This window comes from Leucoraja erinacea, unplaced genomic scaffold, assembly GCF_028641065.1.
Source record: "Leucoraja erinacea ecotype New England unplaced genomic scaffold, Leri_hhj_1 Leri_302S, whole genome shotgun sequence".
Classification (NCBI taxonomy): domain Eukaryota; kingdom Metazoa; phylum Chordata; class Chondrichthyes; order Rajiformes; family Rajidae; genus Leucoraja; species Leucoraja erinaceus.
This window is the reverse complement of record NW_026576203.1, coordinates 7,997-152,175: the sequence shown is the minus strand read 5'-3', so window position 1 is coordinate 152,175 and position 144,179 is coordinate 7,997. Positions and strand designations below refer to the sequence as shown.

Genomic DNA, 144,179 nt, shown 5'->3' with positions numbered 1-144,179 from the left:
ATGCCACCATTTGCAGTAAGTAGTGCCTTTCAACTTCATGCCACCATTTGCAGTAAGTGATGCCTTTCAACTTAACGCCAATGCACCCAAGCCTCCATTTGCAGTAAGTAGTGGCTTTCAACTTCAAACCACACCAAAGCCACTCCCAAGCCACCATTAGCAGTAAATAGTGCCTTTCAATTTCAAGCCAATGCACCCAAACCACCATTTGCAGTAAGTAGTGGCTTTCAACTTCAAACCAAAGTTCCCAAGGGACCACTTGCAGGAAGTAGTGCCTTTCAACTTCATGCCACCATTTGCAGTGCCTTTCAACTTCAAGCCAAAGCTCCCAATCCACCATTTGCAGTAAGTAGTGCCTTTTAACTTCAAGCCACACCCAAGCCAATATCTGCAGTAATTAGTGCCTTTCAACTTTAAGACAAAGCACCCAAGCCACCAATCGCAGTAATAGTGCCTTTCAACTTCGAGCCAAAGTTCCCAAGCCTCCATTTGCAGTATGTAGTACCTTTCACCTTCAAGCCAAAGCTCCCAAGCCACCATTTGCAGTAAGTGGTGCCTTTCAACTTCAAGCCAAAGCTCGCAAACCACCATTTGCAGTAAGTAGTGCATTTCAACTTCAAGCCAAAGCAACCAATCCACCATTTGCAGTATGTAGTGCCTTTCAACTTCATGCCACCATTTGCAGTAAGTGGTGTCTTTCAACTTCAAGCCACAACCAAACCACACCCAAGCCACCACGTGATGTTAGTAGTGCCTTTCAACTTCAAGCCAAAGCAACCATGCCACCATTTGCAGTAAGTAGTGCCTTTCAACTTCATGCCACCATTTGCCTTTCAATTTCAAGACACACCCAAGCCAAGCCAACCCGGGGGGGGGGGGGGGGGGGGGGGGGGGGGGGGAGGGGGGGGCTTTCTGGAGCGCTACAATGAACCATTTTAGAACCAATAGACATTTTTTTTGCAAGCTTTAGAACCAATAGACATGTTTTGCAAGCTTTAGAACCAATAGACATTTTTTGCAAGCTTTGCAAGCTTTTGAACCAATAGACATTTTTTGCAAGTTTTAGAACCAATAGCTGCAAGCTTTAGAACCAATAGAGACATTTTTTGCAAGCTTTAGAACCAATAGAGACATTTTTTTGCAAGCTTTTGAACCAATAGACATTTTTTGCAAGCTTTAGAACCAATAGACATTTTTTTGCAAGCGTTAGAACCAATAGAGACACCTTTTGCAAGCTTTAGAACCAATAGAGACACTTTTTGCTAGCTTTAGAACCAATAGACATTTTTTTTTGCAAGCTTTAGAACCAATAGACATTTTTTGCAAGCTTTAGAACCAATAGAAACACATTTTGCAATCTTTAGAACCAATAGAGACAAGCTTTAGAACCAATAGACGTTTTTTTGCAAGCTTTAAAACCAATATACTTTTTTTGCAAGCTTTAGAACCAATAGACACTTTTTGTAAAAGCTTTAGAACCAATAGAGCCACTTTTTGCCAGCTTTAGAACCAATAGACATTTTTTTGCAAGCTTTACCAATAGACATTTTTGCAAGCTTTAGAACAAATAGACACTTTTTTTGCAAGATTTAGAACCAATAGACATTTTTTTGCAAGCTTTAGAACCAATAGACATTTTTTTGCAAGCTTTAGAACCAATAGCATTTTTCTGCAAGGTTTAGAACCAATAGACATTTTTTGAAAGCTTTAGAACCAATAGACATTTTTTGCAAGCTTTAGAACCAATAGACATGTTTTTCAAAGCTTTAAAACCAATAGACACATTTTACAAGCATTTTAGAACCACTAAGGACATTTGAGCAGACATGTGTTCAGTGTTATTCACAGCTCAAAGAAACATGACCCTCTGCCTTCCTCCATCTTGAAGAGACTGAATGAGGCACACCACTTCCTGGTTTTATAGTCCCTCCCCCCTGCCGCCAGCGGGGGCAGCAGAGAGAATGGGGAATTTTGTAAAATCATTAATATCTCTGTCATTTTTCATCGACTGGAAAATTTCTCTGCACACATGCGGCGGAGGGGGGTTCTAAGCAAGGTGGCCAAAAATGACGGCCGTAGGTGGCGGCGTTCTCTCGGAAATCGCAGCACAGATCGCCAAAACCGATCAAGAACAGAGTTTTAGTAATATAATAATAGATAGATGTCAACAAAATAGAGAGAGTACAGAGGAGATTTACTAGAATGTTGCCTGGGTTTCAGCAACTAAGTTACAGAGAGAGGTTCAACAAGTTAGGTCTTTATTCTTTGGAGCGCAGAAGGTTAAGGGGAGACTTGATAGAGGTCTTTAAAATGATGAGAGGGATAGACAGAGTTGACGTGGACAAGCTTTTCCCACTGAGAGTAGGGAAGATTCAAACAAGAGGAGATGACTTGAGAATTAAGGGACAGAAGTTTAGGGGTAACATGAGGGGGAACTTCTTTACTCAGAGAGTGGTAGCTGTGTGGAATGAGCTTCCATTGAAGGTGGTGGAGGCAGGTTCGATTTTATCATTTAAAAACGAATTGGATAGTTATATGGACGGGAAAGGAATGGAGAGTTATGGTCTGAGTGCAGGTAGATGGGACTAGGGGACAATACGTGTTCGGCACGGACTAGAATGGCGGAGACGGCCTGTTTCCGTGCTGTAATTGTTATATGGTTATATGGTTATATGTTTGTTTTATTATTCTGTCATGTCATGGCGATATTCGGAGATTGCATACTGGAAGTTACGTCCACTGAGTCATTACGGATTGATATAAATATATTTTCAAGGAGCAAACACTCTAATGGGATTAAATTAAAGGTCACCCAAAGAACAACAAGACGCAGTGCATCAGCTATGCCGACAGATATGCGGAAGGATACAAGGCCAACAGGGTTGTTGTAGTGGGTGACTTAAATTTCCCCAATATTGACTGGGACTTGGTACAGAATGACTAGGCGACGCAGTATTTATTACATGTATCCAAGAAGGACGGTAGTCAGATTACCCGATTCGAGGAGGGTCCATGCTGGACCTTGCATTGGCAAATGACTCTGACCAGGTGGCTGGTGTTGCAGTGGAATTGCATTTTAGAGATAATGATCATAACTCTATCCGTTTTAAGATTGTTTTTTAATAGGGATGTGTCTGGATATTGTGGAGCGTACTAAATCGGAGAAAGCACACTGCCGTGTCATTAGGCTAGAGCTAGGATGTGTTGATTTGGAGCAGTGAATATTGTGTCAGTCCAGATCAGACACGTCGGGGTCTTTTGAAGGCCAGGAGCATCATGTTCCAGTGAGGAGAGGGAGGATATAGATCGCAAGGGTGTAAACCTGGTCAGGCAGAAAAATAAGCGTATGTCGGGATTAAGTATGTGGTAGGACCTATTGGGATCTTTACGGGGTTAATGAAGGAAGCAATAACATAGATTACGGGGACGTGCAGGATCTTTAGTGCTTCTACAGCTGGTTCCCGTTATAAGAAGGGAAGTAGAGAGAATCAGAGGACGAGAAGCCGATGGTCTCACGTCAGATGTATTGAAAATATTGGAGATAATTTTTCGGCATAGGATTTACTCCCACTTGGAAGGACTTGCGGTCTTGGGGAGAGATGTTCCCAAACCATGTTGTGACGCAACCAAAGGGCATGCTCCTTTTGTCGCATCTGCACTCGATTGTAAGTGTCGTTAGTGACATTAGTCTCCGATGGAAGTAGATGTTTCGGTGTGTCTTCTTTGCTGTCGCAGCAATGTGTTTGGTCTATGCAGATCATTGATTATATCAACGCGTAGGAAATTGAAGCTCACCATGATTTTCACCTTCACATTATTGAAGCTAAATAGGCACGTGCTTCCTGATGTTAATAACCAGCTTCTGCGTTTTGCTGGCATTGACACAAACATCGCAAGAGGCAGGTTGGTTTTCGGATCACACGAAGCAACAATGCTGGAGTTGCTAACAGCGAGGAAGGTTGTTAAACATCATATTGGGATACAGATCAGCTGCAGAAATTGGCGGGGAAATTGCAGATGGATTTCAATCCCGGCAACTGTGAAATGTTGCATTTTATGAGGTGAATGTCAAGGGAAGGTATAGGATTGATGCAATACCTTTAACAGGACTGGTGTGCAGAACGGCGTTAGGGTCCACAACCTTAACTCCCTGAAAGCGGCAACACAAGTAGAAAGAATAGTAAAATAAAAGGCATATAGAATGCTGAGCCTCATTTTGAGTGTTGTGTGCAGTTCAGATATCCCACTTACAACGAAAACGTGGAGGCTTTGGAGTGGTTGTGGACGTGTTTTACTGGTTTGCGAACTGGATTGGGCTGCATTGGCTCTCAGGAGAAGATGGACAATCCGGGACTGCTTTCTCTGGAATGCCAATGGTTAAAGGGAGACATGATATAAGTATATAAAACCACGAGAGGCATATATGAGTTAGTTAGTCAGAAACGTTTGCCACGTTAGAGATGACTATGGGGCTTAAAGTGAGCGGGTCAACGTTTAAAGGAAGTGCGGGGAAATCTAATGCCTGGAACGTGGAACGCGTAGACAGGGATGAAGGTTGCCACAAATGTATGAGTGACGTGCAAGGTTGTTTTAGATCCTGGATAATTCAACATGACATTACCGCAGGAAACAGAGAGTCCAAATAGACTAAGACGTATATATTCCCACATAATTCAATCTATTTCTATATCACAATGAATTAATAACTATCTTTATAGAAAACCCGACTTTGCAGGCAGTCATTATTCCATAATTAGCTGTAGCAAACGTAATCTGACTAACAGTGTTTGTTTAAATGACTGACTTGATATGTCGTCATGTGCTTTCTCTGGAGAATATGCCGCTAACTTTAAAAGTAAGCGACCTGTCACACTACGGCAGTAAACGTCGATGTTCTCTGGGCATGGAATTGCCGGTACTCAACCAAGTAGAAAACATTTTCTACCCTATCCTTGCCATCATCGGTATTCCTGGTAAGTTCTTTATTATTTTCTGCCGATGTTCCAACGTCTAGGTCCACCGTTCCAATATGTTGCTTGATTTACTTTTATTCTTACTCTTTAAGATCACATTTTCAGGAACAGATGTGAATCTGTTGTGTTGTCAACACCATGAAAAGGGCGATACGATGGAAATGAAACGAATAATCCATTCACTTTTATGCGAAGAACTGTCAAGCTAATGTTCTCCTGCAACAATGAACGTTGGTGATTTTAGTCTTGCCTTTTCTACAGCAAACCTATTGGCAATCATCATTCTCTCCCGGGGAAAGTGTGGACTCTCCAAATGTATCACCCGCTATCTGGTATCCATGGCCGTAACTGACTTAATGGTTCTGATCTTCGAGGTAATTTTCTACGAGATTCTTGTTGGCTATTTTCCGTATTCATTCCTCAATCTAACCTCTATTTGCAGCGTGTACATTACCATTATGTTGATATTCGTTGATTGCTCGGTCTGGCTAACGGTGACTTTCACTATCGATCGATTTTTCACCATCTGTAATCCGAGGTTACGAGCAAAATGGTGCACTGAGAAAACTGCGTCTTTGGTGATAGCAGTGACGTGTATCTTAAGTATTATACAAAATGTTCCAATATATTTTGTGTACGTACCTCGGGAAGTAGTCGACAACGTAGCTTGGTCCTGTGGTGTAACCTCAGATTTCTACTCCTCGCCTTTATGGATCGCATATTGGTCCGTCGAACCCATCCTAACACCATTGGCACCAATTTTACTGATCGTACTCCTCAACGCCCTTACAATCAGACACATTATACACGCCAACAGAGTGAGGAGTGGTCTGCGAGGGAACACGAAGGACGAGAGCGGCGCAGATCAGGAGGTGGAGAACAGAAGAAAGTCCATCATTCTATTGCTGGCCATATCCGGTAGCTTTGTACTACTGTGGATGGTGACCTTCGTGTGTTTCATCAGTGTGTACTTCATGGACGTTCAGCTTTTAGCAACAGATTACAACGACCCGTTTACAATTGCAGAACAGTCCGGATATATGCTGAGATGTCTGAGTGCTTGCACCAACACGTTTATTTATGGGGTGTCGCAGAACAAATTCAGGGACGAATGTAAAAATGTGATTACAAGTCTTCTGTTCGAAATCAATAAAGTGTTTTTGATGTTTCGGTGAAACTGACCTTTAATTTCAAAATAAAACTGGTACCAAAACCAGAATGGATTATCTTCGGAATATCGGAAGATAACCCTGAATTAAACGTGTTTCAGAGGAATTTGTTTAATTACGGGCTAATAATGGGAAAAAAGCTTATACTTAAATTCTGGAAAAATGCGCCGACACCAACAATAAAAATGTGGATATCAAATATGTTTGAAACATTACATCTGGAAGAGATGAGATTCCTCCTAGCAGGTAAAGCAGACCAATTCCAAAAGACGTGGTCTATGTTTCTGGACCTATTACAAGTATGAGGTGCAATAGTAATTAAAAACAAAACAAATATATAAATAAGTGGTATCAGGACCTGGTAACGGGAGGTAAAATAACAAAAACAGACTTGGTTGGTAGTCCCCTTTCTGCGGAGTTTAATGTTATAATAGAGCGATTGTTTCTATTTTCTCTCTCTTTCTTTTCTAGGGTCTATTTTCTCACTTTACTTCCTTCTCTAACTTCTTTCCTAAGGGGCTTTCTTTTCCCAACACTCTTGCACTGCACGACTCTCTTGCACTTTCTTTACTTTCCTTACTTCTACCTTTTTCTTAAAGCTCAAAAAAAATGAAGCGGTACAAAAAATGTATTAAGATATATGTGTTGTGTAGGATTGTAATTTACCGTACTTCTAATAAAAAAAAATAAAATAAAAAAAAAAAAAAATAAAAAAATAAAAATTAAAATAAAATAATTTCAAAATGTCGTTGTCTATCATGTTTATTGTTTCATCACTCTTTTCGAGATAGCATTCGAACCATAGCGCTTGTTTGACTAATCACTTTAGTTCCATTCGTTTCCGTACGTCATATCACAGAGTCCTTTTACTCTGCCATAATGGATGAAATGTGTGCTCCCAAGAGTGGCGGCACGGTGGCGAAACGGTACAATTGGTGCCTTGCAGCGCTTGAGACCTGGGTTTGAAAGTGACTGCGGGTGCGGTTCTCTCCGTGACCAGTGCGGAAGTGTCGGGGTGCTCCGGATTCCTCCCACACTCCAAAGACATCCCGTTTTTTTCCGTTAATTTGCTTTCAAAATTGTAAATTGGTCCTCGTTTGTATAGGGTAGAGTTAGTATGCGTGGATCGCTACTCCGCGAGGTTTGGACGGGCCGAGCGGCATGTTTCCGCGTTGTACCTCTAATCTGAACTAAACTAAAACAGAACTTACAAAGGTGGCTGGGAGAACGTGCGAAATATTCACCGAGATGGGAAGATGGTGCATTATCGACTGGCAAAGAAGGCCGCCATTGCGGAATTAATTCACTGCATATACCATATTTGTTTGCAAAACAGCAATTATTAGAGCAGTTAACCTGCTAGACTGGGAGCCATTGGTATTATACATAAGGATCTTCAAGTACTGGTTTACACAAGAGATATAATGTGCCGTAGTAACTCAATGAGCAACTCTCCTGAAAACTTAGATAGGTGACATTTCGGTTCAGGACACTTCTTTAGTCACAGTAACGTGTTGTGTACACGTCTGGTCACCATGTAACTGATACAGTTGCTAGAAGCAGAGGTAATTTACAACAACGTTGCTAGCCGGCTGGGGATGGGGGTAGGGGATATGCGTAAGGAAAGGTTAACCATGCAAATGATTCTCTTCTTTACCAAAGGGGAACATGATCAATCTGGATAGTGAAATAGAATCTGGATAGGGTGACCGATTAGAACCACATCCCCCTTAATAACGTTACGGCGAACTTTGAGCTGTACAACAGAGCGGCTTCTACATCTGAAGGCGCTAGAGATCCGGAATCGATTATGACCTTGAGTGCTGCCTCTGTGGAATTTACCCGCTCTTCTTGCGACCGCGTGGGGTTGCTCCGGGTATTCCGGTTTCCGTCCCACATTCCAAAGATTTGCCGGTTGTAAGTTAATTATCCTCAGTAAATTGTCCGTAGTATATAGGGTATGGACGAGAAAGTGGGAGGACATAGAACGAGTACGAACGGGGAACGGGTGGTCGGCATGGACTCGGTGGGCAGAGGTAACGATTGCCATGCTCGTCTTTCGAGCAATAACAATAGGCTACGAAGTGAGTGTACGTTCCCGTGCAGTATCTCTCTTTGTCTTCGTGACTGGGTGGTTGTCTCAATATCAGATCCAGTTGCAGAGTTTTCCTTAGTGATGTGGTTCAATAATGTAACATTTACAGACGAGATCACCATGCGTCACCTGAAATATCTGACATTGGTGATGGAGACGTATGGACTCAGAACATGTAGGATCCAAAGTGGATACAGTGACAGACAGTGCTTGAAAAACAGGTGGCGTGTACAGTTACACCCCCCACGTAGTCACGGTGTCGTGCAGCGCAGAAGGGAACACATCGGCTGCATCCGCTCTAAACGTTTTCTCACAATCCACACTGGACGGGTTTGTCATTTACAAGACTTCACAAAGTGTACAAGATAACTTCTAAATGAAGTAAGCAGGGAAACGAGGGGTCAAAATGGATCTATGCGGAGTTGACTAAGACACAGAACAAGTCGTGATAATACATTCAGGGCAAGATGCTACCCAGCTGACAATTGGGGACCAGCAGCGGGCCTGATTATGTGGATGTGCTCTTAAATTCGGACATTCCATCTGACCTCACGTGGGGAGGGGTATTGTATTAGCAGAACTCAGTGAGTGGCACTGAAACTCACCAACGTGATCATTTATGCAGCACGTATGAGGTATCATTGCAGGTTTAAACATGGATAGAGAGATTCCTCTTAGCAGGTAAAGCAGACCAATTCCAAAAGACGTGGTCTATGTTTCTGGACCTATTACAAGTATGAGGTGCAATAGTAATTTAAATAAACAAATAAATAAATAAGTGGTATCAGGACCTGGTAACGGGAGGTAAAACAACAAAAACAGACTTGGTTGGTAGTCCCCTTTCTGCGGAGTTTAATGTTATAATAGAGCGATTGTTCCTATTTTCTCTTTCTTTCTTTTCTAGGATCTATTTTCTCACTTTATTTCCTTCTCTAACTTCTTTTCTAAGGGGCTTTCTTTCCCCAACACTCTTGCACTTCACGACTCTCTTGCACTTTCTTTACTTTCCTTACTTCTACCTTTTTCTTAAAGCTAAAAAAAAATGAAGCGGTACAAAAAATGTATTAAGATATATATGTTGTGTAGTATTGTAATTTACCGTACTTCTAATAAAAATAAAATAAAAAAATAAAAAAAATAAAAAAATAAACATGGATAGATTCCTGTGGCCTTATGAGGCGTATCACGGGCAGCTATGGAAGGCAAGGGAGAAGATCGTTGGGGACATGGTAGATGTGTCATTTTTGTTCGCTGACAGCAGACAATGTTTACGATATCCGGAGAACAACAAATGCAGTATCGTTATGCAAGGGGACAGGGGGGATACTTCTACTGTCAGTGGCAGGGGAGTTGTTGGAAAGTTCTGAGGGAGAAGAATGTTGATTACATGGATTGAAATATACACCAACAAAACAAACCCACCGAGTGTACGCTGTCCATCGATCACCCATTCAAATTAGTATAATACTTTTACAGGAGATCCCTGCACACGTCGGACCATCCATAGAGGCCAATTAACCTATGGACTCGCAGGTCCTTGGAATGCGGAAAGAAAGCAGAGCACCCGAAGTACAAAATTGCGGTCACAGTGAGTGCATGCAAATCCAATTATTTTATTCATATTTCTCAACGCCTTGATCGTCAGGGATATTATACAAGCCAGCATAGTGAGCAGCGGTCTCCGAGAGAACAGGAAGAGCAGGTTGGCTGTGGGCAGAGCATCAAAAATTGAATCTGAATCTGAATCTGAATCTGAATCTGAAAAATGTGTCTAGAAATTAATTTTCGTGACCGACGTTTTACTGCTAAGAACTTTCACCCACGTCTACCCCGTCACAATCTATTTACACTGTATTTTTGTGTGCGACTTCGCTTCCTGAAGTCGATCACAATGTCCTTCGTGATTGGTAACAGTGTGAAAAACGTTGTTGGCTTGGCACCAGCTTACCAGGTTCTCAATTACCTTCCTCTACACAAAGCTCCAGTTGACTCCAAGTTCCAAGTGTTTGGAGCAAATCCTGAATAGGATAAGAGTATTGCAAGCAGAGATGTAGTCCATGAATAGAAATCTATCGTAGGGTCGCTGTCGCTGTTCCAGGGATGTTCCAGGGATTGGGGGGGGGGGGGGGGGGGGGGGGGGGGGGGGGGGGGGACAATGGGGGGGGGGGGGGGTGTGGTGGGGGGAAGGCTGTGCTTAGAAATGGTCAAAAGGGTCAGAGGGCAGTTATTTTCACTGAGAGTGGTGGGTGCCTTGAGCACACTGTGGTGGAAGCTGATGTAAGAGTGGCATGCAAGGGGGTTGTATTAGTGCATATAGATATGCATGGTTATTCTACATTATTTTGCTGCAGGAAGAAAAGGAATGCAAATAGACTCGGAAGTGTATGTTCTTACTTGTAATTCCCTTTATTTTCTCTTTCGTGATAACATAACATGTGTCTAATAGAGTAACGGATTTTGCTCGTAGTTATTGCGCAATTCCATAATTACCAGCGGCAAGCGTGATCTGCTACCTTTGTTTGTTTAACTGACTGACACTAATCCCCATTAATGTGCATTCATTCTACGCAATGTGGTTTCTCTGGAGAATATGCTGCTTGCTTTAAAAAGTAGCGACCTGAAATACCCTGACAGGAATCGTCGATTATCTCTGGACATGGAAGGCCCGGTAACCATCCAAGTAGAAACCATTTTCTACACTCTCTTTGTCATCATCGGTGTTCCTAGTAAGCCATTATTATTTTCGGCTGATGTTTCAGCGCCTAGGCTTTACGGTTAAAAATAATTGTGCTATTACTTATTTCTTGAGACACTGATCCAATTTATGACGCCGGAAAACCAAGCTACTCAATGGAGTCTATTGGCAATTGACACCATTTCGGCAGGATACAGGCCACGCGTAAACGTGGGGTCTGGTTCAATTGACGTTGTGTTTGGTATACACATTCTAGACCGGAGGGTTTGTTCCTGTGATGTACTCAGTTACTACAGAGAAACGGCATGGAAGGATTTGGCCACCGAGTCCACGCCAACCATCAATCACCCGTTCACACTTGTTCTGTGATATTCCACTTTCTCAATCACACACTCCACACTTTGGGCTATTTTACAGAGGCTAGTTAACCTACAGATGTGCACGACTTTCGGATGTGGGAGGATTCCGTAACGTTTGAGGAAACTCACACAGGCAGAACGAGTAAGGTTCGGCATAGATAGGATTGGTCTAAGCTGAAGTTCTGTGTTATATGTTTAGAAGAGATCCATGTTCTGTCATTGGAAATGGTTTTCATCATGTTGATCCAGAACAGAAATTAATCTGCCGAATGTCAATAATTTCGGGCGCGATTCCTGGATAAATTTTTTTTGTGAATACCGAAGGTTAAAGGGCGACCAGATATGAAAAAAGAATGGAAAGGCGATTATATGCCTTAGAACTGTAGCTGTGGCTACATTAGACATCATTCTGTTTATTTCATCTTGCAGCGGCGGCTGCAAGATAAAATAAAAACAAGAAATCACATTTTTTGCAAATCTGTAGCTGATGCAGATGCTTTAGACTCGATTAGTGGTGTTATCAAACCAAGAATGTAATTTTACTTCGGAGTCACGTGAGTGACTACGTGAAGAACCCGCTCAGCACGCATGCGCGTCATTACGTTTCAGCAGGCAACAGCGGCAGGCGGGAGTTAGGCACTCCCGCTACAACCCTGAAAGGAAGCTTTAGGTAAATCAGGTTCAGGTTAACAGCAACTCGCGTCTGTTTGTTGCTCCAGGTTGAGCAAAGCAGCAGACGAAAGCGGCCCCCGTTGGACTCCGGGGAAGGAGTGTTCCATTTCACAGAAGGGGGAGAGCGCCACCAGGACCGCACACGCTTAGGTCCATGGACAGAGAGCTGCACCGATGCCAGTCCGGATGCAAGCCTGTCCCCCGTTCGAGGAGGAACGTTTTCCGCCACCCCCCAACAAACATCAGCCCTACAAGAACAAGGAACCAGAAACCGAAGAAAACAACAATGAAGACAGATAAGTATGGTTCCTACCATCACATAAAGGTGAAAAGTTGTACTAACAAGGGGTGGGTGAATCACGCCTGGTTAGGATGCTATCACTCTTGGTAGTTATATACCAAAAAATAAATACAAGGGGAATAAAATTAATATCTTGCCACCAATTCAGCAAGCACCCCAAGGGGTCTACCCTCCCACGATGGTGAATGTTGCACCATCATTGATAAACCACTTGAGTATTTCACCAGGTATACCCATTCATGGGATTTATAACTACTCCCATGGATCCAAGGATACTTTATGGTAGACATCGACCTTTAAGATGCATACTATTCAGTACCTTCTCATATAAGTTTCGGATATACCGCAATTACCTGGATGAAGTAACCATGATGAGCGTTGCGGCATTTAAGTCAAAGCTATCCAGAATCAACCAGCCCTGACACTTAGAAACATTCCGTCATGGCATGTCTATATATTAACGACAGACTATCCTTGGATACAGCTTTAGCTGCATTAGCTACCAACTTATTTAGCGGGCATTGCCATATATCCAGATATTACGTTGACCATCCACAACTTTGTCATCTGGTATTCATTAAGACTATCAGTTATGGTAACATTAACCACCAATCAACTACGTGGCAAAGTATTGGGATAGTAGCAGCATTACCAGCTACTGAACATTGTACCTTTCCTATGAGCTGAGATACTAGTGTTCAAAACTATCTCCATACCTGTAATATGGGGGCAAATGGATTAACCTGGAGTGTTATCATGGAATTTCTCGGCAGGAAGGATTATGGTTGTACACTTCCAACTGTTTGGAGTAACATCTTATGTGTCTTGATGTGTTACTGATCTTGTAATACTTAATGCCAATGTGAATTGACTTAAACGTGTTATATATTAACTTACTTAATTCTAGTGAAGCATTTGCTCAGTAATCCACCAAATTTGCATGTTCGTTTATAAGTTAACAACATCACAGTCGTGGCATATACCAAACCACTTGGGCGGAGAACATCGATATTAGGTGACAATTTATTAACAATTGGAAGCCGTATGTCGTCAAACATGTTTGACCATCAGAAACTCACCTATCAGGTGAGCTAAATACTGTAAACATACATTTAAACCAAAAATATTTGCTGAAATTACTAAGCAATATGGACACCAGATATCGATTCCTTATATCCAAATAAATCACCACATACTAACTTACGTCACATGAAACCAATCTCAAGGCAGCGGCTATGGAGACATTCCCACGTATTGAAGGGTGGGGGAAATCTAATCTCTATGTTCTCCTTTCCTTCTACCTCTTCAATAGGTACTACGGCTTCATCAGTCGGGTACTGCGCAAATTACCAAGTCCACAGGCATGCTTCCCAGTGATCCTCGACATGGTTATTAAAAGAATTGCAGAATTGGGAAGACCACTGCTGTGCTTGGATCAGCAGCACTATCAACCTGATGACAGCATTCTGTCGCATATCCTAGCGAACATACCTGAGGAGCATCAAGAAATGGGACACTGTTTTCCAAAACAGGAATTACACATTCAACTACAACAAAAAAACTGTACTGGAGCTCCTGGCAGGTCTTCACCACAATGAAGGAAATGTTCTGTCAGCCTACTCAACTTGGGTACCGCTCACTGGTGATCAGATACAGGAGAGGTATATCAATCCATTCCCCAGAAATAGGTACACCCAAATTGGGATGTCAGTGAAACCCTGACGTACCTTAGGGGATGATCACCAGCCAGGTCACTCACCCTTGGAACAGCCTACCCTGAAGATGGACATGCTGGTGGCCTTACATCAACACAAAGAGCCAGTTCTCCCATCTACTGCGATTGGACAACATGGTTATAACACCAGATAGTGTCACATTCCCATTCAAGGGTTGGCCAAACAGAACAGACCAGGAACATCAGGTCCAGTCATGAAATTCCGGGCATGCCCACCTGAACCACGTTTTATGTGTCATGACCCACTTAGAGATCTACATCGACACAATAAGGAATACCGAGGGAGAGGAAAAAGCCTTATGGGTCAGCCACAGGAAACCTCATGGTTGGGTGATGAGCTAAACTATCTCTAGTGGCTCAAGCAGGTACTGGGAGTTGCTGGAGTAAATACTAATGTGTATAAATCTTATTCCACCAGGACAGCTTCCACGTCAGTAACTAAGAGGATGGACGAGCCTATGGACCACATCCTGGCGACTGCACGGTGGTCTAGGGAGTATACGTTCCAAACTTTTATAACAAACCACTGACAGAACCTGTATCGTTTGCAGAAAAAGAATCTGCAAAAAATATATAATTTAAGGCCGGGGGAGCAATTGGTCTTGTTGTTGTTAATAACACCATTATTGTTTTTACAAACAGATTCATGGTTGATTACGATAACATACTTCCTCCCTCGAATGACTTCGGCAGCGAGTGAAGTATGAACTGTTACACGGTTTGAAATCCCAGAGCTTTGAAGTCTTCACGTAGTCACTCACGTGACTCCGAAGTAAAATAGTAAGATTAAACGAGAACTTACCAGTTTGAAGTTTGATCTATATTTTATGAGGAGTTACGATGAGGGATTACGTGCCCTCCGCTCCCACCCTCAATAATATGGATCAAACTGATAAACTGATGTCTCCTTGTCTTACTATGTTTATTTCAATAACTGTGTCTATCTGTGATTCCACACAGCTGCTTTGAAGTATGTCGCGCATGCGTGCTGAGCGGGTTCTTCACATAATCCCTCATCGTAACTCCTCATAAAATACAGATCAAACTTCAAACTGGTAAGTTCTCGTTTAATCTTACTATTATTCTTCATCTCCAAACCGAAATGGACTGAAAGGGAATGGAGCGAAAGCTGCCTCAACGATACAACATTCGGTTAATCTAATCAGTGTCGCGTCAAATTACAATAGGAGTCCTGACTGATTTTCCTCTTGACATGCACTTCCCAATTTCTCAAAAGTTTCTGCCAGTAGGCGATGCACTATGGGCAATGTATGGACACAAGTAACCTACCAGCCATCAATATTTAGCAAGAAATGCACCAGCTCGAATGTCGGTGTAACATCACTCCCTAACGAGCTCAATGCGTTTTACGCACGTTTTGACAGGGGGAATACTGATGTGCCTTCCCGATCCCTCATTCGCTGTTATGGCATTTCAGTCTCAGTCACAGAGGCCGATGACAGGAAATCCTTCAGAGGGATGAACCCTCGAAAAGCACTTGGTCCTGATGGTATACCCGGTCGTGTTCTAAAAACCTGTGCGGACCAACTGGCGGGAGTTTTTACGGACATTTTCAACCTCTCACTTCTGAGGTCTGAGGTCCCCACCTGCTTTGAAAGGACATCAATTATACCGGTGCCAAAGAAGAGTAAGGTGACGTGCCTCAATGACTATCGACCAGTGGCACTAACGCCGGTGGTGATGAAGTGCCTTGAGAGGCTGATCATGGAGCAAATCAACTCCTACCTCACCAAAAACCTGGACCCACTGCAGTTCGCTTACCGCCACAACAGATCAACGGTGGATGCGATCTCGCTAGCCCTCCACTCCGCACTGGACCACTTGGACAACAAAAACTCATATGCCAGGCTGTTATTCATTGATTATAGCTCGGCATTTAACACAATTATTCTCTCCAAACTGGTTAGCAAACTCGCAGAACTGGGTCTCTGCGCATCCCTCTGCAACTGGATCCTCGACTTCCTCATCCACAGACCACAGTCTGTTCGTATTGGTGGAAATGTGTCAGCCTCGATAACAGTCAGCACTGGAGCACTTCAAGGCTGCGTGCTCAGCCCCCTGCTGTACTCACTCTATACCCATGACTGCGTAGCGAACCACAGTGCGAACTCCATCATCAAGTTCGTTGACGACACCACTGTTGTGGGGTGTATCACTGATGGGGATGAGTCAGAATACAGAAGAGAGATCGAGCAACTGTCCATATGGTGCCAGCGCAATAACCTGGCCCTCAACACCAGCAAAACCAAGGAACTGATTGTGGACTTTGGAAGGAGTAGGAGGGGGACCCACAGCCCCATTTATATCAACGGGTCGATGGTTGAAAGGGTCAAGAACTTCAAATTCCTGGGCGTGCACATCTCTGAAGATCTTTCCTGGTCCAAGAACACTAATGCAATTATCAAAAAAGCTCATCAGTGCCTCTACTTCCTGAGAAGATTACGGAGAGTCAGTTTGTCAAGGAAGACACTCTCTAACTTCTACAGGTGTACAGTAGAGAGCATGCTGACCGGTTGTATCGTGGCTTGGGTCGGCAATTTAAGCGCCCTGGAGAGAAAAAGATTACAAAAAGTAGTAAACACTGCCCAGTCCATCATCGGCTCTGACCTTCCTTCCATCGAGGGGATATATCGCAGTCGCTGCCTCAAAAAGGCAGTATCATCAAAGACCCACACCATCCTGGCCACACAGTCATCTCCCTGCTACCTTCAGGTAGAAGGTACAGGAGCCTGAAGACTGCAACAACCAGTTTCAGGAATAGCTCCTTCCCCACAGCCATCAGGCTATTAAACCTGGCTCGGACAAAACTGTGATTATTAATAACCATTTTCTGTTATTTGCACTTTAGGAGCTTATTTACTCATGTGTGTATATAATTAGATCATGGTATATGGACACATTTATCCGTTTTGTAGTAAATGCCTACTATTTTCTGTGTGCTTAAGCAAAGCAAGAATTTCATTGTCCTATACAGGGGCACACGACAATAAACTCACTTGAACTTGAACTTGAGAGTACCGGGCCGCATATTTGCGGAGCTCGTTACGCTGCTGTCTCACAGCGCCATAGACACGGGATCGACTACTCTGGGCGTTCCATGTGTGGAGTTTTCACGTTCTCCACATGATCACTTTAATTCACCCGTCAGCACTGGTTTCTTCCACATCCATATGATCTGGATGCTCTAGATTCCTCTCACAACCCGCGCTGGTTCGTAGGTTAACTCGATTCTGTAATTTGCTTCCAGTGTGCAGCGAGTGAATGTGAAGGTTGGGTAAAATCGAATTAGTGCGAACGGCTGATATATGTTCGGTGCTTCTCTGTGTAGTACTCTTGGGAGTATAGATAAGATTTTAGTCTTGACTTAAAGGAGTCGATGGAGGGGGGCTGTTCTGATGGGAAGGGGGATGCTGTTCCACAATCTAGGAGCTGCAACCGCAAAGGCGCGGTCGCCCCAAAGCTTATGCCTAGACCGCCGGATATTCAGCAGTCCCAAGTCGGGCGATCTGAGGGATCTGGAGGTGGAGTGGTGGGTGAGAAGACTTTTAATGTAGGAGGGGGCAAGCCCTCTCCTACATTAATGGAGGACGTCACTTCATCCAGGTTTATGTCGTATGTCCAGTACAGACTTTAAGAATAGAATTTCGTTACGGTCTAACAACTGTTTTTATAGGAGCTATATGGCAAGCATCAATCTCAAAGATGTAAGCTATGCAGTTTCCCATTCACTGGGTTCGCCGGAGATATTTGAAATGTATCTAGATGGGTCTATAATAACAGTTAAAGCGTTGCAAAATACGCTAACTTCAGTTCCCAGGTCTATTTACCAAATTTCTAAAACTGGAGCTTGGGTTGCTCCGAGCTCAATAACATTAGATTCGCCTATCTGGGTGGTCTCCCTATCTGGACATGACTTCAGAATTAATGGACAGAAGTTTAGGGGTAACATGAGGGGGAACTTCTTTACTCAGAGAGTGGTAGCGGTGTGGAATGAGCTTCCAGTGGAAGTGGTGGAGGCAAGTTCGTTGGTATCATTTAAAAATAAATTGGATCGGCATATGGATGAGAAGGGAATGGAGGGTTATGGTATGAGTGCAGGCAGGTGGGACTAAGGGAAAAAAAGTTGTGTCGGCACGGACTTGTAGGGCCGAAATGGCCTGTTTCCGTGCTGTAATTGTTATATGGTTATATGGTTATATGATGTTAAAACCGGTTTTTGGCTAGAAAATAACTGTTATAGGCCCACACTTTATTTGAGGAATCAGGGCCCCACACCCATCCAGTTAAATTTACGTTCATACCAATCAGAACTACTGATTATTGGGATTTACATTTAACAATCAACTTAACAGGGACGCCGCCCTGGAGCGTGAGATACAATTAACAGAAACCTGTAACAACCTCGTTGGTTATTAAGCATCCTTCCATTCATCAAGTGTAGTTGACAATATAGCAGCTGCGTATCAGCGGTACAAATTGGGCTTTGCATTACCAGAACTTATAACATGCAAATAATTAACCTCTCAAGTACCATATAGGGCATTATAAATAAACCTATGCTATTCTCAGCTGAAGCTTCCAAAGTCACGATGGTGGCAGTATTCAGCATTGTTCCAGTATTTTTGGTCAGTAATACTCAGTAATTACAAATTGATGCTAGTGTTCAAAAATGATAAGTATGGAATGCCATCTCCAGTTACGGAGGCAGATGCGGGTTGCATAAGTTACCGATTTTCAGTAATTGGTATCAACTACCTATAACTCGGTGAATTCGATACGTTAAAGGTTATTGTAAGAATGTGTACAATCTGCATGCTCAACTCCAAGTTGATACACTATGGGGGTGGCATATGTTAGTCACATGGGTGCAATGAAGTTTAAATATCCTGTGATATCTACCTAATCTCATTTGAAACTATTGTCTCATGTGAAATCAATGACAACACAGAATGGATGTTGGATTACAAAGTATTTAATGTCATTTTGGCTTGATGGAACACCGAATATCGATATGTTTACATCCAGGCTCATTTACCAGCTTCATACAGATTTACCAGCTGCATGTGGCATACAGAGGCAAGAGATACATTATCGCCACTCGGTGGAGGAATTATTGCATATGTTTTTTTTTTCTCCATTCTGCCTCATCAGTCGGGTCTTGCGATTAATCCAGCAAGATACCGCTTCGGGCCTCAAACTGGCTGATTGGCATGGTTCCCCTAATGTAGGGAACGATATCGAACCTTATATGGTTATTTAAAACATAAAGGTTGCTGGTTCAGCCTGTGATTCGGGAGACCAGCCTTTGCATGATACATCAAGTCATTGACTTGAAGACTCCGAGACGATTATTTCTGCGCCGTGGGTTGTCAGACCAATCTGTGTAGTGCTCACTGCAGTATGATTGACTCCCCTTCCCCTATTTACTATTGTATTTATTCTTGTATCAGTCACCGTGATATGTAGATTACTCTGTGAGCTTCTAGCGAGAGGAATTTTATTGCATTTGACAATTATCTAATTTCATCTGGATTTGTCTATGACCCTTAAATTTCACATGCCTTTTCGAAACCCCTGTGACGAATTGTCAGATAAATTGAAGAAAACAATTTGGATTGTAAAGCTTTTGATTGTAAATCTTTTGAATTTATTTCAGTAAACTACACAAGAGAGTTACACGATATCCAACAATATATTTTAATTCTTTGCGGGATTTAGCTGGTGATGCAGCATAAATGAAGGTATTCGTGCAAGCACTCCTTAACATATAACCAGATTTTTCAGCAATAGTGAAAGGATCCTAAAGATTTGTCGACAAAGTTTGATTATCTGGAAATGGTGTAGATAGAAAAGAAGCAAATATTACCATCCACAGGAGTATAAAATTCCCAGTTGTTGCAAGCAACAAATTATAGATTGCCTTCGATTGTCAATCTCAGGATTTGTTTCCACTTTCATTTATTCGCCTGTCGAAGTCCCTGTCTTACTCTGTTGGCCACTAAAATATGTCTTATGGTAAGCGAATTAAGAACTCTAATAAACTCAATTGGCCCAATTGTGTTTAAGAGTGCGTCAATCCAAAGGAATGCAACCCTTGCAGGTGAGAAAAAACAGAATGATTTTACAGCACAAAACCATGGCATGTTATCGATTATGTCTCGCGGTTCATATGTAAATTAGTTATGCACATTTTCTAAAACACTGAAACAGCATATCACAGCTATCACAATAGATGCCGTTTTTTTTTTTAGTAAAATACTTGGCACTTGTTAGCTGACAAATAGAAATGCATCGATCAACGGCAAAAGCAACCGTTAACCAGACGGAACAATCAAGGGAAATAAAAAGAAGAGTCAGGTTTAGACTGCAAACGGGAGTGTAATTGAGGAATGAATTGGGGAAATAAGATTTCTTTATTTCATAGAAAGTTGGAGAGAGATTTAATGAATAAGGTATTGGGGCCTGCGAGCTTACAATGTATCATCTGTGGTAGATTGGTGTGGTGAAAGTGGGGAGACAAGTATCGGCTTTGACTGCATGATTCCCATTTTTCCTCATTAAACCCAGATCCGGCTAAATCTCCGGCATGCTAACGACATATCCCTTCCTCGACACAAATTTCCTCATCCTGCAGGGATGGAGAGCAGGGCTTGATGGTCTGCATCCCAGGGTACTTAAGGAAGTGGCTCTATGAATCGTGGACGCATTGGTGAACATTGTCCAATGTTCTATAGATTCAGGACCAGTTGTTGTGGATTGGAAGGTAGCTAATGTTATCCCACGTATTAAGACATGCGGGAGAGAGAAACCGGGGAATTATAGACCAGTTGGCCTGACATCGGTGGTGGGGAAGATGCTGGAGCCAATCATAAAAGATGAAATAGCGGCACATTTGGATAGCAGTAACAGGATCATTCCGAGTCATCGTGAATGTACGAAGCGGAAATGCAGATTTCATGACTTCCCGTTATCAATTCCCCTGCATCATTCTCCTGCGGTCCAACATCCACTCTTTCCTCTTTTTACCCCGTTGAATATCCACAGAAATTATAAACCTACTGACTCCCACGGCAATTCTTCTTCCAACCCTGCCTCTTGCAAAGACTATCCCCTACCCCAATTGCTCCATCTATGCCATCTGAGCCCTAGACAACCATACTTGCACATCTGAGTCACCCCATCAGCCGTCGCGTACGGCACATAGTCTTCCGACAATTTCGCCACCTCCACCGCTAGCCACATCATCCCATCTCCACCCCTTTTGATATTTTCCCTTGCAAACCCGGGAGATGTAACACCTGTCCTGATACGTCATCTATCGACTCGGTACGAGGAGCCCGGCCGTCTTTTCCGGTGAGGCAGAGGTTCACTTTCATCTCCACCAACCTCATCTACTGTATCTGCTGTTCCAGGTGTGGTCTCCTATATATGGGCGAGAGCTTCGCCGAACACTTCTGCTTAGGCCGCTTAAACCGACCTGATCTGCAGGTTGCAAAACAGTTTAAAGGGCCCGTCGGCATCATTCACTGACGTATCAGGTCAGGTGATGACCTATAACGCGCAGTGTTTTCTCAAGTGTCGCAACATTTTTCTTTCGCCGCTGGATTTTGAAATGTTCAAGTGGGACAGGCCCTTAATTCCCCCTTCCATTCCCACAATGACCTTTCTGTCATGGGCCTCATCCATTGTCAGAATGAGGCCCGGTGCAAATTGGAAGAACAGCCCCTCATATTTCGCATGGACAGTTTACACACCAAACGGTATGTATATAGACTGCTCTAACTTCATCACCCTTGCTTTTGCTCTCTCTCCCCCCCCCCCCCCCCTGACTGTCTGACTGTCCTGATTAGATTTTATCTCTGTTTGCTTTGTTGTCCCCTTCTCCTAATGATGTATCTACATTTTGATCTACATTTCTACATTGTGATCTACATCTCTTTTGAAGTCTCCTTTTCACTCACATTACCCCTCCTTATCTCTGTGACTCCCTCTCCCCTGACTCTCAGCCTGAAGGAGGGTCTCGACCGAAACCTCACCCGTTCCTTGCATCCAAAGATGCTGCCTGTCCCGCTGAGTTACTCCAGCATTTTTGTGTCTATCTTCGGTGTAATCCAGCATCTGCAGTTTCTTCCTACAAATTACCAAGCTATTCACCTGTGACATTCAATGCCGTACAAAACAGAAGCAGAATATCATATAACGTTTAAAAAGTTAATGCAAATCATTAGTACATGTTAGATGTGGATATAGAAGCTGGGATGTAATGTTAAAATTGTACAAGGCATTGGTGAGGCCAATTCTGGAGTATGGTGTACAATTTTGGTCGCCCAATTATAGGAAGGATGGCAACAAAATAGAGAGAGTACAGAGGAGATTTACTAGAATGTTGCCTGGGTTTCAACAACTAAGTTACAGCAATAGGTTGAATAAGTTAGGTCTTTATTCTCTGGAGTGCAGAAGGTTAAGGGGGGACTTGATAGAGGTCTTTAAAATGATGAGAGGGATAGACAGAGTTGATGTGGACAAGCTTTTCCCTTTGAGAATAGGGAAGATTCAAACAAGAGGACATGACTTCAGAATTAAGGAACAGAAGTTTAGGGGTAATATGAGGGGGTACTTCTTTACTCAGAGAGTGGTAGCGGTGTGGAATGAGCTTCCAGTGGAAGTGGTGGAGGCAGGTTCATTGGTATAATTTAAAAATAAATTGGATAGGCATATGGATGAGAAGGGAATGGAGGGTTATGGTATGAGTGCAGGCAGGTGAGACTAAGGGGAAAAAAGTTGTTCAGCACGGACTTGTAGGGTCGAGATGGCCTGTTTCCGTGCTGTAATTGTTATATGGTTATATGGTTATATGGATGTAGATCCCTGCATGCATTTTGTTTCCAGCAAAGTATGCGTCCCATTGACATAGATTGTCGCAATTCGATGTCTCTTGCCCGGAGTGGACTTGATGGTCTGGTTTAAAGTGTGCTCATCCACTATTTTCAGCACATTATTACACTTCTCAATGAATCGTTCGTTGCCATGAACTGAAAATAAACACTGTCAATAGAGCGCCAGACCTGATTTCCGCTTTCAATTAAGAAAAGCCAGAGTTTTCAAGATGCAATAATCTCGTCGTGTTAAAGACCCGATTCTATATGGCCAGAGATTCTTACTCCTGTCATATTATCTATGGAAATCACACACACACACACGCGCACACACACACACAACATCAATTAAATAGAGCATAAAGGCGTAAATCTACTAAATGTGTGTCTGTTCTACATCGGTTGGATCCGATACATTATCTCTGGTCCATAATCTCAATTATATTAGGATTTTTGTTTGCGTGGTACATCACGTCACTGTACATACACAGTTCGCTGTAGTTATGCTCTTCCTTTATCAATATCCAGATACTATGCATCGACTACAATGAGCGAATGTAGTCCTCAGCTCCTTATCCCCTCTTCGTGTGCACATACAGTGCATTCATAAAGTATTTAGACACCTTCACTTTTTCCACATTTTGTCACGTTACAGCCTTATTTTCAAATGGTTTCAAATTCATTTGTTTTAATCATCAATCTACACACAATACCTCAGAATAAAAATGCGAAAACAGGTGTTTACAATTTTTTGCAAAGTAATTTAAAAGAAATAACTGAAAATTGAACTTAGGTTCATCCTGTTGCCATTGATTATTCTTGAGATGTTACTACAACTTCATTGGAGTCCAACAGTGGCAAATTATATTGATTGGACAAGATTTGGAACGGCACACGCCCGTCTATACAAGGTCCCATGGTTAACAATGCATGGCAGAGCAAAAACCAAACCATGAAGACGAAGGTACATAAAAATGCTGGAGAAACTCAGCGGGTGCTGGAGCATCTATGGAGCGAAGGAAATAGGCAACGTTTCGGCCCGAAACCCTTCTTCAGACTGATGTGGGGGCGGGGGTGGGTGGGGGCGGAGAGAAGAAGGGAACGAGGAGGAGGAAGAGCCCGAAGGCTGAGGGATGGGAGGAGACAGCCCGAGGGCTGAGGAAGGGGAGGAGGCAGCAAGGACGCTTCAGAGGTAATAGAGAGTAAGGATTACATCAAACTTCGAGAACTCGGAGATTTGTTTAAGGAGTTGCAGCCTGCTAAATGAGATGGATATCTATCTGGTTTGACTTACTTGGACACGGCTCGTGGTATCAACTCAATTGTGGAGGAACGCCACCATGGCCTCTAGGAAAAAATGATCTCGTTGGGTTCAAGGTATACAGAGGAGCACAGTGCCTGCTTCCAACCATTCTCCTCCTTCACACAGTTCATCTGTGGAGAGGCAAGAACTAGAACAACCCAAGTTTTGCCCTTTCAAGCAGTGTCATTAGTCCTTCCAAGTATGACAAGCCTACCCAGAGACAGAATAATTCTAGAACCCCCATATACGTACACAAGACTGACATGGCTACAATAGTTAGAGACAATACAGACAAAACAACGCACAGCAATGACCCGGCGAAGATTTGCCCCATCCACGGCAAACCTCATTCCCTCGCCAAATGTAGATGTTTTAGAGCCAAGCCCAGAGGAGCGTAAAACATACCTTAAGTGCTCAAGTGCAGAGAATGCGAAAACGACCACCACATCACAGCAAATCATCCAGGCCCTGCCCCCCTGGCACTCTAAGACCCCCCCCCCCCCCCCCAGTCAAGAGCCAGAGCCTACAGCACAAGAGAAAGAAAGTCTCAACCTTCCAACCACTATCACTTCCCTTTGCACTGAGGTATGTGGCCCTGACATTTCAGCTCGGCCTTACTCCAAGATATGCCTGGTAAATATATACCCACGTGGGCAGCCAGCAAGCTCAATCACAATGTACGCAATTCTTGATGATCAGAGTAATCGCTCTCTAGCGAGGTCAAGTTTCTTTGATCAGTTGGGGATTGAAAGTGACCCATTCCCTTACTCACTGAAACTTGTGCAGGAGTGATGGAAATGACAGATAGAAAAGCAGATGGCTTCCAGGTTGAGGATGTGAACGGAGGGATAGTAATTGATCTTCCTTCACTCATCGAGTGTGATGGAATTCCGGATAATAGGACAGAGATACCAATACCGGAGGCAGCAGGTCAACACACTCGCAGAACGGTCAGCCTCGGCTTCCACCGCTCCCCACCCGCCCCCGCGCCCACGGTTGGGCAGCTCACAGATGTTGGTTCGGTCTAGCGACAGTTTGGCGCGATTCCCCGCCGCTCTCCAAGCCATTTCACGCACTTCAACAATCTCCCGGCGGCGCAGTGCAGTTTGTGCGGCGGACAATCTATCGGGTCCGAGCACCGGGAGATTTCCCCGGGTGAACGTGCGCCGGCAGCATCAATGATCGCAGACGTTGAAGTGGAAACTCCAACACCATACTCAGTAAACACCAAAGATCCTAGAGGAGCAAGATAGACCACTCTTCCGAAATCCAATGGACTGGCGTGTGGTACGTGACGGAACGTCACGGCCGCCATTTTTCAATGCGACACGCTGTGATCCAAAGCAAAGATTATAGAGCTCCGCTATAATCTTTGATCCAAAGCAAAGATCCTCGAGTATCTTGTAGCGGGAACAGCCCCCTCCTTTGCGTAGTTTCCCTTGCATTGTATTGCTTTAACACACACTGCACAAAATTAAATTTAACGTATACATATTATATATATTTATATGAATGTGTGTCTGTGTGTGAGAGGCAAGTTAGAGATAGTTAAGTTTATTCTCATGGATCAGAAGCAACTTTGATTTAAATAATCACTATTAATTTATTTGTCTTGTAAGATGATATACATAAACCATAAAGGCAATTATATATATAATTATATAGTAATAATATATATATGCATATATATATTTATACACACATATATATACACACACACATACATATATACACACACATATATACACATACATACATACGTATACACATACATATGCACACATACAAATACACACATACATATGGATACATTTATATGCATACATACACACATATAAACATATATATACATACATATATACACACATATACATATACATGCATATATACACATACATGCATATATATACACATACATATATATTTATACATATGATTAACATGTAGAGGAACCAACGAGAGAGCAGGCTATTTTAGACTGGGTATTGAGTAATGAGGAAGGGTTAGTTAGCAATCTTGTTGTACGTGCCCCCTTGGGCAAGAGTGACCATAATATGGCTGAGTTCTTCATTAGGCAGGCAGTGACTAGTGGGGTACCGCAAGGCTCAGTGCTGGGACCCCAGCTATTTACAATATATATTAATGATCTGGATGAGGGAATTGAAGGCAATATCTCCAAGTTTGCGGATGACACTAAGCTGGGGGGCAGTGTTAGCTGTGAGGAGGATGCTAGGAGACTGCAAGGTGACTTGGATAGGCTGGGTGAGTGGGCAAATGTTTGGCAGATGCAGTATAATGTGGATAAATGTGAGGTTATCCATTTTGGTGGCAAAAACAGCAAAAGCAGACTATTATCTAAATGGCGGCCGACTAGGAAAAGGGGAGATGCAGCGAGACCTGGGTGTCATGGTACACCAGTCATTGAAAGTAGGCATGCAGGTGCAGCAGGCAGTGAAGAAAGCGAATGGTATGTTAGCTTTCATAGCGAAAGGATTTGAGTATAGGAGCAGGGAGGTTCTACTGCAGTTGTACAGGGTCTTGGTGAGACCACACCTGGAGTATTGCGTGCAGTTTTGGTCTCCAAATCTGAGGAAGGACATTATTGCCATAGAGGGATTGCAGAGAAGGTTCACCAGACTGATTCCTGGGATGTCAGGACTGTCTTATGAAGAAAGACTGGATAGACTTGGTTTATACTCTCTAGAATTTAGGAGATTGAGAGGGGATCTTATAGAAACTTACAAAATTCTTCAGGGGTTGGACAGGCTAGATGCAGGAAGATTGTTCCGATTGTCTGAAGATTGTCTGAAGAAGGGTTTCGGCTCGAAACGTTGCCTATTTCCTTCGCTCCATAGATGCTGCTGCACCCGCTGAGTTTCTCCAGCTTTTTTGTGTAACCTAAAGATTGTTCCCGATGTTAGGGAAGTCCAGGACAAGGGGTCACAGCGTAAGGATAAGGGTGAAATCCTTTAAAACCGATATGAGAAGAACTTTTTTCACACAGAGAGTGGTGAATCTCTGGAACTCTCTGCCACAGAGGGTAGTTGAGGCCAGTTCATTGGCTATATTTAAGAGGGAGTTAGATGTGGCCCTTGTGGCTAAGGAGATCAGAGGGTATGGAGAGAAGGCAGGTACGGGATACTGAGTTGGATGATCAGACATGATCATATTGAATGGCGGTGCAGGCTCGAAGGGCCGAATGGCCTACTCCTGCACCTAATTTCTATGTTTCTATGTTTCTATTATTTTCCAACGATCAATAGATTTACGATCAGTTCCTGTGGATTGGAGGATAGCTAATGCTATCCCACTTTTCAAGAAAGGAGCGAGAGAGAAAACAGGGAATTACAGACCAGTTAGCCTGACTTTGGTGGTGTGAAAGATGCTGGAGTCAATTATTAAAGATGTAATAATGGGGCATTTGGATAGCAGTAAAAGGATTAGTCCAAGTCAACATGGATTTATGATTTTACAATGCATTTAAGCCTCTCCCATTTTTATGAGATGAATTCCTGGAATATGTAGGAAGTTTATTGTAACCTAGTGCTACTTGCCTGAACAATGGATGATATATCACTTAAATGCAATTGTTTTCAGTTGTGTGGAGAGACCTGTATATTGAAAATGCGTTTTGCCTCTAATATGTCAATTTACCTTAAATGTAGAAGAGCTTATTAAAATCTTCTTACAAAGACCATTAAGTATTTTCTTTCTATCCTCTTTTGGACCCAAGGCATAGCAGAGCTGCCAACTCTCACGAAGAGGTAAGGGAGGGAGAGATGGAAGGGAGGGAGAGAGGGAAGGGAGGGAGATCGCGAAGAGAGGGGGAGAGAGAGAGAGAGAGAGAGAGAGAGAGAGATCGAGAGAAGAGAGGGGAGCGAGAGATCGAGAGGAGGGGAGAGAGAGATCGAGAGAAGAGAGGGAGAAGGATGGAGAGGGAGAAGGGGAGAGGGAGAAGGGGGAGGGAGAAGGGGGAGGGAGAAGGGGAAAGGGGGGGACAGGGAGAAGGGGGAGAGGGAGAGTGGAACGATAGCACATTATAACGTGCAGCCGTCCCATTCCGACCAAAGATTATAGAGCAGAGCTCCACTAGTATCTTTGATTGCCGCCGCCGACAGAATATCGACTGAAAATAATAAAAATATTTTCTCACCTTTCTTTTTTATTGGGGAACCTAAAGAATGACAGGTCGGATCGTTTAGATTTACGATTAGAATACTTGATAGCAGAGCAGTGAGATGAAATTTAGATAAGAACGCCATAACAGTGTGGGTGAAGCCCAATAAATGCCTCGAAAAATGGCGTCGATGATCACACACGTCATACTACGCGTTTTTCGAGGAGTGGTCTATCTTGCTCCTCTAGGATCTTTGGTAAACACCGCTGTGTGTATAATCCGGGGCACACGGGGCAGCTCAGTGTCACCCACACGGCTGGAGGCGCGTTAACGGAGCAGAGACAGCGGGAGCCGGGGGGGGGGGTGTCTGTGTTCCGGGTGGTTGCCGGGGTAGACGGGTGTCCAGTTCCCGGGGTGACTGGTGTCCGGTTGCCGGGGGACTGGTGTCTGTTTTCCGGGTGTTTCCCGAGGGGGTTATGTGTCCAGTTGCGGGATGTCTGGGAATCTGGTTTCGGATTATCCGGTTGGCTGGTGACCGGGGGCACGGGTGTCCGGTTTCCTGGGGTCGCGCGGGTGTCTATGGATATTGGTCTGTGCCCAATAGACAACAGTAGACAATAGAGAATGGACAATAGGTGCAGGAGTAGGCCATTCAGCCCTTCGAGCCAGCACCGCCATTCAATGTGATCATGGTTGATCATCCTCAATAAGTACCCCGTTCCTGCCTTCTCCCCATATTCCCGGACTCCGCTATTTTAAGAACCCTATCCATCTCTCCCTTGAAAGCACCCAAGAGGCAGAGATTTCCACAGAGATTTCCACAGGTTCAACACTCCCTGTGAGGAAAAAGTGATTCTTCGTATCCCGTCTAAATGGCTTACTCCTTATTCTTAAACGGTGGCCCCTGGTTCTGGACTTCCCCAACACCGGGAACATGTTTCCTGCTGCCCACCAGCAGCCCCCCCCCCCCCTTCTCCACCCCCACCCCCCCCCCCCCCCTCGCTCACCTTGACGGCAGAGGGATAGGTGTCTGGTTGCCGGAGGGGTTGCCGGGTGCGGTGGCGCCGGTCACCGAGGGTCTGGCTCGGGAGGTCCGGGTCTGTGTCTGTGTCTGTGCACGAGTCTGTGCCCGAGTCTGTGTCGGCGTCTGGGTGTGTGTCTGGGTCTGGGTCTGGGTCTGGGTCTGGGTCTGGGCCTGGTTCTGTGCCTGTGGTTGTGTCTGTGTCTGTGTCTGTGCCTGTGCCTGTGTCTGGGTTTGCGTCTGGGTCTGGGTCTGGGTCTGTGTCTGTGTCTGGGTCTGTGTCTGTGTCTGGGTTTGCGTCTGGGTCTGGGTCTGTGTCTGGGTCTGTGTTTGTGTCTTGGTCTGTGTCTGGGGCTGGAGGGGGAGAGGGATAGGGTAGAGGGAGGGAGGGGTGAGAAGCGGATGGGTGGAGGGGGAGGGGCAGGGTGGAGAAGAGAGAGGAGCACAGGGGGGAGGGGACATGGGTGGGGAGAGGAGGGGAGAGAGGTGGAGGTGGAGAGCAGGAGGGTGGAGGGGGCACAGGGGATGAGAGAGGAGAGGGGGAATGAGGAGGTGGAAGAGAAGGGAGGAAGAGGGGAGGACAATGGATTGGAGGAGAGAGGGATAGTGCAGTAGAGGGGTGTATGTGCGTTACGGAGTGGGGAGTGGGGGTGGACGTGTGTTATCGATGTGGGGTATGTTATGGAGTGAGGGGTGGGGATGTGTTATGGAGGGGAGTGAAGGATGGGGGTGTGTTATGGAGGGGGGTGAGGGGTGGAGGTGCGTTATGGAGTGGGGAGTGAGGGGTGGGGCTGTTGTGGAAGGGAGGGATGTGTGGACATGGAGGGAATGATTAATATTGGAGGAGGTATATCGTCAATGATATGGGGCAGTGAGAGGTAAGTCCGGGACTAGTAGACCTGTACATCATGGGGATCGGCACGGCCGTGGGGGAGAGGTTACAGTAATACTCGTGACCCGTGACTGGCAGGTCATGTATGATCAGTTCACTGGAGATCTTTGTGCAAGTGAGCCGCTGTGTGTCCGCTCTACTGTGGAGTTGATTATATTGCACTGTGCACATCTGCTGGATAAAGAGTGTGGAAAAGAACTGCAGATGCTGGTTTAAATCAAAGCTGGACACAAAATGCTGGAGTAACTCAGCGGGACAGACAGCATCTCTTAAGACAAGGAACGGGTGACGCTTTGGATTGAGACCTTCTTCAGACTCAATACATCACACAGGATAAAGCGAACACCTGGTACATAATACACCCCGCTGCCCACCCTCTCTCCCCGCCGTTTCTACCCTGCCTTCTCCTTCATTGCCCTTCCCCCTTGCCCTCCCCCATTTCCTTCTCCTCCTAACCTCATTGCCCTCTCCCCATTGCCCTCTCCCCATTGCCCTCTCCCCATTGCCCTCTCCCCATTGCCCTCTCCCCATTGCCCTCTCCCCATTGCACCCCCCCCCCCCTCTCCCCGCCCCCCCCCCCCCCCCCGCCCTCTCCCCATTATAGAGTAATTGTAGGACAAATGTATGGAGGAGAGAAGGAACTGCCCAAGATCCAAAGCATACCACCTCATCTGCGAAACACAGTGGTGAGGGTGTTATGGCCTGAGTATGTGCGGCTGATGAAAGTATTGACTTGCGTTGGCAGCTCTCCGCACCAGAGCTCCACGATGTTGGAGCAACGGCCCAGCGCTCCGGAGCTCCAACGGCGACCCAGGTAGGCATCGTCCGCTCCGCGGTGACTCCAGCGCTGCGCCGCCGCTGTAGCAGCCCTGGTCCGGTTCCTGGTCCCCGGCAGGAAAGGCCGCTCCGATGGGGGGCCGCAAGGTGGGGGGCGAGGACGCGACTCGGAGAAATAGTCGCGTCCCCGCCAGGAAGAGACTGAGAAACGGTTTCCCCCTTACCCTGCACCCCTCCCCCACATAGAAAAGTTAAAGTTTCCCCCAACACAAGACTTTGGACTAACTAAAATTCATAAAAAAGACAGAAATAATAGACAGGCTGTAGGTAGAGGCTGCTGCCAGTGCAGCGCCCCTAGTGACATGCCTCAGTGATGATACAACTGCTGATGGTACAGGTGCACAACCTTTTATCCGAAAGCCTTGGGACCAGACACTTGACGGATTTCGGACATTTTCGGATTTCCGAATGGAAGATTTTTAGCGTAGATTAGGTAGGTAGCGCGGGCGGCTTGAAAAGTCTGGAACGGCTGCCTCCTCCCCGGAGACCGGGGAATCATTGCATAAATGTTAGTCAGTTAGTTTGGAGGGATTTTATGTGGTGGTGGTGGTGGTGGTGGTGGGGGGGGTGGGTGGGTGAAGGGGGAAACTTTAATTCTTAGTCCCCTACCTGGTCGGCGACTCCCAACATCGCGGAGCTGGGGGCTCTGTCCGGCCCCGGGCGCGCCGGTTGGAGCTCCGACCCCGGCAACTCAACCCCTGGCTGCGAGGCGCTCCAAATCCAGCGCCGCCGGCGGTCGGACGCCCCCCATCCCAGCTCCGCGAATGTTGGGAGAAGGCGGCCTCCGCGCCCTGGAGCTTACCGCACAGCAACCCGGTAAGGCATTGCCCGCTTCCCGCTGGTATCCCAGCGCTGCGACGCCGCCGACTCCCAACATTTGCGGAGCTGGGGTGGGGGGCGTCCGGCCGCGGTGGATTTGGAGCGCCTCGCAGCCAGGGGTAGAGTTGCCGGGGTCGGAGCTACAGCCGGCGCCGCCCGCAGCCCCACCGGCCACAGCGGTGCGGAGCTTACTGCACGGCGACCCGGTAAGGCGTTGACCGCTCCCCGTCTCTCCGACCAGGTAGGGGACTAAGAATTAAAGTTTACCCCTTCAACCCCCCCCCCCTTTCACATAAAAGCCCTCCAAACTAACTGACTAACATTTAAGCAATGATTTACAGATGTTTAAGTGTCTCCCCGGTCTCCGGGGAGGAGGCAGCCGCTACAGTAGTACAGACCTGGGTTGACCGTGGGTCGTTTTGGGTCAAGTTTGCGAGCTTTGGTGTGCAGACGACATCCTGGAAAAAATGGCCGGTTTTCGGAGTTTTTCGGTTTCCGGAACACCGGATAAAAGGTTGTGCACCTGTAGTAGCACAATGAATTCTGAAGTGTATAGACACATCATATCTGCTCAAGTTCAAACACATGCCTCAAAACTCATTGGCCGGCGGTTCATTCTACAGCAAGACAATGATTCCAAACATACTGCTAAAGCAAGAAATGAGTTTTTCAAAGCCAAGAAATGGTCAATTCTTGAGTGCCCAAGTCAATCACCCGATCTGAAACCAATTGAGCATGACATTTATACTCTGAAGAGAAAACTGAAGGGAACTAGCCCCCAAAACAAGCATAAGCTAAAGATGGCTACAAAACAGGCCTGGTAGAGCATCACCAGAGAAGACACCCAGCAACTGGTGATGTCCATGAATCGTAGACTTCAAGCAGTTATTGCATGCAATGGATATGCAACAGAATACTACATGGTATTTAATTTACATGACATTGCCGTGTCCCAAATACCATGGTGCCCTGAAAGGGGGAGATTCTGTATAAACACTGCTTTAAGATATACATAGTGAATCAAAAATGTATAAGAATTGTCTTTATTAAAATCTGACAATATGCAATTTAACCACGTTTTTTTTTCTATTAAAAATCTCAAATTGTGATGTACAGAGGCAAAAAAATCAATGATGGGTCTTTGTCCCAAACATTATGGAGGGCACGGTAAACTAAATGTAGCTGTCTCAGAGCTGGTTCACTGATGTATGGTGCAATTGGAGTACCTTCTTTACTTCTATGCTATTTTGAAAGGAAGGTTTAAATTCTATTGTAATTTGAAGCATATCACAGATATTCATCAAGCTAGATCACATCCGTAAATTGGAGACCCGCTGCAATGGTGCGTCATGATGCGTATGAATGAGATACAAAACGCACTTCTATACGTTCAGCTGAAGATCAGAAGAAAGACCCATTGCATCCATTCCAGACTTCTGTTCATTGCTCGTGCAGAAAGATGTTCCAGATTGGTCTGAGGACAAGTTTGTTTCCAGGCTGACAACCTTCATTACGCGAGCTGCACTGAGAGTGCTGACGAATTCATCACGGACCGGATCAGTGAGCCCAATGTGGCCAAGTCTACAACAGTGAGAGAGAGAGAGATATATATATATTAGACCAAGTGCAGACCCGTTGGGTCTGTTCCCCCAACGTGCGGTTGTGGGTGGGGGGAGGCGGCATGCAGCGTGGCAGAGAGCGAGGGCAGAGAGAGAAGGGGCAGAGACACAGAGAGAGACAGAGATACAGAGAGAGGGGCAAGAGGGATAGGGGGCTGGAGAGGAGGGTAAGAGGGAGGGTGGGTGAGGGGGGAAAGGTGGGGGAGGACGGGAGGAGAGAGAGAGGGTGAGAGTGAGGGAGAGAGAGAGAGAGAGAGAGAGAGAGAGAGAGAGAGAGAGAGAGAGAGAGAGAGAGAGAGAGAGAGAGCCTTTTTAATTCACCCCAAACAACCATTTGCAGGCAGTGCTTTTTTACTTCAAACTAACTATATTTTCATTTTCAAACCAAATTAAGGGTACTCACAGTGCTGTAGACATTTGTTCAGTGTCATTCAGAGCTCAGAGTGACAGAGACTAATTGACAGAGCTCCAGCTTGCAGAGACTAATTGAGGCACACCACTTCCTGGTTTTATAGTCCCATCGCCTGCCTCCAGCGGGGGCAGCAGAGAGAGTGGGGAATTTAGTAAAAACATTAATATCTCTGTCATATTTCATCGACGGGAAAAATCCTCAGCACACATACGGCGGAGGGGGGCTCTGACCGAGGTGGCCAAAAATGACGGCCGTAGGTGGCGGCGTTCTCTCGGAAATCGCAGCACAGATCGCCAAAACCGGTCAAGAACAGAGTTTTAGTAATATAGATTAATGGAGAGGGAGAGAGTTTCAGCACCAGGTTTTAAGTAACACTTCTATAATAGTAAGAAACAGGGCAACAAAGTCATGTGATGCCTCTCACGTTCTACCTACCCTAGATTCTTTATTTTGCATTCTGGGTTCACCAGGGCTGCATTCAACGCTTTCATTCCAGAATCTCCCAATTTATTATCATTCAGGTACAACCCCGTCAGAGAGTCGTTTGTGGTGATGGCAGCTGCGAGACCCTCGGTACAGGACTGCGTGAGACCATTATTATTCAATCTAGTGATCAGAGGAGAAAATGGTCATCACTATTATAAAGAAAGACATGTTTATATATTGAACCTTTAATAATTGAACTTTTAATAATTCCCACGTTATATCATAATTGTGGATTCTTAGTCTTATTGCATGGAAACAGATGCTTCGGGCAACTTGCCCATGTCGACCATAATGCCCCAAGTACACTTGTCCCATCATTCAGTGTTTGGGCCATGTACCTCAAACCTTTCCTATCTAAATTCGGGAGTTAGAGATCGCCCAGATCTACAGTATACTTATTCAGCTGCTTACCGCAGTTTCTGTAGGTTACATTCTGTGTCCTTCAGTGCTTCAGACAGCTGGCCCACCCCTGCATCTCCCAGTTTATTATCACCCAGTGACAGTTTGGTCAATGAACTGAGAGCAGACGCCAGATCCTTAGCACAAGATGCTGTGAGGCCATTACTACGTAGACTGGAGGAGACATAGAGGAAAGACAAAATAAAATATGTTTTAAAAAGCAAATAAAGTAGATGATTGAGTTTGATACACAGAATTGGTGTCGAAGAGAAGAGTCACACAAGATATACTCTACTGCCTTTAGACTTTAAATATCTGAATGATTAGGGGTTTATTGCCAATCTTCCACTATTCAATCTGACTCACCACAACTCCTGGATGTTACAGTCCGAATCTCTGATAGCCACAGACAACATTTTTACTCCAGAATCTCCCAGCGTATTCTCACCGAGATCCAGTTGCGTCAGCGAAATGTTTGCATTCAGAGTGGAGGCAATATCTCGTGCACTGGAGGCGGTAAGTTGGTTGTTGTTCAGACTAAAGCGACATATAAAATGAAGATTATGAAGGCAAGAATATCACCATGCGTGGCATCAATCAAGCTGCAACCTGGAACATTATAATATGTGCATAAAGCTGGATTAACTCAACGGGACAGGCAGCATCTCTGGAGGGAAGAATGGGTGACGTTTTGGATCGAAAACCTTCTTCAGACTAGTCGGGGGGGAAAGCAAAACGAGAGATATAGGTGATGATGTTGTGAGATAATGAAAATGAATGCAAGATATGCAAAAAGGCAACTATGATAAAATAAACAAGCCATTGTTACCTGTTTGTTGGGTGAAAATTAAAAGCTGGTGTGACGTTGTTGGCGGGGTGGGGAAGGGGGTGGGAGTATGGGGAGAGTGGGAATTCCTGGTTACAGAATATTCAGACAACTGCTCTGTAAACTGCCCAGGCGAAATATGTGATACTGTTCTTCCAATTTGAGATTATCCTTACTCTGACAATGGAGGAGACCGAGGAAAGAAATGTCTCTGTGGGAAAGGGAAGGAGAATTAGAGTGTTCAGCAACCGGGAGGTTAGATAGGTCTAGGCGGTCGAGCGAAGGTGTTCAGCGAAAGGATCACCAAATCTATGTTTGGTCTCGCCGATGTATAAGACTCCGGAACTTGAACAACGGGTGCAGTAGATGAGGTTGGAGGAGGTGCAATTGTACCTCTGCGTTACTTGAAAGGACAGCCGGAGTCCCTGTGTAGAGTCGCGGGAAGATGTATAGGGACATGATTTGTATCTCGTACTCCTGCAGTTGCAGGGGATGTTACTTATGGAGGGAGTTGTTTGGGTGGGAATGGAAGGGTTAACCAGCGAGCTGCGGATGGAATGGTCTGCGGAAATCGGGAGGGGGTGGAGATGTGAAAATGGGACTGGTGTTGGGTTACCGTTGGAGGCGGCGAAAATGTCGGAGGATTATGTGTTGTATGCGACAGCTGATGGTGTGAAAGGTAAGGACCAGGAAAACTGTGTCACCGTTGTGACTAGGAGGAGAGGGAGCAAGGACGGAGCTGCGGGTTACCTAGGACACAGAAGTGAGGGCCTCATCTACGATGAGAGGGGGTAACCGCCTTTCCCAAAAGCATGAGAGCATCTCGGCATTCCCTCGCTCTACATCCTTGGCCCAGCCAACTCGCACCAGCTTCTAGTTTTCACCCTAAAAACAAATAACAATGGCCTGTTTCCTTTATCATCGTGTCTTTTTTGCCTACCTTTCATTCATTATTTTTGTCTCCCCACTCCTTCTTCTATATCTTTCATTTCCCTTTCCCCTGATTAATCTGAAGAAGGGTCTCGACCAGAAACATCACACAATCCTTGTCTCCGTGAATGCGGTCTGTCCCGCTGAGTTACTCCAGATTGTGTGTCCATCTTCGGTTTAAATCAGCATCTGCAGTTCCTTCCTACATATATTGGCTTGGTAAGACTTATACATAACTTATACATAAACGTTATTATAGTTATCAGAATCATCCGTAATCTACTCACCTCAATTTCTGTATTTTACAATCGGGATCCATGAGTGCTGTAGACAACACTTTTACTCCTGAGTCCCCCAAGTAGTTCTCACCCAATTCCAGTTTAGTCAGCGAGGGGGTTGCACAGAGAGCGGCGGCGAGGTCCTCGGCACAAGAGGCAGTGAGGCCGTTGTCTTCTACTCTAGTGTGATAAAATAAAAATAAATAATCGGATTATTAAATGAAAGACATGAACATTGGTAAAGTTTGTGCAAATTATTGACGTCTTATTATTACACAATAGAGGATAGGACTATGGAGACTTATTCAGCCTATAATTTCAGAGAGCTTGTGAATTTCTAATATCATGCGGACAGGCACATACTTCAGTTCCTGTATTTGACAGTCTGAGTCGCTCAGAGCCGTAGTCAGTCGTTTCATTCCCCGATCTCCCAGCTTATTATGACCTAGGTCCAGTTCCTTCAGCGAATGGCTGCTACGAAGAACGGTAGCGAGTTTCTCGGCTGGAGAACATGTGAAACCGTTGTTCTTCAGACTGGGAATAAAATAAATAACAGCAGAAGAAACAAAGAGACAAATTGAAAGATTGCTAAATTTGGTTCAAACAGTTGCCGAGTTACGTAGCAATCAGGTACTTCATTGGATCTCTGAGAATGTCCTACCACAATTTCTGTATTGCACAATCCGTCTCTACCAGAGCGGCAAACACGAGCTCCACTCCAATATCTCCAAGTTCATTATCACCCAAGTCAACCTCCGTCAGTGAGCGATTTGTGCAGAGAGCGCGGGCGAGGTCCTCAGCACAAGCAGAAGTGAGATCATTCTTATTCAGGCTGATGGTGGAAACGTAAGCAGAAACAAATCAGAATGGGATGTTGGGAAGGTTACACAATGGGTTATTGATTATGATAGTTGGCCCGTTAAAGGTTAGTGCTGGGCCATACTGTTTTATGATATCTTATTTACGATCGCGTACTTACCGTAGTTTTTGTAGTTTGCACTCGCGGCGCCCCAGAGCCGCAGCCAATCGTTTTACTCCGCAATCCCCTAGTTTGTTATAACCCAGCTCCAGCTCCTTCAGCGGCGAGGTTGCAGTGGTAAGCAAGACCAGATCTTCAGCACAGCAATGTGTAAGATTATTATCTGCAAGTCTGAAGAGCAAAATAAACAAAGTGAGAGCGAAAAAATAAAGTGCCGAGTGCGGGACAGGAAAGAGCAACGCAATTATTATGAACAAAGTATACATTATAAAAGAGAATCACTACGAACTTTTGAGTCATATATAACAGCGACAGCCCTTTCGACCCACATCGACCTCGTTTTCGCATCTACGATCACTCTATCTGAAAGGGTTCACCCGAAACCCCCAGAACTTTTCGAACTCGTGTTCCCAAGTCGCTATTATTTCTTGTAATATGAACTGTCTCACCTGGAAGCTTGATTCCTATACCTACCACACTTTGAGTGAAAAATGGCTCCCTCTTTCCTGTTACATTGTTGCCCTCTCATATTAACGCTATGCCCATCGACTTTTCATTTCCCTTCCCGTCGGAAATAAAACTTTGTAGCTTCACCCTGTTTTATTCGCCTCATGACATTATACACTTGCATAAGATCACCAGTGAACATCCAACAAATAAAAACAGCCTGCCGACCCTTTCCCTGTAGCTGTGGACCTCGAATCCTGCCTACATCATCACAAATTTTCCCATATTCCAAAGACGTGCGGGTTTGCAGGGCAATTGACTTCTGTAAATTGTCCCCAGAGTGTAGGATGTAAATAATCTACGCGAAGATTTTTTGGTCGGGTCGGACTCGATGGCCGTTGTCGCAGTAAATGGCGGGGCTTGAGGAAGTGAAGTAGATCAGAGCGATCTTGCAGCACAGCTTCATAGTTTCATGAAAGTTGTGTCAAAAGTTTCACAAATAAAGCAGCAGCATTTTTGCAAGGAGGCTGACTGCAGGGTAAAGATTCAACTAGGATGCCATGAGGATGGGAAGCAGAGCAACAGGTCAGCAAATAGATGGGTTGACGCGGAAGTGGATTATAAGGCATAAGACATTATCTATGGGAGGACAGGTAGGAAGAGGTTCATGGTTATGTGGATAATGAAGGACTGAAGTATGTTTACTTCAATGCAAGGCCTATTGTGCGTACTCATGAACCTCGACACTGGACCAATGCCCGGAATGATGATATCGTGGCCAATGTATAAATTTGGTTGCAAGGAGGACGTGATTGACAGTTGTGCGTGCCTGGGATTCGATGTTTCAGATGGCTACAAAGGAGACGATGCTTTATAGTTCTGGTAGAATATAACGGCAGTCTGCAGAGATGGCCTACTGGAGGGTACATCTACTGAAGCATTCTGCGTTAATGTCAACAATAAGAAAGGAGCAATGACTTCAATGGTATTATATTACTTGCCACCCAACAGCTAGTGAGAGATGGGTGATCAGATAGGCGGACAGATTAAGGAAGGATGCTAGAACCATCAGTTTGACATAGTGGGTGAATATTGACTGGGGCATACACGGCTCAAGAGGATTAGACGGGCAAAAAATATGTAAGCCGTAACTAAGGTTTCCTTAAACATACTGAGGGTATTTCGACTTGGCAAGGGATTATACTGGATCTTGTATTGGGAAACGGGACTGTTATGTGTCTGATCTTAGAAACATAGAAGCATAGTAACATAGAAAATAGGTGCAGAAATATGCCATCCAAAATAAGTTCCCCTTACCGTCTTTCCCCCCATATCCCTTGATTCAGTTCGCGATAAGAACCAAATCTAACTCTCTCTTGAAAACTCTCGCTTGCGGTGGAAGAAGAATTTTGGAGATAGTGTTCACTACTCCCTAATTTACTTTGCATTTCCGCTGACTAGTCTGAAGGAGGGTCTCGACCCGAAAAGTCACCCATTCCTTCTCTCCAGAGATGTTGCCTGTCCCGCTGAGTTTCTCCAGCATTTTGTGTCTCCTTTCCTAAGTTCAAATACAGTTTTGTATGGGGAGACATCGGGATGTTGGAGTATGTTACTTAATAGGGGCAAGGCAGTTTACCGCTCAAGGATAAAGGAGGGAATATATGTTTTGAGCCACAGAACGTATATGAGCAAACTCGTCGAAGGTAGGCTCATGGAGGGCAGGGAGTAGAAAATACGAATATGTAAGGCCAGTTTCAAATCGAGCAGGCGTTAATGCTTAGGGTCTTCAAAAGCATTAAACTAATAGTACCTATCTCAGGTTATTGAAGAAACAACATGGGACATTGCGGGGACATTAAGAACGATTCTTGGTTCTGTTCAGGCCACAAGCGAGGGCCCAGCAGACTGAATAATTATCATTGCGTTTCTATTGTTTAAGAAGGAAAGTAAAAAGGAATCCAGGGTACCATAGGACAATGAGTCCGAACTCAGGGTTAGTGAAACTGCAGGAGAGATTTCCTGGAGATAGGATTTACTACCATTGGGAGAGAATTGGGTAATTAGGCACAGGTAGCTCAGGTTTGTAAGGGCATGCCGTGCGTCTACTTAATTAGAGCAAGGCAGATGTTTTATGTCACTGGGCTGGAGCTTAGGAGGATAGACAATCAGAACTAAGGTTTTGAGGAGCTGGTAAAGCAGGTTGATGAAAGTAGGCCAGTAGATGTTGTACATGTGGACTTCGGTAAGGATTTTGATGAACTGTCTACGATACCACCCACTTTGGTGTCATCTGCAAACATTCTAATAATGTCTTGTCATTCTTATTCAAATCGATGGTATAAAATACAATGGGTGCAGCACTTGCCCCCTATACGACATGCGTCCTCAGAGACATCCAGTCCAAAAAGTAGACTTACACCACTACCCTCTGCTTTCTTCCATGAAGTCAATTCTCTATTCCATTTTCTAGCTCTCCTTGCATACCAGCTGACCCAATCGTCCCGAGCAGCACACCATGTGGAATCTAATCATAGGTCTAGCTGAAGTCCACCTGAACAAAATCCACAGCTTTGCAGTCATCAGTCCTTTTGGTTATGTTTTTAAAAAGTTCAATCAAATCCGGAAGATACGATCGTCCATGTTGAACACAACGCTGAATCACCCTATCAGCCTAATTCTGTCCAAATACATTGACATGCCTTAGAGATCCTTCGGAACGCTCTTCAGTAATTTATTTACCACTGATGTCGAGATGACTGGTATACAGTTCCAGGCATTTCCTCGCAATTCTTATTAAGTAAATGCACAACACGTCAAACTCCAGTTGCCCCACACCCCACCCGAGCCTAACCATGATACATGATTCTCAGCAAGGGTTCAAGTCTTGTAAGATTGAAGGAGGAATAAAACAAGCGAAAATGAGCGAAGGATGAAAAGAAGAAAGAGTGAATTAACAGAGAAGTAAATAGTGAAGTGAGAGACAAAAGAAAGAGGTACGCGGCGTTCCTAGTGAGCAATAGAGTAAGGAAATGCTCGGATAGCAATTGAGAGATGGATTAGAGAAAGCGGCGAGAGGAATGGAGCCAGAGGCACAATTAAACTATAACAAGACATAACAGGAGAAAGAGCACGAGATGGTTGGGAATGTGAGACTGGAGAAAAGAGAAGATACATTGTGACGCGTGGGGGCAATACAGAAAAATGAAACAGGTTGGTGGTGGAAAATGAGAGAGACAGAGGAAACGGAAATAATGGTGAGAATGCAACCGTGAAAATGGAAATGGCGCCGGGGGGGGGGGGGGGTACAGAATAGACCAAGAGAAATAAGTTCCAAGTTTAAGAGAAAGAAACGGTAGTGAGAATAATAAACAGAGCTGAGCAGAAAAGGTAATAAGGGAGGTAATTAGTGTGGAAGTCGGAGGGGAGAGGAGATGTGAGCAACGGATAAATGACAGGAAGGTATTCGTGGGAATGAGAAGAGAGATGAAATAAAAATGATAAATGGGAAGGAGAAGAAGGAAGTATATGAGAGGAGCAAGAGAAGTCAGAGAAAGATTGGATTCAATTACAAACGAATGTGATTACGATCAAAACTAGGAAATCTTTGAAAGAGAAAAATAAAGGGAATGCGCATAGAGATAAAAAATAAGAAGCATGAATGGAGATCATAAATAGAAATGAGAAAAAGGGAAAGACACAGCGAGTAGAGAATACGAACAGGAGAGAAAAGACAGAGATGGGAGCCAGAGAGAAAAGACGAAAGAATGAAAAACGAGGAGCAAAAGAAAAAAATAAAGAGATAAAGGGAAGACTGGGGACGAAATACGGGATATGTGGGTAAAATAATGAACAGTAGAGGAGACAAAACGAGAAAGAATAATAGTACAGCAGAGGGAAAGAAAGACCTAAAAGATATCTGTAAGCAGAATAGATAAAGAAACATTTAAAGGGAAATGGTAAATTAAATAACCATATAACATATAACCATATAACAATTACAGCACGGAAACAGGCCATCTCGGCCCTACAAGTCCGTGCCGAACAACTTTTTTTCCCTTAGTCCCACCTGCCTGCACTCATACCATAACCCTCCATTCCCTTCTCATCCATATGCCTATCCACTTTATTTTTAAATGATACCAATGAACCTGCCTCCACCACTTCCACTGGAAGCTCATTCCACACCGCTACCACTCTCTGAGTAAAGAAGTTCCCCCTCATATTACCCCTAAACTTCTGTCCCTTAATTCTGAAGTCATGTCCTCTTGTTTGAATGAAGTATGAAAAGCAGGATCAAATAAAATTAAATTAAGACAATATTGTGGCAGTGTGGAAGCACATTGATTTACATCGCATCGCACATTAATACATTTAGCTACTGAAATATCCACTCACGCAACACACACGGTCTCACAACCAGTTCTTACCCGACAGTTTGTGTTTTTGACTTGGAGTCAGTCAGTATCTTCGACAGTATTTTTATTCCAGAATCTCCCAGGTTATTTCCTTCTAACCTGAACGCATATAGACAAACATTGTGAAATAATTATGAAGGATTAATAGATCGGGTGATTGCACAGATTAATAGATTAAAGATTAATAGAACATGACATCTGTCGTTAACATAATAAATGTGGCTGTACATTCAGTTCAATTAAAATTATACTTATGAAGAAAAGTTTTAAATGCTTTTATCGAATACGTTTAATTGCATCTCCGTCGTACAGGATTCACCGGCCATCTCAAATATACTCCGTAATGGTGGCAGTCATGATCGCAGATGACCATGTAATAAACATTAGAAGTATTACCGATAAAATTACAGTTTAAACCACTCAGTGAATACAAGGTCTTGTTCGTGAATTTGCGTTAGGAATAAGTCTGTCCCAAACCCCGAAATATATAGTTTGAAGCTAAATTGCAGGTAAACCGGTATCATAGAAGTAATTTCGATTGGGTCTCAATTGCCATTAAATGCGTTATTCATAGAAAGCAAGGGAACATAGTGAATAGCACGTGCTGTGTGTAACTGTGACTCCATTTGCCTTAATTAGCATGCGTTTATTTGTGAATGCTTCCTTTTCGTAAGAAATAAAATGCCTTCCCCATTAAGAATTGTAGAAACCACTAACTAGAATCAGTACACGGAGAATACTGCCAAATTCGGTACCCTAGTTTATTTGTAGTGCAGTGTTTCACAGGCAAAATAAATAAACAAACAGTGATATTATGAAAGTATTGTTGTAGATTTCAATAATAATGAAATAAAGAAATAAAAATTCACCTCAAAACTTGGCACTTGTGTAGTTCCGCCTCAAGACGCAGCATCCCTTCGTATTGAATGCAGCAATTGCGAAGATCAAGCTCGTTTATTGTGTGACAGAGTCTAATGGCGTGCGAAAGCACTGCGCAGTCAATTGGTGTGAGTGATAATGCCTTCTTTGCATCCGCATCTCCAAATGTAAGTCTTGGTACTGATCCCAATGTGACTTGTGCAACTGCAGGATTCTGAGACTCAAACAGATAGTGCAATGTGTTTAACAGATTCCTTTTACCCCTTTCACTCCACGAGCTTCCAATCTGATTATCCACGTTCTCCTTCACCCAATCAATCACTTGGTGGATGCTTTCCTCAGGAAATTGATCCACAAACTCCATCAGCGGTTTAGATGATCCTGGGGAGGAGAGGCCAGCAACGAAACGGAGAAATACCTCAAACCGCCCATCTTTCTCGCTGTGGGCTTCAGTGAGGAGTTTCTTGATATCCTCTGGATATGGACATAGGAATAGTGCGAGTGCGGCTACAAACTCCTGGATCGTGAGGTGCGGGAAGGTGTACACCACCCGAGTGCCAGTGGTAACTTTCTCCAGACGTTCCACCAGGAACCCGGACAAAACCTGGGAAGGCTGTAGATTGTGCTTCGTCAAATCTTCCTTTCGAAACACAATTTTCTTCTCAGACACTCCGGTGCGGGCCATCTGACCAAGTCTCAATAACACGTCACCAACATTCTTAGTCTGTGAGCTGTGTTTTTTCAAGGTGTTATAAACATAGTGGGAATACAGTTGGGTAATTGTCTTGGGTATTAGCTTCAGGTCTCTACCTTTATGCATGAAGAAAGGGCCCAGTGTAAGTCCCAAGATGCAGCAGTATGAGGGGTTGTAGCTCATAGTGTATAGGATCTCGTTCTCCTTCACGTATTTGAAAACAGCTTCTGCCACCGCCCCATCTTCAAAAAAACGGTTGAAATATTCCTTCCTTTGCTCACCTACAAATCCCAGGATTTCAACCCAAACATTAATGTTTGCTTGTTCTAGTAAATTTAGTGAGGCCGGGCGTGTGGTCAACAGCACTGAACATCCTGGGAGCAACTTGCGCTGGATTAAGCTATACACGATATCAGGGACTTCACACAGACACTCGGGATCGTAGCAAATGTGTTTGGGCTTTGTCACTTCCCCTCTGTCAGTGAAATCAATAAAACCATTGAATTCATCAAAACCATCAAAGATAAACAACAAAACAGTTGGATTCTTCCAAAGCTCTTCCAGAATTGTCTCCAGGTGAGGATAGGAATTTATTATCAAATCTTTCAACGTCACTTTGCTGCTTATGCTATTCAGGTCGCGGAATTTAAAACTAAAAACAAATTGGAAGTATGGGTAGATGGTTCCTGTCGCCCAATCATGAATTATTTTCTGCACCAATGTTGTTTTACCAATGCCTGGGACTCCACAGGCAACCGCTGAACACCCCTTATTAAGTACCACAGCATCGCCAGTTGACCTCTCCATCAAACGCATTTCCCTAGTAAAACTGCTCCGAAATAACTGGCCAATTTGTATCTTTTCCAATTCTCTCTGGAGATGCTGTTCTCGACATTCTTCATGTTCTTTCCCGCGTGACAAGAGTTCGTGTTCCACGAGCTTCCACTGACGTAATGGAGAAATAAATGTCAGTTCAGTATATCGGTCACCCAGCTGCGCAATCTCAATCTTCTCCGATGTCAGGATTGTTTTCAATTCAAGTTTCTCACTTAGCTCCCGGATGAATTCTTTGTGTTCAATCTGAACAACTTTTATGAGACAAAACAGAGATTTACCACATCGATGGCTTGTAAATTACAATGCAATTTTAAGGCTGTGGCGGGACCAATGGCAGATAATATTACTCCTAGTCATTGGTACTCAACTGGTCGTTAATTGTAATATTGCTTTTATGCAAGGATTTGAGTATAGGAGCAGGGAGGTTCTGCTGCAGTTGTACAGGGTCTTGGTGAGACCACACCTGGAATATTGCGTACAGTTTTGGTCTCCAAATCTGAGGAAGGACATTATTGCCAAAGAGATAGTGCAGAGAAGGTTCACCAGACTGATTCCTGGGATGCCAGGACTTTCTTATGAAGAAAGACTGGATAGACTCGGATTGTACTCGCTAGAATTTAGGAGATTGAGGGGGGATCTTATAGAAACTTACAAAATTCTCAAGGGATTGGACAGGCTAGATGCAGGAAGATTGTTCCCAAAGTTGGGGAAGTCCAGGACAGGGGGTCACAGCTTAAGGATAGAGGCGAAATCCTTTAGAACCGAGATGCGAAAACATTTTTAACGCAGAGAGTGCTGAATCTCAGGAACTCTCTGCCACCGAAGGTACTTGAGGCCTGTTCATTGGCTATATTTAAGAGGGAGTTAGACGTGGCCCTTGTGGCTAGAGGGATCAGGGGGTATGGAGAGAAGGCAGGTACGGGATACTGAGTTGGATGATCAGCCATGATCATATTGAATGGCGGTGCAGGTTCGAAGGGCCAAATAGCCTACTCCTGCACCTATTTTCTATGTTTCTATGTTTCTATATAGCAACATGTTTAGAATGGTTTTGTTCTCCAATTGTTAAAATCCCACACATCTTACTCTATGCTTTTTTTCCAAATTTCTGTCTCCTTCACTTGCTTTATTCTATTCCCTCCTGCCGTTCCAGACTAGGCGGATCCCTCTGCAGGTCTTCACATTCACCACTGACGCTTAATTTCACACGTCTAACCTCTACTGCCTTTTCTATTCCACTTTTCACTGTCATTTCTGCTTGTTTCTTCCGAAAATACCATTCACGTCTGTACAAGCCCTCTCAGCTCACGCTGCACACCACTTACCCAGCTTCACCAAGCCCCTTCTACTCCTTCTCCACTCAGCTTCCTCTTCCACTCGCTCACACACCTATATCGTTCAACTAGACTTCACTAATTTCACCCACTACATTATCTCGTCTTCTCGTATCCATCTCCATTTCTCTTTCTATGCCCGCATTCTTCTTATCCTTTTCCATTCTCCCCTCCTTCATAAAGCATCCCTCCTCTTTGAATTTAATTTCGTCCTACATTTAGCACCTTGCTCCCCCTAAGATTTATCCATAAACTCGTTCTCTATCTCCCATATATTTATACCCCCCTTCTAATCTTCACGCCAGACTCCACCCCGTGCCGCCCATTTCCTTTGATCTCCACCACCTCCTACACAGTTCTAGATCCGTGCTCCCACTCTCGCCTGCCTATTCCTTAATGACCCTCAATGGAGCACAGTTGGCACTGCAGTGATGTTGCTTGAAATGCTACGTTCCGCCGCGCTCTTTGCATAATTATCAGTGTTTCTGGTAGGCGGCGCGACTCTCGTCAGCAGCGACCTCTGCAGCCCGTCCGCGTTTTTATTATTTTTTGTCTATGTTTCTGTGTAGTTTTTGTTATTTTTTGTTGGGGTGTGTGTGTGGGGGGGTGGGGGTGGAGTGGGAGGGAGGGGGTAACTTTTAAATCTCTCCCTGCACGGGAGACCCGACCTTTTCTTGTCGGGTCTCCGTTGTCGTTGGGGCTGCAACGAGGAGCGGCCTCCAACAGGAGAAGACCGGGGGACTCTGGTGCCGACGTCTCACCTCACCGTCGCGCAGCTGACTGAGTCCAGACCAGGTGGAGCGGTGGTGGAGCGCTGCTGCTGCTGCGGCCCGACCTCCGGAGATTCGGAGGCTGCAACTGCGGGTCTGGCGGACGGCGGCACCGGGAGCCCGCGGTTCCCTGGAGGGAGACCGCTTTTCAGGGCTCTCACAACGGCGACTTCTCCTGCCCGAGTGGCGGGGTCGAAGAGCTCATGAAGCGGGGCTTGACATCACCACCCCGCGCGGCTTGGAATGGCCGCGGGACTCTGCGAGCGCATGCCGGGGGCTCCAACACCAAGAGCCCGGTGTGCGACCTTGCATCACCCGGCGTGGCTTTAATGGCCGCGGGACAATTGCCATCGCAAAGCCGGGGGCTTTGACTTTGACTGACATCGGGGGGGGGAGTGCAGTGGAGAGATAAGTTTTTTTGGCCTTCCAGCGATGTGATGGATGTTTATGTAAATTATGTTGTGTCTTGGGTCTATTTGTTTGTAATGTATGGCTGCAGAAACGGCATTTCGTTTGGACCTCAAGGGGTCCAAATGACAATTAAATTGAATCTTGAATCTTGAATCTTGAATCTTGAATCTTCTACAGATGATTCTACACTGAAGTGCCAATGATATAAAAATTAAAAGGTATAACAGAAGATGCTAGAACAATTATGTACCAACGCAAAAACAAAAACTACTCAGCAGATCAGACAGCAACTGTGGAAATTTGTGATGAATGGACTCCGATATGAACCAGGAACTACTTTTCTCGTTCATAAATGTTGCATCATATAACCATATAATATAACCATATAACAATTACAGCACGGAAACAGGCCATCTTGACCCTTCTAGTCCGTGCCGAACACGTATTCTCCCCTAGTCCCATATACCTGCGCTCAGACCATAACCCTCCATTCCTATCTCGTCCATATAACTATCCAATTTATTTTTAAATGATAAAAATGAACCTGCCTCCACCACCTTCACTGGAAGCTCATTCCACACAGCCACCACTCTCTGAGTAAAGAAGTTCCCCCTCATATTACCCCTAAACTTCTGTCCCTTAATTCTCATGTCATGTCCTCTTGTTTGAATCTTCCCTACTCTCAGTGGGAAAAGCTTATCCACGTCAACTCTGTCTATCCCTCTCATCATTTTAAAGACCTCTATCAAGTCCCCCCTTAACCTTCTGCGCTCCAAAGAATAAAGCCCTAACTTGTTCAACCTTTCTCTGTAACTTAGTTGCTGAAACCCAGGAAACATTCTAGTAAATCTCCTCTGTACTCTCTCTATTTTGTTGACATCCTTCCTATAATTAGGCGACCAAAATTGTACACCATACTCCAGAATTGGCCTCACCAATGCCTTGTACAATTTTAACATTACATCCCAACTTCTATACTCAATGCTCTGATTTATAAAGGCCAGCACACCAAAAGCTTTCTTTACCACCCTATCTACATGAGATTCCACTTTCAGGGAACTGTGCACAGTTATTCCCAGATCCCTCTGTTCACCTGCATTCTTCAATTCCCTACCATTTACCATGTACGTCCTATTTTGATTTGTCCTGCCAAGATGTAGCACCTCACACTTATCAGCATTAACTCCATCTGCCATCTTTCAGTCCACTCTACCAACTGGCATAAATCTGTCTGTAGACAGACTTTGAAAATCTACTTCATTATCCACAACCCCACCTATCTTAGTATAATCTGCATACTTACTAATCCAATTTACCACACCATCATCCAGATCATTGATGTACATGACAAACAACAGTGGACCCAACACAGATCCCTGTGGCACCCCACTAGTCACTGGCCTCCAACCTGACAAACAACCATCCACCATTACTCTCTGGCATCTCCCATTCAGCCACTGTTGAATCCATCTTGCTACTCCACCATTAATACCCAACCATTGAACCGTCTTAACCAACCTTCCATGAGGAACCTTGTCAAAGGCCTTACTGAAGTCCATATATACAACATCCACTGCTTTACCCTCATCAATTTCCCGAGTAACCTCTTCAAAAAATTCAAGAAGATTAGTCAAACATGACCTTCCAGGCACAAATCCATGTTGACTGTTCCTAATCAGACCCTGTTTATCCAGATGCTTATATATATTATCTCTAAGCATCCTTTCCATTAATTTGCCCACCACTGACGTCAAACTAACAGGTCTATAATTGCTAGGTTTACTCTTGGACCCCTTTTTAAACAATGGAACAACATGCGCAGCACGCCAATCCTCCGGCACTATTCCCATTTCTAATCATCCACGAATAGTTTCCAATATTTTTCTGTTACCATTATTTCTATCATCGATTATTTGACAATCGACATGAAATTCTGCTGGCGTATGGCCAATATATGTAAAACATGCAGATAATACTGGAATGAATGAACTAAACCACGGGATTGATGCAACGAAAGGTGAAGGGAAATTCATCAAAGCTCCCCTATTTGGCATATTTGGAGATATTATCTCCATGTCTGATGGATGCCCTTTAGGACATTTTATTCCACTTGGTCATGGAAGGGGAAGCATTATTGTTTATTGGTAAACGGCAGCTCTTACAATGTAAGTGGTCCTTGACCTGACAGTTTAAAACGTATGGGAGAGTTTAATCTGAGCTGTTGGCGGAGTCAGCAGGAGGCAGAGCAGGTGTGAAGCGGCTGTTAAACGGGAAACATAGAAACATAGAAAATAGGTGCAGGAGTAGGCCATTCGGCCCTTCGAGCCTGCACCGCCATTCGATATGATCATGGCTGATCATCCAACTCAGTATCCCATCCCTGCCTTCTCTCCATACCCCCTGATCCCTTTAGCCACAAAGGCCACATCTAACTCCCTCTTAAATATAGCCAATGAACTGGCCTCAACTACCTTCTGTGGCAGAGAATTCTACAGATTCACCACTCTCATTTTCTCATCTCGGTCCTAAAAGACTTCCCTCTTATCCTTAAACTGTGACCCCTAGTTCTGGACCTCCCCAACATCGGGAACAATCTTCCGGCATCTAGCCTGTCCAACCCCTTAAGAATGATGTAAGTTTCTATAAGATCCCCCCGCAATCTTCTAAATTCTAGCGAGTACAAGCCAAGTGTATCCAGTCCTTCTTCATATGAAAGTCCTGCCATCCCAGGAATCAGTCTGGTGAACCTTCCCTGTACTCCCTCAATGGCAAGAATGTCTTTCCTCACATTAGGAGACCTAAACTGTACGCAATACTCCAGGTGTGGTCTCACCAAGACCCTGTACAACTGCAGTAGAACCTCCCTGTGCTTATACTCAAATCCTTTTGCTATGGATGCTAACAAACCATTTGCTTTCTTCACTGCCTGCTGCACCTGCATTCCTACTTTCAATGACTGGTGTACCATGACACCCAGGTCTCGTTGCATCTCCCCTTTTCCTAATCAGCCACCATTCAGATAACAGTCTACTTTACTGTTTTTGCATGTTGCTGTCAGATCCCTTTATCCTTCTATATTCCAGTGACGGAAACCCACAGTCGACATATTCTTTCATTATAAAAAACAGTCAAAGACAGCCTGAAACACTTAACTCTTCCATCGGTAAGTTTGTCTCAAAAGTATGTTTTAATATGTCTTCACATGTTTTATGTGGGGTGTGAGGGATGGGGGGAAAGCGGGGGGTGGGGTGGTGATCAGGGCAAACCTTTTTCAGCTACTAACCTCGACGGAGATGTAATTTTTCTCCCTGTCGCATCTTCGTCCTCCCTGCGGCATAACAACATGGAATGGTCTGGCCTTTCCTGGAGACCGGCCCGGAGCTTCAAGCTGCGGGCGAGGCGCGGACTTATCATCGCGGATACTGCGATCCTTTGCAGAGGAACGCCAGTGAAGAGGCTCCGACCGTGGGGCCTGTGAACTATAGCACCGTGAAGCCGCGGTCTACGGTAAGAAGAGGCCCATTCGGGAGCTCCATGCAGTGGAGTGTTCCGATCCATCCTGATGCCGGAGATTCGATCATCCCGACGCGAGGCCTTGTACATTGGACCGTCGGCAGCTGTACTGCGGGGAGTTCAAAGGCTCTGACCACGGGTGAACAAAGGAGGAAGTTGAATGAACTGTATTGCCTTCCATCAGAGTGAATAATGTGGATTCCACTGGGTGGTTTGCGGTTGTAAAGCGGTTGCGGTGCCTTTGCGGTTGTAGTTCCTAAGCTGCGGAACAGCATCCCTCTTCCCATCAGAACTGCCCCCTCCATCGACTCTTTTAAGTCGAGACTTAAAACTCATCTTTACTATCAAGCCTTTCTTGACGTCCTCTGAATGAGCGCTATATGTATGTATGTATGTATGTATGTATGTATGTATCTATGAACCAATGTTGTATAACGTTAGTACCTCCACCAATGTAAAGTACTTTGGTCAACGAGAGTTGTTTTTTAAATGTGCTATAGAAATAAAAGTGACTTGACTTGACTTGACACTCTGATGGATGATTATGTTAAGTTTTATTTTATGTGGCTGTGTGTCTTGTTGCTTTTCACATAGTATGGTGGCATGATAACTCAAATTTCACTGTACCTTAATTGGTGCATGTGACAAAAAAGGCAAACTTGAACTTGAACTGAACTTCGACAGAGGAGCGGCAGTTAAAGGGGCAAGTGCGGGGATTCGCAGCTACAAGTTAAACCCTGGGTGAGTTGTTTTACACTATTTTTCAGTGCCGGAGATTTATAAACCAGACAGGAACAGCCTGAAACACTTAACTTGGCTTCAAGGTCGGTAGAGGAGCGGAAGTTGAAGGGGCGAGTGTGGGTATCGGCTGCAACATCTCAATTAATGGATTGATTAACACTTAAAAGTAGGGCCTGGTCCAGCGGCATGGTCTGTTGGGAGTGGCCTTGTTGATGTGAAGTGCCTTTGGAGGTGAAGTGTGAGTTTTTGGCTGAAGTGCCTTGGGAGTAAAGTGTGAATCTTTGACACAAGAGTCTTCGGCGAGGAGGCTGATGCCAGCAGTCTACATTTAAATCGTATTTGCGTGTGTTCGATATTTAAACTTGTGACTTATTGCAGTGACTGCAAGGAAGTTATCGGATTCAGAGAAGGGTATATGTTCTGTGAGTTTGTCTTATTCTTAATTAGTGAATGGTCTAATGACGTAATGGCAGGCAAGTTGTTACAGTGTTCTTTTGCAGGATGTGGGAAGTCGGGAACACTGCCGGTGCTTCTGACAACTTCACCTGCGGAAATTGTGTCCATGTGCAGATCCTGAAGGACGTTATTAGGGAACTGGAGCAGCAGCTCAATTACCTCAGGACCATGCGGGTAAATGAGATTTTCCTGGACGGGACCGAAAATACAGTAGACACAAAATGCTGGAGGCAACTCAGCGGGCCAGGCAGCATCTCTGGAGAGAAGGAATGGGTGAAGATTCGGGTCGACAACCTTCTTCATACTTTGAAGAAGGTTCTCGCTGGAAACGTCACCCATTCCTTCTCTCCCGAGATGTTTCCTGGCCTATAGAGTTACTCCAGCATTTTGTACCTACCTTCGATTTCAGCCAGCATCTGCAGTTCTTTCTTACAGCTTAAATGCAGCGCTGCACGGCTTCTTCGAGAGAGAGGGGGAACAGCCTGAGGTTGTTGTGCAAATTTGCACAAATGCTATAAGTAGGATGAGGAAGGTTCTACAACGCGATGTTAGAGAATTAGGTAAGAGGCGGAAAAGCAGTACCTCCAGTATAGTTATCTCAGGTTTGCGTCCAGTATTTCGTGCGACTGAAGGCAAAAACAGTAAATAGGCAAAATCAATGTGTGGCTGATGAGCTGGTGCACGGTGCAGAGATTTCGATATCTGGACTATTAACCATATAACCATATAAAAATTACAGCACGGAAACAGGCCATCTCGACCCTTCTAGTCCGTGCCGAACACACATTCTCCCCTAGTCCCATCTACCTGCACTCAGACCATAACCCTCCATTCCTTTCCCGTCCATATAACTATCCAATTTATTTTGAAATGATAAAATTGAACCTGCCTCCACCACCTCCACTGGAAGCTCATTCCACACAGCTACCACTCTCTGAGTAAAGAAGATCCCCCTCATGTTACCCCTAAACTTCTGCCCCTTAATTCTCAAGTCATGTCCTCGTGTTTGAATCTTCCCTACTCTAAGTAGGAAAAGCTTATCCACGTCAACTCTGTCTATCCCTCTCATCATTTTAAAGACCTCTATCAAGTTCCCCCATACCCTTCTGTGCTCCAAAGAATAAAGACCTAACTTGTTCAACCTTTCTATGTAACTTAGTTGCTGAAACCCAGGCAACATTCTAGTAAATCTCCTCTGTGCTCTCTCTATTTTGTTGACATCCTTCCTATAATTAGGTGACCAAAATTGTACGCCATACTCCAGAATTGGCCTCACCAATGCCTTGTACAAATTTAACATTACATCCCAACTTCTATACTAAAAGATTGGAATCACTTCTGGGGCAAGGGTGACCTGTACCAAAAGGATGGGTTGCACCTTGACTAGAGGGTTACCCAACGTCCTGGTGGGCAGATTTGCTAATGCTACACTGGAGGATTTAGACTAGATTGGCAGAGTGATGGGATCTCCTACAGGACAGAGGCAGGTGAGAGGTTCGTATCCAGGGTGGTGAGGGAATGGGTATTGAACATAATGTGTCAGTGAAAGGCAGAGTGTAGGAAAGGGTTCATTTAAACTGCATGTATTTTATTGAACGGGGCCTGACGGGTAAAGTAGATGAGCTTAGGGTATGGATAGGTAGGAGCGACTGCGACGTTGTAGCCATTACTGACCCTGATTAGGGGAGGGGCGGGTCTTGCAGCTCAATGTTCCGTGGTACAGGAGCTTTAGGAGAGACAGGCGTGAGGGAAAAAGAGGGGGTTGCATTGTTGGTGAAAGACGATGTCACGGCAATGGTCAGAGGTGACATGACGGACGGTTCGAGTAGTTAGGCGATATGTGTGGATCTGAGGAAAGGAATGATGATCTTGTTGGGAGTGTACTACAGACCCCCAATAGTCAACGCGAATTACAGCAAATATGCCATCTATAACTGTTGTAAGAAACATACAAACATAGAAAATATGTGCAGGAGGAGGTCATTCGGCCCTTAGAACCAGCACCGCCATTAATTGTGATCATGGCTGATCGTCCCCAATCAATAACCTGTGCCTGCCTTCTCCCCATATGCCTTGATTCCACTAGCCCCTAGAGCTCTATCTAACTCTGTCTTAAATCCATCCAGTAATTTGACCGCCACTGCCCTCTGTGACAGGGAATTCCGCAAATTCTCAACTCTCTTGGTGAATATGTTTTTTCTCATCTCAGTCTTAAATGGCCTCCCCTTTATTCAAAAGACAGTGGCCCCTGGTTCTGGACTCGCCCAACATTGGGAACATTTTTCCTGTATCTAGCTTGTCCAGACATTTTATAATTTTATATGTTTCTATAAGATCCCTCTCATCCTTCTAAACTCCAGTGAATACAAGCCAAGTCTTTTCAATCTATCCTCATATGACAGTTCCGCCATCCCAGGGATCAATCTTGTAAACTCACGCTGCACTGCCTCAATCACAAGGACGTCCTTCCTCAAATTAGGAGACCAAAACTGTACAACTCCAGATGTGGTCTTACCAGAGCTCTATACGCCAGCAGAAGAACCTCTTTACTCCTATACTGAAATCCTCTAGTTGTGCAGGCCAACATTCCATTAGCTTTCTTCACCGCCTGCTGTACCTGCACGCCAACTTTCAGTGGCCGGTGTACAAGGACACCCAGGTCTCGCTGTACCTCCCCCTTACCTAACCTAACCCCATTGAGATAATAATCTGCCCCCTTGTATTTGCTGCCAAAGTGGATAACCTCACATTTATCTATATTATACTGCATCTGCCACGCATCTGCCCACTCACTAAACCTGTCCAGGTCAACCTGCAACCTCCTAACATCCGCTTCACAGTTCACACTGCCACCCAGCTCTGTGTCATCCGCAAACTTGCTAGTGTTGCTCCTAGTTCCCTCTTCCAAATAATTAATATATGTGGTAAACAATTGCGGCTCCAACACCGAGCCTTGCAGCACTCCACACGCCACTGACTGCCATCCTGAAAAGGACCCGTTCACTTCTACTCTTTGCTTCCTGTCTGTCAACCAATTTGCTATCCATGTCAACACCCTACCCCCAATACCATGTGCCCTAATTTTAGTCACTAGTCTCCCGTGCGGGACCTTATCAAAGGCTTTCTGAAAGTCTAGATACACTACATCTACTGGCACCCCTTCATCCATTTTACTCGTCACATCCTCAAAATAAATCCTGAAAATTAGTCAAGCTTGATTTTTCTTCATAAATCCATGCTGACTTGGACTAATCCTTTTACTGCTATCCAAATGCCCCATTATTACCTTGTTAATAATTCATTCCAGCATCTTTCCCCGCAACCGAAGTCAGGCTAACTGGCCTGTAAATCCCTGTTTTCTCCCTCGCGCCTTTCTTTAAAAGTGGGATAACATTAGCTATTCTCCAGCCCACAGGAACTGATTCTGAATCTATTGAACATTGGAAAATGATCACCAATGCGTCCACTATTTCTAGTGCCACCTCCCTGAGGACACTGGGATGCAGACCATCAGGTCCAGGGGTTTTATCATCCCATTAGCTTACCCAATACTATTTTACGCCAAATGAAAATGTATTTAAGTTCCTCTACCCCCTTAGATCCCCTGTCCTTCTGGGAGATTGTTTGTGTCTTCCTTAGTGAAGTCAGATCCGAAGTACCTGTTCAACTCTTCTGCCATTTCCTTGTTCCGTATAATAATTTCACCAGCCTTCAAGGGACTCACATTTGACTTTGCTATAATTTTGCCCTTAACATATCTAAAGAAGCTTTTACTGTCCTTCTTTATATTCCTTTCCAGCTTCCCCTCGTACTTCATATTTTCAGCCCGTATTGCCAGTTTTGTTTCCTTCTGTTATCCTAATAAAGGTTCCCAATCCTCTGGCTTCCGGCTACTTTTTGCTGTGTTACATATCTTTTCTTTAAGTTTTATTCTATCCCTAACCTCTCTTGTCAGCCACAGTTGCCTCCGACTCCCCTTAGAATCTTTCTTCCTTTTTAGAATGAAATGATCCTGCGTCTTCCGGATTATGCCCATAAAGTCCTGTCATTGCTGTTCCACTGTCATTCCTGCTAGTATCCCTTTCCAGTCTACCTTGGCCAGCTCCTCCCTTATGCCTCCATAGTCCCCTTTGTTCAACTGCATCACTGACACTTCCGAGTTAACCTTCTCCTTCGCAAATTGCAGATTAAATCTAATCATATTATGATCACTACCTCCAAGCGGTTCCTTTACCTCTAGTTCTCTTATCAAATCTGGTTCATTGGACAACACTAAATTCAGAATTGCCTTTTCTCTGGTCGGCTCCATTACGAGCTGCTCTAAGAATCCATCTCGGAGGCATTCAACAAACTCTCTTTCTTGGGGTCCTGAACCAACCTGATTCTCCCATTCTACCTGCATATTGAAATTCCCCATCACCACAGTGGTGTTACCATTGTTACATGCCAGTTTTAACTCCTGCTGCAACTTACACGCTACATCCGGGCTACTATTTGGGGGTCTGTAGATAACAATGTCTTCTTGCCTTTGCAATTCCTCAACACAATCCACAGTGACTCTACTTTGCCAGTCCCTATGTCTTTCCTCGCAAGGGTCTGAATTCCATCCCTCACCAGCAATGCTACCACCCTCCTCTGCCCACCTGCCGGTCCTTTCTATAAGATGTATAACCCTGAATGTTAAATTCCCAGGCTCGATCCTCCTGCAGCCACGTTTCAGTAATCCCCAAAATTTCATATCTACCAACCTCTACCTGAGCCTCAAGCTCATCTACTTTACTTCTTATACTTCGTGCATTCATATACAATACTTTTAATTCCTTACGCGTCTCACCTTTCACATCGAGCCCTATTACACTTGGCGCAACTTTACTATCTTTATGTGAGCTTTCTTTCCCGATAATTCTGGGGTCATGAACCATCCCTTTACTTCCGTTCCCTTTAATTCCGTCCTTGACTATCCCATTTGACCCCCCCCCCCCATTTAGTTTAAAACCATTTGGCGATTTTAACTTTCCCAATATTGACTGGGATATAATCATAATCTGAAGGGTTTAAATGTGGTGTGATTCCTCAAAAGTGATCAGGAGAGTTTTCGCAAGTGACCCCCATATGTGAGAATGCAACACTGGACCTAGCAATGGGAAATTGGGAAGGGCAAGTTAATGTACCGTTTGTGGATGAGCCTTTTGGGACCAGTGGCTGCAGTTCGATTAGGTATAAGATTGATGAATAGAAATTCTGAATCAATGCTATAAGATTGTTCTGTAAGACAAAATGGTTGGCCAGGTAGACTGAAACAAAGGACATAAGATGGCTGCTGACCAGGCTTGCTGGAACAGGCTGTTAGGAGGGAATACACAATGTCTTGCAGTTACTGCGTAGTCATGAATAAAGGATCACAGGCCCAGTCTGACAAGATTGAGGAATACACAACCCCCCCCCCCCCCTTGCCAGGAAGACTAAGGGATGTACTGGTCTGAGATTATGTGTGGTTCCTCTATCATCCCCTTATATGTACATACTTGGTTTCCTGTATTCTTTGTACGTGTCGGGTCTTTGATCGGGGTAATGTGGGAGGTGCTAAACGGTGGCATTAACATATAAAGAGCTTTGCAATTAAGGGCAGGCAGCTTGACTTTTTGCCAGGTTGTAACCTGTGTGAAGACTCCTGCTCAATAAACGTACGTTTAAAGCAACCCCGGTGCCTGGTCGATTATTGTCAAAACAACCGATGTGAGAGAGAAACGTGAATCAACAAGATATTTAAGGATGGGGATAGAGAGGGCACACGTGTTAAAATGCTCAACTTGGGTAAGGCCAATTTTGAGGGTATGAGAGAAGATCTCGCTCAAGTTGACTGGACCAGGTTGTTTGAGATGAAAGAACATCGGCCAAGTGGTATGTGTTTAAAAGTGTGCTGACAAAAGCTCAGGATATGTAAGTCCGTATTAGAGTGAAGGGCAAAGCAGGCAAATGTGAGGAAATTTGGCTGACGAGGAATATTGAGGCATTGGTCAAGAACAAGAAGGATGCTTGGGACAGGTAGAGACAGCTAGTATTAAGTGCATCCTGGGAGGTGTTTCGGGAACTAAAAAGTACACGGAACCGAGAAACCGGAAGGCCAAAAAGGGGCCAGGAAATAGCTCGGGCATATAACATTAAGGACAATCTCAAAATATTTTTTAAATGCATAAGGGGGAAAAGGGTAACTAGAGAGAGCGTGGGACCTCGGGAATCAAGGCGTCACCTCTGTGTGGAGCCACAGGAGATAGGCAAGGTCCTCAATATGTATTTTCCCTCTATATTTACCGAGAAGAAAGACAGTAGGACGGAGGACTTTGGGGCAGTCAATGGAAGTGTCTTGAGAGCAGTCAGTGTTACCGTCGAAGAAGTACTAAAGGTATTATCATCATGTATGTAGGTAGGCAAATCTCCAGGGCCTGATTAGATATATCCGATGACATTGTTGGAAACTAGAGAAGAAAATACAGGAGAGGTGTCCAAAGACAGGAAGATTGCAAATTGTGTGTCTCTTTTCAAGAAGGGCTGCAGGGAAAATGCTGGGAACTATGGGCCGGTGAGCTTAACATCTGTAGTTAGGAAATTACAAAGGAGTATTTTGAGGAATAGGTTATACAGGCACATAGACGCGAAACACCTGATTAGGAATAGACGACGTGATTTCGTACGTGGGAGGTAGTTTCTCACAAATGTGATTGAGTTTTATTGAAGATGCGACCAAAAATGTCGATGAGAGCAGAGATGTAGATAGTGTATACATGTATTTTAGAAAGGCATTCGGCAAGTTTCTGCATGGTAGGTTGCTCTGGAAGGTTAGATCGCATGGGATCCAAGCAGAGATAGCTGAATGGATAGCAAATTGGCTTCATGGAAGAAAGCAGAGGAGGGTGATGGTGAAAGGTTGCTAATCGGACTGGGGGCCTGTGTCTAGTGGTGTGCCTCGGGGTTCGCTGCTCGGTCCGGTACTGAGTCATCTACATCAATAATTTGGATGAGAACTTACAGGGCAAGATTAGCAAATTTGCTGATGATACGAAACTGGGTGATTTTGTAGAAAGTGAAGATGGTTGTGAACGATTGCAGCAGGATCTTGATCGATTGGCCAGGTGGGCTGAGGAATGTTTGATTGAAATGAATACAAGAGAAATGTGAGGTGTTTCATTTTGGAATGTCTAACGAGGGTAGGACCTATACAGTGAATAGTAGGCATCTGGGGAGTGTTGTAGAGCAGTGGGATCTAGGAGTGCAGGTGCATGTTTCCTTCAAGGGCAAATTACAGTTAGATGATGTGTTCAAAACTGCTTTTGGCACATTGGCCTTCATCAGTCAGATTATTGAGTGTAGAAGTTGTGAGGTCATGTTGCAGTTCTATAAGACGTTGGTGAGATAGCATTTATAATATTGTGTTCAGTTCAGGGCACCATGTTACGGGAAAGATATTGTCAAGCTTGAAAGGGATCCGAAAAGACTTACGTGGATGTTGCCAGGACTAAATGGTGTGAGCTGTTGGATGAGACAGGAATTAGGAGAACAGGAGGATAAGGGATGATCTGAAAGAGATGTATTCAATCATGAGAGGAATAGATCGCTTGGATGCACATAATCCATTGCCCAGAATGGGGGAATTGAGGACCAGAAGACATAGGCTTAAGGTGAAGTGGAAAAGATTTAATAGGAATCTGAGGGGTAACTTTTTCACACAGAAGGGTGTATGGAACAAGCTGCCACAGGAGGTACTTGTGGCTGGGACTATTCCAACGCATAAGAAACAGTTGGATAGGTGCACGGATGGGACATGTTTGGTGGAATATGGACCAAGCACAGGTAAGTGGGACTGTGTAGCGGGGACATGTTTGTCGTTGTGGGCAAGTTGGGCCGAAGGGCCTGTTTCCACACTGTATCACTATGTCTCTATGAATCTCTCACTTGCTGTCAGTCTCGCCATCCGAGAATTAACCTGGCGATCCTAAAATGCACTCCCTCAATGGCAATAATGTCCTTCCTCAAATTAGGAGACCAAATCTGCATACAATACTCCAGATGTGGCCAAACCAGGGCCCTGTACATCTGCAGTCGAATCTCCTTGCTCCGATACGCAAATCTCTCGCTTTGAAGGCCAACATGCCATTTGTTTTTGTCACTGCCTGTTTTACCTGCATACTTACTTTCAGTGACTGAAGTGCAAGTACACCCGGTAGGCGGCGCGGCTCTGGCCAGCAGCGGCCTCTGCAGCCTGTCCGCGTTTTTATTATTTTCTGTCTGTGTTTTTATGTAGTTTTTGTATTTTATGTTGGGGGGTGTGTGTGTGGGGGGGGCGGGGGTGGGGTGGGAGGGGGGAGGAAACTTTTTGAATCTTACTGGAGACTTTCAGTGACTGAAGTGCAAGTACACCCAGGTCTCATTGCAGCTTCCATTTTCTTAATCTGACTCCATTCAGATAATAATATGCCTTCCTTTTGCTTGCCACCCAAGTGGATAACCTCACATTTATCCACATTGTACTGCAACTGCCATGCATCTGCCCACTCACTCAGCCTTTCTAAATCACTCTGCAGCCTCATAGCATCCTCCTCGCAACTCACACTGACACCCAACTTTGTATTAATCGCAAACATAGAGATTTAACATTTAATTCCTCCCTCTAAATCGTTAATAAATATTGTAAATAACTGAGGTCCAAGCACTGAGACTTGCTGCACCCTACTAGTCATTCTATAAAGGAGACTGTTAATTCCTATTATTTACTTCCTGTCTGACAACCAGTTTTCTATCCATGTGTATAGCCTACCCCCAATATCACGTGCTATTATTTTGCACTCTAATCTCTTGTGTGAAACCCTGTCAAAGGCTTTATGAAAGTCCAGATGCAACACATCCACTGGTTCTCCTTAAAAATTCTACTTGTTACATTCTCAAAAAATTAGAAACAGTTCAAATAATGCAGACGATTAGTCAAGCATGCTTTCTCCTTCGTAAATTCATGCTGAATCGGACAGATCCTGTTAGTGTTATCCAAATGTGCCACTATTTCATCTTTTATAATTGACTCCAGCATCTTCCCCACCACCGATGTCAGCCTTACTGGTCTATAATTCCTTGTTTTTATGATGTCGTCAAACTGGGAAGGGTGTCGATAAGATTTCCGAGGATGTTGCCAGGACTAGAAGGTCTGAGCTATGGGCAGAGGTTGACTAGACTGGGACGCTATTCCTTGGAGCGCCAGAGGATAGGGGGTGATCTTAGAGAACTGTATAAGATCATGAGAGGAATAGATCGCGTACCTCTTTAAGGTATCTTGCCATTCTGAGTCGTGAACCAGAGGACATAGGTTTAAGGTTAAAGGGAAAAGATGTTTCCTTTTCTGAGGAGTACCTTTTTCACTAAAAGGGTAGTGGATGCACGGAACAAGCTGTCAGAGGAGGTAGTTCAGACTATGCCAGCATTTAAGAAACAGTTAGGCACATGGATAGTACAGGTTTGTCCGGATATAGACCAAAATGGACAGGTGGGACTCGGGTAGCTGGGAAATGTTGGACGGTGTGGGAAAGACGGGCCGAAGGGTTTGTTCCTACACTGTGGCTCTGATTCTAAAGTGATTCAGCTACAGTCACGGATGTAAGGAAATGCAATTGTTTCCAATAGAAGATGGATGATTGAGAGGAAATGTGATTATCGAGATCAATTATGAGAGGTTTTAGAGGGACATGGATTGAACGCTTATAATCCGCTGGTTCTTTGGTATGTTAGATAGGCTTTTACATGGACCCTGGTGATACTCCAACATTCTACTGCATAAAAACAACATCAGATTCAAAGTGATTTCGCAAGGATTGAAAATAATATTAAAATAACTGATTTTAGTCGAAATATAACGATTGTCATTATCCAACCGGATCTGCACTGCTGTGCAAAGGGAAAGATTGGAGCCCCATGGAGAAACAGAAACGCAGAACTAATCGGGCACCTCTGTAAAAGAGCTGACAATCAAAGCAATGTGACAAAATCCACTCATGGGTGCTGCACGGTACCTTGGTGCTATTATGTCAACTTTAAATGCAGCATCCATGTTAACTTTTTAAACTATATATTTGCCAATGTTGCTGAGGCTGACAATTCCTCCGTCCCCTTGTTACATTAAAATAAAGACATCACAGCCACTGCTGGATATTGGTTAACGTACAAATTATTTTGGTTTGAAAATGAATTGCAATTTGTGTCATTATACTTCAGCCAATTGGAAAAGTTTGAACATGAACCAACTGCTAGTGGAACTCAGGGGATCTGGTAGTATATGTGAAGGTAAATTGCCAGATGACGTTTTGGGTGGGACCAGACAATTTTTTCATTACAAGGGTGCAGACTATTTGATGGAGTTATAGGGAGACATTTTAAGACCATATTTGCGATGCACAGAGGCCTGGCTTCCTGCCGATGCGGAATGTATGAGAAGGAGCAAGGAGGGTAGCAGGGTACCGACCAATTACTGGATAATTCATGTGCAAGGGGGGGTGGGGGGCATCCATTGAAAAGGTTAGGGGAAGAACAATTACTATACAATGTATTATTATATGTGATCTATTTCAAATCAATAAATTTCGTACAGACCTTCAGCAAGTAAATGCAATCATGAAAATGATGCTCGGCCATGTGATACTAAAATTAAGACGAACGAGAAGAAAAAAGCAAGGAAGGCGGTATTGGTATTGCAGTTGCTAAAGACGATTGACAAAAATGTAGCAGGATCTTGATCCGTTGGGCAGGTGGGCGAAGAAATGGTGATGGAATTTAATATAGAGAAATATGATCTGTTTTTGGAGTTTTACATGGGCAGGAATTACACAGTGAATGGTGAGGCGCCGGGGGTGTTGTAGAGTGTGGGACCGAGGAGTGCAGATACATAATTTCTCGAAAATGCCGTCTCGGATAGATGTTGGTCAAACAGTCCACCTTCATCAGTCACAGTATTGAGGATACAATTTAGGACGTCATATTGCAGTTACACAAGACATTGGTGAGGCCACATTTAGAGTATTGTGTTCAGTTTTGGGCGTCATATTATGGGAAAGCCAAACTGGAAAGGGGGCACGGAAGATTTATGAGAATGTGGCCAAGAATACAATACCTCGGCTACTGGGAAAGAATTTGCAGGACTCTATACCTTCGATCGCAGAATGATCAGTGGCGATCTTAGAAAAGAATACCAAAAATCATGAGGGGAATAGATCGGATAAACGCACAGAGTCTATTGGCCGGAGTGGTGGGATCGAGTACCAGAGGACAAAGGGTTAAAGTGACTTATAACCATATAACAATTACAGCACGGAAACAGGCCATCTCGGCCCTTCTAGTCCGTGCCGAACACGTATTCTCCCCTAGTCCCATCTACCTGCACTCAGACCATAACCCTCCATTCCTTTCCCATCCATATAATTATCCAATTTATTTTTAAATGATAAAATCGAACCTGCCCCCACCACCTCCACTGGAAGCTCATTCCACACAGCTACCACTCTCTGAGTAAAGAAGTTCTCTCCCATGTAAACTTCTGTCCCTTAATTCTCAAGTCATGTCCTCTTGTTTGAATCTTCCCTACTCAGTGGGAAAAGCTTATCCACGTCAACTCTGTCTATCCCTCTCATCATTTTAAAGACCTCTATCAAGTCCCCCCTTAGCCTTCTGCGCTCCAAAGATTAAAGACCTAACTTGTTCAACCTTTCTCTGTAACTTAGTTGCTGAAACACAGGCAACATTCTAGTAAATCTCCTCTGTACTCTCTCTATTTTGTGACATCCTTCCTATAATCGAGCGACCAAAATGAACAACAATTGACAAACAACCATCCACCATTACTCTCTGGCATCTCCCATTCCGCCACTGTTGAATCCATCTTGCTACTCCACCATTAATACCCAACCATTGAACCTTCTTAACCAACCTTCCATGAGGAACCTTGTCAAAGGCCTTACTGAAGTCCATATATTCAACATCCACTGCTTTACCCTCATCAATTTCCCGAGTAACCTCTTCAAAGAATTCAAGAAGTTTATTCAAACATGACCTTCCAGGCACAAATCCATGTTGACTGTTCCTAATCAGACCCTGTTTATCCAGATGCTTATATATATTATCTGTAAGTATCCTTTCCATTAATTTGCCCACCACTGACGTCAATCTAACAGATCTATAATTGCTAGGTTTACTCTTAGACCCCTTTTTAAACAATGGAACAACATGCGCAGTACGCCAATCCTCCGGCACTATTCCCATTTCTAATGACATTTGAAATGTTTCTGTCATAGCCCCTGCTATTTCTACACTAACTGCCCTCAATGTCCGAGGGAATATCCTGTCCGGACCTGGAGACTTATCCACTTTTATATTTTTCAAAAGTGTGAGTACTTCCTCTTCTTTGAATCTCATAGTTTCCATAGTTACTCTACTTGTTTCCCTTACCTCACATAATTCAATATCCTTCTCCTTGGTGAATACCGAAGAAAATAAATTGTTCAATATCTCCCCCATCTCTTTGGGCTCTGCAGATAGCTGTCCACTCTGACTCTGTAATGGACCAATTTTATCCCTTGTTATCCTTTTGCTATTAATATAGCCGTAGAAACCCTTTGGATTTACTTTCACCTTACTTGCCAAAGCAACCTCATATCTTTTACCTTTTCTAATTTATTTCTTAAGATTCTTTTTACATTCTTTATACTCCTCAAGCACCTCATTTACTCCATGCTGCCTATAATTATTGTAGATCTCCCTCTTTTTCCGAACCGTGTCCACTTTCCGTTGAAAATCATGGCTCTTTCCAATTTTTACTATTTCCTTTCAACCGAACAGGGACATAAGGATTCTGTACTCTTAAAATTTCACCTTTAAATGTCCTCCATTTCTCTTCCACATCTTTCCCATTAAACAAAATGTCCCAATTCACTCCTTTTAAATCCTGTTGCATCTCCTCAAAGTTAGCCTTTCTCCAATCAAAAATCCCAACCCTGGGCCCAGTTCTGACCCTCTCCGTAATTATATTGAAACTAATGGTATTGTGATCACTGGACCCGAACTGGTCCCCAACACATATCTCTGCCACCTGACCTGCCTCATTTCCTAACAGGAGGTCCAGCACCACCCCTTCTCTAGTAGGTTCCTCTATGTATTGCTCCAAAAAAAAACTATCCTACACACATTTTACAAATTCCAAACCATCCAGCCCATTTACAAAATGTGTTTCCCAGTCTATGTGTGGAAATTTGAAATCTCCCACAATCACTACCTTGTGCTTACTACTAATATCTGCGATCTCCTTACATATTTGCTCTTCCAATTCTCGCTCCCCATTTGGCGGTCTTTAATACACCCCTATAAGTGCTGCTACCCTTTTCCCATTTCTTAGTTCCACCCAAATAACCTCCCTAGATGAGCACTCTAATCTATACTGCCAAAGCACTGCTGTAATATCTTCCCTGACTAGCAATGCAACACCTCCACCTCTTGCCCCTCCAATTCTATCACACCTGAAGTAACGAAATCCTGGAATATTTAGTTTCCAATCACAGCCCTCCTGCAACCAGAAAGACCTGAAACCAGCCCTCCTGCAACCTGGGAAAGAGTTAATGTGAACCCGAGGCCTTCTTTTATTTTACAAAAGGAATGATGGATGCATGTAATGCGCCGATGGAGGAGGTAGTTGAGGCAAGTACTCCCACACTGTTTAGCAAACATGTCGACAGGTACATGGATAGGATAAGCTTAGAAGTAGATGGACAAAATGCTGGCAGCTGGGACTTATGCAGATGGACATGGTGGTCAGTGTTGTGAAATTGGCCCGGAGGGCCTGCTTCCAGTCTGCATGACTCTATGAGGCTCAATGATGAAGCAGTGGAGATGGTCACGTAGAAAATACTTCCCCGAGAAATGCATGCAGCAAGGCCACTGGGCTAGCATGATCATTGCATAACAATAAACAATCTTCAGTGCGGTATGCTTTCCACCATTTCAGTGATTTGGCCTGAGCCTATTTACGCTCGACTCCATCAGAGCAAATACTGCCTTCGTGTCCCTTTCACTCATCTCTTATCAAACGCGAAATAACAGTTTAATTCCATATACCTACCGATCAGATGATCGGGCACTTTCTGTATTACTTCTGTGATTGCTGCAATACTTGGAAGCATAGGACCTGTTTGGATGAAAGGGATTGGATGAGATGAGTGATGCATCATACCAGCAAGGGAGCAGATTTAACATTGAACTTAAATTTACAGTGCAATGATACTGTACCATGTTCTTCCACTTCTTTCAATATTCTGTCCAGTTTAGGCACTGCATTACGCATTATTGCGAAGGATTCCCACATCGTTCTTTGGGCCAAAGCACCTTTCTGCATCACCAGGTTTAAGACAATTTTGGAACTTTCTGCTTCGTTCCCCCTGTCTGCAGTTTCGGTGATCGTCTGCATGGAAGCGATGATAAATGTGTTCAGAAGCAGAAAAAATTAATCCGAAGGAGATGAAAGTGGTCAGTGGGACGAGTATAGCTTATGTTGGTCAGTAGATGGGCAATATCAAGCTAAGTGTTGCCAGAACTCGAGGCTTTGAAACTGACGGTGTACAAACCGCAACTCTATAGTACACGATATTAAGTTAAGGGGCTTATCATATGTCGTCTTTCGTCTCGCTTCATCACTAATAGACTAATTTATGAAGTTGCCTTCAATTACCTGAGTCATAATTTCATCACGTGCTGATTGTCCATATCAGTGAGGCCAGAATATGTGTTATTGAATAACCATCTGTTAATTAGTGTGTTAAGAGGAAGAACAGACTTTGTAAATATATTTCAGTTCCACCTTGCTTCCTGCATCTATAGATTGGTTAATTCGTAAATGTCTAACACCCGCGCGGCTGCCGTTCCGAGGCCTCCAGATTTTCATCTACACGTTCTCCCTGTAACCTGGTGGGATTTCCTCTCCCTGTTAATGAGGATTCGTAGGTTGTTGTACCATCTCAAAGTGTAGTTGAGCGGCAAAATCAGGAGGAAGTGATGAGAATGTGGAGTGAATAAAATGGGATCAGAATAGTGGAAATGGGTGGGATCTGGACGCAGCGCGCTCGTTGGAATGAAGAAACAGTGTTTGCGCTGTGTGTGCGTGTGCGTGCGCGCATGCGCGTGTGGTCATAATTAGCTCCCTGATCAGGGCAAGTGTGTTTTTTTGATGTAATTATTTTTAGTCGTATTGATCCTTGGTCTAATTGCAGAAGACATTCATCACCAGGGCATCGACTGCTGCATTTTTCCTATTTTTTCCCACCAAGTGCATATGTGGTTTGCAACTGGAAATACTTTTATCACATGGGAATTGTCCAAATATCCAGCTACCTGAAAGTAGATACCAAATTAGTTTGATGAGTAAATATGTCTAATGATGTGCTTGCCTTCATATTCCGAGACATGTAATGACGCAACTTGATCGGATTTTGATTAGGCCACATTTGGAGTATTGTGCGCAGTTCAGGTCCATTGCAGGATGGATGTGGAGGCGTTGGATACGGGGCAGAGGAAATTACAAGAATATTACCTGGATTATGGGGCATTAGCATAGGGGGAGGTTAGGTAGATATTGAATGATTCTTTATTTTGTAAACCCAGAGGTTGCAGGGAGACCAGTTAGAAGTGTATACATTTTTGAAAGGTATAGACAGCGAAGGCAATCGGAGCGTTTTTCACAGGATGGAAAAGTCAACGGCAAAGCTTCAAACTGAGAGGAGCATTTTTTTTAGATGTGCGGGGATTCTTTTTTACAGGAAAGCTGGTTACTGCCTGGAATCACTGGCAGCGGTGGTGATTGAGGAAGATGCAATATTTGGTGTCTTTGGATAGATCTCTAGATGTGGTGCAATTAAGGGACTATGCGCAGGTAGATACGCGATGGTCTTGGGGATATGTTCGGCACAGACTTTGTGGGTCGTTAGAGGTTCTCTTGGGTTGCACTGTTGTTGTTCTATGTTAATTGATGCCAGGTCGGACCTTATGAAATGTCTTTTAGACATTATAGATTTACAATGAATCAGTTGAATATAATATACCATCAATAACTCCCAGATGTTTTTTGTAAAAAATTCTTCTCGACCAGGTGGTAATTAATTCCATCACGGTTTCTGTGTGTGGAACTCTCATTTGCAGGAATACACAACAAAGTGTCCCATTGTGTCCCCTCAGAAAGTAGCAAACAGTATAACATTTGCACTTCCAATTACTGATACATCGCACTTGAGGCTGCAGATGCATCAACTTTTTCGCAACTAGTTTAATGTGTACATTAAAAATACAGGTTTTCACACTTGTGGCACTGCAATCGTGAAAGTGAATATGTTCTCGGGTGTCTGATTTAATGTCTGAAGTCATGAACAAACAGGAAGCTTTTATCGTGTTATTCTCAATCCTCTGGGTAGGAATCAGTTTGATCGCCTTCCACAGCACCTTCTCATATATCGTCTTCGAGCCGGCAGCACCAGCACTTTTTTAGTTGCTCTTCGCTGCACCGAATGTTGGATATTAACTTTGTATTCTGGAAATTTGCCTCTTGTCTAGATGATAAAATAAGATTTTCTAACTTCTGAAAAGTTCACCGACCTGAAGTATTAATATGAACTGACATTTTCACTATTTACAACTTTATCTGTTCACACCAAGTAAATTCTAGCCAGATTATGACAAATTATTAATAGGTGTTTTCTCCTGTTTGTGCTGCTCTCTCAAATATTGAACAGAAGACAGATTGCTATAGGTCCAATGATTTTTAAGACATCAGGAAGCACTGGAACATGTGAACATTTGATTATGTGAAGGTATGATGGCCGTCGGTTGCTCAATGCACCTGATCATAACGGCACGTCAGGTTACTGTATTTAAATGCGCTGATCTACATATATGTGTCAATGCACAAGGCAATGATCATAAAAATATTCAGCGTTTGGATTTAGAACTTGGGTACAGATAGGAGACAAAAGGTCGGCGTGGGGGGCTGGAGATCTGTGACCAGTGGAGCTCAGTAGCTTCTAAAGTGCATGTGAGTTGGTTAGTTAGTTTGCAGAAGGCATCAGGGTTGCTGGGATCGCAAGATGTGTGGAAGGCTGTCAAACAGTACTGCAGGGTACAATTCAGCATCAGAAATGGGCGTAAATGGTAGATGTCGCTTAATCCGAGCAAGTGTGATGTGTTGCATGGTTGCATGTCAAATGGAAGGGGAGTATATACAATTAGTGACATGACACTTCACAGCATTGGGGGATCTCGAGTTCCACATCCATTAGTTAGTTAGACTGGTAAAAATACATACAGTATGGTATGTGTATAAGGGAACCACAGATGCTGATCTACGCTGAAGACAGACATAAAGTGCTGGAGTAACTCAGCAGATCTGGCAGCATCTCTGGAGATAAAAGGACGGGTGACATTTCGGATTGGAACCCGTCTTCAGAGTGAAAGTAGAGGGCAAAAAACTGGAGGAAGAAAAATGCCCCAAATAAACCAAGGTTGGCACCAAATGGCCAAGGAAGGGTGGAACCCATAATTGCCTATTTAGGCTATGGATGAGGTGATACCGAAGGGATACAAGGGTGCCGACAGAGGAACTAGAGGTACGATTTGGCTGGGAGATGGGGGAGATGGGGCGAATGCAGCGGTTACTTGAAATTAGAGGTTCATAGCGATAATGTTCATATCGGTAATGAATACTACCCAAAGCGAGATATAAGGTACTGTTCCTTCAATTGGCACGTGGCCTCACTCTGACAGTGGAGAATGCTCGCCAGAAAGGTCAGTATTGGAATGGGGAAGGGCGTTAAAATGTTTGACAATTTGGAGTTCGTATAGGCAAGACATATGGTAGGCTGCTTTCATATGTCGGAAAAGTGGTTGCAGTTTTATCGAACTTTGATTAGGCCGCATTTGGGATATTGCCTGCTATTCTGATCGACCCATTACAGTAAATATATGAAAACTCTGTAAAGGGTACAGATGAGGTTTGCCAGAATTATGCCTGGAATAGGGGTTATTAGCTACAGGGAGGGGTTAGAAACATAGAAACATAGACAATAGGTGCAGGAGTAGGCCATTCGGCCCCTTCGAGCCTGCACCGCCATTCAATATGATCATGGTTGATCATCCAACTCAGTATCCTGTACATACCTTCTCTCCATACCCATTGATCCCTTTAACCAAAAGGGCCACATCTAAGTCCCTCTTAAATATAGCCTATCAACTGGCCTCAACTACCTTCTGTGGCAGAGAATTCCAGAGATTCACCACTGTGCGAAAAAATGTTTTTCTCATCTCGGTCCTAAAAGATTTCCCCCATATCCTTAAAGTGTGACCCCTGCTTCTGGACTTCCCCAACATCGGGAAACCCCGTACAACTGCAGTAGAACCTCCCTGCAATAGGCAATTTATCAGTCAATTTAAGCAGGACAGCTCTTTGCGAGCGGCAGTGAGTGAGCGGCCCTGTGAGAAAAGTGTGAGTCTTTGGCTCGAGAGTCTTCGGAGAGGAGGCTGAGGAGAGGAGACCACGCAATACGCTTGAGAGGCTAAGGATTCTGGGAGAGGCAAAGAGGTTTGCCACGCACTGCAAGGGAGCAGTGGGCCAGACAGGAAGAGCGGACGGAATTACCACTAGACAGCCAACCCAGTAGGTAATTTACGGCTGGGGTGAGTACTTCCCCATTTATAGGAGGTAGGATTATATAAATAAGGGGTGTATCAATACAGTAGGGGATTCTTAAATAGGGCCAGTTAATTACTTATATAAGATGGGTGGTCAGGAGATGTGCCAATACTGCGAGATGTGGGAATTTGTCGACACCATTGATGTAGAAGATCCCTACAGCTGCAGTAAGTGTTTGAGGCTAGAGGAACTCCAGCTCCGCATTGATGAGCTGGAGACCCAACTTCATACGCTGCGGTACATCAGGGAGGGGGAGTATTACCTGGATGTTTTGTGCCAGGGGATGGTCACACCGACCAGTTTAACTAATTCAGTAGGCAGTGAGCAAGGAAAGGAAGGTGTGGCCATAAGCGAGGCAGGTAGGGGGAACCAGGAGGAGATGCGGCAGGAGCCACAGCCCTTGTCCCTGACGAGCATGACCGAGGCTCTTACTCAATGTAAGGACGGGATCAGGGGCTGTGGGAGGGATGAGCAACCTGGCTGCAGCACCGTGGATCAGGAGGCCATTCAAGAGGGGGGAGTTAGAAGAAATGCCGTAGTGATAGGGGATAGTATTATTCGGGGGGTAGATAAGGTTCTCTGCGGCCAGCAGAACATGTCCCGAAGGCTGTGTTGCCTACCCGGTGCTAGGGTTAAGGATATCTCTGCGATGCTGGAGAGAAATTTGCAGTGGGAGGGGGAGGATCCAGTGGTCGTGGTCCATGTGGGGGACCAATGACATAGGAAGGACGAGGAAGGAGGATCTGCTGAAGGAGTTTGAGCAGTTAGGGAATAAATTAAAAAGCAGAACCTCGAGGGTACTGATCTCCGGATTGCTACCTGAGCCACGGGCCAAATCGGCGAGGATACGTAAAATTAAGAAGCTAAATGCGTGGCTCAAAGACTGGTGTGGGAATAATGGGTTTGGTTTCTTGGGCCACTGGCACCAGTACTGGGACAGGGGGGATCTGTTCTGTAAGGACGGACTTCACCTGAACGGTGCTGGGACTGGGGTCCTGGCAAATCATATAACTAGGGCAGTAGAGAGGTCTTTAAACTAAGTAGCGGGGGGGAGGTATCAAGGGGGGGGGTAATAACGGCAGGGATAGAGGAAATAGAGCAGGGTATCAGTGGGGAAGCGGAAAGTCAAAATGTGACAGGAGACAGAATGTGTGAAGATAAAGCTTTAGATGTAAAAGGGGCAAAAACGGAAAGGAAGGGTAGTAAAAATCATCTGAAAGTGCTTTATCTAAATGCACGGAGTATTCGTAATAAGATAAATGAATTAACGGTGCAATTAAGTATATATAGTTATGATATCGTGGCCATTACGGAGACATGGCTGCAAGGGGATCAGGACTGGGAGTTAAATATAGAGGGGTACTCGACAATTAGGAAAGATAGACAGGAAAGAAAGGGAGGAGGGGTGGCCTTTTTAATAAGGGAGGGAATAACGGCAATAGAGAGGAAGGATATTGCGTTGAAGGAGCAGGAAAGTGAAACAGCTTGGGTACAGATAGAGAATAATAAGGGGAAAAAAACACTAGTGGGTGTAATTTATAGACCTCCAAATAGCTGTGACGCTGTTAGTCAGAACATAAATCTGCAAATAGTTGACGCATGTAAAAAGGGAACTGCTGTAATCATGGGGGACTTCAATTTTCATATTAATTGGGCAAACCAAACTGGACAGGGTAGACTAGAGGAAGAGTTTATAGAATGTATTAGAGACGGGTTCCTAGAACAGTATGTCACAGAACCGACAAGGGGGGAGGCAATCTTGGATCTGGTCCTGTGTAATGAAGCAGGATTAATTAAAAATGTCATAGTTAGGGACTCGTTGGGAACAAGTGACCACAATATGGTCGAATTCCATATTCAAATAGAAGGGGAGCAGGTTGAAACTCAGGCTAGGGTGCTTAGTCTAAATAAGGGGGATTATGAAGGTATGAGGACTGAGCTGATCAAAGTTGACTGGGATAGCAGACTCAAGAATAAGACGGTACATGAGCAGTGGTGTACGTTTAAGGGTATACTGTATAACCTTCAAGAAAAATTTATTCCTATGAAGAAAAAAAAAAAAGGGGTCAGGGTACGAACAGTCAGCCATGGCTCAGTAAAACTATAAAGGATAGTATTCGGCTGAAGGCAAGGGCATATAAGGTAGCCAGAGATAGTGGGAGGGTAGAGGATTGGGAAGCTTTTAAAGGTCAGCAAAAAATAACTAAGAGATTAATTAAGACGGCAAAAATAGACTATGAAAGGAATTTAGCGAACGAACAACATAAAAACTAATAGTAAGAGTTTTTATAGCTATATATAAAAAGAAAAAGGGTGGCTAAGGTGAACGTTGGTCCATTGGAGGGTGAGACTGGAGGGTTGTTGGTGGGGAACATGGAAATGGCAAAGGCATTAAACGAGTATTTTGTATCAGTCTTCACCATAGAAGACACAAAAAGTATTCCAACGCTGGATAAACAGGGGGCGGTAGGAATGGAGGAGCTAAATACTATTAAGATCACCAAGGAGGTGGTATTAGGGAAATTAATGAGACTGAAGGAGGATAAATCCCCTGGGCCTGATGGATTACATCCAAGGGTCTTGAGGGAGATAGCGGTGGGGATTGTGGATGCATTGGTGATAATTTTCCAAAACTCCCTGGAGGCAGGAACGGTCCCAGTGGATTGGAAAATGGCCAATGTAACACCTATATTTAAAAAAGGAAGTAAACAGAAGGCGGGTAACTATAGACCGGTTAGTCTAACATCGGTGGTGGGTAAAATGTTAGAGACAATTATTAAAGAAACACTAACGGGGCACTTGGATAAACATGACTTCATCGGACAGAACCAACATGGTTTTGTGAAGGGGAAGTCCTGTTTAACGAATCTGCTCGAATTCTTTGAGGAAGTAACAACCCGGGTGGATAAAGGGGAACCGGTGGATGTGGTATACTTGGACTTCCAAAAGGCTTTTGACAAGGTGCCACATAAGAGACTATTGCTAAAAATATAAAAATTATGGGATTGGGGGGTAATATATTAGCATGGGTAGAGGATTGGCTAACAAACAGGAAGCAGAGAGTGGGGATAAATGGTTCATACTCGGGATGGCAACCGGTAACTAGCGGGGTTCCGCAAGGGTCGGTGCTGGGACCCCAGTTGTTCACAATTTATATAAATGATTTGGAGGAGGGAACCAAGTGTAATATATCAAAATTTGCGGACGATACAAAAATGGGAGGAAAAGTAGGGGATGAGGAGGATAGGAAGAGTCTGCAAAAGGATATAGATAAGCTAGGTGTGACTGGGCAACAACTTGGCAGATGAAATTTAATACTAATAAATGTGAAGTCATTCACTTTGGGAAAAAAAATGATAGGGCAAGTTATTTTCTAAATGAGGAGGAGCTGCGTTGTAATGCAACGCAAAGGGATCTAGGGGTATTAGTACATGAATCACTGAAAGTTAGTATGCAGGTGCAGCAAGCAATCAGGAAGGCCAATGGAGTTTTGGCCTTTATTGCTAGGGGGATTGAGTATAAAAACACGGAGGTCTTGCTGCAGCTGTACACAGTATTAGTGAGACCACATTTGGAATACTGTGTACAGTTCTGGGGTCCATACTTAAGAAAGGATGTACTAGCCCTGGAGGCAGTGCAGCGAAGGTTTACAAGATTAATTCCTGCAATGAGGGGATTGACATATGAGGAAAGGTTAAGTAGGCTGGAACTCTACTCTATGGAGTTTAGAAGAATGAGAGGCGATCTCATTGAAACATATAAGATCGTGAGGGGCCTTTATCGGGTGGATGCACCGAGGAAGTTCCCAATGATCGGGGAAACTAGAACTAGGGGACATAGTTGCAGAATAAGGGGGGGCTCTTTTAAAACTGAGATGAGGAAGAACTTCTTCACCCAGAGGGTGGTTAATTTATGGAATTCACTGCCCCAGGGAGCAGTGGAAGCAGAAACTTTCAATATATTTAAGACTAAAATAGATGGTTTTTTAGCTGCCAAGGGGATAAGGGGCTACGGGGAGAGGGCAGGGATATGGACCTAGGTATGGTTAGTATAGTAAGACCTGAGTGATCTCCTGGACAAGTGTCGATCGCCTAGATTGGGGTCGGAGAGGAATTTCCCGGATTTTTTTCCCGAATTGGACCTGGGTTTTTATCCGGTTTTTTGCCTCCCCCAGGAGATCACGAGGTTCTTGGGGTGGAGAGGGGTGATAGCGGTATAAAGGGGAGGGTAGTGTCTTGTTCTGTTCTTGTGTTTCTTGTGTCTAGTGTTCAGCCATGTTTGTGGGTAAGTGTGTCACTGCACTGCTCCCACTTCAATGACTGGTGTACCTGTAGTGTTTCAGCCAGCCTGACCTGGTGGTCTGCTCTCGCACCTACTTTCTATGTTTCTATGTTTCTATGTTTCCTATATTCAAATCCTTTTGCTATGGATGCTAACATACCATTCGCTTTCTTCACTGCCTGCTGCACCTGCATGCCTACTTTCAATGACTGGTGTACCATGACACCCAGGTCTCATTGCATCTCCCCTTTTCCTAATCCGCCACCATTCAGATAATAGTCTACTTTACTGTTTTTGCTACCAAAGTGGATAACCTCACATTTATCCACATTATACTGCATCTGCCATGCATTTTCCCACTCACCCAGCCAATCCAAGTCACCTTGCAGCCTCCTAGCATCCTCCTCACAACTAACATTGCCCCCCAGCTTCGTGTCAGCCGCAAACTAGGAGATGTTGCATTCAATTCCCTCGTCCAAATCATTAATATATATTATAACCATATAACAATTACAGCATGGAAACAGGCCAACTCGGCCCTTCTAGTCCATGCCGAACACGGATTCTCCCCTAGTCCAATCTACCTGCACTCAGACCATAATCCTCCATTCCTTTCCCGTCCATATATCCAATTTATTTTTAAATGATAAAATCGAACCTGCCTCCACTACTTCCACTGGAAGCACATTCCACACAGCTACTACTCTGAAGTTCCCCCTCATGTTAGCCCTAAACTTCTGTCCCTTAATTCTCAAGTCATGTCCTCTTGTTTGAATCTTCCCTACTCTCAATGGGAAAAGCTTATCCACGTCAACTCTGTCTATACCTCTCATCATTTTAAAGACCTCTATCAAGTCCCCCCTTAACCTTCTGCGCTCCAAAGAATAAAGACCTAATTTGTTCAACCTTTCTCTGTAACTTAGTTCCAGAGAAAGGTTGAACAAGTTAGGTCTTTATTCTTTGTAAATAGCTGGAGTCCCAGCACTGAGTCTTGCGGTACCCCACTAGTCACTGTCTGCCATTCTGAAAAGGACCCGTTTCCTCCTATTCTTTGCTTCCTGTCTGCCAGCCAGTTCTCTATCCACATCAATACTGAACCCCCAATACCGTGTGCTTTAAGTTTGTATACTAATCTCTTATGTGGGACCTTGTAGAAAGCCTTCTGAAAGTTCAGATATAACACATCCACTGGTTCTCCCTTAGCCACTCCACTAGTTACATACTCGAAAAATACTATAAGATTCGTCAGACATGATTTACCTTTCATAAATCCATGCTGACTTTGTCGAATGATTTCACCACTTTCCAAATGTGCTGCTATCCCATCTTTAATAACTGACTCTAGCAGTTTCCCCACTACCGATGTTAGACTAACTGGTCTGTAATTCCCCATGTTCTCTCTCCCTCCCTTTTTAAAAAGTGGGGTTACATTAGCTACCCTCCAATCCTCAGGAACTACTCCAGAATCTAAAGTTTTGAAACATTATCAATAATGCATCCACTATTTCTGGGGCTACTTCCTTAAGTACTTTGTGAGGCAGCCTATCTTGCCCTGGTGATTTATCGGCCTTTAATCTATCAATTTACCTAACACCACTTCCTGGCTAACCCGGATATCACTCAATTCCTTCATCTCATTTGACCCCCGGTCCCCTGCTATTTCCGGCAGATTATTTATGTCATCCTTAGTGATGACAGAACCAAAGTAGTTATTCAATTGGTCTGCCAAGTCCTTGTTCCCCCTGATAAATTCACCTGTTTCTGACTGCAAGGGAACTACATTTGTATAAACTAATCTTTTTCTCTTCACATATCTATAAAAACTTTTGTGTTCCCTGCCAGATTTTTTTCATAATGTATTTTCCCTTTCCTAATTAAGCCCTTTGTCCTCCTCTGCTGGACTCTGAATGTTTCCCAGTCTTCTGGTAGGCTGCTTTTTCTGGCCAATCTGTATGCTTCATCTTTTGTTTTGATACTATCCCTGATTTCCCTTGTTATCCACGGATGCACTACCTTGCCTGATTTATTCTTTTGCCAAACTGGGATGAACAATTGTTGTAGTTCGTCCATGCAGTCTTTAAATGCCTTCCATTGCATATCCACCGTCAACCCTTTAAGAATCAATTGCCAGTCTGTCTTGGTTAATTCACTTCTCATACCCTCAAAGTTACCTTTCTTTAAGTTCAGAATCCTTGTTTCTGAATGAAATATGTCCCTCTCCATCCTAATGAAGAACTCAACCATATTATGGTCACTCTTGCCCAAGGGGCCACGCACAAGACTGCTAATTAACCTTTCCTCATTACTCAATACCCAGTCTAGAATAGCCTGCTCTCTCGTTTGTTCCTCTACATGTTGGTTTAGAAAACTATCCCGCGTACATTCCAAGAAATCCTCTTCCTCAGCACACCTGCCAATTTGATTCACCCAATCTATATGTAGATTGAAGTCACCCATTATAACAGTTTTACCTTTGTTGCACGCATTTCTAATTTCCTGTTTGATGCTATCCCCAACTCCACTACTACTGTTATGTGGCCTGTACAGAACTTGCACTAGCGTTTTCAGCCCCATCGTGTTTCGCAGCTCTACCCATATCGATTCCACATCCTCCAAGCTAATGTCCTTCCTTTCTATTGCGTTAATCTCCTCTCTAACCAGCAACGCTACCCCACCTCCTTTTCCTTTCTGTCTATCCCTCCTGAATATTGAATATCCCTGGATGTTCAGCTCCCAGCCTTGGTCACCCTGAAGCCATGTCTCTGTGATCCCAACTATATCATAATCATTAATAGCTATCTGCACATTCAACTCATCCACCTTATTACAAATGCTCCTTGCATTGAGACACAAAGCCATCAGGCTTGTTTTTACAACACTCTTACTGCTTATACAATGATGTTGAAAGGTTGCCCTTTTTGATATGTGCCCTGGATTTGACTGCCTGCCATTTTTATTTTGCACCTTGCTACCTATTGCTTCTACCCACATTTTACACCCCTCTGTCTCTCCGCTCACACATTTAAGAAACCCTTTCCCTTTAACTCCATCCTCGACTATCCCATTTGACACCCCACCCCCCTTTATTCAATTTTAAACCACCCGTGTAGCAGTTGCAAACCTGCCTGCCAGAATGCTGGTTTACCACCTGTTAAGATGCAATCCGTACCTTTTGTACAGTTCCCCCTTACTCCAAAACAGATCCCAGTGATCTAAGAATCTAAATCCCTGCCCCCGGCACCAGTTCCTCAGCCACACATTCAGGTCCCGTATCTCCCTATTCCTGCTCTCACCAGCACGAGGAACTGGAAGCAAACTAGAGATAACCCTGGAGGTCCTGTTTTTCAGCATTTTTCTGAGCTCTCTAAAGTCACACTGCAGAATATTCATCCCCTTCTTTCCGACATTGTTTGTGCCGACATGCACTACCACTTCCAGCTGTTCACCTTCGTCCTTGAGGATTTTCTGCACTCTGTCCGTGACATCCTGGATCCTGGCACCAGGAAGGCAGCACACCTTCCTCGAATCCCGTCTGTTGCCGCAGGAACCCATGTCCGTACCTCTCACAATGGAGTCTCCCACTACAATGGCTTAGCTCGACATTGGCTTATTTGGTTTTGGCTCAAAAACCCTATTTGCTTCGCAAGCCAGTCCGTAGCTCAGTGTAATAACATCTTCTGTCCCGACAGCTTTCAAGTGTGTGTACCTGTTCACAAGAGGTACAACACCCGGGGACGTTTGCATTCCATGTTTCCCTCCCTATCTCACCGTCACCTACTTTCTCTCTTCCAGTACCTTAAGTGTAACAGTCTTACTGTCGGACTTGGAGCGGGAGGATTGTCCTCCTGAACTTAGGAGGTTGTGAGGTACCTGATTGAAATATACACAATTATAAGCATAGATATGAAATACAGACAGGACATTTGTTTCCACGATAGAAAAATCAAATAATAATTTCAAGCGAGAAAGGGTATGTTTAAATTAGAAGTGCGAGGCAAACTATTTACACAGCTGTAAATAAAGATAGGTGCTTGGAACAAGCTGCTGAGGGTAGTGGTTGAGGCAGAGACGATAATGGCATAATTATTTTTGAAGGGTTTTGGATCATATGGAGGGTATTGGAGGAATATGGATCATGTGCATGCAGATAAGCATAGGACCACGTGATATTCCGAACAGACTTGTATGCCGAAGTGCGTGTTATTTTTCTGTGCTGTTTTATGCTCCATGTTTGATGTAATTGCGTTTTGTTTGTAATAAAGCACCTCGCTAGCATGATCACATCCTCCTTGTAAGACACACATGTTCGGGTACACAAGGAACTGGTATATTCTTTCTGTAATCATTGGTGCGCAGCGTTTGATTGAAAATATTTATCCTTATCTCCCCTTCAATTCTCTATCCAATTACCACAACGTGGAGCTTCTGTGTTTAACACATTACCACGGCAAACACGATGCCCACTGCACCGAGAAGAAATAATGTCCTTCCTCCGTACTCTGTCTTCGCATCTAATACATATGCACCCTCTTTACAGTACCATTTCCGGTGCAATCACGCCATTCCTTAAAGTGGTCATAAAAGCACTCAATTCTGACTTAGCCACGATTCGTATATTCTTGGCAACGAGTAATTATCAATTGCCTTCCATTATATTCAAACGCCTTATAGACCTCCATTGTCTTTTGGAATGTCAGCACATTGTCCAACATCGCTCTTGTCTCCTCGCGTGAATCTAACCTAATTATTAAGATTACCTTGATATTTCCATTTTAGAAACATAGAAACATAGAAAATAGGTGTAGGAGTAGGCCATTCGGCCCTTCGAGCCTGCACTGCCATTCAATATGATCATGGCTGATCATCCAACTCAGTATCCTGTACCTGCCTTCTTTCCATACCCCTTGATCCCTTTAGCCACAAGGGCCACATCTAACTCCCTCTTAAATATAGCCAATGAACTGGCCTCAACTACCCTCTGTGGCAGAGAATTCCACAGATTTACTACTCTCTGGGTGAAAAATGTTTTCCTCGTCTCGGTCCTAAAAGATTTCCCCCTTATCCTTAAACTGTGACCCCTTGTTCTGGACTTCCCCAAAATCGGGAACAATCTTCCTGCATCTAGCCTGTCCAACCCCTTAAGAATTTTGTACGATTCTATAAGACCCCCCCTCAATCTTCTAAATTCTAGCGAGTACAAGCCAAGTCTATCCAGCCTTTCTTCATATGAAAGTCCTGACATCCCAGGAATCAGTCTGGTGAATATATTTCACCAAATTTTATGATTTAATGTTGTTAAATACGGTTTGCTATGCCTTTGTCGATCTGTTAAGATATTTTATCTTGCTCACTTGTAAAGTTTAGTCCATCATTCTCATGAGCACGTGAACACGTTCATTTTTTTCACTTGCCCTCATTTCCGATAACACGCATATCTGCAGCACTACACCCCAATGTTTATTTACACTTTTTTTTCTGGAATCTTTGGAGCATGATTTGAAATCAGAACACATGCTATCAAAGCACAGGATCTCTTTTCAATTTCAGCGAGCAGGGAAGCATCTGCTGAGTGAAATAGACAAGCCTTTTGGATCGCGACCCTTGTTCAATCGGATGAAATACGATAATGTTCTCCCCCCTTTTCAACTGTATCCATCTTTTCACTTGCCATTTTTTACCCACCTCTAGTTCTCTTCGCCTGTTTTTTATCCTACACTCCATCAATCTAAAGAAGGATCCCTGCGCCTGTTCCTGCCCACGCATATCTGTTGCCTGATCCATTGAGATCCTCAATCACTTGGCTTCTTTACATATGATCTCAGCATCTGCATGATCCTGTGTCTTCCTTTTATTGCTGCTTCAAATTATTTACCCATCTTTTCGTTCATGCCCGTGACAACTACGGGATGGGTTTGAAGGTAAGGCACAATGTGCAGATTCCAAAACATTGATGGGCGGAGGAAGGGCCACACCGTAGCCGGCCAATGTTGTTCAGCAACTCACCTGATGTTCCTGATCGGTGATGTGTCCGTTGTATATCAAAGATTGGCTGACACCCTTAACTCCATTTTCCATCGCTTGTGCCAACCGGTTCTGATAGTATTTCGTTGTGTTGGATATTTGAATGTCGTCGAAGTGTCGAAGAATTGGATGATCCATATCTGTAAAAATATAATTGCGCAATCTATTAAAAATCCTGTAAATAACATATTTCAATAATTTTCTGCTTCTCCCAAAGGATCCGCCAAAGTGTTTTAAGAATATTGAATGCTGTCAGCACTGTAACATAACGATATTAGTTTGTTGGTGGTAAGGTATTGAAAAAGTCCAACTCCCCATTTTTGTCTACCAGTTGTCCTCTGAAATACCATGTCCAATTTCGGGGTTCTCCCTGGCGGGTGCACTTGTGGCGCCTTGTTGCCCACGTTGGTTTTGAAGGCGCCACACACTCACTATGGGGCCTGTTAATGAAGCTTCGGGGATTGTAAATTATGGGAAGGTAATTCAGGGACGGCGTGCTAATTATTCTATGTGTGTTACGACACATGACCTGGAAATTTACGGCGAGTTGCGAATGCATATTCTCCACTTTCTGCAGTTGTGGGCCCTAAGTTTGCATCAAGGGAATTTCAAGTTAGTCACAGTCCCGGAACATCTATAAAAAAAAAATCAGCCCAGCAACATGCATGCGTACTTGAATCGGTTGTCAGACTTGGAGCGTCAACCGGGAGCAGAAAGTCTGTGGATTGTTTGTGGCAAGGCAATTCCAGGTTAGTAGTAGCGCAGGAACTTTAAAAACCTTGCGCGGGGAGATGGCTGAGCACTTGAATTGGCGGTTGGGGCAGCAGCGTCAGCCAGGATCAGTTCATCTGTGGTAATTGTTTAGCAAAGACAATAAGACAAGGTACATCGGAGTGGGCTATTTGGAGCCGCCGTGTTTGGAGAGTAGCTGTGTGAATGGGAAGTGCTGTGTGGAGGGCAAGTGCGATGTCAAGGGGAAGCGCTATGTGGACGGTAGGTGCGAGTCTTTAGCTCAAGAGTTTCGGCGAGGAGGCGGAGGCTAGGCGATATCAGAGGTTGATAGGAAAATAAGGTTCACCTGACCCGTATGAGCCGCGTAATTTAACTACTCTCTCAGTTGTACTGACGATGGAAGGTACATTGCTACAATGTTCCTCCTGCAGGATTTTGCAAATCAGGGAAATTGCAGGTACACGATGCTTGCACCTGCGGGAATTGTGCGCAGGCACAGCTCCTTAACGACCGCGTTAAGGGACTTTAGCAGCAGTTGGATTATTTCAGGACTCTATGTGGAACTGAACGCTTCCTGAACAGGACATGGTGTGAGGTTGTTACACAAAGAGCCCAGTAAGAGAGGAAGTGGGTGACCACGAGGAGACGAATTAGACAGAATGAATGAATAACCTTTAATAATCCTTTACAGGAAATTACAGTGCCACAACAGCTTCAAGACAGACATAACACCACACATTTCAACAGATATCTTCAATACATAATAAGTTAAAATTTTTGTGCATTATAAAACCTTATAGCAGCTGGTATACAAGACTTCCTATGTCTCTCCGTTTTGCACATTGGTGCAATCAGTCTCTGACTGAAGATGCTGCACTTGATCACCTTCAGGGCGTGGAGTGGGTGAGTGGGGTTGGTCATTATTGAGCCTAGTTTTTTCAGAGTTCTGGCCTCTGCCACCTGCTTGACCGTTAGTTGCTCTGCCCCAACCACTGAGCCGGCCTTCCTGATCAGCTTGTCCAGTCTGTTTTTGTCCGCTATTCGTGCGCCTTCTCCCCAACAGGCCACAGCAAAAATCAGAGCACTGGCCACCACTGAATGGTAGACACTGCACAATAGGGGTTGACAGATATTAAATGACTTTAGCCTCCTTAAAAAATACAGTCTACTTTGTCCCTTCCTGTACACCGCCTCCATATGACTCTTCCAGTCCAGCTCACTGTCAAGCTGCACACCAAGGTACCTGTGGTTGGCGACCACCTCCACCTCAGTGCCCCTGATGGTGATTGGTGTTGGTTGAATCCTCCTCCTCCCCCTCCTGAAATCCACAACTATCTCCTTCGTTTTTTTGGTGTTGAGATGGAGATTATTGTGTGCACTCCACTCCACAAAGTTGTTAATTGTGTCTCTATACTCCTCCTCATTGCCCCCTTTGATGAGGCCTACAACAGCTGTGTCATCTGAAAATTTCTGCAAAAAGCAGCCGTTGGTGTTATATTGACAATCCGCTGTGTAGATGGTAAACAGGAATGGAGCCAGCACAGTTCCTTGTGGAGCCCCTGTGCTGCTCATGATGGTGCTTGAGACATTGTTCTGTAGGCGCACATACTGTGGTCTGAGGAAAAGGTAATCCAAACACCACAGTACCATTAATGGATCCACCTTCATCTTCTCCATCTTCTCCCCTAGTAGTCGAGGCTGAATTGTGTTAAAAGCGCTAGAGAAGTCAAAGAATGCAATTCTTACAGATGCATCAGGGATGTCCAGATGTGTGTACGCCCTCTGCAGCATGTAAATAAGGGCATCATCGACACTGATGTTGGGCTGATATGCAAACTGTAAAGGATCCATTTGAGTTGACACACTAGTCCTGAGGTAGGAGAGGACAAGTCTCTCAAATGTCTTCATAATATGTGAAGTGAGCGCTACTGGTCTGTAGTCATTGTGGTGAGTGGGATAGGTCTTCTTTGGGACAGGTACCAGGCAAGATGTTTTCCACAGCCTTGGGACCTTCTGTAGACGCAAGCTCAGGTTGAACAGGTGTGTTAGGATACCACACAGCTCTGAGGAGCAAGTCTTCAGTAGCCTTGGGCTGATGTCATCAGGCCCCACTGCTTTCCCTGGCTTCAGTCTGTCCAGCATCATCTTGACCTGCGCAGTATGAAGAGTCATAGGTAGGGCTGGTGGTGTAGTAGTAGGTGGGAAGGGGGGACCCCGTGCAGATGACATCTCAGGAGTATTGGAGAGAGGGAGACATGGAGACAGGGAGACATGGAGTGCAGATATTCTCAGGGAGTGTACCTCTTCAAAACAGGTACAACTTCGGGTGCTTTCGGGAAGGACGCCACATTACAGTTTAATAGCAGTAGCAGGCAGGGCAGTGACACCAATCTTGGCACCGAGGCTCAGCAGGCAAGATCGACGCCGGGGACATGGATGTACATTTCTGGACCATAGGGATCTCTTCCGTTGCAGAGGCGATCATAACAAGGGCTATGGATTGCAGCCCGGAGGGGCAGAAATATCTTGACAGCCTGGTTTGTTAGTGGTGCACGGATAGGATTAAACAGGTGTGGAGGAAGGTACAGCAGATCCTGCTTTAAGCCGAAGATAGACACAAAAAAACTGGAGTAACACAGACACCATCTCTTGAGAAAGGGAATAGGTGATGTTTCGGGTGGTGTTGCAGTTTTATAAGACTTTGGTGAGGCCGCATCTAGTGTATGGTGCACAGTTCTGAGCACGATGTTCTTGGCACAATATGTTGTTAAGCCGAAAAGGGTACATACAAGATTTAGGAGGATATTGCCAGGACTAGACTTTCTGAGCTATAGGGACAGCTTGAGTAACCATATAAACGTATATAACCATATAACAATTACAGCACGGAAACAGGCCATCTCGGCCCTTCTAGTCCGTGCCGAACACTTATTCTCCCCTAGTCCCATCTACCTGCACTCAGATCATAACCCTCCATTTCTTTCCCATCCATATAACTATCCAATTTATTTTTAAATGATAAAATCGAACCTGCCTCCACCACCTCCACTGAAAGCTCATTCCACACAGCTACCACTCTCTGAGTAAAGAGGTTCCCCCTCAAGTTACCCCTAAACTTCTGTCCCTTAATTCTCAAGTCATGTCCTCGTTTGAATCTTCCCTCCTCTCAGTGGGAAAAGCTTATGCACGTCAATTCTGTCTATCCCTCTCATCATTTTAAAGACCTCTATCAAGTCCCCGCTTAATCTTCTGTGCTCCAAAGAATAAATACCTAACTTGTTCAACCTTTCTCTGTAACATAGCTCCTGAAACCCAGGCAACATTCTAGTAAATCTCCTCTGTACTCTCTCTATTTTGTTGACATCCTTCCTATAATTAGGCGACCAAAATTGTACACCATACTCCAGAATTTTGATTTGTCCTGCCAAGATGTAGCATCTCAAACTTATCAGCATTAAACTCCATCTGCCATCTTTCAGCCCACTCTTCCAAATGGCCTAAATTTCTCTGTAGACTTTTAAAATCTACTTCATTATCCACAACACCACCTATCTTAGTATCATCCGCATACTTACTAATCCAATTTACCACACCATCATCCAGATTAGTGATGTACATGACAAACAACCGTGGACCCAACACAGATCCCTGAGGCACCCCACTAGTCACTGGCCTCCAACCTGACAAACAGCTATCCACCATTACTCTCTGGCATCTCCCATTCAGCCACTGTTGAATCCATCTTGCTACTCCACCATTAATACCCAACATTTGAATCTTCTTAACCAACCTTCCATGAGGAACCTTGTCAAAGGCCTTACTGAAGTCCATATATACAACATCCACTGCTTTACCCTCATCAATTTCCTGAGTAACCTCTTCAAAAAATTCAAGAAGATTAGTCAAACATGACCTTCCAGGCACAAATCCATGTTGACTGTTCCTAATCAGACCCTGTTTATCCAGATGCTTATATATATTATCTCTAAGTATCCTTTCCATTAATTTGCCCACCACTGACGTCAAACTAACAGGTCTATAATAGAGGAGGCTGGCACTCTGTTCTTTGGATTGCAGGAGGATGAGCAGAGATTTTTTCGTTGTGTATAAAGTCATGAGATGAATAGATGAGATGGATGCACAGAATCTGTATACCAGAGGAGGTGAATGGAGGACGTAGGTTTCAGGTGAAGGTGAAAAATATTTCATAGCAATCTGAGGAGTAACCTTTTCGCACAAATGGTGGTGGGTGCATGGAAGAAGCTGGGTGTGGCAAGGACTATCCCAACATTTAAGAAACTGTTAGATAGGTGCATTGACAGGAAAGGTTTGGAGGGATATGTGTCATACGCGGGCATGAGGGACTAGTGTAGCTGGGACGTGTTGGCAATTTGTCAATTTTGGCTGAAGGGCCTGTTTCCACACTGTATCACTATGACTCCATTCAATCAGGTCCCACTGATTTTTCTAAGCTGCAGCGCATACAGGTCCAGATGCTGCTCATACCTCAAACCTATCATCCCTGTGATCCTTGTAAATCGTCTATGTATTTGCGTCAAAGCCAACACCTCCTTCCTCAGGAATGGAGACCAAAACCGTGCAAAATATTCAGAATATTTCCCAAACAGTTCCTTCTACAGCTGCAGCATCACATCGTTGCCTTTGTACTCGCATCTCCCCAAATTTAAGGCTAGTTTTGCGTATGCTTCCCTTACCGCCGACTCGCCCTGCAAATACATACTTTGAAATCAGGATCCAGTCATCGCGAGTGCCTTTATGAATCCTCTTCACATTTAAAATGTTGTCTAAACCTTTCTTCCTTCCACCAAAGTGCAAGACGGTATATGTCGTTTGCTATATATTTGTCCCCACTCACAACCTTTCCGACTCCTTTCTGCAGGCTCCCTCCTTCCTCAACATTCTCTGTTCCTCCCTATAGTTTCGTAGAAGCCGAATGATGGCCGCAAGGACCCATGCGGAACACCACGAGTCAACGGCAGACATAGAAACATAGAAACATAGAAAATAGGTGCAGGAGGAGACCATTCGTCCCTTCGAGCCAGCACCGCCATTCATTGTGATCATGGCTGATCGTCCCCTATCAATAACCCATGCATGTCTTCTCCCCATATCCCTTGACTCCACTAGCCCCTAGAGCTCTATCTAACTCTCTCATAAATCCATCCAGTGATTTGGCCTCCACTGCCCTCTGTGGCAGTGAATTCCATAAATTCACAAACAACATGAAATGGGCCACTTTATTCCAGAAATAGGCCACTTTATTCCCACTCTTTGCTCTTCCAGCCAGCCAATCTTCTATCCACGCTACTCCCTTGACTCTATTACCAAGGCATTGTTTAGCAGTCTCGGGGTTTGCATTTAATAAAGTTTCTTCTGAAAATCCAGGTAAACAACATTCGCTGACACTCCTTTGTTTATTTTGCTTTTTATCATCTCATGCACCTCCAACAGATTAGTCAGGCAAGGTCTCCCCTTATCAAAGCAATGCTGACTTCGGCCTTTTCTATCACATGCTTCTATGGACGCCGAAACCTCATGCTTAGTGAAAGTCCCTAAAGAGTTATCAACCGTGGAAATCAAAATATCTAGCCTCCAATTTAATTTAGTTTGCCTCGCTCCTTCTTAAACAGTACTGTCATTTTTTTTATTTTCCAGTCTCCTGTAATTATTCTTCATGCTACAGATTCTTGAAAGTCCACCAGTAATGCCAACACAATAATTATAGCTAACTCTTTCCAAACTATGGGATGTACTCTATCTGATACATGTGTCTTATCCACGTTTAGACCTGTTGCCATATGTAATACCAACAGTAATACCAACTCCTCAGTAATACCAACTGCACTGACCTCTGACTCCATTAAAATTCCGGCATATTGGTCGTGTCTTCTGCTGTAAAGGCTGACGCCTAAAATATTATGAAGCTCATCGAGCTTGATAATAATATTCCCAATTACCACTTGTTCTCGTCATTTTCCAATTGTCCAGTGCCCGCTTTTATCTCTCTTTAACTCTTTCTATATCCGAAAAAAAACTGTAGGTGTCCTGCATATTATTAGATAGCTTAGCTTCATACTTCTTATTTTTCCCTTATTGTTTTTTATTTGCCTTCTGTTGGGTTTTTTAAAGTTTCACAATCCCCTAGTTAGATAGTGAATATGTTTGTCAAGCATTGCATCAGGAACCTAGAAATCGTGGATGCATTGGTGATAATTTTCCAATGTTCTATAGACTCAGGATCAGTTCCTATGGATTGGAGGGTAGCTAATGTTATCCAACTTTTAAGAAAGGCGGTAGAGAGAAAGCAGGGAATTATAGACCAGTTAGCCTGACATCGGTTGAGGGGAAGATAATGGAGTCAATTATAAAAGATGAAATAGCCGAACATTTGGATAGCAGTAACAGGATTGGTCCGAATCAGCATGGGTTTGCGAAAGGGAAATCATGCTTGACTAATCTTCTGGAATTTTTTGAAGATGTAACTAAGAAAGTGGACAAGGGAGAGTCAGTGGATGTAGTGTACCTGGACTTTCAGAAAGCATTTGATGAGGATATAGGCAAAATTCTGGCACATGGTATTAGGGGTAGAGTGCTGACATGGATAGAGAAGTGGTTGGCAGACAGGAAACATAGAGTAGGGATTAACGGGTCCATTTCAGAATGGCAGGCAGTGACTAGTGGGGTACCGCAAGGCTCTGTGCTGGGACCGCAGCTATTTCCAATATACATCAATGATTTGGATGAAGGGATTCAAAGTAACATTAGCGAATTTGCAGATGATACAAAGCTGGGTGGCAGTGTGAACTGTGAGGAGGATGCTATGAGAATGCAGAATGACTTGGATAGGTTGATGGATTGGGCAGATGAATGGCAGATGAAGTTAAATGCGGGTAAATGTGAGGTTATCCACTTTGGTAGCAAAGAGGCAGATTACTATCTAAATGGCGTCAGGTTGGGAAAAGGGAAAATACAATGGCATCTGGGGGTCCTTGTACATCAGTCTAAGAAAGAACACAATTGCAGGTACAGCAGGCAGTGAAGAAAGCGAATGGCATGTTGGCCTTTATAATTAAGAGGAATCGAATATAGGAACAAAGAGGCCCTTCTGCAGTTGTACAGAGCCCTAGTGAGACCACACCTCAGATTCAGATTTAGATTCAATTTTAATTGTCAATGTCAGTGTACAGTACAGAGACAACGAAATGCATTTAGCATCTCCCTGGAAGAGCGACATAGCAAATGATTTGAATAAATAATAATAAGTGTCCGGGGGGGGGGGGGGGGATTGGCAGTCACCGAGGTACGTTGTTGAGTAGAGTGACAGCCGCTGGGAAGAAGCGGTTCCTCGACCTGCTGGTTCGGCAACGGAGAGACCTGTAGCGCCTCCCGGATGGTAGGAGGGTAAACAGTCCATGGTTGGGGTGAGAGCAGTCCTTGGCGATGCTGAGCGCCCTCCGCAGACAATGCTTGCTTTGGACAGACTCAATGGAGGGGAGCGAGGAACCGGTGATGTGTTGGGCAATTTTCACCACCCTCTGCAATGCCTTCCGGTCGGAGACAGAGCAGTTGCCATACCATACTGTGATGCAGTTGGTAAGGATGCTCTTGATGGTGCAGCGGTAGAAGTTCACCAGGATCTGAGGAGACAGATGGACCTTCTTCAGTCTCCTCAGGAAGAAGAGACGCTGGTGAGCCTTCTTGATCAGAGTTGAGGTATTGTGGGTCCAAGAGAGGTCATCGGAGATGTTGACTCCCAGGAACCTAAAGCTAGAAACACGTTCCACCTCCGTCCCATTAATGTGGATGGGGGTGTGCGTGCCGCCTCTGGACTTCTTGATGTCTACAATGAGCTCCTCACCTAGAGTATTGTGTGCAGTTATGGTCCCCTAATTTGAGGAAGGACATTCTTGCTATTGAGGGAGTGCAGCGTAGGTTTACAAGCTTAATTCACGGGATGGTGGGACTGTCATATGCTGAGAGAATGGAGCAGCTGGGCTTGTACAATCTGGAGTTTAAAAGGATGAGAGGGGATCTCAATGAAACATATAAGATTGTTAAGGGTTTGGACATGCTCGAGGCAGGAAACATGTTCCCAATGTTGGGGGTGTCCAGAACCAGGGGCCACAGTTTAAGAATAAGGAGTAAGCCATTTAGAACGGAGACGAGGAAACACTTTTTTCTCACAGAGAGTTGTGTCTGTGGAATTCTCTGGCTAATTCTCTGGTGGAGGCAGGTTTTCTGGATGTTTTCAAGAGAGAGCTAAATAGGGCTCTTAAAGATAGCGGAGTCAGGGGATACGGGAAGAAGGCAGCAATTGATTGGGGATGATCAGCCATGATCACATTGAATGGCGGTGGCGGCTCGAAGGGCCGAATGGCCGACACCTGCACCAAATGTCTATTGTCTATTGTCTGTTAACCTTCGTCTGTTGGGTAGTTGGGCAGATGAATGGATAATGGAGATTAAAATAGAGAAGTACGATGTACCGCACTTAGAGCATTATAACAAGGGCAATACAAACAGTGAATGTCGGAGCTCTGAGGAGTGTTGTTTAGCAGAACAACTAATAGCTGAGTCTCACGTTGCGAGTTGACACAAGAGGTAACCCGAGTTAAAACTCGTGGTAATAACGTACGTTTAATGTACGGAACTCGTGGACGCAACTTAGAGACTCGTGGCGTTAACGGCAGGTACTCGTGTAACTTGTCGACTCTTGCAAAAAATCAAACATGTTTGAAATTTTCCACGAGTCAATTTTACTCTTGTGGTTAATAATTGAAACATTTTAACTTGTTGTAATAACGTAGTGGCCCGTGCGTTTTCCTTAGTGTATCGTGAGTCTACCGTGGGAACTCTTTAACTCAGCGGGCAGGCAGCAGCAGATTGTGGCTCCCTTCAGTTTCCCAGCGACAATCCCCTGCCATTATGCGAGAGAGATCATGCACTGTTGTAGGTCTCCTTTGCACGTCGGTGTTTCTGTCTTTCTCCACTCATTGTTGGCCCTATCTGTCATCACCCCCACCTACACCCCTCTGCTTCCCGGCCATGTGTGTGACCCCTTCCCTCCCCTCTCCAGCTCCCCGCCCATTGCACCGGCGCGGGGGGCTTTGCACTGTCTTCACGTCGGCGATGCCAACAGGCCCGTGCCAGTCGCCCCGGGGAAGTCGATCCCTTCAGTTTCCCAGGGATCGGGACCGGACTGGAGTTGGGAGGGAAAGGTGGTGGGGGGGGGGAGGGGGGGGGGGGGGGGGGGGGGGGGGTTAGGGGGTTAGGTGAGTAGGAGAGTGGGGTTGTTTGCAGTTGCAGAGGGAGGGGACAAGGGCGGTACAGTTCCCAGTCTCAGCTCCTGTCCAGGGGGGTGGCCGGAGACGTCAGAACAAGGGGTCACAGTTTAACGATAAGGGGGACATCTTTTAGGACCGAGATGAGAAAAACATTTTTCACACAGAGAGTGGTGAACTTCTGGAATTCTATGCCACAAAAGGTAGTCGAGGCCAGTTCATTGGCTATATTTAAGAGGGAGTTAGATGTGGCCCTTGTGGCTAAAGGGTTCAGGGGGTATGGAGAGAAGGCAGGTACAGGATTCTAAGTTGGATGATCAGCCATGATCACATTGAATGGTGGTGCAGGCTCGAAGGTTTCAGAAACATTTGAATAGGTGCATGGGTAAGGTATGTTCAGAGGGTTATAAGCCACGTGCAGTTGGTGAGAATAATGCAGATGGGCTGGGCATGCTGGTAGGCATGGTCAAGTTGGTATGAATGGCCTATTTCCACTCTGTAAGAATCCATGACTCTATGATTCTATGACTCTATGATTCTAGTTTTCCACTAAATGTTGGTAGGGTCTGCGCTTCTCTTTTGCTGCCATGATAAATTTGACATCCCTTGTCATCCACAGTGGCATCCCTCTCTAGGTATGTTAACACTTTGTGATTAAATTATCCTGATTACTTCCTCTTTATTCCAAGAAACTGCAGCCATTGCTGATCCACCGTCATTCCTGCTGCGTTTCACTATTCGGAACGTCTCATGAGGTTCACCCTCAACCTTCTGAACTCCAGCGAGTACAGGCCCAGTGTCGTCAGTCTCATCACATGTTAACCCACTCATTCCTGCGATAATTCTTGTAAACATCCCCTGGAACCCTCTCCAGAGCCAGCACATCCTTTCCCAGGTATTGGACCCAAAATTGCTCACAATACTCCAAATGCAGCCTGATCATCGCCTTATAGGACCTCAGCATTATTGTTTTTAAATTCTAGTCCTCATTAAATCATTGCCTTACTTACCAGCGATTCGACTTGCAAATTAACTATCTGTGATTGCTGCACCAGCACTTCTAAGTTCCTTCGCATCTCCGAATTCTGGATTCTCTCCCCATTTAGACAATAGTCTACGCCCTTATTCCTACTACCAAAATCCACGGCACCATACTTTGTTACACGGTAGATCCTCTGGCACTTATCTGTCCACTCTCGCAACCAGTCCGTCGTTCTGCAGAGTCCCTGCTTTCTCTACAAAACCTGCCCCTCCACCTACTTTCGGAACAGATACACGCAACAATCGAAGGGGCCTGGTTTATTCCTGGTGAAGAAACTGGGCATCGAATTAAAAGGAGGAATTAGAGATATATGAATTGAAAGATCAAAGCATAGTCTTTGGGACTATGGACTGTGGTAACTGTGAAATCGTTCTAGGGACTGTGGTAACTGTGAATTACTGTGAACTAGGGATATTTCTAGGGACTGTGGTAACTGTGAAATCGACAGAAGGATGGAGGGTTGGGTGTGTATGCGTGCTTTGTTCGTGATATTTATTTAGTTGTTTATCTTTATTATTTTACCGTGTATGTATCGTTAGCTTTTAGTGTTTGAATGCTGCACTGACTGGCTGACATTTTAAATTTCGTTGTACATGGTCCATGTTACAATGACAATAAAGAAACTATTCTATTCTATTCTAGTCAAGCAAAGTGTATTAAAGCAGATGTGTATCTGATTTAGGTCTCCAGGGACTGGACGTGTGCAACAAGGAAGGGTCGATGTACTTGAGCATATTGTCGTGGAGCAGGAACAGACAAAACAATGAAATAGTCTGAGCAGTTCTGGTTGTTGATTGCGGACATTGGGTAGAAAGAGGCAGCATCGGCTTGTGGGCGGGAGTTCACCACAGGTGATGAGCGGCGATGGTCTGGGAAATGGGCCGCGGGTCACGGTCAGATTGTACATATGAGGAAGTGTTCGATAGAAGCTGCCTGGTCGCAGCACGGTACATGTAATTTTATTCTGCCTTTATGAATTATAGGATCTACTCTAATGTTTAGAAATGATTTCATTCTGGCGCTGTTTCAAAAGGCGGTTTTATTTTTGGATAATGTAAAAACAAATGCCGTGGAGGGTGCTGATAACGAATGGTCATGAATCCCTACACATGGAAGCCGACCGTCACACAGCTATTCATGAATCCATTTTGTTCACCAAAATGTTAATAAATCTCGGCAACAATGCACCAAACACATATGCGCAATAGATGGCGCCCAAGTCGACTACCAACTCAGACCAGCGAGGAATGCAGCGAAGTTGAATCGCTGGCGCTGAACACTATTAGCTTCACGGTATCAGCCAATACTGCGCCACTCGGCTCATACGTCATTATGTAGGAACTGATATTACCGACAATAACAGCACAACATCCACCGGAGCAGAGCAGCCACTTATGGAGAACCAATTTCCGCACATTTATTTGCCACTTGCCTGTGTTTATTTGTGATCCATTCAGGTCCCGATTCCCATCTGAATTTCCATCCATGATGATCGCAGCTGCCGGGGATGTTTCTGTACAAAAAATGACGGGATACGCGTTGATATTAGTTTCATTTCAAAAGTCATCAGCGTCTTCTCATTGAAGCATTAACACCACCATTTCCGTCAATTATACACCTTTTTTCCTACACTAATCCTCACATGTTTTCTCCTCTAATGCTCCCAGCAATTTATTAACAACTTTAGCTCTGACGAACAACCGTTGATCTGAGGTTACACAGAAAAGCTGGAGAAACTCAGCGGGTGCAGCAGCATCTATGGAGCGAAGGAAATAGGCAACGTTTCGGGCCGAAACCCTTCTTCAGACTGATCAGGGGTGGGGGTGGGTGGGGACAAGAAAGGGAAAAGGAGGAGTAGCCGGAAGGCTGGAGGGTGGGAGGAGACAGCAGGGGAGCTGAGGAAGGGGAGGAGACAGCAAGGACTAACAGAATTGGGAGAAGTCGATGTTCATGCCCCCGGGGTGCAGACTCCCCAAACGGAATATGAGGTGCTGTTCCTCCAATTTCCGGTGCTGCTCGCTGTGGCCATGGAGGAGACCCAGGACAGAGAGGTCGGAGACGGAGTGGGAGGGGGAGTTGAAGTGCTGAGCCACCGGGAGGTCAGCTAGGTTATTGCGGACCGAGCGGAGGTGTTCGGCGAAACGATCGCCGAACCTCCGCTTGGTCTCACCGATATAGATCTGCTGACATCTAGAGCAGCGGACGCAATAGATGAGGTTGGAAGAGATGCAGGTAAACCTCTGTCGCACCTGGAACGATTGCTTGGGTCCCTGAAAGGAGTTGAGGGGGGAGGTAAAGGGACAAGTGTTGCATCTGCTGCGGCCGCAAGGGAAAGTGCCCGGGGGAGGGGGTGGACCGAGTGGGAAGGGAAGAATTGACAAGGGAGTTATGGAGGGAGCGGTCTTTGCGGAAGGCAGATATGGGGGGAGATGGGAAGATGTGGCCAGTAGTGGGGTCACGTTGGAGGTGGCGAAACTGACGGAGGATTATTTTTGTATGTATGGCTGGTGGGGTGAAAGGTGAGGACTAGGGGGACTCGGCCCTTGTTGCGAGTGCGGGGATGGGGAGAGAGAGCAGTGTTGCGGGGTATGGAAGAGACCCTGGTGCGAGCCTCATTTATGGTGGAGGAGGGGAACCCCCGTTCCCTGAATAGTGAGGACATTTCAGATGTCCTGGTGTGGAACGCCTCATCCGTGGAGCAGATACGGCGTAGACGGAGGAATTGGGAGTAGGGGATGGAGTCCTTACAGGAAGCAGGGTGGGAAGAAGTGTAGTCCAGATAGCCATGGGAGTCAGTGGGTTTATAGTGTATGTCGGTTAGAAGTCTATCACCTGCAATGGAGATAGTGAGGTCAAGGAATGGTAGGGAAGTGTCGGAGATGGTCCAGGTGTATTTCAGTGCCGGGTGGAAATTAGTGGTGAAATGGATGAAGTCAGTCAGTTGTGTGCGGGTGCAGGAGGTGGCACCAAAGCAGTCGTCGATGTAGCGGAGGTAGAGGTTGGGGATGGGGGTCTCCGACCTCTCTGTCCTGGGTCTCCTCCATGGCCACAGCGAGCAGCACCGGAAATTGGAGGAACAGCACCTCATATTCCGTTTGGGGAGTCTGCACCCCGGGGGCATGAACATCGACTTCTCCCAATTCTGTTAGTCCTTGCTGTCTCCTCCCCTTCCTCAGCTCCCCTGCTGTCTCCTCCCACCCTCCAGCCTTCCGGCTACTCCTCCTTTTCCCTTTCTTGTCCCCACCCACCCCCACCCCTGATCAGTCTGAAGAAGGGTTTCGGCCCGAAACGTTGCCTATTTCCTTCGCTCCATAGATGCTGCTGCACCCGCTGAGTTTCTCCAGCTTTTCTGTGTAACCTTCGATTCTCCAGCATCTGCAGTTCCCTCTTTAACAACCGTTGATCTGAAACGTGAATTCTTACGAACGTGCCTGACTAGCGAGCAATTCTACAACATATTTTCCAAATTATTCTATTAATTTCGATGACTAAACTCGGAGGATTCAGCAGGGTGTTTCCAAGATAGCAATTCTGCATTGCTGTGAAAGTTGGCTTTATGTTAATGACAACACATTTAGTGGCGGCGAGCTTTCGTATGTGTTTGAGAATATTTACGCCTGACAAGAGGATATGAAATGCGAATAGATGACTGTTAAACTACCACCACAAAGAAGAATGCTGTTGGTTATGTCTGCCTGTGTGGATGGTGAAATCGTCCAGTCAATGTGTACATAAAACATGTACCACACGTGTAAACCTATGCCTTGTGGCAAATACAATACAATACAACAATACAATGAACGCTACGTTCCCGTTAGGAACTTTGGTTTAGAGGGCATTCAATCTTGAATGATCTCTTGGGTACACAAAAATGCTGGAGAAACTCAGCGGGTGCAGCAGCATCTATGGAGCGAAGGAAATAGGCGACGTTTCGGGCCGAGACCCTTCTTCAGACTGTCATTCGCAATTGTAGGAACAGCACCTCATATTTCGTATGCGTGGCTTACACCACAGCGGTGTGAAAATTACCTTCTCTAACCTCAAATAGCCCTTGCATTCCGTCTCTCTCCATCGCCTGCCCGTCACAATTCTCCCTCCAGTCTTACTACCTCTGACTACATTCTATCGCTGTCTCGCCCACTCCCCTGACATCAGTCTGAAGAAGGGTCTCAAGTTACCCATTCCTTCTCTCCAGAGATGCTGCCTCACCCGCTGAGTTACTCCATCACTTTGTGTTTATCTTGTCTTTCAAAAGTGGTCGTCGTTCAAATAAACCCACCGATATCCAGAAGGAGGCAATTTGTTTCAGTAACAGCAATTAATGGTCGGATCAGATGGACAGATGGAAGCAAGAAATGATTAGTCAGTGTGGAAACAGGGGCTTCTGCCCAACTCGCCCATACCGGCCAACAATGTCCCAGCTACCATAATCCCACTTGCCTGTGCTTGGTCCATAACTCTCGAAAAACCTGTCCTATCATAGAAACATAGAAGATAGGAGGAGGCCATTCGCCCCTTCGAGCCAGCACCACCATTCAATGTGATCGTGGCTGATCATCCCCTATCAATAACCCGTGCCTGCCTTCTCCCCAAATCCCTTGACTCCACTAGCCCCTAGAGCTCTATCTAATTCTCTCTTAAATCCATCCAGTGACTTGGCCTCCACTGCCCTCTGTAGCAGGGAATTCCATAAATTCACAACTTTCTGGGTAAAAACGTTTTTTCTCTCCTCAGTCCTAAATTACCTCCCCTTTATTCTAAGACTGTGGCCCCTGGTTCTGGACTCGCCCGACATTGGGAACATTTTTTCCTGCATCTGGCTTGTCCTGTCCTTTTATAATTTTTATATGTTTCTATAAGATATCCCCTCATCCTTCTAAACTCCCGTGAAAACAAGCCTAGTCTTTTAAATCTTTCCTCATATGACAGTACCGCCACCCCAGGGATCAATCTCGTGAACCTACGCTGAATTGCTTCAATCACAAGGATGTCCTTCCTCAAATTAGGTGACCAAAATTGTACACAATACTCCAGATGACGTCTCACCAGAGCCCTATACAACTGCAGAAGAACCTCTTTACTCCTATACCGAAATCCTCTAGTTATGAAACTGAAATCCTCTTGTTATGAAACTTATCCAAGTACCTGTCCAACTGTTTCTTAAACGATGGGGATAAGACCTCTGACGACTTGTCCCATACACCCACCACCCGCAGAGCTAAAATGTTAGCTCGGATTCCTATTGAATCTTTTCCTCTTCACCTTGAACCTATGTTGTCTGGTCCTCGATTCCCCTACTCTGGGTAAAAGACTCTGAGCATCTAACCGATCTATTCCACTCATGATTTTGTATACCTCTATAACCTCTCCCCTCATACTCCTAGGCTCCATGTAATATAGAGCCTGCCTATTCAACCTCTCCCTATAGCTCACACCCTCTAGTCCTGGCAACATCCTCGTAAATAGTTTCTGAACCAAGTTTGACAATATATTTCCTATAACATGATGCCCAGAGTTGAACACAATATTCTAATTGCGGTCTCACCAACGTCTTAATTAACTGTCACATGACTTCTCAACTTCTATACGACATACTCTGACTGATGAAGATCAAAGTGCCAAAAGCCTTTTTGACCAAATTATCTCCTTGCGACTCGATCTTCAAGATACTCCTAGATCCCTCTGTTCTGCAACGCAACCCAGAGGTCTACCATTTACTATGTAATTATTGCCCTTGTATGACGTATCAAAATGCAACACCTCACACGTCTATAAAATTCCATCAACCGCACACCTGGCCAATCGATTCAGATTGTGCTGCAATCGTTCACAACCATCTTCACAATCTGCAAAACCACTAACTTTTGTATCATCAGCAAACTTGCTAATCTTGCCCTGTATGGTCGCATTCAAATCATTGATGTGGATGACAAACAGTGACGGGCCCAGCACCGATCCCTGTGGCACGACACTAGTCACAGGCCACCAATCAGAGAAGCAACCTTCCACCACCTCAACTCTGCTTACTTCCACGGAACCAATTTGTTATACATTCAAATATGTCTTCTTGGATCCCATGAGATCTAACGTCCCAGAGCAGCCTACCTTGTGGAAACTTGTCGAACGCCTTACTCAAGTCCACAGCTCTGCCTTCATCAACGTTTTTGCTTACGTCTTCAAAAATATCCATCAGATTTGTGAGATGCGACCTACCACGTACAAAACCATGCTGACTGTCACAAATCAGCCCTTGTCCATCCAAATCCCTGTATATCCCATCCCTCAGAATACTCTCCAGTAACTTACCAACTACAGATGTTAAGCTCACAGGCCTATAGTTATCAGCATTTCCCCTGCAGCCCTTCTTGAAAAGAGGCACAACATTTGCCACCCTCCAATCCTCTGGCAACTCTCCTATATTTAATGACGACGTATACATTTCAACCAGAGCTCCCGCAGTTTCCTCTCTAGTTTCCCGCAATGTTCTCAGGTATATCTGATCAGGCCCCGGAGATGTGTTCACCTTAAAACATCACAGTACCTTCAGTACATGTTTGATAGTAACCCTGACTGCTCTCATGACACTTCCAGTGACTGCTCCAATTTACTTCGTTCTACTGTCTTTCCCCTCGGTAAATACAGAAGAGAAACACTAATTGAGGAACTTGCCCACCTCCTGTGGCTCCACACAGGTGTGACCGCTGTTATTACTGAAAGGTCCCACTCTCCCTATCGTTACCCCCCCCCCCCCCCCAAACGCACTAATAACATATTTTGGGATTGTCTTTCTTGCTTCCTCCGGGCCCCTTTTTGCCCTTCTGATCATCTTTTTTTTTTTTTTTTAATATTTTAATTTTATTAGAAGTAAGCACAGTCATATGGCACCAAAGTGCCTAATATATATTTTCATAATACATTTTATGTACAACTTCTTTTTTTTTTGTTACATTGAAAAAAGATGAAAATAAGAAAAAGAAGTTAGATAGTAAAGGATAGAAAGATGTGAAATATATAGTGTGTGAAGAAAGAAAACGAGTAAGTGAAGAAAGTTGAGAGAGAAAATAGTGAAAAGAAAAGGAGATCATTATTTATAGTCTTGACCAACCCTCGTCCAGTCCTGAAACAGTTATTTTTTACAATTGTGTTGCACCATATGATTCCAAAAAAACGACGAATGGAGACCAACTCGTTATGAATTGGTCTGATTTATCCATTAGGAGGAATCACATTTCCTCAAGATGAGCGGTGTCCAACATACTTGCAATCCACATTTTAAGCGTTGGTATTGATGTACCCTTCCAAAATGTAAGTATTAATTTTTTTGCTATTATTAAACCATAGTTAAGGAATAGATTTTGAGATGTGTTCAATTTATTCCCATCTTCCATTACACCAAATATAATCATTTCAGTATTAGGTTCCATTCTTGTCTTGAATAATTTTGTAAGTATTTCAAAAATATCATTCCAAAATCTATAAAGTTTTATGCAGGAAACTAAGGAGTGTGTTATAGTTGCCTTTTGGGCTAGACATTTATCACAAGTGGCGGATATATTTGGATAAAATTTGTTCAATCTTGTTTTTGAATAATATAATCTATGTACAATTTTAAATTGAATTAGATTATGTCTTACATTAATTGAACATTTGTGAATATATATCAGGTATTTTTCCCATTTAACCTTCGTAATTTTTATCATTAATTCCCGTTCCCACTCTTCTCTAAGTACCTCTGTCGATGGTAGGTCTATATTTAGAATACTATTATATAAATAGGATATTAATTTTTGTGAGTCAGCTTCAATATTCATTGCTTCTTCCAATAAGTCAGGAGTTACTTTTTGATATCCTTGTATATATTTTTTCACAAAGTCGCAAATCTGAAGATATTTAAAATATTGGTTGTTTTTCAATTTAAATTTTAATTGTAGTTGTTGGAATGATAGTAGGTTTCCCATTTCGTACATATCCCTGATCCTTCTAATTCCGAGACTTTCCCATTGGTTATATGTCTTATCAATAAGAGATGGTTTAAATAAAGGGTTATTCGCAATTGGCATTAACAGTGATAGATTTCTTAATTTTAAAGATAATTTTATTTGTTTCCAAATTCTTATTGTACCATATATAATTGGGTTCTTCTTATATATTGTGTTATTCAGTTTTTTGGGGGAAAAGAGGATCGTTCCTATATTACAAGGATGACAATCCTCCTTCTCCATTTTTATCCATTCTGTCTGTTGTGTAGAACTATCCAACCAATAAATCATATTCTTAATATGCACTGCCCAGTAATAATACATAAAATTCGGAAGTGAAAGTCCCCCGACCTCTTTTGGTTTACATAAGTGTTTTTTTGTGATTCTATGTGATTTATAGTCCCAAATATAATTTGTAATGTTAGAGTCTAATTAAAAAAAAAAATATTTTGGTATATATACCGGTATAGACTGAAATAGTTATAGTAATTGTGGTAGGAAGATCATTTTTATTGGATTTATTCTACCTAATAATGATAAGGGAAGTGTTTTCCAAAATTTAATCCATGTATTAAGTTTATTTAATAAAAGTATGAAATTAGCATTGAATAACGCTTTATATTTTCTAGTAATCTGAATACCCAAGTATTTAAATTTTTCTGTTGCGATTTTAAAGGGGAACTTCAGTAAGTGTGTAGGTTCTTGAGGTTTTAATGTCATGATTTCGCTTTTGTTCCAGTTTATTCTATATCCAGAAAAAGACCCAAATTCCTCTATTAAGTTTAATAAATTTGGTATGCTCGTTTGTGACTTTGTAATATATAAAAGTATATCGTCTGCATATAATGAGATTTTATTCTTTGAGTCCCTGGTATTATAGCCCTGAATATTCGGATGAATTCTTATACTTTCAGCCAGGGGTTCTATCATAAGGGCAAATAGCAGGGGTGATAGTGCACATCCCTGCCTATTACCCCTTGATAGTTGAAAATTTTGAGATAACATGTTATTAGTTAAAATTCTTGCCATCGGTTTATCATATAATAATTTTACCCATGTTATAAAATTCTCTCCCATATTAAATTTTTGTAGTACTTTATATAAGTATTGCCACTCTACCTGACCAAATGCTTTCTCTGCATCCAAAGAAATACTTGATATATCTTCTTCCTCTACTTTATGCGAGTACATTATATTAAACAGGCGTCTCAGATTATTAAATGAATATCTTTTAGGTATAAACCCCGTTTGATCAGGGTTTATCAGTTTACTAATATATTTGCTTAATCTACTTACTAAAATCTTTGCTAAAATTTTCTGATCTGTATTTAAAAGTGATATAGCTCTGTACGAGCCCGGATCTACTAAATCTTTATCTTTTTTTGGAATAAGCGTAATAGTTGATTCTGTTAGTGTTTCAGGTAGTTTGTTTTCTTTAAAAGCATGGGAGTATAAATTAAATAAATAAGGGGCAAAATTATCTCCTGAAATTTTTTTATAAAATTCATTATTAAAACCATCTGGTCCAGTGTCTTACGATTTTTCAACGATTTTATTGTTTCACCTATTTCTTTGATTGTAATTTGAGCTCCTAGTTCCTCTTGTTCCAAAGGGTTCAGTATTGGAAGATTACAGTTATCTAGAATTTTTTTTATTTTACTATCTTCTATTTTAATTTTAGATGTACATAAGTTTTGGTAAAATTGGGCAAATCTATTATTAATATCTTTAGGTAGTATTAGTAATTCGCCTTTCTCTGATTTAATTTTGGTTATAGTATTTTCCCTTTCTTGTTTTTTCAATTGGCGAGCTAATAGTTTATGTGGCTTGTCACCAAACTCAAAATGTTCCTGTTTTGTAATTTGGAATAGTCTTATTACTCTTGCCGATAAAATTAGATTTAGTTTAAATTTCAGTAATACTATCTTATTGTGTTTATCTGTCGTGGAATCTTTGGCATTATCCAACTCTAACTGTCTGATTTCTTTTTCTAACAACAATTGTTCTGTCTTATTCTTTTTATTTTGAAATCTTTGATATGAAATTATAATTCCTCTCATAAATGCCTTAAAAGTTTCCCATAATAAAGAAGGCGAAGTACCTGGTATATCATTTGTATCGAAAAAAAGTTTCATTTGTTGTTTTAAATATTGATAGCCTTGCACGTCATTTAAAATATGTGTATTAAACCTCCAAAAAAATGTTTTACCCGGCATTCCCTCAAATTTTACTGAGAATGTCAACGGAGAGTGATCTGAGATACTACTAATGTGGTATGTTGGGTTGTTTGTATAAGGCATTAATTTCATGTCCACTAAAAAATAATCAATTCTTGAATAAGTTTTATGCACCGGAGAGTAAAACGAGTATTCCCTTCCAACTGGATTAGCAGATCTCCATACATCTATTATATTAGTATTTTTTATATATGTATTTAGAAGTTCGCTAGTTTTAGATTTTAAATTACTCTTCTTTTGTTTTGATGATTTATCTAGATATGAATCTAAAACACAGTTAAAGTCCCCCCCTATTATCACATTTTGGTAATTAAACTCTGATATTATATCAATAATTTTATCAAAAAATTGGGGGTTGTCAAAATTCGGAGCATAAATATTTATCAAAGTTAGTGGGGTTGTATAAATTTCACCCAAGACTATAATGTACCTTCCCTCTTTATCTGATATAGTATTCTTTAATTTAAAAGGAATACCTTTCCTAATAAGAATAGCTGTACCCCTAGATTTAGAAGTAAATGAGGAGTAGTATGTTTGGCCTATCCAATTCGCCTTTAATCTTATTTGTGTTTGTTGTTTCATGTGGGTCTCCTGCAAAAACATTATGTCGCTTTTCAACGATTTTAGTTGGGCAAAAATTTTACCCCTCTTAATTGGTTCGTTGGCACCCCTTATATTCCAACTACAGAATGTAATTCCTCCATTCTTTATTTGTCTATCGTCTTGCATTGCAATCAGGGTAATATTCCTGAATCATATGGTGCAACCAAATACCTCAGAATTTTAGGACTTGGGTGGTCATCCCGGTTTATTAGGTTTATATTGCATCTCCTTCTTGTAAAGTGCCTTAAAAAAAGAAAAAAAGAATGTGATATACAATTACTTTCAAAAAAATTAAACAGATAAAAATCTTGATTGTGCTTTAAAAAAAAAAGGTGCTATTAAGGTATCTAAGGGAAGATACCTTAAGGACGAATAGCCATCAATGATGGCAAAAAATGTATCGACCTCCGTGATGTTGTTATACATTGAGCTCCTCCCCCTTGGCGAATCCTCATAAAAAGTTACATACCGTTTCATATTTTGTCTTTTCTTATATGAGTTTATCAAACCAGTGCGTGACAGCCGAGAGAAAAAATAAAAAAATTTAAAAAAAGTTACCAGGAAGAGACATAAGGAGTAAAAAAAAAACCAAAACAAATATAGAGCATAACATATACACGATTATATAAGTATATATGTCCTTCCAATTATCCAATCTTAATCTAATCTAAACTTTCCAATATATATCCCCCCAGGATTCTTACATAATATCCCATTCTATAACTACCATACATCATACAGGCCGGTACCAAAGGGTTAACTACCGTACAAGCAGGTGCCAAGGGGTTAAACTTTGAGCTTTTCATCCAAGGTTGAATATAACCAAGCTCTCTGAATAACATATTCCAACGAGATAAGCTTTTTAATTGTCTGGTTAGCTCGGCCATTTTAATCAGTTCAAAGCTCTGTAAAAAGTTCAATCTTCTTCTTTGTCGGCAGCTTGCCCGATGTTTTCTTAACGATGTCCTCTGCATACTTTAAAGCTTTTCCAGGCTCTGCAAATGAGCGTTCAACGCCGTTATAAGATACCTTCATTTTTCCGGGAAAGTAAATTCCATATCTTACTCCCGGGACATCCCTCAAAGTGTGTCTTGCTGGTGTAAACAATCTCATTTTCTGGACTACCTCAGGAGAGTAATCGCGAAATATTCGCACATTATCCCCACGGTATGTTAGCTTCTTGCCATGAATGATCTTTTTCAATATAAATTCCACTGAAGAGATGTCACGGAATTTCACAATTATCTGTCTTGAATAATTTTTTCCTTTTGCAACATACCCAACTCGGTTAGCGACGTCTATTCTTGGTTCTTCTGACAGTTCAAAGACATCTTTGAGCAAATCAGTAACGAAAGTACATGTTCGAGATTCATGTCCTTCACGTCCTTCCTTTACTCCAAGAATCCTCAAGTTGTATCTCCGAGTTCTTGATTCCAGGTCCAGACATTTATCAGTCATTCTTCCAAGTTTTTTCTCTTCAGTTTTCTGTGATTGTTTCAAACTCTTTATTTCCGAGACAATCTCTTTTATCTCATCCTCCATCTCTTCCATTATCTCCTCCAGCTTTCCGAAATCATCCTTTACACCTTTAAATTTCTTGTTGTAATCATTTTCAATTCTGACACACTCTGATTTTAATCTCTTATCAAATTCCTTATTCTGCTTTTTCAGTTCTTTTAACTCACTGCAAGTATTATCAATTTTTTGAGAAAGTTTCTCCATGCTAGCCTCCATACTCTGCTTGTTACTTTCCATGTGAGACTCCATACTTTGCATCTTCTCCAGTGTAATGTTAATTGTAGCATTCATATCTAAAAGCAATTGCTTCACTTCTTTCTCCTTCTTGTCTCCTTTTGTTGCCATTTCAAACAGAGACCCTTGTCTGTATGAATCTTCTTCTTCTGAACCTTCTTCTGTCATTTGCAGAGTATCCAATACTTTCTCGAGCTGAAGGCTGATAGTGTTTTTCTCTGGCGCCCTTGAACGATTATCTCTGCTCATTTAAACTCATTTAAACACCCGATTTCACCATTAATCTCCCCGATTTTCACGTCTTCTTCTGATGATATCACCCTTACACAACACCAGGCAACTTCGGTGAGTTTTTTTAAAATCGGTGCTGACTTAAAAGGGCTTTTACAATTTTTTATGGGGGAGAAGCTCAATGCCGCGCCTTAATTCTCCATGACGCCGCCGGAAGTCCTGATCATCTTTTTTGTTTGCTCCTTAGTTCCAGAAACGGGTCCAGGGATGGACTTGATCCCAGCTGCCTTTACTAACGCCAAGATTCCTTCCTTTTGACCCAAGCTTCATTGCGTTTGCCTGCTTGGCCATTAACCATAACAGGGACGTACACATCCTGAACTCTCTTAAACACTCATCTAAAAATATCCAACTTATCCGATGTTCCTTTCCCCTCAAATAACCTGCTCCAGTCAACTTGAGCGAAACCTTCTCTCATATCCTCAAAGTTGTCCTTATCCCAATTGAGCATTTTAACACGTGGACCCTCTCCGTCCCGATCCATAACTATCTTAAACCTAATCGAACTGTGGTCACTTTTCCCAAAAGGCTCCTCCACGCACACACACTCCATTAACTTGTCCTCCCCAAATTCCCAATACTAGATCCATTGTTGCCCCCTCACGTGTGAGGGCATCCACACACTGTTTAAGATAATTTGCATGAACATTTATGAGGAATTGCACTCCATCAACATCCTTCACGCTATGATTTTACCCAGTCTATGTTGGGAATGTTGAAATCCCCTACTATAGCAACCTTTTTGAACGGCAGCTGTCTGCAATCTCCTGGCACATTTGCTCTTCTGTTGCCCGGTAAATATTTGGGGGTCTGTAGTAAACCCCCAACAAGGTGATCAATCTGTGGTTACACAGACTTTCGCACATATTGTGCATGTGCTGAGATTGCATCATAATTTGGATGATGACGCCAACGAGTGTAGAATATAGAATTATATGAGAGACTCTGTTCTTGTGCAAGAGAAGAGTGAAGAGCAACATTAATTCTTCATCACGCCCACTTCAACGTTCACTACCTCCAGAGCGATCAAGAAGTACTGAGGCCTAACAATGATCTAAAGGATGTGAAGAATGGTGCAAGATGAATTTTTACACTCAGGAATGTGATATGATACATTTTACGGAAAATAGTAAGGAGAGATAACGGAGGCAAAGGTAAACATTTATGAGGCAGGTATATAAACAGAGGGTTTGGTAATATTGCATTTTTGATGCCGTGATATTGATGTAGAAGAATTGAAAGCAGGGATTTCATGTATCCATGTTTGTCCAGTGCTGATTAGATCAATACATTGCTTACACTTGAATGTTTCGGTCAAATTCTCCCTCACCCTTTCCATATTACCCACTGCGCGTGCAACGCTTTCTCCCAATATACCTCCCTACTTCCCCACTTCCCGTTTCTCTTTTTGACTTGAAGCCAGAACCATATACTTCCCTCGATTTATATTCACTCCTCTTCGCTAAATATTTCATTTCCATTTGCCTGCATTTCATCTCTAGCCTTGGCTGCTCAATTACCAATGTAATCCCTCTCACCAGTATCTATTTGTCGCACCTTGCCCCGCCACTCACCCCACCTCTTTTTCCACCTTTCTCTTCCACTTCGCTCAGCATCCAGTATCTTACCCGGAACGTTGCCTAAACGATCTTTCCACATATGCTGCCTGACACGGTGAATTACTCCAGCACTTTAGGTGTGGTTGAATATTCTGGCATCTGCAGTTATTTTGCAGTTTATCTGCAATTTATCCCCATCCATCACCAAATTCATGCCAGTGCATGAAGGCCCCAGAAAGGGTAAGAAACAAATCCGTCAAGTGGTTCAAGGGTAAAAGGGCAAACGTCAGGCTTGGTTAGACAAGTGAAGTGTAATCCATGCATTGTGAAGGAATTGATCGTGGTGTACGGCGGCAGAACGTGATTTGTTGGGGCTAATATACCATCCGTGTAGTGCTCGAGGCAAGGACTAGATGGTTAGAATAATGTTGGGCAAAACGGATGATGCGAGAAAAAGCTTGCTCAGAAATGGTAAAATAAGTGATCCGGAAGCTACTGCCTTATAGACAATAGACAATAGGTGTAGGAGCAGGCTATTATGGCCTTCAGGCCAGCACCGCCATTCATTTTGATCATCCACAATCAGTACCGCGTACCTGCCTTCTCCCCATATCCCTTGATTCCGCTATCTTTAAGAGCTCAATGCAACTCCCTCTTGAAAGCATCCCAATAATTGATTTCCACTGCCTTCTGAGGCAGATAATTCCACAAGTTCACAACTCTCTGGGTGAAAATAAAATTCCTCATCTCCGTTCTAAATAGCCTACCCCTTATTCATAAACTGTGGCCACTGGTTTTGGACTCCCCCAACATCGGGAACATGTTCTCTGCCTCTAGCGTGTCCAATCTCTTAATAATCTAATATGATTCAATAAGATCCCTTCTAATCCTTCCAAATGCCAGCGTATACAAGCCCAGCTGCTCCAATCTATCAATATACGAGAGTCCAGCCATCCCGAGAATTAACCTTGTGAACCTACGCTGCACTCCCTCAATAACAGCAATGTCCTTCCTCGAATTTGGAGACCAATACTGCACACAACACTCCAGGTGTGGTCTCACTGGGGCCCTATACAACTGCCGAAGGACCTCTTTGCTCCAATGCTCAAATTTTCTTGTTGTGAAGGCCAACATTCCATTAGCTATCTTCACTTCTTGAAGCACCTGCATGCTTACTTTCAGTGACTGAAGAAGGACACCCAGATCTAATTGTACTTCCCCTTTTCCTAACTTGACAACATTCAGATAATAATCTGCCTTCTAGTTCTTGCCAAGAAAATGGATAACAGCACATTTATCCACATGACACTGCACCTGTCATGCATCTGCCCATTCCCCAACCTGTCCAATTCACCCTGCATCCACATAGCATCCTCCTAACAGTTCACACTGCCACCCAGCTTTGTGTCATCTGCAAATTTGCTAATGATTCTTTTAATCCCTTCATCTAAATCATTAATATATATTGTAAATCGCTGCGGTCCCATCAACGAGCCTTAACATACCCCACTAGTCATTACCTGCTATTCTGAAAGGGACACGTTAATCCCTACTCTTTGTTTCCTGTCAACCAATCTTCTCTCCATGTTAGTACCCTACTCCCAATACCATGCACTCTAATTTGGCCCACTAATCTCCTACGTAGGACCTACGTTGGGGAAGTCCAGGACAAGGGGTCACAGCTTAAGGATAAGGGGGAAATCCTTTAAAACCGAGATGAGAAGAACTTTTTTCCCACAGAGAGTGGTGAATCTCTGGAACTCTCTGCCCGAGAGGGTAGTTGAGGCCAGTTCATTGGCTATATTTAAGAGGGAGTTAGATGTGGCCCTTGTGGCTAAGGGGATCAGGGGGTATGGAGAGAAGGCAGGTACGGGATACTGAGTTGGATGATCAGCCATGATCATATTGAATGGCGGTGCAGGCTCGAAGGGCCGAATGGCCTACTCCTGCACCTAATTTCTATGTTTCTATGTTTATCTAAGGCTTTATGACAATCCAGGTATGCTACATCCACTATCTCATCTTTTCTCCCCGTATTGCCTTTTGTAGTTATCTTCTGTTGCTCTTTAAAAGATACCCAATCCGCTGGCTGCCCACTCATCCTTGCTGTGTGATACATCTTCTCTTTCATTTTTATACTGTACTTGACTTCCCTTGTCAGCCACGATCGCCACTTACTCCTCTAAGAATATGTCCTCCTCTTAGGAATTAACTGATCCATAACTTTTTTATTATTCCCAGAAATATCTGTCATTGTTGTTCCACAGTCATTCCTGCTAGGGTCTCTTTCCAATCAACTTTGGCCAGGTCCTCCCTCATGGCTCCATAGTCCCCTTTGCATTACTGTAATATTGTCACTTCCGATTTTCCCTTCTCCCGCTCAAATTGTAGATTAAAACTTATCATATTATAGTTACTATCTCCCATTGACTCCTTTACTTCGAGTTTCCTTAACAAATCCAGTGCATTCCATAACACTAACTACAGAATTGCCTTCTCACTGGTAGGCTCCAGCACAAGCTGCTCTAAGAATCCATCTCGGATACACATGACAAACTCCCTTTCTTGGATTCCAGGAGCAATCTGATTTTTCCAGTCTACCTGAATGTCGCAATCTCCCAAAACCACCGTAGTATTACCTTTGCGACATGCCAATTTTAACTCTTGATTCAACTTGCACCAGGCTACTGTTTGGAGGCCTGTAGATAACTCTCATTAGGGTATTTTTACCATTACAATTCCTCAGTTCTACCCTTACTGACTCGACATTTCCTGATTCTATGTCTCCCCTCACAAGGGATTGTATTTCATTACTTACCAACAGAGCTACCTCACCCACTCTGCTCATCTGTTTGTCTTTTTGATAGGACGTAAATCCTTGAATATTCCGTTCCCAGCCCAGGCCCTCTTGCAGCCACGTCTCTCTAATTACCACAACATCATACTTTCCAATTTCTAACTGAGCCTCACGCTCATCCACTTTATTTCTTATACTTCGTGCTTTCATAAATGCTACTTTTAATCCATTATTCACCTCGCCTTTCACATCGATTCCTATGGCCATACTCTCCTATCCCTTCGTGATTTTTCTGCCCCGTTAATACGGGTGTCTTTCTTTCGGATATCGGGGAAATGGATGCGATTCGTGTGTTGAGGAGAGGGTTGTGATGATGAGAGATTAGAATGTGAGCGTGATTTTAGTCAATATCTAAAATGATGACAGGCATAGATAGGTTAGATAGCCAGTCAAATACTAGATAACAAATGTTTTACGTGATCTGGCAAGTAATAGCTTGATACATGTGAATAGTGATGATTGGAATGATTAAATGTGATATTTCTGCACATTATTCAACCATGACTGATGTATTTCTCTCTCCAAACCCCATTCTCCCCCCTTCTCCCAATAACCGCTGACACCTATACAAATTACAAATCTATCTATCTCTGCCTTAAAAATATCCATTAACGGCCTCCACAGTCTTCTGTGGCAAATAATTCCACATATTCATGGCCCTCTGACTAAAGACATTTCTCCTCAACTTCTTGCTAAATGAACATCCATTAATTCTGAGGCTATTATCTCTAGTCCTGGTGAAACCATACTCTCCACATCCACTCTATCGAAGCCTTTCACTATTCGGTAGGTATCAATTAGCCCCCCTCCACTCATTCTTCTAAACTCCAGCGAGTACAGGCCCACTGCCGACAAGCGCTTATTATAGGTTAATCTACTCATTCCTGAGATCATTCTTGGAAAGATCCTTGGGTCCATCTCCCACTTGAAACTTAATGTTAGCATTGAGTTTAGGTTTCGGGAATGCAGTGTCAATGGGGATGGTCGCATCGGTTTTAAATATATAAGAGGTATTTGCTTAAAACAGGATCGGGGGGTGGTGGAGCTATAAGGAATTTGTAGAGCAAATTTGTAGAGATGGATTACATTAGTTGTCAGAATGGACATCGTGGGGAAAAGCACCTGTTCCTTTGTAGTGGTGTTCCATGTCCTGTTCCGTTGTTGCAGTGTTCATTCGTCGAATGAGGAAGCTGATGTCGGTATGAATGTATTTATTTAATCATTTAGTAATGTCATAATCTATTAATATTTCTCTTGTTGTTAATACTTCATAACCTCCTTTGACCAACAAATCCCAAATATCTTCTCCCCTTCCTTGATTGACTCACCCATATTCTGAGCAAGTGTTCTTGACACAACAGCTGTCGACTTATTAATCCTACATCTACCCTAGCAAGCTACTGGACAATTGTCACATTTGCACAGACCATAACCCATCCATCTAAATTCATGGTAGTCCTCTTTCTGATCAATCTGTCCTAACTGTATAATTCCCTATCCTCCCTAATATGTCCTTCGTTTTTTTTTTGCGATTGAGTTGAAGTGTTACACATGCAATGTGAATTTTCCTTTTTCCACTCATACAACCTAGCTTGTACAGTTCCTTCCAACACGACTGATGTTGTATCTTAAATTTGCATACGCTTCTGAATTTTCCTTTGACTTTTCATTTGCTAGAAAACCATTGATGCACTCATTCACAAGCGAGTCTTAGTCGGTGTAAAATGCATATTAAAAGAAGCAACATTGAAATATGCAATCCTAAAATATGCATGCACTGTATCACCGGGACTTACAGAATACACGGTAGACCTCTTTATGTTGCACCCGTGTTTTCTTACAACAAATCCTAAGATACCACATCTTCCTAATTGCCTAGTGTACCAGCTCGTATCAGTCCAGAATTCATGTACATGTCCATGAACATATCCTAATCACAGTCGTTATTTAAAAAAATATATATCCCGATCTTTTCTCAATGCAAGAACTCCTAAAGAATTACCCCCAACGCCTTAACTATACTATGTACGTCCAGATATTTTTTAATTCACTCAGAATATTTTTAAATTCCATTCTGTACAGGAAGGTTCCAAGGGCCGTTTGGATGCTCGAACATGACGAAGAATTTCCCCACTAATCGGGCGGCATCGTGTCGTGGCTGTTGAGTTGTTGCCTCAGTGCCAGAGACGTTGTTTTAGTGACGGCAACAATCTCAAACTCAATTTAGAAACGGCAACAATCCTCACAGGATAACGATTTTCTAGTGCCGTTTCCAACATTGTCTATTGCTTTAGACGCACCCACTACATCAGCAAGACCAAGTAAGGTTTTGGCGACCACTTGCTCTCTGTCGAAAGGTGGCTGCTGGTGTTCCCATTTGTGAGCAATTCAATCTCCCTTCCACTTCACATTCTGAATTTTCTTTCCACCACTTGTACAAGAAGGGTGAAATGTACTGGAACGGCAGGAATAATTGATTGATATTAAATTGCTGAGGATGTTTGAAGAGTCGAGTGACGAAATCCAGTTACTGATTAGCATATTTGCCTTAAATGGTATCAAATCGCACCGGCTGCTTATCTGCATCCTCCAGTACTACTGCCCCATTGCCATCAATGAGTATAGCCCTTAGGTTACACAGAAAAGGATGTTTGAAGTGGGGGTGGGTGGGGTCGGGAGTGACGAAATCCAGTTACTGATTAGCAATTATTGCAGCCTCCTAAATGGTCGCTGTGGCCATGGAGGAGACCCAGGACAGAGAATCGCACCGGCGGAGGTGCGGCGAAACGATCTGCCCACCTCCGCTTGGTCTCACCGATATAGATCTACTGACATCTGCAGCGGACGCATAGATGCCATCAGATGCAGGTACCTCTGTCCTTACGATTGCTTGGTCCTTGAACGGAGTCCAGGGGGGAGGTAAAGGGACATTCATCTCCGTTGCAAGGGAAATCTCGGGGAGGGGGTTCGAGAGGGAAGGGAATTTACAAGGGAGTATCTCCTCTTTGCGGAAGGCAATATGGGGGGAGATGGCAACATTTCCCTGGTGGGGTCACGTTTAAGGTGGCGAAACTGACGGAGATTATTTTTTGTATGTGACGGCTGGTGGGGTGAAAGGTGAGGACTAGGGGGACTCGGCCCTTGTTGCGAGTGCGGGGATGGGGAGAGAGAGCAGTGTTGCGGGGTATGGAAGAGACCCTGGTGCGAGCCTCATTTATGGTGGAGGAGGGGAACCCCCGTTCCCTGAATAGTGAGGACATTTTAGTCCTTACTTTGGTCACCAAGTGAACATTCCACCGACTATATCTCTTCTTCGATGTATCCATTTACTCGCGTATCTCCTCTTTGAAGCAATCCAAGCAACATTTCCCTTACCGTGTCGTGCTGTTTAGGGGTATTTTCTGATTGAAAATTTCCAGCATTTATTTTGGTATTATTTCCTGTTTTATTAATAGATTTTCGATATAGAAACAATTTAGGCATAAATACGCTCTTCAGGCCCTCTCCCTCTCGCTTTGCGATCTAAAGCTCGAGGAATATGAGGAAATTGCAAACTCATGGAAGCTCCAATTTGGTGTTATTCGGCAAATTAATTTTTGCAATGAAGGAAATTGATAAACAGCATTTTAACACAATTGAAGATATTCATACATTTGCTATTAATGTGCTTCTCATAATAGTTCTTTTGACGACTTTACCGTCAACCGCTCATTATATATTAACCTAATCATTACGTGGATCATTGCCATAAAACTCCTATTTACCCTCTACAACGTCAGCACATGCTTCCTCAAATATAGGGCAAAACTGCTCATAATGCTCCAAATATGGCCTATTCAGTGCGTTATAAAGTCTCAATATTAAAACTTTGCTTTATATTCAAGTCTCCTCGTAATAAACGCAAACATTGCATTTGCCTTTCCGCGGCAGCTGTCCACAACACAAGTCTTCTGCATAGATAGGCGTAGGCGCGATACTCTTGTTAACTTTAGTGAGCCAGATAGGTTTCTTTCTACAGTATTCCACAGTGGGGCCTCTGGCCTGGACATGACGACTAACAGCAATACATGCTCTCATGTTTGGTGTCATTAATGAACCTTTACATGAGAGTACACTATACAAGGAAATATCTTGCCAATGCGGCATGTAATCGCGATGATGCTGGTCGAGAAATTAATTGAGAGGCGACAGTGGAAGGAAAATATGTAATTAAAATGCATTCATTAGTTGTCAAATAGATACAGCCTAGTTTGTTGAGTAAAGGACGTTGTACTGTTCCTGCCCGAACGATTCTACAAATGGAAAGATTTATATGATGCCTGAGGAGTGCAAAATTGCAAATAGCTTTAAAAACAATCGAATCCACCGGGTCATGAATTTATTACCTTAAATGCGCAAGAATTTAGGTCCTTTTTATGCCGATTGCCTGATTCTTCGTTGCAAGCCAACAACATTTTGTGTGTCACCGATTGGTCTGGTTGCTGTAGTGTGGGACCCGGTGACTGAGCGATAGCAACTGGCTTCCGACATAGTGAATATCAATGCCCGCATTAATCAGAACAAGAACCAGTCTTTCTGTTGAAAATAAAAGGAATGGATTTCGCAATTCACTGTAACATGATCTCTCAAGGAAGGTGGTTCAAGATTATATGTAACACCTCGTTTTCTCCTGCACAGAATGACCTTAGTTGACGAGACTTATGTCGATGTCATTGCTTTTGTGCAAGGTGATTTCCGCACGAGATCCGAATGTCGAAATGCAGAAGGCAGCAAATGCATTTTACACTGTTTAAACATAATTATGTCATGTTCCAGTCCTCCACCGAATTCGCTTTACAGGCCGATCAATGCTAACTACTGCCATTAAGAACTGGTTATCCTGAATGCGTCATCCAGCACTGTAAAACGTATTCTATTATCGTATCGTTTAATTTTTACATGGACCAAGATTCAAGATTCAAGATTCAATTTAATTGTCATTTGGACCCCTTGAGGTCCAAACGAAATGCCGTTTTTGCAGCCATACATTACAAACAAATAGACCCAAGACACAACATAATTTACATAAACATCCATCACATCGCTGTGATGGAAGACCAAGAGCAATACTCGACATAAGGCAACATTATCAAACTGTAATCTAAATTGTTAAGTACGATCGAGAAATGGAACGTCGCGCAAAGAGTCATTTGGAATTTTGATTCCACTTTGAGCAGAGAAGGTTTTTTAAATTGCAAAATAGATTATATTCAACTAATAAATATATAAAATACAGCAAACGTGCAAAAAAAAAAAAATCGTCCGACATTCTCGGAGGCTATACATTCAATGCTGTATACACACATTGCACAACATTCACAAGTTTATCCCCCACACTTGCCACTCATGTGGTCATTGGCATGGAATGCCTTCCCCTATTTTGAGTGGCATCTCCACCACAACCTACTACTCATGTCCAGCAGCAGAAAGACCCTAGACAGTGGTCGTCCCACACAGAGTATTGACGTTGGTTGCAGTCTGCAGCGGGGCAGTCTGCGACATTTCCATGTCACTTCTCTTATGCTCACGTCCTTTCATGATGGACTCGGCAAAAGGTTCAATACGTCAGACAAACAAGACAGGGGAGAGAGGGCAATACTTCCTGACTCCAGACCTGTCGGGGAAGCTGTCTGATTCCAACCCACTGATTTGGACTACACTACAGATATCGGTGTAGAGCAGTTGAATCCAATTCCTGATTCCCTCCCCAAAGCCCATTTTGGAGAGCATGTCCCTCATGTACGTGTGCGATATCCTGTCGAAGACCTTCTCCTGGTCCAAGCTGTCTAGGCAGGCATTCACCCATTTGTCCTGCACGTAGGCAATGGTATCTCTCATTTGTTTTAAATGAGCTTCTCTGGTTGGGGATAAATGGGTTAAATCCCCAACCAGAGAAGCTCATTTTTATCCTTGACCATACACAGAATGTCTCGCTGCCGGGCGAGGAAGACCTGGACTGGGGAGTGTCCGTGGTTCGGTGTCAGGGGAGATTACCACATTGCCGATTGCATTAAATCTCACAGAACGGCAGGTTCGCGGCACGGAAAAGATCAGACTAGGGGAGGAGGTGGCAAAATACAAAATATGGGCATCATCCTTACCTCGTAGACGTAAATCGTTTCTGTCTGCATTTCCGTGTGGCCGTTGGTCTTAGCTATCTATTTCCAGCCTATCAGTGAAACGTCCGTGTATATCTTTAGCCACTAACTAGCTACGAACACGAACATGATCTGCTCTTTCTTCTGGAATGTTCCGCTTTGTGTGTGAACGGTGGTTCCAAGTTAAACATTGCCCAACTGCTCCTTCCGAGGAGCGGCCTCTCTGCTGAAATCAAATCAAACCGGTTTGGCAACTTACACACATTTCAACTGTAAACAAGTATGGTCATTAACTTTGATGAAATCACTTAATTAGAAGTGGGGTTAACAACGAAGAAACACATTTAATTTCATAGTTCCATTCGTAGATTTTGTTTTCTGTTTAACGTCGGCAGTCCTCCTCTACAATTTGTTGAACATTATTTACCAAATAAAGTAGCTTTTGGTATTGAAATGCTTGTGAGGGCTCCTGATTAGACCTGGATGTTAAAAATGCCCACCATTCCTACAGCAAGTTTCCACCAGATAATTCCTGGATATTCGTCTCTTCTCCCGTGGAAAAGAAATTGACGAATAAAACGGTCAATTCGATATTTTTTTTGGAAACAGTTGCAAAACTCAGATTCCCTGTTAATTCATTGCCTATTGGCCTGAATTGATATTTTACATTCAACAGTCCTTCAAAAGTAATCAAACGAAGTATTTAACTCGGCTGCATCTTCTTTTGAAATTGTATGCCATTCCTTGCGATCTCACCACATTGCAGTGTACCACTATGTGGAGCGCAGATAAAGTTAACGCTCGCAGCTTTTTTCAACAATGGAGAAGATTCCAAAACTAAAGGCCACAGGATTAAGATGATAGGTAACTCCCAACAATTAATATACCGACAGGTTTAGAAATGCGAGCAGAGGTGTTAAATGGGGATTGTAAACGGCGGAACAACATCAGTGAATCAGCGCAAGCTGCTAAAAAGAAAAAGATCTTGCATGTCACTGGTAGTAAAAATAGAAAGGATTTCAAATTGCTTAGATGAACACAGGCAAGCGCAGAATTCTTAATAATTTGGACTGAGTTACTTCTTTCCCACTGTGAAGGGCCAATAACAAATCAGCAATAACTTGCTGATTATGGTAGGACATGTTCATGCATTACTGCGGTTAATAGGAATGCGTAGTGTTGCTTAGGCTTGAAATTTCAGTCATCGAGTGATACAGTGTGAAACAGGCCCTTCAGCCCAACTTGCTCACACCACCCAACATGTCCCAGTTACACTAGTCCCACCTGCCCGCGGTTAGTCCATATCCCTCCAAATCTCTCCTTTCTATGTACATGTCTAACTGTTTCTTTAACAGTGTGACAGTTCCAGCCACAACCACCTCATCTGGCAGCTTGTTCCATACACTCACCACTCTGTGTGAAAAGGTTATCACTTAGATTCTTAATAAATCGTTTCCCCCATTGAAACTAGATTCCCCTACTCTGGGCAAGAAACTATGTGCATCTATCCGATTTATTCCTCTCAGGATTTTGTGCAACTCTATAAGCTCACCCCACATCCTCCTGCGCTCCTAGGAATAATGACCGGGCCTACTCAGCTTTTATAGCTCACATTCTCTAGTCCTGGCAACATCCTTGTAAATCCGCACTCAACCCTTTTAAGCTTGGCAATATCTTTCCTATAACATGGTGCCCACAACTGAACACAGTGTTCTAAATGCGGGTTCACCGATATCTTATCTTATTGCAACATGAGCTCCCAACCTTTACACTCTATACTCTGACTGATGCCGGCCTTTTTGATCACCTTTGGAGAGGATGCAGATAAGAATATTGACTAGGTTAATGGGCATCATTTGGATCATGAGCGGTTGGACCAACTTACTTTGATTTCTCTGCTACGTCAGAAGCTGAGGGGAGACCTAATATGAATAATATGTTGATATAGTGATAAGCCGACGTGCAGGCTATCTACAGCCCCTCGATTCATCAACGAATCTTACACAGTCTGCAGAATGGTGGTTCTATCACCAAGGAACCACAAAATCCAGTCTCTGCTCTCTTCTCACTGCCAACATCGGTGAAGAGGTGCAGTAACCGGATATCGTTCAACATCAGGTTCAGTAACGATTACTATCTCACAGAGGATAATTACAAATGAGTTCGGTCAATCAATGCAATTGCTTTGTTTAAAAGGCGATTCCGTGGTCCTTGACTGCATCCGTGCTAAATACGTCTTTCACACCGAGACGACGTGGAGTAATGGCACATGGGCGACAGGGTCCTGTCATCAGTTCTCGGTAAATCAGACAGGACGCCCGCGGATCTTTTTTACTAAGATGCCGACGACATGTAAATGTATCGTTGTATCGGATTTAGGGTTAAATATTCATTTCAACCGACTTTCTTCACAGTTGAGTGACAGTGACGGTGAATTGTCGAACCGGTTGGACGTTATTTCAGCAGCGAGACTGCTCCCTACCCTGTGGAATGCGAGTGTTGGAATCCAGCCCGCAGACAGGTAGCTGCTTGCACACAGATACGGGGCAATGCAACAGAGCGCACCGTTTAAATCAAAGATACCTCACGAAATTAGTCGAAACTTATCAACAAGGAAGTGAGAGGAAATGAAAACATACATAGCCGACACATTTTAAGAAAATTAATGTAAGAACAATGCAGGATACAATATTTATTTCATTGGTTCCCTTCAATTGGCTGTGTTTCCCTCTGAGCCGTTCCATAGTCGTAGCGCCTCGCCGAACTTTATCCACTAATTGTAGGACAATGTCCAGTTTCTGACTCGATTTGCGCAGGCGATTTTCTGGTGAAATGTTCATCAGTCTTCCCATTGCCACATTTCAGGCACAGCGTGAAAAACGATTGCATGTTCTGCTATTCTCCCGCTCTGCTGCTCGATTGTCTTGACTGCTTGGACAAATCAGACAATCTCTAGCTGCATCTGGATTCAGACAAACTTCTTAAGGTTTCAGACGTTCTTGTCACAGTTTGAAAGCAGCCATTATTTTAATGCATGGTGCAGTTGTCACTTGAACATGCCCTTCGGCCCACGTAAAATATGCAGACTATAATGCCATGACCTACTCTCATCGGCCTGCATATAATACATTACCCTTCATTCCCTCTATTTCCATGTACCTATCTCAAAGTCTCTTAAATTCACCATTGTCGATTCACACGTGCGACTGCGTTTATACTCGTCTTTTTTTTTACATTAGTGTCTGCAGCTGCAACAGCGTCGCAGTGGGATGAGAGGCCCTTCAATGCTCAGACACCGCTCGGTGTTTTGACCACAATCTACAATCAAACCCAGTGTCCAGGAAGGAACATAACACATTTTGCACTCGGTGCAGCTTGTAAGCATTTTCTTGCAGCATATTGTATGAAACTGAGAGAGCAGAGTGGTGGATACATGCAGAGTCAATTGTATTCTATATCAGATCATGGAAGTTCATGTGGCTGGCCCGGGCATTCGAGAACAAGAGGTCATAGGTTTCAGCAGAGAGGGGAAGATTAAGCAGCAATCTGAGACACATTGTTTTTTCTTAGGAAGTCATCGGAATATGTAACGAGCTGCCAGATGATGCAATTGAGGCTGGTATTATAGTGACATTTAAAACTCAGTGCACAGCCGGCTTATTTATAAAATAGACTGGTCCTGACAGAGATTGGGATGGAAGCATAACATTCCGCAGTAGAAGACAGCCTTGATATACTGCACTTTGCCCACCAGCACAACAGGTCCACGGCTAATAGCATGTCACTGGCTCAACATTCAGCCCTATAACTACACTAGACGATATATAACATAAGTGGCACAGTTGCCTAAACATTGCTGCAAGAAAATGTTTACCTGCTCTACCAAGTGCAAACTGTTTTGTTCCCTATTGGATTCTGAACTTGAGACACTGACGTCGGACATATTCATAGACTACAGCTCTACTGCTAGTATAATGCCATCCATGCTCATCTACAAACCTTTGGAACTTGGAGTCAGCACTTACATCTGCAACTGGACCCTCGACTTTCTGACCATCAGCCCACAATCAATCATGATAGGAGAGAAATTATTTTCTACGAAGATAGACACAAAGCTGGAGTAACTCAGCAGCGCAGGTAGCATCTCTGGAGAGAAGGCATAGGTGCGTTTCGGGTCGAGACCCTTCATCAGACTGATGCCAGGGGGGGGGATGAAGATAAATGGATAAAAAAAGTGTAAGATGAAACTAGGACAAAGGAAATGGAGATCAAGGAAAATGAAGTATAGTCCATTTTTAGCTGGGAGAGGTTAACAATAAAGCAACCAAAAATAAAATATAGTCAGAGACAGTAAGGATAGTTGAAGAACTGGGAAGGAGAGATGGAATGCGAGGGAAGGCAATGGTTACTTGAAGTTAGATAACTCAATGTTCATACTGTTGGGGTCCGAACGTATATGCGCTGTGCCTCATTCAGAGGAGAACAGAAAGACCAGTTTTGGAATGGGAGGGGAGTTAAAATGTTGAGCAACCAGGAGATCAGGGATTTTTCGGCGGAACGATCGCCGAGCTTGATATATGGAAATACACATCTGGAATATATGGAAGTACACCTGGAATATATGGAAGTACACCTGGAATATATGGAAGTTGCATGATCAGTCAGAGACCATTCATAGAAACATAGACAATTCCACGCAGATCGTTCTGCAATTTGATGCCACGATACTTGGTCTGTTTGGATTCTTCATGGGTGGCACCAAGGATATTGTATGATGTTTCGCCTGGTTTCTTCTTTCTGGTGACACGAATGGTTTCACAGTTGAACTGCATGCCCTATTGTTGTGACAACTCAACCATAGTATCGAGATCTTTTTGGAGAGCATCTTCATCATTAGCTCATTTAATTGGACGGTACAGCAAACAATCATCAGTGAATAGTCTGGTCATGCTTGTGACTTTTTCATGGATGTTAAAGCAAAAACAGATGTGGGTCAGGTACTGTCCCCTGAGTTGTACCACTCAACACTGGACGCCAATCAGAGCTTTTTCCATTCACACACAGACGTTTTGTCAGAAAACTGGAAATCCATGGTTTGTGTTGGAACGAACACCGTAGAATTTAAGCTTCCTATGCAGTCTCTGGTGTGGGATGACATCAAATGCTTTAAAAACTTCTAGCACTACTAAATCCGTGACGACATTGCTATCAAGTTTCTTAGCCAGGTCAATTGTGGTCAGGATAAGTTGAGACTCGCATGATCTAGCCTCCCAAATGCATGTCAGTTGTCAGCAAATATGTTATGTTTGTCTCATCAACTAAATATCGATTAAATGCTCCAGCAGTTTGCAGCAAGTGCTCGTTAATGAAACAGGGTTGGTGATTGAACCCTTCTTAAAAAGTGTAGTGATGTTAGCCTTCCTCCAATCCAGCGGAGCATCGCCTGAGTCAAGCAACTGTTGGAAAATGAACTGCAAAACAGCAGCCAGTTCTTCGGCCGCGATCTTGAGGGCTTGATTATGTATGTGGTCTGGTCCAATTGCTTTTGTTGTATTGATGATGAGCAATAACTTCTTGATATCTTCAACCTCAATTGTAATAGCAGGCATATCAGCACATGGGCTGGGCCACAGATCTGGGAATGATGAAGGCTCCGTTTATTCCCGAGTGAAAACGTGTTGAAATTGGTTTGCAAGAGGTGCTGCTTTCACCTGGTTCTCTGTGATCTGACAGTTGTTCACTTTCGGTGGTAGGTGGGCACGCTGCCAATCGGCAGCCCTACCAGCAGCGTGTTCGTTATTTCGACTTTTTTTGAGTGTCTAAATGTCAGTTTAGGTATCTCTTGGTGTGTCTTGTGTGGGGGGTTGGGGGGGCGCTTTCGGTCGCCTCCTCCATGGAGAGGCGACTTTTTCCATACCGCCTCCCTCGCGGCCTAACAGCTTGGATTGGAGAGACCTTTCCCGGAGTTAGGCCCAGAACTTCAGAGCTTCAGCAGCGGGCGCAGTGTGGACCTTTCGATCGTGGAACGGGTGAACCCTTGCAGGGGGATCGCCATAGAGGAGTGCTCTGACGCTGGCCTGGGAATTTTGACATCATGGGGCTGTGGTTTGCGGAGCTTCTAGCCTCAGGCGTGGCCTGGAATTGCCATCCGGAGTCTGGAATCCCTTGCTGGGGATCGCCGGGGAAGAGCTCCAACCGCCGGCTTGTTGCCTATAACATCCTGAAGCCCCGGTCTCCGGTAGGAAAGTGTCGATTCGGGCACTCCAAGCCGCTGAGTGTGTTTGTCCGTCCCGACGTTGGACGTTTGATCATCCCGACGAGAGGACCTGTACATCGGGCCGTCGGTAACGGCGACTGCAGACAGTTTATGGCCGCGATCCAGGATGAAGAAAGGAGGAGGACTGACTGAACTTTGTTGCCTTCCACCACAGTGAAGAATGCTGTGGTGGATGTTTGTGTTAAATCCTATTGTGTATTGTGTGTTCTTTTTGAGTGCATCGCTGCTCGTAAGTTCATTTCACTGCACCTTCGGTTGCATGTGACGAATAAAATTTACTTTGATTCTGAGTTTTAAGAATCTGGACACCAGTGTTGTCTGTCCGTCTAGATTTCACATATCTCCAAAAAGCCTTGGGTTGCTCTCCCTCAAGAATATAAACATAGAAATTAGGTGCAGGAGTAGGCCATTCGGCCCTTCGAGCCTGCACCGCCATTTAATATGATCATGGCTGATCATCCAACTCAGTATCCCGTACCTGCCTTCTCTCCATACCCTCTGATCCCCTTGGCCACAAGGGCCACATCTAACTCCCTCTTAAATATAGCCAATGAACTGGCCTCAACTACCCTCTGTGGCAGAGAGTTCCAGAGATTCACCACTCTCTGTGTGAAAAAAGTTCTCCTCATCTCGGTTTTAAAGGATTTCCTCCTTATCCTTAAGCTGTGACCCCTTGTCCTGGACTTCCCCAACATCGGGAACAATCTTCCTGCATCTAGCCTGTCCAACCCCTTAAGAATTTTGTAAGTTTCTATAAGATCCCCTCTCAATCTCCTAAATTCTAGAGAGTATAAACCAAGTCTATCCAGTCTTTCTTCATAAGACAGTCCTGACATCCCAGGAATCAGTCTGGTGAACCTTCTCTGCACTCCCTCTATGGCAATAATGTCCTTCCTCAGATTTGGAGACCAAAACTGCACGCAATACTCCAGGTGTGGTCTCACCAAGACCCTGTACAACTGCAGTAGAACCTCCCTGCTCCTATACTCAAATCCTCTTGCTATGAAAGCCAACATACCATTCGCTTTCTTTGCTGCCTGCTGCACCTGCATGCCTACCTTCAATGACTGGTGTACAAGTGCTGGAGAAAACCAACATCCAAACGCGAAGGTAACCGACTGAATAGTGAACAGATTAGTCGTCAGGGAGTGAATGTAGATAGCGGGCATATAACCCTTGACTGATGAGGGCAGCAGAGTGAATGCAGGTGTAACATGATTAGATAAGGGGAGGTGTGACAGGAGACCCCTCACATGGCCTCCTAGGCTGATCCGGATGATGTTGATGAAAACCACGGATGAGGGAAGGGTCCAGGATGTCACGGGCAGGGATCCAGCTCCTCTCCTCTGGTCCATAGCCTTCCCAGTCATTCAGGTAATGGATCCCTCTGCCACGCCACCGGGACATCAGCAGCCGCTTCACCATGTACACGGGACCACAGTCAATGATGCGGGGTGGCGGAGGTAACACAGGAGCGGGACACAGGGAGCTGGAAGATTCAGGCTTAACCCGGGATATGTGGAAGTTGGGGAGAATACACATAGACCGGGGCAGTCTAAGGTGGACAGCCGAGTGGTTGATGACTCTGAGAATAGTGAATGGGCCAATAAACCGGAGGGTCAACTTACTGGACTCAACGTGGAGGACGACGACTCAGGTGGACAGCCAGACCCTCTGCCCAGGGCGGTAGCGAGGGGCAGGGGTCCGGAGATGTCATCTACACCTGGAAACGGTGCGGAGCAGGGCAGAACGGGCCTCCCTCCAGGTCTGACGAGCGCGGCGCACAGATCACTGGGCAGAGGGAACGGAGACCTTCTCCTCTTCGTCTGGGAACAGAGGTATGTATGACTCGATGCCTCTCTGACAAGGTACATAACTTAACCTTGATGCGATTAGACAGGGAAACCTCAAACAGACTTGCGTTGTGTGGGGTGGGGAGTGTACAGAGTGACGTGGGTCAGCTGGTAACTTGGGCAGGGCGGGGGCGGGGGAAGTGAGTCCCGGTCAGTGCGAGCTGAAGCGCTTTGAGATGAGCAGTAAGGGGGGGGGGCACACATGGTGAATGGAGGGTTCCCGAGAAGTATTGGGGAACGGGGAGAACTTGGGGTACTTCATGCAGATGCAGCGACTCGACAAGACAGTGATGTCCCTGACCCTGACACACATGGTGTTCATGGCGGGGATCCGGGTGGTTTCAGTATGAGGAAGGTAGGGGTAGATGCTGCTGAGAGAACCTGCCCCAGGGTCAGCGACGTGGACCTGATGATGGGAGCAGAGAAACAGCGGCGCCGTTAAACCAGTCCGCCCGCTGTTGCCGTGTTCGCAGAAGAGGTGACTGGTACTTAGTTTAGATTAAGTTAGTTTATTGTTCTCACCTGTACCGAGGTACAGTGAAAAGATCTTTAGTGACGTGCTATCCAGTGAGCGTAAAGTGGCCATGATTACAATCAAGCCGTCCACAGTGCACAGATACTGGAGAAATGCTATCATGTGAAATGCAAGATAAAGTGGACTAAAGATAGTCCAAGGGTCCCCAATGAGGAAAGATGAGGTGAGGACGGCTAATTGGTGATAGGATGGTCCAGTTGCCTGATAACAGCTGGGAAGAAACAAACACCGGAACAAACCCGACCCTGGGATTAATTTCCCCCCCCCTTCTGAAATACCCACCCCTCTCCTTAAGGGATATAATACCCCCCCCCCCCCCACCCCCCAGATCCCCAACCCACCCCACACACACACAGACCCCATATATCGCTCAGCACACGCGCAGACACACGGACGCGCGCAGAGACACACGTACGCGCACAAACACAGTCACAGGAACCAAAGATCTTATAGCGAAGCTGGATCTTTGACAGGAACAATGTGTAAGACATTGTGTAACAAGGACGGAGCTGTGATTTGACGGCAACTTACTCTTGGTGGGACTGTAGGCGCTCTTCCCCGCTGTAAAACACAAAGACAGGCCCCGCATCAGCTTGTTCTAAACACACAGATTCACCAGCTGCCCCGTCAGCTCTCAACCCAATCACACAACGGACAGGGAGGGAGAGATAAAGGGAGAGGGGAGGGGGAGATTGGGAGGAGGTCATGTGTTGGGGAGGGGAGATTGAGGGGAGGGGGAGGCGAGTGTGAGTGTGGGGGTGGGGGAGGGGGGGGAGAGGGGGAGATTGGGAGGAGGTCATGTGAGGGGAGGGGAGATTGAGGGGATGGGGAGGGGGGAGGTGGGTGGGTGTGAGTGTGGGGGTGGGGGAGATGGAGGAGCAGGCGGGAGGGGGAGATCGGGGAGGGGAGGCGGAGATGGAGGGGGAGGAAGGGAAGTCGGAGGGGAGGTCGAGGGGAGATGCAGGGGAGGGGAAGTTGGATTGGATGGGGGTGATGGAGGGGAGGGGAGGGGAGGAGAGTAAGTTGAACGGGAGGAGAGGGGAGGGGAGATGGAGGTGGAGCAGTGATTGAGTTTTACTCGGTGTTTCCGCCGGCTCAGGCCACGGGGTGGAGGTGCCCGGAGGATGATGCAGACATGAGGCGGGTGGGAGGTCACTTGACCCGGGAAGAGCTGCGCTTTGACGGAGGCGGGTTGGAGAATAATCCCCCCTGCCCCGGGGTCTGCAATGTGTTCGCGCTGCCCAAGGCGGGAGGGAGCGGAGACTCGCAGCCCGATGGATGTCCGGCCGGAGCTGCCAGGCAGAGATCCAGCGGCAAATGGGAGCATTGTCCACGGGCCCCAGGCTAACGGGCAGACACGGACACGGTGAGCCGAAGGGCCTGATGCTGCGTAGTCTGTCCCCATCCAACACCCACCCCCAATCCATCCACCCTCACTCACTCTTGAATCGGGGGAAAGAAAAGGAACAACATGGCAGAAGGGGCGGGCGGAGGGAGGGAGGCTGAGGCGGGGGTCGAGGGGAGTCTTGAGGGGCGGGAGAGAGAGCGACCCTCCAGCCTTCTGGAGAGGAGGGGGGGGAGGAGGGGGGAGAGAGGGGGGAGGGAGAGAGAAGGGGAGGGAGGGGGCGGGGGGAGGAGGGAGGGGAGAGAGGAGGGAGGGGGAGAGGAGAGCTGAGAGAGGGAGCTTTCTGGAGAGCGGGGAGAGAAATGGGAGCATTGAGGGGGCCCAGGCTAACGAGAGAGACGGACAGGGGGAGCGAGGGAAGAGCTGCGAGGGGGGGGGAGAGAGGGAAGAGGGAGACAGAGGAGGGAGAGGGAGGAGAACCGGAGGAGAGGAGAGGGGGAGGGAGAAGGGGGGAGGGAAAGGGAGAGAACAGGGGGGGGAGGGGATTGGGAGAAAGGGGGGGGGGAGGGAGAAAGGGGGTCGAGGGGAGGGAGAGAGAAGGGGGGAGAGGAGAGGGGGGAGAGAGACGGGGGGAGAGAGGGGGGGAGGAAGGGGGGAGGGGGGAGGGGGAAGAGGAGGGAGGGAGGGAGGGGGGGGGAGGAGGAGAGAAAGGGGGAGGGGAGAGAGAAAGGGGGGGGAGGAGGGGGGGGAGAGAGAGGGGGGAGAAAGGCAGAGGGAGGGGAGAGAGAGAGGGAGGGAGAGAGAGGGGGGGAGGGAGAGAGAGAGGGAGGGGAGAGAGAGGGGGGGGGAGGGAGAGAGAGGGGGGAGAGAGAGAGGGAGAGGGGGAGGGGGAGAGAGAGAGGGGAGGAGAGAGAGAGAGAGGGGAGGAGAGAGAGAGAGAGAGAGGGGAGGGAGAGGGGGAGGGAGAGAGGGGGGGGGGAGAGAGAGAGGGGGGGGGGGGGGGGGAGGAGGGGGGGGGGGGGGGGGGGGGGGGGGGGGGGGGGGGGAGGGGGGGGGGGGGGAGAGGGGGGGGGGGGGGAGGGGGGGGGGGGGAGGGGGGGGGGGGGAGGGAGGGGGGGGGGGGGGAGGGGGGAGGGGGGAGGGGGGGAGGGAGGGAGGGGGGGGGGGGGGGGAGGGGGGGGGGGGGGGGGGGGGGGAGGGGGGGGGGAGGGGGGGAGGGGGGGGGAGGGGGGGGGGGGGGGGAAATAGAGCAAAGATCCTCAACTATAACTATTTATAGCCCCTCCCCCCGGCCGGTGACGTGGCGGCTCTTCATGTGACGTGACGTGACGTGCGCGGCGGCTCCACCCAGAGCGCGGGTCACGTGGACAACTCCAGCCCACGGCGGGAAAAGCCGCCAAAAGCCGTTGGTCGCGAGAGCCCAAGGATCTTTGATTGAGCCCGTGGCCCGCGCCTGCGCCACTCTCCGCGTTCACCCGCCCCCGGCTCTCGCGACCAAAGATCCTAGAAGAAAGAGAGATCGAGAGAAAAGAGGGGAGAGAGAGAAGAGAGGGAGATGAGGGAGAATGGGGGGGAGAGGGAGATGGGGGGAGAGGGAGAAGGGGGGAGAGAGGGAGTGGAACGATACCACATTATAACGCGCGGCCGTCCCATTCCGACCAAAGATTATAGAGCAGAGCTCCACTAGTATCTTTGATTGCGGCCGCTGCCGCCTAACCCCCCGGCCCACCATTGCACCCAAAGATGATAGAGCAGAGTTGTATAATATTTGATTGCACCCTTCTTCACGGCGGGCTTGTGATCGTTGCTTGTGATGGATGTCTCGACAATTCGAGGGACATAACGGGTAACAGCCGCCCATTCTCGGACTTGAATCTGAGCTCGAAAAATCCCGTGGTCACTGGGCCTGATGTGTCCGCGGGCCATATTGTGGAGACCAATCCCTTACAAAACAAAACCAAAAATGTACAGAAGTGTTAAAATTGTCTTTATTACTATGATAAGTAAAGATCTATTAAAAATAAGTCTAATAATTTTCTAATGTTTGTACCGACAAACCTAATTTCCCAATGGCCGTTGATGGGAGAACAGAAAATAACATTTTCACGACAGAATATCGACTGAAAATAATAATAATATTTTCTCACCTTTCTTTTTTTATTGGGGAACCTAAAGAGTGACAGGTCGGGTCGTTTAGATTTACGATTAGAATAATTGATAGCAGAGCAGTGATGTGCAGATTTAGATAAGGGCGCCATGACAGTGTGGGGGAAGCCCAATAAAATGCCTCAACAAATGGCGTCGACGATCACACACGTCATACTACGCGTTTTTCGAGGAGTGAGTGGTCTATCTTGCTCCTCTATAATTGCTCGCGACCAACGGCTTTTGGAGCCGCCGCGCACGTCACGTGATCTGCCGCCAACCGGCGGGGGGGGAGAGGGGCTATAAATAGTTAACGGGGTTTAGTTGGGGGGGGGTTTAGTTGGGGTTTAGTTGAGGGGGTGTTTTATTTGAGGTGGGGTTTAGTTGGGGTGTAGTTGGGGTTTAGTTAGGGGGGTTGGGGGGGGTTTAGTTGGGTTTAGTTGGGGTGGGGTTTAGTTGGGTTTAGTTGGGGTTTAGTGGGGTTAGTGGGGTGATGTTTTTATTTGGGGTTTATTTGGGGTGTAGTGGGTTTAGTTGGGGTTTAGTTGGGGTTAGGTTGTGGGGTTTAGTTGAGGTTTAGTTGGGGTGGGGTTTAGTGAGGTTTTAGTTTGGGTTTAGTTGGGGTGGGGTTTTGAGGTTTATTTTTGGGGTGGGGGTTTAGTTGGGGTGGGTCTAGTTTTGGGGTTTGGGGTTTAGTTGTAGTTGGGGTGGGGGTTAGTTGGGGTGGGGTTTAGGTTTGGGGTGGGGTTTAGTTGAGGGTGGGGTTTAGTTGGTGGGGTTAGTTGGAGTGAGGTTTATTTGAGGGGGGGTTTAGTGGGGTGTAGTTGAGGTGGGGTTTAGTTGGGGTTTATTTGGGGTTTAGTTTGGGGTTTAGTTGAGGTGACGTTCGAGGCGAGGGGTTTTAGTTGAAGGAGGTTTAGGTGTGAGGACTATTGTAGTGAGGGGTGAGGTTTAATCAAGGTGAAGTTTAGTCAACGTGAGGTTTAGATGAATTGATGGGTTTAATCGAAGCAAGGTTTAGTGAGGTATGTATTTAGCTGAGTTGAGCTTTAGCTGAGGTGAAGTTTGGTCGAGGTAATTGAGGGGTTTAGTTGAGATGAGGTAAAGTTTAGTCGAGGGGAGGATCTGGTCGAGGGTGGGAGGTTAGGTTGAGGTGAAGTTTAGTCGAGGCAAGGTTTAGTAGTGAGGTTTAAGAAAGAACTGAAGGTGCTGGAAAAATCAAAGGTGGACAAAAATGCTGGGGAAACTCAGTGGGTGAGGCAGAATCCATGGAGAGAAGGAATAGGTGATGCTTCAGGTCGAGACCCTGCTTCAGACTGAAGACGTCATCTATTCCTTTGCTCCATCGATCCTGCCTCACCCGCTGAGTTTCTCCAGCATTTTTATCTACCTTTGATAGTGAGGTTTGGTTGAGGCGAGGGGTTTAGTCGAGGTGTAGGTGAGGAGAAGTGAGCGTAGGTGAGATGAGGAGAAGTGGGTGTCTGAGCTCAGGACGGGAGATCGAGGAGCTGCTGAAGGAGACGAGAGAGACCATGTCTGGGACGCAGGGCTCAGAGGTGAGACTCCAGGGAGCTTTGTCATGGAGAACGAGCAGAAGATAAATGTCCTCTCTCTCAGGGGCCTGGGAACGGGGAAGATGCTGCTGCTCCTTCTCAGACCATAACAACCCCAGGGATTGGTGTCAGTGAGGAGTGGATGAGTTCCCTGGGCTCTGGAGTGGATCACTGACATTAATATTGATCTGGGACTGAGGCCATTCAGACCCCCATCCTTCTAGTTGTCTGTCACCATCTGGCAACTTTCCCCAGCTGTGAGGAAAGACTATTAACCGGAAACATTCACCCCATTTCTACTTCCACAGATGCTGCCTGGCTTGCTGATTATCACCGACAATTTTTGTTTTTATAATAGTGGTTTTGCAGCAGCCACTGGGTGCTGCTCCTGATTTTAGTGTGGGGGAAGCCCATGATAGTCACTGTCTTCATTTTCCGAAATGTGGACGCTGATGTCTGTTGGCTGGAAGCTGACGCTGTCGACACTGGTTGGCTGGAAGCTGCAACTTTGAATCTTGACAGGCAACCATTTGGGTCTGGACCTTTCAGGCAGATCACTCCTGACCTGCACCCTAAATGCGGTTTCCTCTCATGGTTTATTACTTCTTTGAATCAATAATATTTTAATCTTGCAGGAATGCAATTACCAACTGATTTCTTTCAACCCTAGAAAAAAAATCACTATATTCTGAGTGAAGAAATACCTCATTTCTATCCTGAAGAAGTTACCTGTTAATTTTTAGTTGTGATTCAATATCCTGGAATTGTCCTCTATTAAATAACTAAATTATATTTAAAAATCAGTTTTGGAATTAGTATCTGATGATTACAGATTATACACCAAAGTGTATCAGGTACAATGTTTGTTTTTCCAGGATGCTGTCTATTTCAAAGACATTGCTGGCTATTTTCCAAGGAAGAGTTCGAAGAAATAAGTGACTGGGAGAAGCTTCGATATAAGAACATGAAGCGGAATTATGAAGCCATACTTGCCATTGGTTTGTACAAAATATTATATCCCTTTTTTTCCCCTTTTCTATTGATGCATGCTGACATGAATTTTTCCCCCACATGACAATTAAATAGATATGTGCTTTCAGAGACCAAGTCCTTGGTTAGATCCTTCCATTTCACCCCACAGGTATACTTTGACAATATGTCTCAGGATATTGCATATTCCTGTTCTTTGATAACATAACTTCTATTGGCTCCTTCCTGAACACTCACAGCTTGTGATCTCGATCTCTGAAGTCAATGTCAGATCATCCTTCAAGAAGGTGAGTTCACATCAAGCACCCAGTCCAGACAGTGTTCATGGCTGAGTACTAAAAACCTGTGTCGAGTAACTACTTTGATGATTCAAGAATATCCTCAACCTCTCACATCTGTGGTCAAGGTTCAAACCTGCTCCAACAGCGGATCTATTGTTCCCATGTTTAAGAAGACCACTGTGATCCGCCTTACTCACTACCATCTGGTAGTACTTAGATTCACGGTAATAAAGTGTCTACAGAGATGGGTTCGGGTGCAAATCCACTCTTGCCTCACAAATGACTTGGATCCACTTCAGTTTGCTAACTGTCACACCTGGTCAACAGTAAATACTAGCTCACTGTCTCTGCACTCTGCTCTAGACCATCTACAATACATGTCAGGCAGCTATTCATCAACTACAGCTCGGCATTCAGCACTATCATTCTCTCCAAACTACCAGTAAGGTCCGATACCTAATTCTCTGTACCTTCCTTTGCAACTGGATACTAGAGAGAGTGGAAACTCTGGTTGAATGGTGCTGCATCAATAACCTGTTGCTGAACTCATAACAAACGTGTACAGATATACTCTAAAAGGTATCCTGACTCGTTGTATCTTGGCCTGCTAAGGCAATCCAATGTACAGGAATGCAAGAGGCTGCATGGTGTGGTGAACTCAGCCCAGTCCATCCCAGGCACACTTCTCCCCACCATCAATAGCATTTACATGAGAACCCCTCACAGAAGGCAGCATCGGTCATCAAGGTCCCCATTCATACGGGCCGTTCTCTCATCTCGCTGCTAAATCAGGTAGCAGATACTGCAGCCTGAAGTTCCACACCACCAGGTTCAGGATCTGCTACTTTCCTGCAACTATATTCTTGAAACCATTTGTGTAATCCTAATGTAACTGTGATTCCTCTTGCAGTACCATGGACTTTTCATAACACCATGATTTGACTGATGCCTTGTAGATTTACACAGTCCTCTCGTAACGGTTTAACAGTGCTACACCTTGGCAGGACAAATCAAAATAGGACGTACATGGTAAATGGTAGGGAATGAGGAATACAGTTTGAACAGAGGGATCTGGGTATAACCGTGCATAGTTCCTTGAAGGTGGAATCTCATATAGATAGGGTGGTAAAGAAAGCTTTTGGTATGCTAGCCTTTATAAATCAGAGCATTGAGTATAGAAGCTGGGATGTAATGTTAAAATTGTACAAGGCATTGGTGAGACCAAATCTGGAGTATGGGGTACAATTTTGGTCGCCAAATTATAGGAAGGATGTCAACAAAATAGAGAGAGTATAGAGGAGATTTACTAGAATGTTGCCTGGGTTTCAACAGCTAAGTTACAGAGATAGGTTGAATAAGTTAGGTCTTTATTCTCTGGAGCGCAGAAGGTTAAGGGGGGACCTGATAGAGGTCTTTAAAATGATGAGAGGGTTAGACAGAGTTGATGTGGACAAGCTTTTCCCTTTGAGAATAGGGAAGATTCAAACAAGAGGACATGACTTCAGAATTAAGGGACAGAAGTTTAGGGGTAATATGAGGGGAATATAACTTCTTTACTCAGAGAGTGGTGGTGGTGTGGAATGAGCTCCCAGTGGAAGTGGTGGAGGCAGGTTCATTGGTATCATTTAAAAATGAATTGGATAGGCATATGGATGAGAAGGGAATGGAGGGTTATGGTACGAGTGCAGGCAGGTGGGACTAAGGGGAAAAAATTTGTTCGGCATGGACTTGTAAGGCCGAGATGGCCTGTTTCCGTGCTGTAATTGTTATATGGTTAACAGAATTACTGTATAATTAATGTTTCATGGTACACCAGTCATTGAAAGTAGGCATGCAGGTGCAGCAGGCAGTGAAGAAAGCGAATGTTATGTTAGCTTTCATAGCAAAAGGATTTGAGTATAGGAGCAGGGAGGTTCTACTGCAGTTGTACAGGGTCTTGGTGAGACCACACCTGGAGTATTGCGTACAGTTTTGGTCTCCAAATCTGAGGAAGGACATTATTGCCATAGAGGGAGTGCAGAGAAGGTTCACCAGACTGATTCCTGGGATGTCAGGACTGTCTTATGAAGAAAGACTGGTTTATGCGCTCTAAAATTTAGGAGATTGAGAGGGGATCTTATAGAAACTTACAAAATTCTTGAGGGGTTGGACAGGCTAGATGCAGGAAGATTGCTCCCGATGTTGGGGAAGTCCAGGACAAGGGGTCACAGCTTAAGGATAAGGGGGGGAAATCCTTTAAAACCGAGATGAGAAGAACTTTTTTCACACAGAGAATGGTGAATCTCTGGAACTCTCTGCCGCAGAGGGTAGTCGAGGCCAGTTCATTGGCTATATTTAAGAGGGAGTTAGATGTGGCCCTTGTGGCTAAGGGGATCAGAGGGTATGGAGAGAAGGCAGGTACGGGATACTGAGTTGGATGATCAGCCATGATCATATTGAATGAGGTGCAGGCTCCAAGGGCCGAATGGCCTACTCCTGCACCTAATTTCTATGTTTCTATGTTTCATGTGAATCCGCCTCTAAGCCTGTGATGCTTCTGCAAAGTAACCTTTCATTGTATCTACATCGTACATGCATATAACAATAAACTTGACAAAATTTGGAAAAATTGGGATCAGGATCAAACCATCACTTGTGCATGCCTGATACTGAGTTATTCCAGCACTTTGTGTTTTATCGTTGAAGTTCCTCTCTTAACTTGTTCTTGCCCCCTCAAGTGCAGCTTACTCCTGCAAAACATTTCCATAATGAGCCTTGGGAAATGTGAATATATTTCCATATGTCTGGAGAAACCCATTGGAGGAAAACAAAGGCAGTGATTTCTGTTGTATGAAGGCATAAATAATTGAAGATACAGACTCCAGTCTGAGACTAACTGTTTGGTCCACTGTGTAACTAATTATTGCCCTCCTTAATGTCTCTGGGACATGTGATACTTGCAACAGGCTCCACAAATTTGCTCAATCAAATGTGTCACTAATGACACATCTATAAGTTTGCAGATGACACCACTGTCGGATCACGAACAATGATGGGACAGTGTACAGGAAGGAGAAAGAGTACCTCGTAACTTAGTGTCAAATTAACAACACCCCCTTCAATGTCAGCAAGATGAAGAGCTATTTATTGATTTCAGGATGGGTGGTGGAATACATGCCCCAATTATAGTGCCGATGTTCAAATGATTCTTAGGCGTAAGATTACCAACAGTTTTTAATGGAGCAATCTCATTGAAACAACTGCCACTGTTCCCAGTTATCAAACTGCTGAATGGTCCTTTGATGAGCTACATACAGTCCTGATTCTCCTACCTAACCCATTTTCTCTGGAACAGTTGCATGACAATACTGAGAATTATATTTTGCAGTCTGCCATCTTTCCCTTCACTCTACATTTTGCTCTTGTGATGTATTATGTGATTTGATTGACTAGCATGCAAGTTAAAGCTTTTCACTGTACTGCACACACGTGACAACAATAACCATAAACCGACCGCTATCTGTTAAATCTTGCAAATTACATGACAGGATTAAGTAAACCATAGGCTTTGGTTTCTCCCAGATTAACAAAGTGGCATCAAGGCTCAAGATCTTGCAGAAAAGGTTTTATGGCCCCCCTTTGTGAAAATGTTACAGCAGAATGAATTTGTGGAAATCCTTGATCTGTGGCTGTTCAAAATGGAGGAGGACAACCTGGAAGGCTTTTTGACCCAGAAGTCTCTTCAGGAAATCAAACAGTATCAAAAATATCCTCATAAGCCATTCACTCATATGGACATTCAGTAGCAGAAACTTTACCTTACTCCAAGGTCTACAAAACCAGTTCTCTCAAAACTGACAGAACTGGAATGGGAGCAGTGATGCTCTACATTGCGAGATTGCTCATAAACAAGGGATATCAAAGTGGACAGTGAAATATATCTCAGAATGCATGGAGGAGATCATCCACAACACTCAAGAAGCTTGGCACTCTTCATTCCAAAGTACACTGGTTTTGCAAGCTCACACCTGCCTTGAAACGTGCGCTGTGTGTGGGAATGTCTTTAAGGACTAAGCGGCTTTCACTGTTCACCTGAGAGCCTGTGTTGAACAGTAGTACAGAGAAAGGTCACCAATCTTCAGTGTTATTGTTTCCTTTATATTATTTAATTTTATATTATGGGGTAGAAAGGGAGAGGGATAGAGAGTGTCGTGGGAGATAGGGACGGGGTGGATAGGGACGGGGCAGAGAGGATGAGGGAGGGGGCGAGAGATGGACTGTACACGTGGCAACTACCCTCTATACCCCCTCCTCTCCCTCAATCCCCCCACTCTCCCTCCTCACTTCCCCGGGATCTTTCCCCTCTCCACCCCACTCCCCGCCCATCTCCCACCTCCACACCTTCCCACCCTATCTCCCTCCTACTCATTTCCATCATGCTCTTCCCCTCACACACATTCCCTGCCGCAGCAGCTACCCAGGTCATAGAGCAGTGCCAGGAACTCAGTCTGGTTCTTGTACTCGTCCCGGCCCTGTCTGTAGAAAGCAGCCGTCAGCTCACCGCAGCCTGGGCTCCAGTCGAGACCCCTGTCCCCAGAAACAGGCGCGTCCTTGGTTCCAGCAGCGGCTTATTTCTCGGCCCCAGTCGTGCCCCCACCCCAAGCGCCGGGCGTGGCCCTCATTCCAGCTCCAGCACCAGGCTCTGCTTCAGTCAAGGCTCAGTCCCCGGGCTCGGCCCATGCCAATCCTCGTTTAAAGTGAGCGTTGGAGTGTCCCTCCTTCCCGGAATGTCCCCTCCTGCCTTGCGAGTGCATTGTGACGTCACTCGGATTTTGTTCCCGAAGATTCAGATTCAGATTCAACTTTAATTGTCATTGTCAGTGTACAGTACAGAGACAACGAAATGCATTCAGCATCTCCCTGGAAGAGCGACATAGCATATGATTTGAATAAATAATTACATTAGCATATATACAGACATAGTGTGGGAGGAGTGGGGGGGGGGGGGGGGAGATTGGCAGTCACCGAGGTATGTTGTTGAGTAGAGTGACAGCCGCCGGGAAGAAGCTGTTCCTGGACCTGCTGGTCCGGCAACGGAGAGACCTGTAGCGCCTCCCGGATGGTAGGAGGGTAATCAGTCCATGGTTGGGGTGAGAGCAGTCCTTGGCGATGCTGAGCGCCCTCCGCAGACAACGCTTGCTTTGGACAGACTCAATGGAGGGGAGCGAGGAACCGGTGATGCGTTGGGCAATTTTCACCACCCTCTGCAATGCCTTCTGGTCGGAGACAGAGCAGTTGCCATACCATACTGTGATACAGTTGGTAAGGATGCTCTTGATGGTGCAGCGGTAGAAGTTCACCAGGATCTGAGGAGACAGATGGACCTTCTTCAGTCTCTTCAGGAAGAAGAGACGCTGGTGAGCCTTCTTGATCAGAGTTGAGGTATTGTGGGTCCAAGAGAGGTCATCGTAGATGTTGACTCCCAGGAACCTGAAGCTGGAAACACGTTCCACCTCCGTCCCGTTAATGTGGATGGGGGTGTGCGTGCCGCCCCTGGACTTCCTGAAGTCTACAATGAGCTGCTTGGTCTTCTTGGAGTTAAGGGCCAGGTTGTTGTCAGCGCACCATGCTGCTAAGTGCTGGACCTCCTCCCTGTAGGCCGACTCATCATTGTTGCTGATGAGGCCAATCACCATTGTATCATCTGCATACTTGATGATGGTGTTAGTACCAGGTACAGGTGTGCAGTCATAGGTGAAGAGGGAGTAGAGGAGGGGGCTCAGCACACAGCCCTGTGGAACGCCGGTGTTCAGGGTGAGGGTTGAAGAGGTGTGCTTGTCTAACCTAACAGACTGGGGTCTGTTGGTTAGAAAGTCCAGTATCCAGTTGCAGAGGGAGGGGTCGATGCCCAGGTTACCGAGTTTGGTGATCAGTTTAGATGGTATAATGGTGTTGAATGCTGAGCTGTAATCGATGAACAGCATTCTTATGTAAGTGTCTCTGTTGTCGAGGAGGGAGAGGGCGGAGTGAAGTGCCGTTGAGATGGCATCCTCCGTAGTTGAGTTTGAGGAAATCGCACTGTTTTTGAAATTTTAATGACCAATAACTTTGGATATATAGGTGGAAATGTGACGGGAAGAGGCTTATCGCCACCACTGGAAAAATCTGAGTAGGGTGTGTGAAAATGGGAAGGCTGTGACCTAGCGTTTGGAAGAAGATAGGAATTAACTAGATTGGCACACATGCAGAGACACAAACAAGATGAAGACTTTTAGTTATATAAAGGTAACCTCAGGGTTCAAACTGATTTCTGTTGACTATTTCTTAGTTGGTTGCAATTCCCGTTGTGTCCAGTGAACCTTCTGAAAACTCAGCGGGTGAGGCAGCATCTAGGGAGAGAAGGAATATGCGACGTTTCACGCCGAGACCCTTCTTTGAGACCCTTTTAATGTCGCCTATTCCTATCTCCATGGATGCTGCCTCACCCGCTGAGTTTATCCAGCATTTTTGTCTACCTTCCATTTTTCCAGCATCTGCAGTTCTTCCTTAAACGAAACATCTCGTAAGTCGGTCAGTGTTAAACATTATTTCAAAATATCAATGGAGATCACGTTTAACTATAACAATATATTCCGACCAAGTATATGAATCTCGGTATAGGATTCGCCAATGTTGATTAAAGGCAAATCAGTGACTGGGCATTTAAAGAACCGTTGATAATGGAATCGAGGGTATCTCTGGGCTGAAAAATCATCACGAACACACTCTTGAATGCGCCGTTTATCATTAATGTGGGTAGTTTTTTTTATGAACACATCTTGGTACACATTGGCGAATACTCCCTGGTTTTGTTACATTGTTACGGGTTATGTTTTCAATTACCTGGTCAGCGATTGAGTTTCTTCATTATATTCTCACCCCCTGTGTCCCGTGTGTATTGATTCTGCTGCTCAATACTTTAACAGTCAGACATATTTTGCTGGTTAGCAGAGCCCGCAGGAGACTCCGAGATCAGAAATGTGCCAAGAGCTCCAGTGATCCCGAAATGGAGAATCGAAGGAAATCGGTGATATTGTTGTTCATTATTTCTGGGAATTTTATTTTGTTATGGGCGGTATTTACCTTCTATTTAATATGGCAACGAATATGGAATTTGGGATATTCAGGTTTTTTTCTTCCTCCCTTTGTATCGGAAATAGGATTTATGCTGCAACTGCTTAGTTGTTGCACAAACACGTGCAGACAAAGTTTAGAGAGCAGTATTTGACTGTGTTAATATATCCGTTTACTCGACTGATAAGAACAATTAAACACTGCATGATGAATAAAGGCTGAGACAATTACAGTGTCAATGGTTAGAATCGTAGATTTATAGAGAGATGCTGCAAGCTCACAGCCTCTGTGCTCATTGAGACCACGCCGAGCATCAACCTGATACCTACACTAATCTGACATCGATTGCATTCTCCATATATTCTATTACCCCTATAATCCCCCCACCCCGCTATTCAAAATTCAGCAGGATACTCGGGGGAATATACAGTGTGTTCCCCAACCTCATCATTGAAATATGGGAGGACCAAGTGCACGAGTAACTCAGCGGGTTAGGCAGCATCGGCGAAGAAAATGTATAGGTGGCATTTCGAGTGGGGAAACTTCTGCTGACTGATTGTGGGGTGGGCGACAATGAAAGCAAGCAAAGACCAGGACAAACCAGGGTCATTAACACATTAGCTCAATCAGGGTGTTTCCTTGAACTGTGTGATCTCAAGACGGACACGTCGTTGTGAGCTGCCAACTGGTTTAACCGACTTTAAATGGAGGAGGGGGAATGATTTACCAATGGGTTGTAGTCAAACAAAGCATGAGGCACCTGCGCCTGACCTCACTCTGTTAATTGAGGCGGCTCAGGACAGAAATGTATGGTAATGGGAAGGGGAGTTAAAATGGTTCGCCACAGGAAGATTCAGTAAGCCTTGACAGATCAAAATAATGAGCCCTCCCACAAAGTGGTTCCTAATCTTACTATTAAATTTAATCTTACCGCCCATGGTCAGAGTCGGTCCAATATTGTCGTCAGGTGATCGTAACTTGTTGAACGAAAAGAACAAATTGGAGAAAAAGAAAATGTGGCGACTTTTCTGGACAAGAGAGTTTGAGTGGTTAGATTGTATGGGGAGGTGTGATGACATGTATTTACTGACAGAGAGACATAGAGCATGGAGTCATTTGCGTTTTACGAATGTTCAGATTATTGAGTGAACCGTATATTGTTAATTGAGGCTCAAGACAGAAATGTATGGTGTGGTAATGTGACGGAGAGATACAATAGTTAGCCACTGGAAGATCCAGTAGGCCTTGACAGATCCTACATATATGTTCAGCATACCGGTCGTGTGTCTAAACTTGGTCTCGGAGATTTACAGGAGCCCACATGTGGAACACTGGATGCAGTAGATGAGGTTAGTGGAGGTGTATGTGAACTTGTTGTCAATTCGAACTAATGGTCATCTGTTGATGAGGAGGTACAGGATCCAGTTGCATGTTCACATGAACTTGTTCACATGAGAAGGTTCAGAGGGGATGCCGATGTTGAACTCGGAGCTGCAATCGATGAACATGAAGGGGAGAAGAAAGGTGGGGGAAATTGTCATAAGTGTGAACATACTGCAACTAAAAAGTCAATTTGGAGAATATATAAACAGTTTTAGGAAATGTTTAGATTACTAGGCCTAGTTGGCTGGAGTAAACTGAAACATAGGGCTGATCATGATGAGAAAAGTGGTGTCGCTTTACAACACGCATTGTTTAGTTCATGCTTTCAGTTTGGAGTTTGTAATTTGAGTTCATAGTTTGAGTTTAGTAGTTAGAGTTGAGAGTTTAGTGTTTGAGTTTATAGTTTGAAACATAGAAACTTAGAAACATAGAAAAATAGGTGCAGCTGTAGACAATTCGTCCCTTTGAGCCAGCACCGTCATTCAATGTGATCATGGCTGATCATCCACACTCAGTACACCGTTCCTACTTTTGTTTCTAGCTTAGCGTTTAGTTTAGTTTCTGAGTTAAGAGTTTAAAGTTCTAGTTTATGGTTTGAGTTTAGAGATTAATTTAGTTTTAGTGGATACTAGAACAAGTGGGTCCCATTAGCTCCCGTCCACTCAACGCACGGTTGCGGCGAGGGGGCGTTCTGCGGCGTTACACACGCACGCACACACTCACACACACACACTAATCACCCTCCACACACACACTAACCACCCCCGTTGGGTCCCAGCATCACATGGGAGGGCTGGACACACAGCACAATATTCCACACCTCTGCACCAATTCCAATATTGCTGGCCAGTGGGGGTGGGGGTGGGGGGGGGGTACTGTTTCCAGAGGGCTAGTGTGGAGTTTTTGGGCCGAATGGATTTTTGGGCTGGCAGCTCAGTCACTCGGACCTGGCAGGCTGGCAGTTGTGAAACTGCCAGAAATCCAGCCCAAATTAGGTGACGGACTGTAAGAGAGAAGGGGGAGAGGGTGGACTGAATGGATTATTGGGCTGGCAGTTGAGTCGCTTGTAGCTGGTGGGCTGGCAGTTCACTAACTCACGGCTGGTGGGCTGGCAGTGCTGTCACTCATGCCTGGTAACCCACTCGTTCCTGGAGTCACTCTTGTAAACTTCCTCTGGACCCTCTCCAGAGCCGGCACATCCATCCTCATATACGTTACACAAAATATTCCAAAGGCCTTAACAGTGCATTATGGAACCTCAACATTACATCCTTGTTTTGTGTACAAGCCTTCTAGAGTCTGTTCTCAATAATGTTTTATTATTTTTAATGTTTAGTGTTTTCTGAGTTATTCATAACTGTCACTATGTCATGTTGTTACTTGTCGGTGGAGCACTAAGGCATATTCCTTGTATGTGAATATTTGGCCAGTAAACTTACCTACTTACTTATTTCATAAGAAATGTGCCCCAGGCCTCCTCCTTTGCCAGATTGATGCTGTACGCAACATGGAGGAACAACTCACTGCCCTGTGATGTAAACTCTGAGTTAAGGAAAGTTCTACATATGCTCCCCTTCCTCCCCCCTCACCCCCTTCTTCCACTAAAAGTCAGTTAACCAGTTCCATAGTTCACAATATGTGTCCCAGATTCACACCATCCCTAGCAGATAATCAGCCTATCAGTTAGATATAGCTCTAAGCTAACAGAATCAAGGGATATGGGGAGAAGGCAGGAATGGGGTACTGATTGGGGATGATCAGCCATGATCATATTAAATGCCGGAGCTGGCTTGAAGAGCCAAATGGCCTTCTCCTGCACCTATTTTCTATGTTTCTGTATGAGGGGTCCTCCTTGCCTGAGGTAATCTGATTTGTCCTGGTCCTTACTTGCTTCCAATCCACCCCATCCCACCCACAATCAGTCCGAAGAAGGGTCCTGATCTGAAACGTTCCCTATGCACGTTCTCCACAGATGCTGCCTGACCTGCTGAGTTACTGCAGCACTCTGCGAAACGTCACCTATCCATGTTCTCCACAGATGCTGCCTGACCTGCTGAGTTACTCCAGCACATTGTATCTATCCTTAAGTACGGATAGATCCTTTGGTACGGCAGACCCTGGTTCGATCCTGACTACAGGTGCTGTCTGTACGGAGTTCCTATGTTCTCCCCGTGACCATGTAGGTTTTCTCCGGGTGCTCTGGTTTCCTCCCATTCCCAAAGACACGCAGGTTTGTAGGTTAATTGGCTTCTGCACATTGTCCCTAGTGTGTAGGATGATCATTGGTCGGCGTGGATTCGGTGGGATGAAGAACCTGTTTCCACGCTGTATCACCCAACTAAACTAATTATTTGGCTTTGCAAAGCTTGAAGATGGAAGCGGAAATAAGGTGGAGAAATCTCCAAAGTCTAAAAGTTTTAATGTATCTGAGAACCAAGTGAGAATAGAATGTGAACACAGGGAAAGTTGATGTTGGAATCTTGAGCAAAACACAAAGTGCTGGAGTAACTCTGCAGGTCAGGCAGCATCTGTGGGAGGAATGGACAGGCAAAGTCATTAGAATGAGTATCCAAAAATGTGCAGATTATTAGCTTCTGTAAATTGGCCCTAGTTTGTAGGATAGTACTAGTGTACAGGTGATCACTGGTCAGCATGGACTAGTTGCCATGCTGTATCTCTAGAAGCAAAACTCAAAGGTATATAGCATGACTTTTGCAACGTTTTGCATCAGCCATTTTTGAACATTACAGTGTTCAGTGTTCATCGGGATTTAACACTGTTTGGCTAGCAGTCTAGAAGCATAATTAGATGGCAATGTAGGAAGAGTTTACAGACCATACATGAGAAGTTGCACATTCCACCATTAATCATGTTTAAAAGAACATATTCATCAAAACGCTCCACTGATTTCTGGACTGCATTGTGAGTTGTGAATCTCACTTCTCCAATTCATTTGGGTCATTAGACTATTTATGGGAAACATCTGTCTAACCAGAACCAGCAAGGAAAACAGCTGGATTCATAGCAATGGGCAGCCAGAAATCCTTGCACTCTAATGTAAATCCTACTGAGAATCCTGTAACAGAGAACGCCACTCTGTGTAATTGGAAAGTTCATTCAGGTACAACACTAAGGATTTACAGTTGGATACATTCAGGGATGGCACAGCGGTAGAGTTGCTGCCTCACAGCACCTGAGACCCAGGTTCGATTCTGACTACGGGTCCTGTTGGTACGGAGTTTGTACGTTCGGCCCGTGACTGAGTGGGTTTTCTCTGGGGCTTCTGGTTTCCTCCCACTGTCCAAAGATGTACAAGTTTGTAGCTTAATTGGCTTCGGTAAAATGGTTAATTGTCCCTAGTCTGTGGGCTAGTATTAGTGTGCGAGTAATCGCTGGTCGGCACGGACTCAGTGGGCTGAAGGGCCTGTTTCTGCGCTGTACCTCTAAACTAAACTTTCTGGAATTGTGCCCAAATATTTTGAAAGTCTACCATTGAAACACGACAGATGTTTTACAGATGGCAACAGACTTTAGTCCAAAGAAGGGTCTGGACCCAAATGTCACCTGTTCTTTTTCTCCAGAGATGTTGTCTGACCCGCTGTTTTTTGTGTCTATCTTCGATGTAAACCAACATCTGTAGTTCCTTCCTACATCGTTTAAATGTTACTCTATCAAATGTCGGTACAAAATGGGGAAAGGAGGTGAATGTGGGGGCACAGATGCGACGGCTGGTAGGGTGGAAGGTGAGGGGGATTCTGTCCTTGTTACGAGTAGGGGGATGGGGAGTGAGAGCAGAAATGCCGGATATAGAGGAGACCCTGGTGAGAGCCTCATCTATAATCGAAGAGGGGAACATCCTTTCCCTAAAGAATAAGGACATCTCCGATGCCCTGGTCTGGATCACCTCATCCTGGGTGCAGATGCGGTGCAGACAGAGGAATTGGGAGTGGGGGCAGAATGGGTAGAAGGGAGAATGTGAAAACAAAGAACTGCTGATGCTCGACATAAAATGCTGGAGTAACTCAGCAGGTCAGACACCATCTCTGGATAGAAGGAATGGGTGATGTTTTGTGTCGAGACCCTTCTTCAGACTGCTCCGCCGCAGATGCTGGTCTACACAAAATACCTGAGTGGACAGTATCTCTGGAGAACATGGATAGGCAATGTTTTGGGTCAGAAATAATGTTAATTGCATCCATATAACCATATAACCATATAACAATTGCAACACGGAAACAGGCCATCTTGGCCCTTCTACTCCGTGCCGAACACTTATTCTCCCCTGGTCCCACCTACCTGCACTCAGACCATAACCCTCCATTCCTTTCCCGTCCATATACCTATCCAATTTATTTTTAAATGATAAAATCGAACCTGCCTCAACCACTTCTGCAGGAAACTCATTCCAACAGCTACCACTCTCTGAGTAAAGAGGTTCCCCCTCATGTTGCCCCTAAATTTCTGTCCCTTAATTCTCAAGTCATGTCCTCTTGTCTGAATCTTCCCTACTCTCAATGAAAAAAGCTTATCCACGTTAACTCTGTCTATCCCTCTCATAATTTTAAAGACCTCTATCAAGTCCCCCCTTAACCTTCTGCGCTCCAAAGAATAAAGACCTATCTTGTTCAACCTTTCTCTGTAACTTAGTTGCTGAAACCCAGGCAACATTCTAGTAAATCTCCTCTGTACTCTCTCTATTTTGTTGACATCTGTCCTATAATTTGACGACCAAAATTGTACACCATATTCCAGAATTGGCCTCACCAATGCCTTGTACAATTTTAACATTACATCCCAACTTCTATAACTGAAGAAGGGTTTCGGCCCGAAACGTCGCCTATTTCCTTCGCTCCATAGATGCTGCTGCACCCGC

General features: G+C 44.5%; 1 protein-coding gene across 4 annotated transcripts; it reads right to left on the bottom strand.

Annotated features, from left to right (window-relative positions):
• Positions 1-32,912: 32,912 nt before the first annotated feature.
• Positions 32,913-116,032, bottom strand: LOC129693459 (NACHT, LRR and PYD domains-containing protein 3-like). 4 transcript variants are annotated; one of them, XM_055630270.1, is made up of 16 exons: positions 115,856-116,032; positions 114,101-114,290; positions 93,870-93,950; positions 81,344-81,501; positions 66,619-66,790; positions 66,452-66,517; positions 43,546-45,337; positions 42,689-42,775; positions 37,815-37,985; positions 37,497-37,667; positions 37,199-37,369; positions 36,845-37,015; positions 35,168-35,338; positions 34,814-34,975; positions 34,352-34,522; positions 32,913-33,466 (listed from the first exon to the last, which is right to left on the bottom strand). In XM_055630270.1, exons 3-16 carry the CDS (start codon positions 93,922-93,924, stop codon positions 33,268-33,270), a joined length of 3,717 nt encoding a protein of 1,238 aa, XP_055486245.1. In that variant the 5' UTR covers positions 93,925-93,950; positions 114,101-114,290; positions 115,856-116,032; the 3' UTR covers positions 32,913-33,267. The 4 variants fall into 4 exon arrangements, with proteins under 4 accessions (XP_055486245.1, XP_055486246.1, XP_055486247.1 ...); XM_055630271.1 differs by lacking the exon at positions 114,101-114,290; XM_055630272.1 differs by lacking the exons at positions 114,101-114,290; positions 115,856-116,032 and adding an exon at positions 103,428-103,477.
• Between the last annotated feature and the right edge of the window lie 28,147 nt (positions 116,033-144,179).

Excerpts from the sequence above, each read along its gene's own strand:
- LOC129693459 (XM_055630270.1), bottom strand. The coding sequence starts at position 93,924 with ATGGATGGAAATTCAGATGGGAATCGGGACCTGAATGGATCACAAATA. Across the intron at positions 37,986-42,688 it reads TCAAAAACACAAACTGTCGG|ACTTGCAGATAATAATCTTA; the intron begins GTAAGAACTGGT and ends TTTGCTCTTCAG. Across the intron at positions 34,523-34,813 it reads TGTAACCTACAGAAACTGCG|ATTGAATAATAATGGTCTCA; the intron begins GTAAGCAGCTGA and ends TCTGATCACTAG.